This window comes from Tenrec ecaudatus, chromosome 1, assembly GCF_050624435.1.
Source record: "Tenrec ecaudatus isolate mTenEca1 chromosome 1, mTenEca1.hap1, whole genome shotgun sequence".
Lineage (NCBI taxonomy): Eukaryota > Metazoa > Chordata > Mammalia > Afrosoricida > Tenrecidae > Tenrec > Tenrec ecaudatus.
In genome coordinates, this window is record NC_134530.1 from 9,889,036 (window position 1) to 10,026,084 (window position 137,049).

Here is a 137,049-nt window from a genome sequence, read left to right on the forward strand (position 1 = left end):
CTTCAAAGCTGCTGGGGATTTTGAACGTGCGCCCATGGGACAGGGCAGGACTGCCTCTGTGGGTTTCCAAGGCTATAAATCTTTAAGGAATAGAAAGCCTGATCGTTCTCCTGAGGAGCGGCTGGTGGTTTCAAACTGCCGACCTGAAGGATCGCAGCCCAACTTGTAAGCCACAATGCCACCAGGTGACTAACCAAAAACTAACAGATGACTAACCAAAAGCAACAAAACCTCGCTGTCCTCCAGTCCATCTGGACTCCTAGCGACTTCCTAGGATTGGGTAGAACTGCCCCCTGTGCATTTCTGAGACTGCCGCTGTTTGGGGGAGCAGAGAGCCCCATCTTTCTCCCGAGGAGTGACGACAGTCTGGTGTAAATCAACTTGTATCTGTGCTGGGAATCCCCGCATGGCGGGACTGAGCCGACGTTTCTGAGACATGCACACACCCAAGGGGCTTCAGAAGGTCTGGCGGGAAACACCATTATCTTTCTTTTTCTTTAAATCATTGTATTGGGGGCTCCATTGCCACTCACCCACTTTTCCATTATTCGTCCCTCTGGGAGGGAGTTATAGACTGATCCTTGTGATCAATTCCCCCTTTCTTCCCACACCCTCCCCTAATCCTCCTGGTATCTCTACTCTCATTGTTGGCCCTGAGGGGTTTATCTGTCCTGGATTCACTGTGTTGCAGACTCTTATCTGTAGCAGTGTGCATGTTCTGGTCTAATCCAATTTGTAAGGTAGAATTGAGGTCATGATAGTGGGGGGAAGGAAGCACCAGAGAACTAGAGGAAAGTTGTGTGTTTCATCAGTGGTATACTGCACGCTGACTGGCTCATCTCTTCCCTGTGACCCCTCTGTGAGGGGATGTCCAATTGTCTACAGATGGGCATTGGGTCTCCACCACATGCCCTCCCCCATTCACATTGGGTATGTTTTGTTCTTGGTCTTAGATGCCAACTACCTGATCCCTTCAACACCTCATGATCACACAGGCTGGTGTGCTTCTTCCATGTGGGCTTTGTTGCTTCTGAGCTAGATGGCTGCTTGTTTATCTTTAAGCCTTTAAAACCCCAGACACTACATCTTTTGATAGCGGAGCACCATCAGATTTCTTCACCACATTTGCTTATGCACCCGCTTTGTCTTCAGCAATCGTGCCGGGAAGGTGAGCATCACAGAATGCCAGATTGCTAGAACAAAGTGTTCTTGTGTTAAGAGAGTACTTGAGTCGAGGCCCAATGTGCATCCGCAACCTTAATTCTTAACATATAGACCTAAGTACACAGTTCTATTCCCTTCTCATTCTGTATACATTTACATATGTAATGCTTGCATTTAGACCTCTATAAATGTCCTTGATTCTTTCCTCTATTTCCTTTTACTTTCCTCTTGTTCCACCATCATGTTTGGCCTTCATTCAGGTGTAGTAATTCCTCGCTGCTACATTGCCCTTGATGAAGCCCCACTAGGCATCCCACACCCTTCTTTCCATTGATGTTAGTTCCCTTGTTGTTCCCTTGTCCCTGGGTTGGTTGCCCCCTCCCCTTCCTTTCTCCCACCTCCCCTTCTCCCGTATTCCCCCCAGAACCACTTGTCCTGTTCTTTTCATCTCCAAGTTATTTATCCCACCTAGTTTATCTAGATAGACCTACAGATACATTGATAAGTGCAAAAACCCAGCTGAGCCAAATAAAACAATAAAGGATGTCAAAACCAGAAAAACAATAACAACAACAAACAAAACAAAAAATAACAACAACCAAAAGAAAAACTGACAAAAATGGAAATGCCTATGCATAGATCAAGGTCTGTTTGTTGGCCTTTATGAGTGTTTTCCAGTTGGGTCTTATGGGATGCCGCACTCTGTCTCCAAAGTCTCTTTTTCGGTATTCCCTGGGGATTTCATTACTTTGCTCCCCTTGCTGCTCTGTTGCACGCCCTTAGTGTTTCGACTCAGCGTAACGGGGTTAGGTTGTGCACTATTCTTGCACTGGGTCTCCAGTGTTGTCCCTGCAGTGCGATGGTTTAGTGAGGGCCTTCTGGTCTCATGATGGGAGCAGCCCTATGGTCCTCTCTGTGTCTTGTCTGCTCTGAGCAGGAATATCGCCCTCGGGGCTGGGTGGGCCAGGATGTCCTCTCCTTCTCCATCCCTTTTCGCTTCTCCCATGTGCACTACTCCAACACATCCCCCTCCCCAAGCTGTAGCCCCAGTGCTGTCCTCTGGAGTGCATTCTTCTGAGGTGGGGAGGTGTCCACATAGTTGGGATTGGGGCCAGCCCCGCAGTCCTCTCTATTGGTTCCCTGGTACATGCCGGTATGTTGTATTCATGTCTTGGTGCATCGGGTGGAAGCGTGGTCTCTCGCCCTCTCCTGTGGAGATAAAAACAATACTCTCCCCTTGAGTGGGTTAGTGCCCTGCTCCCCACCCACCCATGTCTTCCCCCACCCCTCTTTCTTTCCCCTTCTTATTTAGTTGGCTGCTGTATGTAAGCCTGGATTGGACTTACTCCTGCCATAGTTGCTGGACCTCACCCCAGGGATGTATGTATAGAGTAGCCTTTCCCTAAGCCCTGTTTTTTTTTTTTTAAGCTTATCTAGGTGGACCCATGTTGTGCTTGTCCTTTTGTGCTTGGCTTACTTCACAGCATGAGTTCCTCCGGTTCTTCCCATGCGGCAATGTGCTTCAGGCTCGTGGCTGCTTCTTAGGAATGCTTAGTCCTCCATTGTATGTCTGCACCACCGTTCTTTGATCCATTCATCTGCTGATGGAAATTTGGATTGTTTCCAACTCCTTGTGATTGTGAACTGTGCCACGATGAGCATTGTGTACATTGAAAGAATTCACCAAGAGAGTAATAAAAGACAGCCCACAGACTGGGATATCGCCAAATTGATTTCCATAACGGTTATACATACCTATAGGTCCACCAGCAGTGGATGAGCGTTCCTATCTCACCACAACCCTCCAACACTTGTTACTTTCTGATTTTTTAATTGGGCTATCTTTGAGGGTGTTAGGTGGTATCTCATAGTTGTTTTCATTTGCATTTCTCTTATGGCTAGTGATTGGGAAAATTTTCTCATATATTTATTGGCCATTCGGATTTCTGCCCCTGTTCAGGTCCGTTGCCCTCCTCCTTAGTGGGCAGTTTTTTCTTATTGTAAGCTGGCAAAGTATTGTAGATCTTAGTAATAAGGCCTTTGTCTGATGTGTCATTGCTAACAGTGTTTTCCCAGTCTGTGGGCTGTCTTTTTACTCTTTTGGTGAATTCTTTTGATGTACACAGGTGATTTATCTTCAGTATATCCCACTTGTCAATTAGTGACTCCTCTGTATTTGTATCCTTCCCTATTTCCAATAGCCTAGGTTCTCAGGTTTGTCCCAGTTCCCTCATTGATTGTCCTAATAGTTTGGGTTTTTACCTCAAGGTCTGTGATCTCCCTTGAATTTATTCTTGTCCATGGAGTGAGATACAGGTCTTGCTTCATTTTTCTGCAGGTAGATATCCATTTTTCAAATTCCTTAAAGAAGGATGATGGTATTTGTATCAGGTTAACACTAAACTTATATAGTGCCTTGGGAAGAACTGACATCTTTACTATATTGAGTCTTCCAATCCACGAACATTGGATATTCTTCCATTTGTTGAGGTCACTCTTGGTTTCTTGTAATAGTATTCTGTGTTTTTCCTTGTACAAATCTTTTGTTTTTTAGTCAGGTATATCCCTAGATATTTCTATTTGTGCTTGGCTATTGTAAAGGGTACTACCTTTTTAATTGCCTCTTCTGTGATCTTGTCTGATGTGTATAGCAGTCCGATAGACTTCTATTTGTTAGTCTTGTCTCCTGCCACTCTGCCATATTCCTCTATCACATCCAACACTCCACTTGTGGAGTTTAGGGGATTTTCTATATATAAAATCATATAGTCTGCGAATAATGATAGTTTTACCTCTTACTTCCCCAGACGAATACCCTTGATGTCTTTTGTTTGTCTTATGTTGTGAGCTAGGACCTCCAGTACAATGTTAAATACGAGCAGGGACAAGGGGCTTCTTTGGTCCCCTTTTTCAGTGGAATTGATTTCGTCTTTTCGCCAATGATTAGCACATTGGTTGTCGGTTTTTCATAACACCATTCTTGCATTGCATTGCCCCCACAAACTTTCAGAAACACCCTCATATAGCAGCAAAAAAAGAAATCTCTGCCATTGAGTGGGACCTAGCTCAGGTGGCCCGTGTGTCAGTGTAGAACTGGGCCCCGTGGCATTTTCTTGGCCATGGTCTCTATGGCAGCAGGTTGCCAGACTGAGGTGTGGGTGTGAAACTCGCTGCCATCCAGTTGATGTGACTCATAGCGACCCTACAGGACAGGGTAGGACTGCCTCTGTGAGTTTCCCGAGACTCTAACGCTTTCCAGGAATAGAGAGCTTCATCTTTCTCTCTTGGAGTGGCTGGAGTGGTTTAGAACTGCTGACCCTTCACTTTGCAGCCCAGCCTGTACCCACTATGCCACTGAGGCTGGCTCCTGACAATCGCCAATCGCTACTGACAGAGTTTTCATCACCACTGAGAGCAACTCGGGGCTTCCTAGACAATGGCCCTCTTTCTGCCCCTGGTGACCACAATTGAACTTTGATCTCTAGACATGGCCTGACCATCGGTGTCCTCTGCCATTGTCCTGGACGTGGTGTCTGCAGGATGCGCTCATATTACATGAGCATCGAAACTTCCCTTCTTTGTGACCAGATCTGTTATGGACCTCAATAACTCACGGGATTTTCCCACAGACCTACTGTGTGAGTCTGGGTTGGCCAGAGGAACAAATCCAGTGACATCCATCTATGTATAAGAAAGAGCTTTCCATCAAGAAGTAATTATATATCAAGAAAGCAGCCCAGCCCAGCCCCACTCAAGTCCATAAGTCTGACACTGGTCCGTAAGCCCCTCTTCAGACTCACCCAGTCATATGTAATGACGCAGATGCAGGGAGGTCACAGGCTAGTGGGTGTACAGCCATGTGGATCCAAGATCGGTAGAAACATGACAGGGCTCCAGTAGCTCTCCAGGTCGGAAGCAGAGAATCCCAGCAAGCAGGTTGGCAAAGGGGCAGAAATAGGAGGAGGTGCCCAGGGTCCTCTTTATGACAAGGCCACACCCTTGAAGACACAGCATCAGGCTATGACTTGATTGACAGGTCTGACTCTACCCCTAGTCAGGAGTGTCTAGTTGACAGCAACCCGCCTAAAGCCCACACAACCCAGCCACACCCTAGAAGAAAATCTGCTCACCCAGAGCCCTCTGGTGCTGTTTTCCTCTGGAGTACGGGGACACCGTGGCTGGAGTGGATGGGACAGGGTGGGGGGTTCTGGTGGCATGAACACAGCTGGTTTCTGGGATGTGCACATTCATCACTTGGCTAAGGCGTCTGTCCAGTTCCTCCTCCGCCAACATGCCACACCCATTTAGCTCCCCTCTCGTCCCCATTGCCATGGAGTCATTCTGACTCCGAGTGATGTGATGGGAACAGGGTGGGGCTGACCCTCTGGGTTTCTGAGACTGTCACCCCTTCTAGGAGTAGAGAGACCCGCCTGTCTCCTTCAGAGTCGCTGGTGGTTTGGGATATACGGGCCTTGAGGTTAACCCACTGTAACACCTGGACTCCCCTTCCGACGCTCGTCTGCGGAAACCAGTCACTATCAAGGTGGTGGGGATGACGTTTCCATCTCCTGGAGGGCTCACTGGATTTCCAGAACAGTGTGGGTGGCACTTAATATGGTACCTGGTGCATCTAGCTTAGGTCCCCATCACCACCATCATCCCTATCACCACCACTAACATCGTCATCATCATCACATTATCACCACCACCACCACCATCACCATCACCACCACCACCACCAACATCATCACCACCACCACCACCTCTACCACCACCACTACCACCACCACCACCACCACCTCCACCAACACCACTACCACCATTATAATCACCACCACCATCACCACCACCACCACCAACATCATCACCACCACCACCATCACCACCACCACCACCACCACCACCACCACCATCACCATCATCACCACCATCACCATCATCATCATCACCTCCATCATCATCACGACCAACACCATCATCATCATCATCATCATCATCATCACATTATCATCACCACCACCACCACCTCCATCATCATCACGACCATCATCACCACCACCATCATCATTATCACCACCATCATCATCACCATATCATTACTTGTTGTTGTCTAAAACCATCAGGATTGGAGGAAGGCTTATTAACAACCTTCGATATGCAGATGACACACCTTGTTTGCGGAAAGTGAGGAGGACTGGAGGCACTTGCTGATGGAGACCAAGGATTTCAGTCTTCGGTATGGATTACAGTTCAATGTCAAGACTAAAATACAATGGGACCCTTAGACATCATGATAAATGAAGAAGCGATCGAAGCTGTCAACAGTCATTGAAGCAACAGTCAAGAACTCGAAGGATGTATTGCCTTGGGCAAATCTGCTGCACACAACCTTGTTAAAGTGTCGAAAAGCAAGGAGGTTACTTTGAGGACTAAGATGCACCTGACCCAAGCCATGGTATTTTCATTCATCTCATATGCTTGTAGAGGAGCCTTCGTGGAAGAGTGGGGTACATGTGGAATGCTAACCCAAAGGTTGCCAGTTACCACCAGCTGCTCAGCAGGAGAAAGATGAGATTTTCTATAGGGAGCCCTGGTGGCATGGTGAGTTGTGCCTTGGGCTGCTTACCACACAAGGTCTGTGGTTGGAAACCACCAGTCACTCTGAGGGAGGAAGGTGAGGCTTTCTGCTCCCACCAAGAGTTAGTCTTGGAAACCCACAGGGCCATTTATGCCCCATCCTATGGGGCCACTATGATTCAGAATTGACTCAGTGGCATGTGCATGTGAAAGCCAGACAAGAATGAGACCTCAGGGTGGCCGGGCTCTGCAAATGGGGGAGGTCCAGTAGGGTAGGAAGGTTACCTCAGAGGTCAAAGGGGGAGCAGGGATGGCAGGATGGTGTCAAGGCAGGTCTCTAGGAAATCATCTTGGCCAGACTGTAGAGACTCACCTTCCATAATTGCTTCAAACGTGACTCACTCTCTGCTCCCCATGACTGACTTGGAGGCTGTATCCTCTATATGACAGGCAGGAATGTCAGGCTTTGAGTGCCACCCTGAAGCCTTGTGGTCACTGTGAGCTCACACAGTGTCCTTCCTGGAACTCCCTTTGCCAACAAGCTCTTACTCACTTTTCAGACACAGGAAGCCCAAGGAGTGCCCAGGGATTCCAGTGGTTCCAACCCAGGGTCATTTGTCCCCTCTCCCAGGGGACCTTTGAGGATGTCTGGAGACATGTTTCGGTTGTCAAGGCTGCTGGCATCTGGTGGATTAAGGCCAGGAATGCTGCTCAATGCCCCCACAATGTGCAGGAGTGACAGGGAATTACCCAACCCCTTAAGGTCCATAAAAGGAGCCCCAGTGGCATTGTAGGGGAAGTGCTGGGTTGCTAACCTCAGGGTCGGAGGTTCAAATCCACTAGCTGCTCCACAGGAGAAAGTTGAGGCTGCCTGCTGGGAATCGCCTTGATGACAGTGAGTTAGGGTTGGGGTTGTCAAGTCTTCTTGTTCTTGTTGTTAGGAACCATTGAGTCAGTTCTGACCCACAGCGACCCTATGCACAACAACAAAGCCCTGCCTGGTGTTGAGCCGTCCCATCCTCACAATTGTTCCTCTGCTTCAGCCATTGTTGCAGCCACAGTGTCCATCCATCTCGTGCATAGACTTCCTCTTGTGCTCAGTCCAGGGAGAGCCCAGAGGTTGCAGTGGTGGGGAGCTGCTCACCGGAAGGTTGGTGGGTGGACCCCACCAGCTCAGCATCGACTAGAGGGCAGTGGGTTCATGTTGACGGAAGGAGCCCTGGTGGTGTGTGGGCAAACACTGAGCAGCCAATCAAAAGATAGTGGTTCAAACCCACTGGTAGCTCCACGGGGGGAAGACCTGGTGATCTGAAAAAAGAACTTTTCTTATCCAGGCTACCCCGTGGCAGTTGAGTTGGTTCCGACTCCTAGAGCCCCCATAGGATTTCCTAGGGTGTCATCTTTTCTGGAGCAAATCCCCAGCCAGATCTTTCCTCCAAGGCACCAGTGAGTGCGTTCAAACCTCACACCCTTTGGTTAGCATCTAATCACTCAATTACTGTGCCAGCGGAGTGCTGGCCCATGACCAGTCAACCCAAACCAAGCCTACTGCTGGCGAGTTGCGAGTTGCATCCGACTCTTAATGACTCTACAGGACAGAGTAGAACTGCCCATGGGGTCAGCGAATGGGTAAACCTTGATGTAAGCAGGCTCTCTCTCTTCTGCAGAGCGACTGGTGGGTTCAAACCTGTGGGTCGGCAGCCCAGTGGTTAACTCACTATATCACCAGCCCCACGCATCCACCCTTCCCACTACCAATACCCCTTGCCCAACTTTCCATCCCAGATGCATTCTGAAGGGACTGGGTTTGGAGAGAGCCTCTTGGGCCAGGCAAGCTGCCTGAGCCTTTGGTGAGAGAGGCTGGGCTCACTTCTGCTATGACCAATCACCCCTCCTGGGGAGGGCAGAACCCTCGAGGCTGGGGTACATAGCAGTATCTTGGCATCAAACCCAAAACACATGCCAGTTGCCTTCAGGTTAATTTTGACTCGTCGTGGCCCCCAGGGAGGAGGTCACATGTAGATCCTTGAAATCGGTTCCCCCTTTCCAAGCCACCTTCCCTCTACCCTCCCAGTATCACCACTCACACCCCTGGTCCTGAAGGGATCATCCGCCCTGGATTCCCTGTGTTTCCAGTTCCCATTTGTACCAGCGTACATCCTCTGGTCTAGTCAGACATGCAAGGTAGGATTCGGATCATGACAGTGGGAGGGGGGAGGAAGCATTTAGGAACTAGAGGAAAGTTGTATTTTTCATTGTTGCTACATTGCACCCTGACTGTCCTGTCTCCTCCTCAAGACCCTTCTGTAAGGGGGATGTCCGGTGGCCTACAAATGGTCTTTGGGTCTCTCCCCCTCATTCACAATAATATGATTTTTTGTTCTGATGATGCCTGATACCTGATCCCTTGTCACCCTGTGATCACCCAGGCTGGTGTGCTTCTTCCATGTGGGCTTTGTTGCTTTTGAGCTAGATGGCCACTTGTTTACATTCAAGCCTTTAAGGTATAATACAAATATTAATTGCCAGAGGTGCTGAGTAGGTTTGTTTTGTTTCATTGCTTTGTTTTCCTGTAAATAGGTAGCCCAGATACCCTCTAAGAGCAGTGGTTCTCAACCTTCCTAATGCCACGACGCTTTCCTACAGCTCCTCATATGGTGAGGACACCCCCAACCATAAAATTATTTTCGTTGCTACTTCTTCACTGTCATTTTGCTACAGTTATGAATCGGGCGAGTTGAGGACCGCTGCTCTCGAGGGTCAGCATCTGCTTGTGGGTATCAGCCAGGGGCTGTAATTGGTTGTCAGGTATATGTTCGGGGTCTCTGAAAGCCCCTGTATAGAATCTCTAATGTTTCTGAGTGTCGGAAAGCTTGTTGGGGGCATCTGTAACCGGCTCCTGTTCCTTAGCAGGTATCTTGCAGGCTTAGAATCTTGCAGATTCTGAGCCTTAGTTTCAGGGTATTTGCCGGCACCTGTGAGGCTGCCTGGTATGTGTCTGGGAGTATCCCACGGTTCCTATGTTGGGGGTATCTCTGCCCACCTGAGGGACCTAACTCGGTTTTCCGCAGCCCCGCCGCCAAGCGGCCCCAGTCCTGCCCTGGGGTACCCCGCTGACTCACCCAGCTTTAGATTCCCCCGACCCCGCTGACCCTACCTTCTCAAGGACCTCCAAGCCGCGGACCCACGCCGGTGCCCGCGGACTCCTTGAAATTTCTCCGTAAGCTCGCGCTGCCCCCCAGGAGCCCCACGGAAAGCCGCAGCTCCACCTTCTGGGGTGGGGGTCCAGCCTCCGCAAAGTCCGAGGTTCCAGGAGCGTCCCTGGAGCCCCGCCCCTCCACAAGCCCCGCCCCGGCCACACCCTCGGGCCGGCTCGGGGGCGGGGCGGCGCCTGCGCACTCCGCCCCGCGCGGCTTCCCGCTTCCGGCTCCGCTCCTAGGACTGCGGTGGTTTCAAGGAGGCTGGGCAGCCGCGGCTGCGGCGGCCCGAGCGGACGGCGAGCGGCCTGCGGAGGACCGCGCGAGGTGAGGGCGGCGGGGCGGCCCGGGAGGGAGGTCCGGACCCGGGGAGCCGGATGCACGCGGCAGGGGCTGCAGCCCGGGCGGCGCCGTCGGTGCGGGGTGCTGCGGCTGCACCCGGGCGGCGCCGTCTGTGCGTACGGCTGGGTGCCCGCGGGCCCGCCCGAGCCCGCGCCCTCGGTCTGTGCGGCCCCCTGCCTGCAGCCTCAGCCGCCAGTTACGGGGCGCCCGGGGGTGGATCGGGGCGTTGTGGCAACAGTCACAGTAAATAACAGTAACAGCCCGGGGGGCTCTCGGCCTGCGCGGAGCCCCACCCCCGGACCCGGTGGGGGACAGCTTGTCTGCGGGGGACGGGGGGTGGGTGGCACAACTTGTTTGGGGAGCCACGCCGCCCAACTGTGCGCTCCGGGGTCCTCTGCTCCTCCGCTCCTCCGCGTCCGGAATCAGGGTGCGGACCGGTCTCCCTTCGCTGTTGGTTCTCTCCCCACCCCCCACCCGCCAATCCAGACCTGTTGCTCAGTCCAGATCCAGAGATGGCTGCCGGGCTAAAAAGTTTTTCTGAAGTTTGGCCACCGAGGTTCCAACCTTTCCCTGTTCCGTCGTTTGGGGAGCCCCAGTCTTTTTATTTTTCTTTTCCGCCGAGTGCAGGGCAGTGCGTGACGGAGCCAGGGTGATCTGGGTGTCTGGTGAATGATTAATCTCAGAGCCTGAGTGGAGACGTATTGGGAGCCGCGGCTTGTGCATGCAGCAAATCAGATCTGCGTTCTGACCGCCATGGCACCCTGCTGGGCCTCAGCTTCCCCACGTAAGACAGGGCTGAGCACCGGGCAGAGAGGGGTTGGATGAGCTAGGAGTACAGGAGCGCCCTAGTGGTGTCGTGGTCACAGCTTTGGGCTGCTTACCACAAGGTCAGCGGTTCAAAACCACCAGCCACTCCGTGGGAACAAGATGAAGCTTTCTGCTCCGGTAAAGAGTTGTGCCACTCCAATTTTCCCTTGACCCGGCCATAAAAAAATCTGGAAAGTGTGTACTAGGGGCATTTGGACCCGTCTGTGTTAACACGCTTGATGGACTTTATCGATATTTCTGGGAGGCAAGCCCTTTTGAGGTGGGGTGGGTGTGGAAAGCTGAAGTTACCTGGCCCAAACCAAGCCGACCCAGTATTGCCAAGCCGACTGGGGTGGGTGGTGTCCCAAAAACCGCCTCCCAATGGTTTTCTGAGATGGCAAATCCTTCGGGTAGCTGACTGCCACATCTTTAACCCGCAAGCTGATGGGTTAGAATCTGACCTTTTGATTTGTGGCCGAGCGCTTTTCCACTGCGCCAGGACCCCTCCCAGAATGTGGCCTCCATGCAATAAATGCACCCAGCCCTGAAAGCGTCAGAGAATACATTTAACTTCTTGTGAGCTTGGTTTGTTTTGTTTGCCCTTTTTTTTTTTCAAGGGCACTTGGGACAAAAAACTGGTTGATTTGTTTCTTTTCTGTGGGCCCTTTGGAAGTTGGGGCAACGCAGAAGTCATTTCAGGCCACCTCAGAGGTGTGATTTTCATGTCTCGCAGGAGCCGTTGTGCCTTCGGGGTCCTTGTCCTTGCTTGTCAGCACCCCGGGACCAGGGCTGCGGTCACCAGCTGTGCCTCCTTGGGTGTTTACCTACCGCATGGCTGGCATAGTTCTGACGTTTGCTCCCTGCTTCTCCCTCACTCTGCATGTTTCCACTTCTTCAGACTCCACCCGGGACCTGCGCAAACCCTCGGTCTCAGAGGGCTGGGCTGGGGAGCACCGAGTGCACCCCAACACCCACGCCTGCTCTGCTCTGGATCCGGTGGTGGCTCTGTCCTCTATCCCTGAGCGGGAGGAGCAGCATGGTGGTTTGCAAACTCTTGCTTCTGGTGTGGCGAAGCTGGCACTGCCTGTGGGAATGTTTTGGGAGGAGAACTGTGCCCAGCTGGCGTGGGGGGGGGGGCGCTGCGAGTAGTAACGGGACATGGCCTCTCCAGCTACATCTTGTTGTTTTTGAAATTATGTTGGGTTTCCGTGAAAACCTGCCTGCCAGCTTCCCTGCTTTTGTCTGGAGAGAGATAAAGATCAGTTGAGTGGCAGAGCTGGGCCTTTGGGTGAGGTTTCCGCGACTTTTTCAGAAGCAGATGGCAGGGCGTTTCTTGCGTGGTGCCCTGGGGTTTAGCAGCCCAAACTTATCAGCCGTGGTCACTCCTGGGGAACTCACAGAGAAAGATCTACCCATCGGGGAAACTTCTACAGAAGATACACAGTTTTAACTGCCGGGAATTATGTCAAAAAGTAACAAATATCCACGCCTGTTTGCTCTCCTAAATGGAGGGGAAAACATTGTAAAGGCTTCGCTGTATCAAAAAGTATACTTTTTCACATAAACTGAAGACTTTTATATTTTTTAGCAATGCTTTTATGACCACAGGCCACATACCATAAAAGGTACCCTTTGGAACCGAGTGGGTCGGTGGGTCGAATCTGTTTGGAGCTGTGCAGCTGCCAGCACTGTGTAAATCCGAGCATTTTGTCAGATGGGCTTCAGGGGAGAGAGTCAAAAGAGGGAACTGAGCCTGGGGATGGGCGGGGAGGGGCAGAAGGAAGGCATGGGGGAGGGGAAGGACACCAAATATTAACTTGGCGGTATGTCATTGTGGCCCTGCTCACAATAACAGAGAGCTGAGGAGGTGTCATTGCTACCAAAAAAGCAAGCAAGCCAACAAGAGCCCACTGCCATCAAGCTCAGTTCGCCTCTGGGCAACCCGCAGGGTTTTCTTAGCTGTGGGTTTTTGTTTTAATCAATCATTGTATTGGGTCTCCTACAGCTCTAATAACAATCCACACATCAGTGGTATCAAGCACATGTGTGCATATGTTGCCATCATCATGTTTTTGTTTTCATTTTTTTTAACGGAAACAGATCACCAGGCCTTTCTTCCGTGGTACTCCCGGGTGGGTCCAAGCTTCCAACCTCTATGGTTAGAAGCAGGGCCCGGTCCCTTTGTGCCCCTAGGGACCTGACATGATTGGTCATCAGTAGGTTGTCCTCATGCCCCTCCCCCTCTCCTCAGAACCGCCCCATGGGGTTTCCAAGGCTGCGATCTTTATGAGGGTTAATTGGCAGGTGTTTCTCCCTCACACTGGCTTGTGGGTCCCTCGGAGCAACCCGTCCACTGCCAGTCGAGTGCTTTAGCCTCAGCGTCACTCTGTCCTTTCCAGGTAGAGGAAACCAGGAGATTGAACTTGGAAAGCAGTAGTTCCCTGTCATCCACCGTGGGGGTTGTATCTGACACACACACACACACACACACACACACTCCTTACATTATGGATTAAGTTGCCACCACCACCACCCCCCCAAAAAAATGTGTTGAAATCCTAACCTTTGCTATCAGGTATGATCCTGTCTGGGAATGGGGCAGGGGTGGTGGTGGTGGTGGTGGTGGTGGTGGTGGTGGTGTTGGTGTGTGTGTGTGTGTGTGTGTGTGTGTGTGTCTTTTCTTAGGTCAGTGAGGCCTTCTACAAAAGGGCTTCAGAAAGTTCGTGGGAGAAGGGGCAGGATTCTCTCCTGCCCTGCCAGCAGTCGCCTCTTAGTCCCAACCAGTGCACTTCCGCTGATTCCAATGCCCAGGGATCCCGTGTAGGCTTTCCAGGGGCATCTGTACTGGGGCAGACAGCCTCAGGGGAGCAGCCGGTGGCTTTAAACAGCTGGCCTTGCGGTTGGCAGTCCAGTGCTTGTTCAAAGCACCATCACCAGAACTGTGGGAGCTGGAAGCGCTTGCAGGCCTAGCACACAAGTTGAAGGCAGGCCCTAGAGCTGGGCGGCTGGAGGGCCAGAGGGTGAAGTCGAGGAAAGCCCACGGGTATCAGCCCAGGTTCCCAAGAAATGGAACCAGTGACTCTTGGATGTGTCTGTTATAGAACTCCCTCTCATGACCACCGGGTCAACGCTGACTCTTTTAAGGGAGTAGAAAGCCCAGTCTTTCCCTTGCAAAACTGCTGGTGGTTTCAAATTGCTGACCAGGCAGCCCAACGCATAACCACCACGCCGCCAGGGCTCTGTGTCTATCTGTAGAAAGAGTTCTATCAGGAAAATGGCCCGCTGTTGTGAAAGTAAGTCACTCCAGTCTGGTTCAAGTCCATAGGTCAGATGTCAGCTGCAGGCTGCTCCTGACTGCTGTAGCTGCAGGGGCTGACCAGCAGGAAGCAGGAAGGTGAAGCAGGAAGGCCACAGGCTGGTGGGTGCCAAGCTGAATGAATCCGAAATTGACAGTCCCCTAAGGCCTCCTGGGACTGGCAGGAGGCATAGCAGGATACTGACAAACCAGATGCAGGATCTCGAACCAGCAGTCGGCAGAGGGGCCAGAGAGAGCTCAGTCCTGCTCAGGGTGTCCCTCATACAAAAGGCCACACCCCACAGAGGTATCATCAGGCTGCAACCTGGTTGATAGGTTGGTCTTCACCCAGGTGTACGTCTCCAAACTCTCTGTCCTTGAGTGGATTCTGACCCTATACAGTAGGGGAGAACTGCCCCCAGTGGGTTTGCAAAAACTGTAACTCTGTACGGTAGTAGAAAGCTTCCTCTTTTTCCCTGGGAGCGACTGGTGGTGCCGAACTGCGGGCCTTGCAGTTAACAGCCTAACGTGAAACCATTAAAATCTAACCATCATGCAGAGGGAACAAGTGCCCAGCGTAAGCAGCACGAAGGGTGATAGATGGTCGGCGTGAATCGATTTTTAGTCAGGGCACCGACTCTGGCCCTCCCCCTGACTGTCAGTGTGTCGGGCTGTGGCTGTGATGCCGGGAGCTACACCCACAGCGTCCCCCATGGTGAACAGGCGCTTCTAACGTGAGACAGTAGGAAGAAATGCCTGGAGAGGTACCTCAGAAACTCTGGGTCACAATGGAATGCCGTCCTACCCACAGCATCTGTTGGAGGAGGACATGTGTCCAGTGACGTCGAGGCCAGCGAGGGCCAGGGAGACTCTTGGTGAGACAAGTTGGATGCCTGGGCTTTGCGTTTGTTTGTAGTTTAGTTGAATGTTTGCCTGGAGGTGCAGCAGCAAAGCACTTGACCGTGTGCTTGAAACCCGCCAGCCTTGGGAGAGTGGTGTGGCCCTCTGCTTTCCTCAGGACCCCCATCGGTCCGTTCTGAGCTGCCCTGTGGTGTGGGGGGCAGGGAGGGGCATCATGGTGGCCTGGTGGCAAAGTGGTTACACGTTGGGCTGCGATCCACAAGGTTGGCAGTTTGACGCCACCAGCAGCTCCTTGGGAGAAAGACAGGGCTTTCTACTCCTGTCGCCAGTGACAGTACTGGAAACCCACCGGGGGTCGCTATGGCCTGGAATTGACTCGATGACAATGCATTTGAGCACTTGAGAGGGAGGGGAAGGTGAGTCCGCTGGAGGCCCGTGAGCAAGGGAGGAAGGAGAGAACTCGGAGCTGAGTGACCAGGCCTGTCAGAAAGAAGATGTGGAAGACCAGTGTCCTGCTGGGGGCGCATATCTGCCACCGGAGGCCAACAGACCTACTATCCGTTTCCAGGACCTTACAGTTAGCTCCCCCTGCCCCTCCTCCTGTCTGTGCATCCCCCCAACACACACACACACACACACACACACACACACACACCTGACAGCAGCAGGTGTGCCCCACCTTCAGCGTTTGATGCTTGGAGGCCTGGCCTCAGGAGGTGGGGGGGTTGCCTCTTCTCCCTTCTGCCCCTTCACCCCCAGATTAATCCTGTGAGAACATCATGACTGCTGTGGGCAGCAGAATATCACCCTGGCCCCACAAGGAGTCCAAGTCCCAGTCACCTGTGAAAAGGGGCTGGCGCGGCAGAAAGGACTGTTTCATGGGTGAGTTAAGAGTTTGTGGAGGGGGGTGGGAAAAAAAGAGTTTGTGGAGAGGCTCGGGGCTAGCCCAGGGTACTCAACAAACCCACAGTGGGCAAGGAGATCCCCACTCATCGTGACCCGCAGGAGTGCCCCATGGGGTGTCCGAGGCGGTCAGGCTCTAGAGAAGCAGACCACGTCACCTTTCTCCCATGGAGCAGCTGGTGGTGCCGACCGCTAACCTTTCAGTTTGCGGCCGAGCATTGAGCACCGATCCGCCTCGGAAACAGGACACCAAGCAGGTAAAGAGTCAGCTCTGCCCTGCAAGACAGCGTAGAACTGCTCCACGGCCGCATGCAATCATCTGTTGTTGTTGTTGTTGTGTGCCTGTAGTGACCCTGTGCCCAACAGAATAGACCCTGAGGTTGTTCGTGTGCTTGTGATCCCCATGGAATGGGAAAGTCCACTGGCCACTCATGGAGTTGGCATCAGAGTGCTTAAACCACTGCAATACCAGGGCCCCTGAGTGTGGTCAAGGGCTCCTATAAGTGGGCGGTGAGGGTTGTGTTCTTCTCTCCAGAACCCCTACACCCAGACCCACAGGTCACATCATGATAAAAGGGGCAAAGGTTGAAGTTGTCAAGGGTTTCAACTTGCATGGCACCACAATCAGTGCTCGTGGAAGCAGCCGTCAAGAGACCCAAAGACCTCTCGTATCAGGTCAATCTGCTGCACAAGGCCTCTTGGGTGTATTGGAAAGCAAGGCTGTTATGTTGAGGACTGAAGTGCTCCTGACCCATGCCATGGTGTGCATCACTTACCTCAGAGGCGAGTGTGAACGTCGGATATCGAATAAGGAAGGCCACGGCAGATTTGATACAGTAGGACTGTGCTGCTGGAGAAAAATCTTCAAAGTACCAGGGCTGTACCATGGAGAGTACCCAAGGGCAAACCAATCCGTCGTGGAAGAAGTACAGCCAGAGTGCTCCTTAGAGACAGGGATGGCGAGACTTGGACCGACCTGGGACGTGTTGTCAGGAGAGACCAGTCCCTGGAGAAGGACATCGCGCTTGGTCAAGCAGAGGAGCAACGGAAAAGGGGAAGGCCCTCCAGGAGATGAGTGGACACAGGGGCTACCGCCCCGGCCTCAAGCGTAGGGACAGCTATGAGGAGGGGTCGAGATCAGGCAGTGTTCCGTTCTGTTGTGCACACGGTTGCTATGGGCCAAACCAACGTGACGGCCCCCTAAGAGGGCAGCAGAAGGGTCTGAGTTGGAGCAGAGATATGAAGGTGTAAGCAGAGGTCTATGTGGAGGGCAGGGCTGGGGGACACCACGAGGCCAGGAATGATGTGGGCAGCCTCTGGACGCCAGAATGGACAACACATGAGGTCGCTCTGCCCATCTTCCTCTTAGACTTCTGGTCCTAGAACTGCTGGACCGCTGTTGATTTAGGCCGCTTGCAATGTGGTCATGGGTCACAGCAGTCAGTGACCCAGATCCCTGATTCTAACTCAGAGCTGCTGGCCTCTGCCATCCTAGCTCAGAAGCAGCCACAGAACAAACAAACAGGGGCAGGGCGGGGGGCAATTAAAAGCTCAACCCCACGGCCGTGGCATCCGTGCTGACTCCCAGTGATGCCTAGTGACAAACCACGAGGAGTCACTGAGGAGCAGCATTTCCTCCGTGGAAATTGGCATCCTGTGCCCCGCAGTGTTTGGCCATTTGCCTCCGGTTCCCCAAGCCCTCAGATCCCACCAGCCTCCCATGCACACGGTGCGCAGGGCTCCACTGGTCCTGAGAGAGAAAGAGCCGGCCACCCACGTTGGGGCACGTCCTCGGTCCATGCTACAGAGACCCGTGATGCTGTGCCCTCCGACCTTGAGACATGGGACATGTTCAAATGTATTCAGGCTCACACCGCAACTTGCTGCACAAGGGCTGCTGCCGAAGGTCTCCGCAAGGTTCTGGAATTTTCCTCGCATGGTAGCACCCTGCCGGCGAGGCGCACAGTCGTCATGGGAGCTGGCATTCTTGGGAAACCAGCCTCGTCCCTGCTTGCTGCCGGCATGGGGTCTTGACAACCAGCCCAGGGCAGTGGGCACTCAGGTGCTCCTGACTCCTTCCGAGTAGAGCTGTATACCATGTGGTTTTCCAGGGACAGGCTTTTTCTTTCCCCCAGAAGTAGATCACCAGGCCTTTCTTCTGCAGCACCTCTGGTTGGGCTTTCAAACCCGCAGTGTTCCAGGGAGCAGCCCAGCACGTGAACCTTTTGTTCCACCCAGAGACTCCATGGGACGGCTGTCCCCGCTGCCAACTTGATTCCAGCTCCTGGTGACCCCAGAGAACAGGGTAGAACTGCCCCTTAGGGTTTCCGAGGCTGTGAATCTGTAAGGGAGCAGACAGCCTCATCTTTCTCCCCAGAGTCCTTTGTAGGTTTTCTTCCAGGCTCCAAATTCCCTGTCCCTAACTCGATTCTGACTCACAGCAACCCTGCCGGGCAGAGGAGAACTGCCCCAGTGGGTTTCTGAGGCTGCCAGCCTTTCAGGCAGCAGCAAGCCTCCCCTTCCTCCCATGGAGGGGCGGAGGGTTTCAGAACTGCTGACCTGTGGTTCGTTGTCCAGTGCTTAGCCCACTGTGCCACCAGGGCTCCCTTAAGCCATCTCAAAACCCAGCTCCCTGCCACTGAGCAATTTCTGACTCATAAACGTAGATTCTCTCAGGGCCCTGGAATTCAGCAATGACATCGCACAGTTGGTGGATCTTGCTGTTTCCTCATTCTGGGTAGACAGGGGAGCAGGCTAGTCTGCTAGGAGATGGAGGGGCATGGGGGACAGGGACGGACTGAAATGTCATTTAACCCTAAAGAAAAAAGCTCACTGCCGGCCAAGTCCAGCTCACAGCAAGGACCTGTAGGACCAGGTAGAAAGCGCCCCTGGTGGGTTTCTGAGACAGAAAGGCATTACAGGAGGAGAAAGTCGCCTCTTTCTGCAGGGGAGCAGCTGGTTTCAAACTGCTGACCTTACAGTTAGCAGCCTGGTGTGAAACCTATAATGCCACCAGGCCTCCTTTGAAGAGCCAAATAGTAAATCTCTTTTTCAAGCTTCTTAGGCCACCCATGTGGTGTCTATCAAAGTTCCTGGATGCTGCCTCTGCTGTTCTAGTTCAAAAGTGGACCGCCCCCCCCACTGAAACATATGGGTGTGCCCATGTGTCGATTAAACTTTATTGGCAAAAACTAGTGTCCCAAAGTACCACCTGCTGGCTCTCTCTCAGGGCTGCTCAGTGCCGCCTCTGCTGTCAGTCTAGGTTGCAAGCTGCCAGTCCAGCCCAGCCATTGCCCCTTTACCCCATCACCCCACCACCTGTCCCTCCTCACTCCTTGCAAACCCTTTAGGACTGAGGAGAATTGGTCCTTAGGGTTTCTGAGACTGAATCCTCACAGGAGCAGAAAGCCTGGCAGCTCGCTTAACCCAGGGCTCCCTGAAGCAACCACAGACGCCTCGTAACCCATGGGGGTGTGGCGCTGGTAAAGTGAGGTTTCTGATATATGCCTATCCTAGCCGTAATCCCGTATGTGGTGTGTTAGGGATTCCTGCCCTTGTGCCTGTGGCTGGAGTGCCATTGGGGAGGGAGTTCTCTGGTGTGCTGGTGGCCGTGATTAAGGTGGGATGTGTTCTGAGTCTGCACCTTGTTAGAGGGTGTGGCTCCAGCCACACGTGCCACCCTTCTCCCCCTTTGTTTCCTTGGAGTTCTGCTGAAAGACAGAAACCACACCCCCCATCAAAGCCATTCCTCTGTGCATAAGCCGTATCAGTAGCTGAGAGGCCTTCGAAGAGCCGCCAGCAGAGGGCACATTGGAGAACCTAACTGAAGTGGGGAGACCAGAGGCCACAGCACGGAGACTGCAGGACAGAGCAAAGGAGCCAGGCTGAGACGAAGCCAAGGGGCTGCACCCCTGAGACTGTGAGACATTGTAGCAGCCAAAGCCAAGGGACCACATGGGTGACTGAGCACTGGAGAGGCTTGCCTTCTGGCTGAGGACAGCTTGGCCAGGCAGCTGTAAATCAAGGACCATATCCTTACTTTTCACTGTTCTGACCTGTGGAAACCTGTCAACTGCCCCAGTCGAGTCGGTGCCCACACATCTTGACCCTCTAGGAACTGCCCCTGTGGGTTTCTGAGACTGTAACTCTTTATGGGAGCAGAAAGCTTCACCCCCTTAATTAGGAGTACTGCAGGCGAGTTCTGTGTGGCTACTGCAAAGACTCTTCAAACCCAGCAGCAAACTAGATGCCCTGGGAGGAGCGGTGGTGACATAGCAAGGTAGAAGAAGGATGGAGCGGACAGGCACGTCTTACTTCTGCCTCGTGGCCGAGGGTCTGGGGCTGGTGGGTAGATGGATTTTCCTCCCTTGTGTAGCCAGAGATCAGATATGGCCCCTGCATCATCCCTCCCGGCACTCCCCCAGGGGCCATGTTTCGATAAAACTGTATTGACAAAGGCAGATATAACAACATTGACTGCAGATGGGCGGGTGTTGGTCAAGGGGGTATGGCAGCTTAGCATCCTGACAGGGCTTGGTCATGTCACAGGCCAGGCTCCCGCTTCTTGCTGGAAGCTATTGCCCATCTGTCAGCAGGGGCTGGCTGGCTGCTGGCGTTTGAGCAGAGTTTCCAGACAAAGACAGACTAGGAAGAAAGACCTGCCAATCTACTTCCCCGGATCCAGCCAGGAGGCGTGTGCTTGGACTTCAGGGAGAAGGTCTGGGTGCACTGGTACCCAGGCTCCTTCAGCACCAACTGTATTACACACGCCAGTCTTACAAGAGCTTTGGAGGTTGTCAGTGGCTAGTGGTGACCATCTCAGCCAGCCGGCCAGAACCTGGTGGCTGGCACGGGCTCCTCCAGGCCTGGGCAGGGGGAAGGGTGCCTTCCAGCACCCTGCTTATGACTGCCCCACGCAATTCAGAGACCTGCACCCAAGGAGCTACCAGGGGCTGGTTTTTTGCCAGGAGAGTGCCAGTCCTTTCTCCCTGGGCACCTCTGGGCAGACCCAGCCTTTCAGTCAGCCTAGGAGTGAGGTCGAGAGGTACACAGCCCCCGCCCACTTCCCACCCCAGGGATCCCGGGGGGGCCTGGTGAGTGGGGTTGTATTTTTTTATTTGTGTGGTTTTTTTGCTTTTTATTATGAGAAAGACCAGGCTTTCTGCTCCCGTAAAGAGTCACGGTCTCGGGAACCCACAGGGACAGTTCTGCCCCGTCCTGCCGTGTCTCGGAGTCAGAATCGACTCCACGCCATGAGCTTGCTCTGAGACTGTACATTGAGTGCAGGTTTACAGAGCAGATTGATTTTTCACTCCACGATTCATACGCATCCTGTTGCCCCTCATTCACTGCCATCAGTCTGATCCGACATCGCCCTTCCCGCTGAGTCCGTGTTTCCTGTCTCCGCCCCTCCTCCTCTCCTGAACCTTCAGAGCTTCGCCACCCCCCCACCCCCCGTAAGTGCCAAGTGATCGATTGTCCCAAGGTATACAACTCAGTATGTCCCTGTCCCCCTGCTAAGCCTGTCTTATTTGTCATGGGTGAATTCAGTTCCACACCTGAAGGGGGACTAAAGGCCTTACTCTCCTGGATTCCACCTGTGTCTCTCCGACCTGTGAGCCTCGTCTCGTAATGTTATGATTTTGAATCTTGTCACACATTTTTCTCCCGCTGCCTCCCTCTAGCACAGCAGTTCCCAACCTGGGGGTCTGGCCCCTTGGGGGTCGAACGACCCTTTCACAGGGGTCGCCTAATACATCCTGCCTATCAAACATTTACATGACGATGGAAAACAGCAAAATGACAGTAGCAACGAAAATAATGTTATGCTTGGGGGGTCGCCACCACTTGAGGAACTGTGTGAAAGGGTCGCGGCGTTCAGAAGGTTGAGAACCACTGCTCTAATGTGATCCTTTTCCAGACAGTTGATAGTGGTGGCGGGGCACCATCCACTTCCTCTGGTCTCAAGGCGGTGCAGCCCCGTAGCCCACTGGACTGATTATTTCCGTCCTCCTTCGGTTTCCATCATTCTTATTTCCTCAGGAAAACGGCCCCCATCTCGAGTGGGGCTCCTCGAGGGGTCCTCTGAGGTCATGAGCCCCAGTAGCTGCCATGAGAGGTCATGTCACTTTCACCCTGTGTCCTTTTCTGGCGAGTGACCCGAGCCCAGCCGGTGGACCTGGGAAACAGGGCAGAGTACATGCCGGCACCTAATCAGTTCCCGCAGGACCAGAACCCACAGAGATCTGAAGATGATTATGAGTTAATAACCCTTAGGTTCCCAGAGGCTGTTGATTAGAGGGCCGGTGTCCCCGCCCAGGGAGCCTCTGCTGGGTGATTCCTTCGCCCGTCCTTCAGAAAGGTGAAGCCGGAGGTGACAGCCATGGGGAGGGTCTCGCTCACCGCGGGCAGACACAGGACACAGACTGGCTAGAGCCAGTGGGTTGGGAGCCTGGGCAGCGTGTGTTTGGGTCCCGTTGTCGTGGTTAGCATATGCCATCTAGACGGGCCCTTACTCGGACAATCCTGCCGACAGCGGGGCAGAATGCAACCTGGCCCTGCGCCAGCCCCACGGCAGCTTGCAGGTTGGACAGCTTTGGCCCGCGGGGTTGTGGGTGGCTGGAAGATAGCTGCCGGGCTCTTCTTCCGAGCCTGGCTTGGTGTGGACGCTCCACTGAAGCCCCGTGCATCCTGGCAACACCCAAGCCTCCACCAACAAATGGGGATTGAACCCAGGGCTCCGGCTCCAAAGGCAGGGGGGTCCCACAACCGAGTCATGGCTACCCCTGCTTGCATGTCAATCATGTTTTCGCACCCTCCGGAGGGACCAGCCCTCAGAGCAGGGCATCCCGCTTGGTAATGACTTGCCATGGTAGCTGCAACAGTGGGCGCAAGCAGGAAAACAGTGGTGAGGGTGGTGCAGGACCAGACGGTGTCTCGTTAGGCTGTGCACGGGGTTACTGGGAGCCATGCAGGAGCCATCTGGCCACCACCTCACAGCACCTGGAACACACCCTCAGCACTGCTGGCTGGTTGGCTCTGCCGGATCCTTGTCTGTGCTGGGGCTGCCCTGCAGCGCTACCCGGGACCTCGGCCCACTCAGTGCCAGTAGCACTGCCCCCTCCAGCTGTGACAGCCACAGATGTCCCCAGGCCTTGCCCAGTGTCTCCTGAGGGGCAGGGTCCCCTGAGTGAGCAGGTAGTTCTGGGGCTGTCAGAGGGGGAACTGGGGCGGAATGAGCCCCCAGGCATGCTGCTGACCTCATAAATAAAAATGGTTGGAGCTAGTGGGGGCAATACAGCAGCCGCCCCCCTCCTCCAGTCCCATCCGATGCCATGAGACTGGGCTGGGCCCAAGGAGCCCTGGTGGTGGAATGGTTGGGATGTTGGGCTGCTAACCACAAGGTCTGTGGTTCAAACTCGCCAGAGGCTTCTACCAGAAACAAGCGTTTCTGACAGTCAGAATGGACTTGATGGTAGTGGGTTGGTTCTGGTCCCTGGAGCCCGGCACAGAGCGCGGGCCTCACGGCTGTTCATTCCATCTCTCCTTGTGTGTGGGGTCCACCTGCCCTCCCGCCTATGTGGCTTTGTCCTCTCCCTCCCCACGCTGTGGCCTCAGAGACTGTTTAAGCCCCGGTTTCTATTCCTTGTCTAGACCTCTCCTAACACTGGCTTCCATGACCGCCCCCCCACCAGTGGCTGGCACCCCACCTTGCAGGAGGTGTGTCTGGGCCATCTCTGCCAACCCCAGGTATTCCTGCAGCTTGGGGTGCCCCATCCACTGTGGCCCTTAAAATGCCTCCTACAAGCAGGACACCCCCATCAGGGCCCCTCTGCATGGAGGACCTGACCCCTCAAGCTGTCCATAGAGGGCAGCCCCCTGGGAATCCATCTGGGCCCGACTCCCTTGTCGTTGCTGGGGTTTGGAACTTCCCACCATCTGGTGTGGCACCCCACGTCCCCAGAGGTAACCTACAGCCACAATCCACCCCTTAACATGCCCCTCTAACTTAGAGCCCGGCCTCCCTGCCAGCTTTCATTCGCATCCGGGAAACTAACCCACAGTGTTCCACGTGGATTCCCTGGCCGTAACCCAATGGCAGATTGCCAGGCCTCCTTTGAGGAGCCTCTGGTAGGTGAGCAGTGCTTAACCGTGTGAGCCACCTGTAGACTGCCTCGAGTTGCCACTGACGGGAGTCTCAGAGGTTCCCCAAGGAAGTGCGCCGGCGCATTGCCACAGCCCAAAGGCAGGCAGGTCAACCCGGCTCACAGTGTACCTTACCCACCGCCATCGAGTCAATTCCAACTCACAGTGAGCCTATGGGACAGGGTGTTGGAAACTGTGAGCTAACAGCCTCTTCTTTCTCCCACTGGTGAGTTTGAACGACTGCCTCCCCTCCCTCCCCATGCACTCATTGACACTCCCCACCCACACACACACCCAGCAGAACTCCCTCCCTCTCCCACTCGTTCTGGCCAAGCTGAGTTCCGTGGTGTGCAGACATTTCCAGGATTTTCAGCTTCTGCCCTGAACCCTAGTGTGTAAGTGATGTTTGGCTTTTGGGGGGGGGGGATGTAACATACAGCCCCACCACCAGCAGAGTTAACTACAAGTCATTCTCCCCAGGACTGATACTGTCTTTTAGCTTGGTTGCAGGTGGCTCCTCTGTGATCCACAGAGCTTCCTCTGACTGGTCTTCAAACATTGATCTCCAGGCCTTTCTTCACCGTCACTGTCGCCGTCAGGAAGCTGAAACCTGTTAAGCCTCCTAACCACATGCAGGCCGTCGGTAGCTGCACGTGAGGTGCACTGGCTGGGTATCGAACCCGGGTACCCCACATGGAAGGGGGTGAGAGTCCAGCACTGAGCCACTGCTGCCCTGTATGCCCCTAGAGCAGTGATTCTCAACCTGTGGGTTGCAACCCCTTTAGGGATCGAACGACCCTTTCACAGGGGTCGCCCGATTCCCAACAGTAGCAAAACGACAGTGATGAAGTAGCAACGAAAATGATTTTATGGCTAGGGGATTGCCACCACCTGAGGAACTGTATGAAAGGGCCACGGCATGAGAAAGGTTGAGAACCACTGCACTAGAGTGCATTCTAACCGGTCACCTGGTCTAGAAAAGGCATCGTCAGGTGTCTGTGGAGGTGGGTGTTTAAGTATGTGGGGTGGGACTGAGAGCACTCTTGTGGACCCCTTCTTCTGTCCAGACCCCTTGTTGTATCCTCCCCAGTCACTGCCGTCAATTCGATTCCGTCTCGTAGCGAGTTCATAGGACAGGGTAGAATTGCCCCCTGTGGGTTTCTGAGACTGTAACTCATCACAGGAGTAAAAAAGCCTCATCTTTTCCCCTTGAACAGCTAGTGGATTCGAACTGCTGACCTTGCGGTTGGCAGCCCAGAGCATAGCCTGCTGCACCACCAGGGATCCTGGGGGGTATAAAGGCACTGGTTTTACTGACAATCCAGGAGGCTAAAATCCCAAGCCGGTCTCAGTTTCAATGAGCGGGGCCAAGCCTTCCCTTGTCAACAGCCCGCCTCAGAATGGTCTCCACGTGGAGGCCGTCTTCCCTCTGAGTGTCTCCTGCTCTTTTCGTCACCCTGGAGTGATCCATCCTCGGAGCCACCCAACTGGCATAGCAGGAGGACAGCCCTGTTTCCAGGCAGGATCCTGTCCACAGGTGCAGTGGCCAGGAATTCAACACCTGTCAGCCAGACCCCACCCACAGCCATGGAGTCAGTCCTGACAGCTGCGACCCAGAGGACAGACTAGTTGTCCAAACGGGGGTCTTGGTTGCTTTTACACAGGTGATGCGAGACAGGGTCAAAGGGACCGAGTTATGAGCCTGGATCACAGAGCTAAGCGGAGCTCGTGACTTCCGGCCCGCTTGTTCCTGAGTCTACCTGTTAGTCCACTTGGGCAGATTTGGGTCGCCTGACATTGAATCGTCATCCATCCTGAAGGCCGCAGGCTTTGGTCTTCATCAGCGTGTTTTTGCAAACACCGCTACCCAAGAACCACAGTTGTTTGAAGTGGTGTGTTCTGGGTTTGACCTGTGGGAGGTCAGAGGGAGCAGGGCTGGTGTGCCAGGTTTAAGGAGCCCTGGTGGCATGATGATGGTGCATAGTTGGACTGCTGGCATCCAGGTCAGTAGTTTGGAACTCGAGACGCTCCTCAGGAGAAAGATGAGTCTTTCTGCTTCCAGAAAAACCCACAGGGGCAGTTCTACCCTGCCCTCTAGGGTCGCTATGCGATGGAACTCCATGGCAGGGGTGGTGGTGGTGGTAGTGTGTGTGTGTAAAACAGGAAAAGCTCTGAGCCAGAGCATTTCAACCCACCAGCTGCTCCGAGGAAGAACGATCTGGCAGTCTGCATCCCTAAGGATTTATAGCCTTGGAAACTCGGGGGCTGCCCTGCTTTGTCCTGGAGGGCCGCTAGGAGTCAGAATAGACCCAACAGCAACAGGTTTGGGGGCAAGGGGTGTTCATGTTTTTTGGAAGGAGTGCTGGTGGCGCAGTGGTAAAGCGCTCAGCTGGAGGAAGCAGGCTGCTGCCTTCATCTCAGGGCTGTTCAGCTCTGCCCCAGGGGCCCGCTGTGAGTCCGAATCGGCCCCATCACAGTGGATGAAAACAGGCGTGGGAGAGGTGGGAGAGGACTCCTTGGCTAGGGGCCTTTCTTCTCTTTGCCCACTCCCCCCAGCTCTTTACTCATTTACTATTTCTCCATGCTGTTGGAGCGGCAGAGGGGAGCGGGCCAGAGAAATCAATGAGCTGGTTTGCCATCGATTGAGCCTATTCTCGGGCGGCCGAAAAGCCCGGAGCTGTGACCTGAACACCTCATCCTGCCGCAGCACCACCTACTTGTCTGCAAGCGCATGCCTGTGGCTGGTGCTTGCTAGAACTCTCCAGAGCCAGGGGCTGGCTCAGCCTGAAAGAAGAACCCTTCCTGAAGCCAGCGGGCCAGGGGTGAAGGGATCTGCTCCTCAGGTGCTGCAGCAGGCAGACAGACACACACCACCCGCCTACCAGGGCCCAGCTGCCGTCCGAAGATCCTTTTTGTTGCTTTGCCACTAGTGGCGCTTTAGCTAGACATCGGGCTGCTGACCACAGTGTCAGCAGTTCAAACCCACCAGCCACTCCCCAGGAGAAAGAGAAGGCTGCCTGCGTCCATGAAGATTGACGGCCTTAGAAACCCCCACACAGGGTCGCTCTGTATGGATGGCCATGGGTTTGCACTGCCACTGAAAGGCAGGACCACTCCCCTCCCCTCCCCAACCCCCACCCCTGCCCCCGCCATTGGTAATGTGAAGTTCTTGCTTCCAAGTAGATAGATCTTTCTAGAAGCTGGCGTGCTTCTGGACAAAGGATTACTTCTAATTCATGGTGACCCCACGTTTGTCAGAGTGGAGCTGGGCCCCACAGGGCTGATGATGCCAAAGGGGGTGGCCAGCAGCCAAGAGCATCAGCCGTTAGCCCCGCCCAGAAACTGTCTGGGGCGAAGGACAGGTGAGCTTTCCTTCAGGGCTCTCACTGCCATCGAGTCGATGCCCCCTCTTAGTCACTCTGTTGGACAGGGGAGAGCTTCCCCTGTGAGCTTCTGAGACTAACCCTTAACAGGAGTAGAAAGTCCCATCTTTCTGCTACAGAGTGGCTAGTGGTTTCAAACTGCTGACCCTGAGGACCACAGCCCGATGAGCAACCAACCAGTAGGCAGAGGCCTGTTTTCCCTTACCTTCTCTGAGATCTGACTCTGCTCTGGCCCCCTTGTAGAAACACAGCCGGGGACCACTGCCCACCGATCGATGGGCCAGCTCAGCGGTGGCCAGCTGGTGCTAATTAGGCCAAGGAGTGACTTCTGTGGCCAGGCAGCAGGCAGCACTGTGCCGAAACCCCACACAGAGGCAGCGAAGCCACCAGCCTGTCCCTTTGGCTGTCTGCCGAAGGAAGACACCAAGCAAACAAAAACAGAACAACAATAAAAACAAACGCACGGCCATTGAGTGGATTCTAACTCTTGACCACCCAGTAGGACAGGTTAGAACTAGCCCCCCCCCCCCAATGCAGGTTTCTTCGTAGCTCAATTCATAACCACTATACCACCAGGGCGCAGGGCAGGGTGAATGTTTATCTCTGTCTCCCCGCCCCCCACCCCCCGGTCCAAGAGCAGGGTGACTGCTGCCCATAGCATTGCAGAACCACAAGCAAATATCTTGTTGCCCTGCTTCCAAAAGAGGGCTCTGTATGTCTGCTTGACAGCTTTCCTGGGACTTCACACACACACACACACACGCACGGCCCGCCACTCCTGGCCCTGCACCACTCCGGGTGCTTACTGTGTGCAGTCACCACTGTGGTTTTTCGGTCTCTTGCGTGGCTCCGCTCTGGAAGCAGAGTCGAGAGACTGCAGGGCAGTGAGTTTGGGTTTGGTACTGTTCGGGTAGGGGCAGTGTGTTTCTAGAAATGGGTCCGTTCCTCCAGTTTTTCAAATGTGTTGGGAGCCGAGTTTTCCTTGCTGCTGTGAAGTCAGCATTCTGGTCTGACTCATGACGACCCTGTGTACAACGGGACACCCTTTTCTTAGTCTCCCTTTGCTTTGGGCTCCGTTGTGAGGTCTCAAGCTTCATCTCTTTCACTCTGCTGATTTGGCTCTGCTGGGTTGCTGTTGTTGCAGTCTCAGAAACCCATGGGGGCAGTTCTGCTCTGTCCCGTAGGGTCCCTGTGAGTCCAAGTTTGGATTTTGGAGGGATTTGCTGAGCGCTTTGTGAGGGCTACAGTCTCATCTGAAGAACAGAGAACCGGGGAGTCCACACAGCCCTCCCTAGAGGCGCAGCAGTTCAGCGCTCCGCCGTAAACCAGAAAGGTTGGCAGTGAGGAGCCCTCCTCGGGAGGGAGAGCTGACCCTCTGCTACCTCCAGGTGGCAACCCAGGAACCCCATGGGGGCGCTCCGCTGTATGCCACAGGGCCACCATGAGTGGAAGCCAGCTGCAGGGCGCCCAGCACCTGCCCCAGGTCCCCTGCCATGGGGTGCTCAGGCCAGTTAGCTCCCAGTACCACCACCAGCTCATTCTGTGCTCCCCAGGGTGCACTGGGACTCCAGCCCTTTCTTCCGCTAGACACCCCCCCCCAACATGGACTCCTGGGTTAACGGGGCGGGGTGGGGGGATGAGGGGGTGTTTGTGAAATGACCCTTCAGGCCAACTTGGGCAGGTGATGGTGTGCGGTGACTACACTGATGGGGTCGGAGCCCCCTCCCACGTTTGCAATGAGATGAAGCTGCGTACATCTCATGGGGGCCAGTTAAGGATCTGCCTGCCTGTGAGGCCCTCCGTCTTTAAGTCACCCTGACACGGGCTCGTGGATTAATTGGGGTCATCTGCTGCGGTGGCAGGCACCCTGCAGGAGCAGAGCGCTGTCGCTCTCCAGTCCTACGGCCTGCAGAGGCTGCGAGGTGCTGACCGGGAGAGAGACACTGTGCCGTGTCCAGCAGAGCGGTCACAGTGGGGGCCCACTTCCTGCCCTCCGGCCCCGCCGGCTGCGCGAACACAGGGAGGGGAGACGCAGCCCGGCACTTCTAGAAGGCTCTCGCGTCTCGCCCGCAGGTATAAAATCCTTGCGACCAGGCAGCGGCGCAGCGCCGCCCGGGGAAGCCGCGCACCGCGCGCCCTGAGCGAGCGAGCTAACCAGCGGACATGGGGAACGCGCAGCCCAAGGGCGACGAGCACGGGGGCACGCTGCCCGGCCGGCCCGAGCTCTCGCTCTACGGCTCCTTCCCGCGGAAATGGAACGAGAAGGTCTTCTTAGATCACGAGCTGCTGACCTCCAGGGTCCTGTCCGTGCTGCGGCCGCGGCCCGACAGGGGCTTCCAGGCGGCTGCCCTCCGCTGCCCCGCGCACTTTCTGAGCACCAACTCTGTGTTTGCCTCCGTCGCAGCCTCGCTGAAGGAGCAGCCCCGGCCCTCCCTCCTGTCCCCGGACGGCAGCCCGGCCCTGCCCAGGAATGTCGGCATGACGGTCCCGCAGAAGGGGACTCCACCGCCAGCACCGGCTGGAGCGGGGCTGAGACTCGGGTAAGCCGCCCCCTCCCCAGTCTCCGACAAACACAGGTGAAAGGGCGGAGGGGGATGGGTGTGTGTGTGTGTGTCCCTCCCCAGTCTATGGACAAACACAGGCGAAGGGGCAGAGGGGGATGAGTGTGTGTGTGTGTGTGTGTTTGTGTGTGTGTGTGTCCCTCCCCAGTCTCAGACAAACACAGGCGAAGGAGCAGAGGGGGATGGGTGTGTGTGTGTGTGTGTGTGTGTGTGTGTGTATGGTGAGTGGTAACATGCCCATTAGCGCCTGGCTCCCAGCTCCCCTCTCCCAGCCCCTCCTGCCCAAAGCCAGGCATTGGCTCCAGGCGCCCTTTGGAACCAGTTACACTGCTGCCTCACCCCCTTCTAGAATGTTCTCGTACTTGCCCCTTGGGGCGGGGCTTGCAGACGGTACCCCCAAGATGGCACCCCATTGTCTAGACCAGTGATTCTCAACCTTCCTAATGCCACGACCCTTTAATTACAGTTCATGTTGTGGTGACCCCCAAACCATAAAATTATTTTCATTGCTACTTCATAACTGTCATTTCGCTACTGTTATGAATCAGGCGACCCCTGTGAAAGGGTCTTTTGACACCCCCCCCCCCAAAGGGGTCTAGACCCACAGGCTGAGAACCGCTGGTCTAGACCCTCTAGCTGTGGTCTCCCTGGAGTCTGTGGGCAGAGAATGGAGGGCGGGGAGAGAGACGACAGTGAAGGTGATGCTGAGGTCCCCAGTAAAGAGCCGCGTTCTCTAAGAAAGGGCCGCCCTGAGTTACTGGGAAACGGAGTGGCAGCCACTCGAGCAGGCCCCCAGCATGGCTTGTGCAATTAACTGGTCGTTGCTGTCAGCAAACAGTAAGCGAGAAATGCATTGCTGGGGCAAACTTACAGCAATTTAAGAAAGCAAGACGAGAAAGCGTTATTCTGCGCACGCGCACGCACTGTGGGGCTGGTCAGTTTAACTCTTGGTAGGAAAAATTCCGGGGGAAGCTGGAGCTCCTCACTGCCATCAAGTCAATTCCGATTTACAGCGACCCTGCAGGACAGGGTTAGAACTGACCCTGTGGGTCTGCAAAACTGTCACTCTTGCACTCTTGACGGGAGTGGGTTGGTCATCTCATTCTCAGGGGCTTAGAACTGCAGGCCTTGCAGGTAGCAGTCCAGTGTGGAACCACTACGCCACCAGGGTTGCATCAGCAGCTCCAGTAGCCGGTAAAGGGCCATCGGGTCGGCCGCAGCAGCTCACGGCAACCCCATGTAGTGTGTCAGAATCAGACTGTGCTCCATCGGCTCAGGGGGCTGATTGCCAGGCCTTTCTTCTTAGCACCTGTGAGTGCACTCAAACCACCAGCCTTTCAGTGCGCAGCTGAGCCCTGTTTGCACCTCCCAGGGATCCCAGTGTCAGTCAGGGAGGCCTACTCCCAACGCGCCCTGGGAATGTCCCTAGGAGTCTGGTGGCACAGCAGGCACATATGGGGCTGTTAACCCCAAGGTCAACAGTTCGAAAACAGCCAGCCACTCCTTGGGAGAAAGAGGGGTGACTGCCTTGGAAGCCCGCAGGGCCTGTTCTCCCCTGCCCTGCCACGTTGCTGTGAGTCGCAGTCTTCTGGAAAGCATCCCCATGGAGCCCTGGAAGTGCAGTTGGTGAAGTGTCGGGCTGGTGACCACAGGGTCAGTGGTTCACTCTAGCAGCCACTCCCTGGTAGAAGGATGAGGCCGGCTGTTCCCATCCACCCAGAGCCCGCTCCGCTCTGCCCCGCAGGGTCGCTGTGAGTCCGACTGCACACGATGGCCGTGGGTTGGTGTGGGATTAGAAGGTACCTGAACATTCTGATGGGAGAAAGCCCTGTTGTGTGTGTTGAAAGAAGAGTCTCCTTGTTTTCAAAAACCTCTGCTCCCCTGCCGAGGTTGCATGGCGAGGGAAACCCAGGGACCACTCACCCGTGCTCTGCCCTCCGCCTGAACCGCAACCCGGTGTCCTTCACAGAGCAGGGCTGGTGCGCACGGGCGCGCGCAGCTCCGCTCCTTGAAGTGACCGCGCTGCCTGCTCTCCTGTAGCCCAGGTGCAGGAGAGATGGATGAAGCCGACTCCGGGTTTTTGAAATTGAGGCAGGCGGCCGAAGACGCTCTGTCGCTGACGTCTTCGAACTCCGAGCCCATCTTCTTGGAAGGTACAGACGCCTGCCTCTCCGGGATGTCAGGGGGGTGCCCAGTGAGAAGTATCCCAAGGTGGAGGGCGGGGGGCGGTGCGGCGCCGCTGGGCACCAAGTCCCGCAACAGCTCGCCTGGGTTCTCCCTGCAGATCCCTTCGTGGCCTCGCTGAGGAGCGAGCTCGAGGCTGATGCCCATGAGCTGGAGGCTGAGTCCTGGAGCCTGTCCGTGGACCCCCAGTACATGAAGCAGCAGAAGCGGGAGGTGGTGAAGAGACAGGATGTGCTGTACGGTGAGAGCCCTGCCCCAACGCTGGAACGCCTTCCCGTTTGCTGGGTCCTGGGTCCCTGGGGCCAGCCACTGACCGCCCCGCCCCACCCCATCCACTCCTAGACCGGGCTGTTTGGCTGAGGCTTCGGGAATGCATCCTCACCTGGTGGCTGTGGCCCAGATGTGACCCACACTGACCTGGTTGTCTCCACCCACGCAGGGTGATCCTAAAGCTGGCCTCTGGTGGCTCCCACGCCCGCCGCCCTGGCTTGGTGGCGCTGATGGTGGTTAACTGGTTACTGCCAGGTGCCATCCGGTGCATCGATTCTCATGTGACAATGTAGAACTGCCCACTGGGGTTAAGCTAAGCTGTCATCTTTGGATTGGTTTTTCTTTCCTTTAACCTTCCATTAGGAGTTAGGTGAAAGTTTACAGACCAGATAACGGTTGAGTTTTGTTCCACGCCATTCATTACGATCCCCGCAAGATCCCCTCAAGCTCTTCTGGCTCATCCTACTAATGCCCTGTGTTGGCCGGTCCCCTATCACCTCCTTTCCTAACTAACCCTGCTGAACTCTGGCCTTGGGTAAAGGCTGCCTTTTTTTAATCTCGAATGGCTGATTGTTCTAAGCAGTGCCTGGTTACCTCCCTGGTATTCCTGTTCACCCTGTAGGCCTCTTGTGTGGCTGAGAGTTGATTGGGGGGTGGGGGGAGGGGCATTTCAGTTGTAGACTGGAGGGTAACTAAGGCCCATGGTCTCGGGCTCTACCCGTCTGTCAGATCAGTCAGCCTGAATTCTTTGAGGATTTTGAGCTCTGTCCCTCACTTTTCTCCCGCTCGGTGCAGGACCTGCTAATGTGATCCCGTCCAGAGCAGCTGTTGATGGTTTCTGGGCACCATCTAGTTCTTCTGCTCGTGGGGTTGTGGAAACTGCTATTTGCATGGCCCACTAGTCCCCTGGACTGATTGCTTCCATGCGCCTATTCCGTTTTCATCGCCCCTCTCTCTTCTGGAGGGGGCAAGACCAATAGTTGTCCTTTGGATGGCCGTGCACGAGCTTCTCAAACACCCCCCCCCACACACACACACACACACACCAGTCACCACTCACCAAAGTAGGGTGTAGAGCAGTGTCCCTGTGGACTCCTGTCATCAAAGCCACAACTGCTTAAACCGTAGGTGGCAATCCCAAATGGGGGGGTGTGAGCGTGGGGGTCCCAAAGTGTTTGGCAACGGGAAAAGGTCTCTGAACGCTCGGCGAACCCAAAATTAGTTCAAAATCAAACACGTGATGAATCCGCTGTGTTTCTGGCCGCGGGCACTTGCCTGCATCCCTCGTTTCTCGGGTGAAGAGGGGTCGGGAGTAGGACACGTGGGAGCAGCCCTCATCTGGGAGCAGATCTGGACTCCAGATCTAGAGTCGGTGGGTAGATTCAAACCACCCACCTTTCAGTTCACAGCTGAGTGCTTAACCATTGTACCACCAGGGTGCCTTGGCCTCAGTTAGGGGAGGGGTATATGCTCCTCTCTGAAGGGTGATTAGCATGATCAGTATGGTGGGCTCCCCTCCAGGGTCCACCTGATGTTCCCTCCACCTTCCAGGGGTCAGTTGCTCCCCTCCGAGATGGACCTTTGATCACCGTCCATTCCAGGGGGAGGGTGGTGTAGGGCCTCTCCCGGGCTCTGGACCCCACAAATCCGGTGCTCAGTGACCAAGCTCAGGCCTCTCAGCCTGGCAGTTCTTCCGGTGCTGCACTTGCAGCCCCCACGGGCCCCGTCCCCCAAGCACGTGTCACCTGAGGAAGGATTTTCCTGTGCCTCGGTGAGCAGTGGCGGGGTTGTTGGGTGCCACAGGCTGAAGTCTGATGCACCCAGAAGCCCACCAACCCCCCCCCCCCCAGTGGCCCCGTGTGACAGAGTGAAACTGCCCCAGAGAAGCTCCCAGGCTGGGATGGTGATGGGAGCAGGCTTCCCTGTCTCTCTCGACCACATGGCTGGGTGGGTGTGCACCTCCTGGGCCCCAGAGATGCTTTGCAAAAGCATTTTTAGCTCCACCGTGTGGAGGCTCCTGGCATCCCCGCTAGCCCAGGCTCTGGGATTTCCCGTACAGAGATCGTCAGAGTAGCTGGGTTGTGTGGCTAAGAAGGAACCCAGGTGAGACTACCCACCCCCAGGGTCCCAAAGCCAAGCCAGTGGTCCTGCCGAGACGAAGTCCAGATACCTCCCTGGGCAAGTCTGCCACAACATCCCATCTTCCAGGCCCCACAGACTGCCTGCGCCCCTCAGCAGCAGAGAACATTCCTGCCCCCCAGGGCCTCAGAGGGAGACAGCACCCAGCCCCAGGCCCTTGGGAGACCCTACGTGCCCACAGGCTCACTCAGGGCAAAATGTACCCATGCACAGGCTCTCTCCTTGGAGGAGCACTCCCACCCCCAGGCCTTCGGCTCAGGGCCAACATGCATGCCCCTAGGAGGATGTACACGCCTCCAGGCACTCTGCTCAGGGGAAGCACACACATACACCCCCCAAAAGAATACACAGACTCCTCCAAAGAGCCCTGGGGGGGGGGGGTGGTAGTTATGTGTTGGGCAGCATCCCCGAGCAGCTCCTGGTGGGGAAAGCAGGGCTTTCTACTCCCATAAACAGTTACAGTCTCAGTCCGATCCCATGGGTCTCTCACAGTGTCCCATGCCAAAGCATACTGTAACCCCGAACCATTGCCTGGCTTTACCCCGTGGACTTCAGGCACTGAAGTGGTTTGCACAGTGAGGCGGAGGGGACAGTTACAGTCTCAGAAACACAGGGGCAGATCTACCCCAGCCTGTTGAATTGTGCACACCTTCAGGCTCTCTTCTCAGGAGAGGGTGTACACTTCCCAGGAGAATATACAGACCCCAGAACCTCTCATCATGGAAGAATATACATAGTACATAAATGTTCCCAGGAGGATGTACACACACACACACACACACACACACACCCAAGGCTCTCTCTTGGGTGGGGGTGGGGAGATACCGCTGCTTGCAGGACCCTCTACACAAGGGTCCCTTTCCATACGACCATACAGACTCATGCGGGCACTTAGCATGGCGCCCGGCCCCCAGCCCCCATCCACAAACTCCATCCCTTCACGCTGAGCTTAGGAAAGGCAGCTCAACTCCAGGGCAGAAGGTGCCCTTTCTCTGCCTGTAACAGTGAGTGGACATCCTCCCGTGGGCCCTGCTGTGGCCCCGTGCCCACTCCAGGCTGGGTCTGATGGAAAGTTCGGTGAAAGGTGAGGTTGGCCTCCAAAGAGCCGTTCACGGAGCACCTGCTTCCCGCAGACAGCTGGCACCAACTTCTGCTGTCTTTACGTTTTGGACACTCCCCCCATCTGTCCTCTAGGATGGGTGGACAGGTCCGGCTGTCTGGAAACCTGGAGGCAGGGACTAACCTCCCATCATGCCCCACAGAGCTGATGCAGACGGAGGCACACCACGTGCGCACGCTCAAGATCCTGCTCAAGGTCTACTTCCGGGCCCTGCAAGAGGAACTGCAGGCCGGCTGCAAGGCCTTCAGCCAGCTCTTCCCCTGCGCAGAGGACCTGCTGGACATCCATGGCCACTTCCTCGCCCGCCTCAAGGAGCGCCGCCAGGAGTCCCTGGAGGAGGGCAGCAACCACAATTACATCATCCAGAGAATCGGGGACCTCCTGGTGCAGCAGGTGGGTGACACTGCTGCCTCCAGGAGCAAGTGCCCAGGGTCCTGGCAGCCAGGACCCCGGCTCTTGTTCTAAAGCCTTCAGGTCTGTGTGCCTCAGCGGGAGGCACCCAGTTTCTGCCTAGCCGCTTGCACGCACTTTGTGGGGGTGGTGTAGCCTGCCAGGTTTCGTGGTTTTGACCTTGGGCACATAGCCTGCGGGCTCCCTTGAGCTCTCCAAAGTGGGGGCCTGGGCTTTGGGAATTTCAGCAGCTTCTAGGAGAGTGGTTCTCAACCTGTGGGTCATGACCCCTTTGGAGGTCAAACAACCCTTTTGTAGTGGTCGTCCAAGAGCATCGGAAAACATTTCCGGCGGTCTCAAGAACCGAGACACCACTCCTCTCTCTTTCTCCAGGCGGGTCCGCCCACATGCAGATAGGCCCACATGCAAGTACCCAGCATGAAGACTGTTACCCATGTACACCACACTTCAAGACAACATGTCATTGATTTGTCATTAGAAATAAATATCTCACAAAATAGATTGACATACTGTCTTTGTGATGCATCACGGTACTTTCATGATGTTTCATTCGTAACAATGAAAATATATCCGGCCTATCAGATATTACCATGACGATTCATCACAGTAACAAAATGACAGTGATGAAGCAGCAACGGAGATAATTGTATGGTTGGGAGTCACCGCCACATGAGGAACTGTGAAAGGGTCGGGAGGCATTAGGAAGGTTGAGAACCGCTGGTCTAGGAGGAATGGAGGCCGCCTTAGGCCTGCTCTCTGCCTCCAGACACTGTCTCCCTTAACGAGAATGAACTGGCACAGCGTACGTTTTGCTCTAATTCGAGGGGCATTCTTCAGCTTAAATCCCTCCCCCTTAAATGGGTTTCTGGGGCCCCAGGGGCCAAGTATTAGCCAGCTAAGAGCAAGGTCAGCAGTTCAAACCCACATTACTCCGAAGGAGGAAGATGAGGCTGTCCTCATAAAGATTCACAGCCTCGGAACCACTAAGGAGCAGCTCCACTCGGTCCTGCTGAGCGCAGGAATAGACACCGTGGCAGTGGGTCTGGGGGGTGGTGCCACGTTGGGGGTGTGGTCACGCCCCTGGGCAGTATGTCCTCACCTCCCCGCTTTCGTAAACCTTGGGGTTCAGCACGTCCCCGTTCGAGTCCGTGCTGGGGAAGGAAGCCAACTGGCAAATGAGTTCCGTACTCAGGAGGTCAGCAGCTGGGAGCAGCGTGGGTCAGAGACGCCCCCGATGCTGGACCTGCCTCCCTCGCGAGCCTCGGCTGCCTCCCTTCTCCTCCCCTCTAGTTCTCCGGAGAGAGCGGAGAGAGGATGAGGGGAAAGTACGGGCTCTTCTGCAGCTACCACAACGAAGCCGTCAGCAACTACAAGCTCCTGCTGCAGCAGAGCAAGAAGTTCCAGAACTTGATCAAGGTAACAGCCAATAATGAGTATTGTGGTGGTGGCGGCTTTGAATTAAAAGCTGATGCCTGGGGCTGTAGGCTTTGGCTATAGGCGTGGGCTCTTAGGACCTCGGGGTCGGCCGCGATGTCCAAGTTTGTCGATGTGTAACCACGGAGCTCTGTCAATGAAGCGTTAGGGGGACTCATAAGACGCAAAGCGAATCAGAGCAGTGTGTCTGGTGGTCTGTCCCCTCCCCCCCGGCTCCCAAGGGTCCCTGAGGACTGTGGCGTGGCATGGGGGGAGGGGGTCTTTGGGAAGGGCCCAAGCGCTCCTTAGAGGCAATGATGGTGAGACTTTGGACAGGAGAGACCAGTCCCTGGGGAAGGACTTCATGCTTGGTAAAGGGGAAGGACAGCAGAAAAGAGGCCCTCAGAGAGATGGATGGTCACGGCAGCTGCCACCGCGGGCTCAAGCAGAGTGCACGGGCCCTGGCCGTGTGTCCTTCTGTTGTGCGTGCAGTCTCTAGGGCCAGGGCTGGGCAACATTCCGTTCCGTTTTACACGGGGCCACTGAGGGACACCCAGAAACACCCCCTCCAGGCTTGGTCCGTCCTGGCAGACCTGTGTCCTGGACACGTGCTCTGCAGTCAGTGGGCCCGCCTGCCAGGGTCGTGGGAGATGGAAGTGAGAGGGGGCTTAGCCCTCATAAAGATGCACTCGGCCCGGACCCCTGACCTCTCCCGAGCAGGAAAAGCCAGGGGGCATAAGGGGGGTGTCCGAGACAGCAGAAGGCAGCAGGCCAGCAGGCACTCCAGCCTCACAGCTGCTCTCAGCTTCATCAGACGGGCTCCTTCCTGGTAGTCGCTGGCCTTCCTCCTCTCTCTCTCTCTCTCTCATGGACACACACACACTCACTGGCCTTCTTCTCCTCTCTCACACACACACACACACACTCACTGGCCCCCTTCCTCCCCCCTCACACACACACACACACACACACACACTCGCCTTCCTCCTCTCTGTCTCTCTCACACACACACACGCACACATACACATACACGCGTGCGCGCAGGATGGAGCACAGGACAGAGGGACAGAGAAAAGCGAATGCCCGATATGTTCCAGAAGGAACAATGAGCCGCTCTCCTGCCCCACCAAGAAGTGACTTCAAGTGACAGTGCCTTTGGTTTGTAGCCAGAGGTGCAGGGTGTGCATCGGACGCCAGCAGGGAGCTGCTTCAGAAGGCACACCCCAACCTGCTTCCGGAGGAGGGGTGTGTGTAGTCAGTGTTAGGGTATGAGTGTGTGTGTTTGTGTTGTCAGGGTTAGGGTGTGTGTATCTGCGTGGCGTCGAGGTTAGGGTATATATGTTGTGTGTGTGATAGGTATCAGGGGTAGGGTGTGTGGGTGTGTCGGGTAGGATGTGTGTGTTAGGTTAGTGTGTACAGTCAGGGTTGGGGTGTGTGTGTCAGAGTTAGGATGTTTGTGTAAAGTCGGGTAGGGGTGTGCAGTCAGGGTTGGATGGTGTGCATGTCAGGGTTGGGGTGTGTGTGTTAGGGTTAATGTGTACAGTCAGGGTAGGGGTGTGTGTGTGTCAGGGTCTGGGTGTGTGTGTCAGAATTGGGATGTGTGTGTTAGGATTAGTTCATGAGTTCATGCAGTCACGGTTGTGGGACATGTGTAGTCAGGGTTAGGGTGTGCACGTGTGTGGTGTCAGGATTAGGATGTGTGAGAGGTGTAAGGTTTAGGATGTGTGGTATGGGTGTAAGGGATATGTGTGTGTGTGTGTGTGTATGTTTACTCTTGTACTGGAGGATGTTGGTGTCAGCCAGCTCAGCAGTCACCGCCCGACAGAATCGCTGTCTGGTTCCAGCTTCTCTGCAGGGCCTCATGTACACACAAGCCTTTTGGCAGACGGGCCTGCTCTTTGAGTGTCCCCACCAGCTGCCTGCTGGGAACAGGGAGAGGGGGGCGCCCCAGCATTGGCCTGCTCACCACTCCGCAGGTGGGGAGGTGTTCAGTGGCGTGCTCCGTTTTGTCTCACAGAAAATCGGCAACTTCTCCATCGTGCGGCGGCTGGGCATTCAGGAGTGCATCCTGCTGATCACGCAGCGCATCACCAAGTACCCCGTTCTGGTGGAGCGCATCATCCAGAACACGGAAGGTGTGTGCGTGCGTGCGCATGTACGCATTGTCGCTTGGCCCCTCTGCCGCTGCCCTGCCTTCCAGCGCAGCCTGGCCCAGGGCTTGTCTGAGAGCTCCTCCCCTGTGCACTGCTGGGCCCCTGGCGGTAACTGTCAGGACCACAGAGTCTGACAGCTCTGGGTTCCCCACTCGCAGGAGCCCTGGTGGCACCGTTAGGCACTTGGCTGCGAACCCAGTGGTGGGCGGTTCAGACCCACCCAGCCCCTCCCCAGAGGGAAGACCTTGTAGTCTGCTCCCATCAGAAGAACAGCCTGGAAACTCAGGTGGGAGGGGAGGGGGAGGAGGTACCGCTCTGTCGCATATTGATCCTATGAGTTACAAACCAGCTGCATGCTCCCAGCCACAGCCTCCCGTGGCCAAGAGCCCGCTGCAGCAGACCGAGCAGGCTCTCCCAATCAGTGAAGCAGCTGAACATTCAGATAGTCCACTCCTGGGCAATCAGTCCAGCCAGGCACAGAGGTGACCTCAGGGCCCCATTGGATGTAGGGCTGGACTCAGCCGAAGGCAGAGAGAGGACCAGGGGAAAGCTGACCACACCTCCCACGGCCCCAAGGGGATTGTGGGATGAGCAGGATCCCAGCCACAGATGCCCTCTTCTTGTGCAGGAAGCACCGCAGGCTGAGATGGGCTGCGGGCAGGGCTGCAGGGGGATCTGGAGAATGATTCCCAAGGCGTGGCCTCCACACCATCAGGGATGGCGTTTGTCCCAAGGCTTAGGTCCGAGCTGTCCATGACATGGAAGCTCCGCCCTGACAATAGCTGTTTGCTTCCATCTTGGTGCCTCAGGGCACAGCCCTAGGGCACACACCCCACTGACCTTGTGAGTCCATGGCCCCTTCTGTTGTGTCCATTGACTTGGATGGAGGAAGGCGCTCGCTCACTCACTGTGTGTGTGTGTGTGTGTGTGTGTGTGTGTGTGTGTGTGTGTGTGGCAGCTGGCACCGAGGACTACGACGACCTGACCCAGGCCCTGAACCTCATCAAAGACATCATCTCACAAGTGGACACGAAGGTCAGCGAGTACGAGAAGGGCCAGCGGCTGCGGGAGATCGCGGGGAAGATGGACCTGAAGTCCTCCGGCAAGCTCAAGAACGGGCTGACCTTCCGCAAGGAGGACTTGCTGCAGCGGCAGCTCCAGCTGGAGGGCCCGCTGTGCTGGAAAGCCACGTCTGGCCGCCTGAAAGGTACAGCCCCACCGTCTTGCGCTGCTAGCAAGCAGGCACCACCTCAGGTCATCGGGTGGCATTCTGGATCAGCAGAGGCCACCTGGGGTCAGTAGGGACTCTCTTGAGTAGGTGACCACCAGGCAGGATTTTGGGGGAGGGGGTGTTTTAGAAGAGTCACCTAGGGTCATCGTGTAGGATCTTGGGTTGGTGGACACTACCTCAGATTAGTGCATTGTCTTGGACGGGGCATCAGACCATCTTGGATGGGTGACTGGCATCGTGAATCAGTAGGCATCTCTTGGACCAAAGAATTGAGTCTTGGGTTGATAAACACTGTCCTGGACTAGTGGCCTCTTGCATCGGCAGGTGGCACCTCGGGTGGGGGTGGACACCATCATGGATCAGAGGATGCCCTCTTGGATGGGGACCCAGGGCCCCTGCAGCCTGACTGCTACTTGGCCTCAGGGAGCATGCAGGAAGGAGGTGGTCATGTTCATGCCCTTGGTCTGTGGGCATTGGGGCAGGGTCATTCAAGCTAGCAGCACCGTGGGGCACACGGAGATGTTGACTTCCAAAGAAAAGCCCAAGCCATTAGCACCCCAGACTTAGCACACTCCCTGAGGTCCCCAAGCAGGCTGCAGGCTCCACACTGTCACAGGCCCTTGCTGGGCCACAGAAGCCCACTCCCTGGAATGGCCCCATGTGGGAGGGAGGAAACACGGCCAGGGCTGCCAGGCTGGGTGTCCCCAAGCTTCCCTCAAACCCTTCTGTGCTCCCCCACAGTGCAGCTCCAGGGCCCAAATCTCTCTCTGCTCCCCCACAACACAGTTCCAGGGCCCTGAACCCCTCTGCTCCCCCACAGAACTGCAGAAGCTGCTTTCTGCCCACAAGGGTTGAGGTCTTCCCACAGGGACCACGAAGAGTGGGGAGGTGACCTGAGAGGAGGGGCATCAATCACACCTGAGCAACACAGAGAGATCAGACCCAGGGGCTTCAGTCAGCCCGAGGGGGCCGTCCACAGAGAGGGGTCAGGGGCCTGAGCTTGAGGCTCTGAAGGGGCCTGGCAGACAGCGGGAGGGTCAAGGCCAGTCTGCAGCCAGAAGGATGCCTCATGGCGCGGCCAGTGTCCAGGCACCCCCTGCTGACCCCTGTCCCCCCTACGGCCCCTCCCTCTCCGCAGACATTCTTGCTGTCCTGCTGACAGATGTCCTCTTGCTGCTACAGGAAAAAGACCAGCGTTATGCCTTCGCGTCCGTGGTAAGTCTGCCCCTTGGCGTCCCCAGGCAGCCAGAGGTCACAGGGAACAGGGCCCTGTCTGACAGGCAGCAGGGCAGGCCAGCTCCTTTCCTGGCCTCCTCTCCCAGTCAGATTCCCTGTGGTTCCCAGACACTGCTCATCCTGCCAAGGGGCCGACCGACTCTGCGGCTTAGGCCCTGTGCTGGGCGGGCGTCTAGAGAAATAAATTCCCTGACCCTCATGAATGTATAGGACAGAGCTTGACATCAAGAAGTACTTGCGTATCATGAAGGTGTCCCAGCCCAGTGCAGCTCACATCCACAAGTCTGATGCTAGTCCATAAATCCCGCCTCAGAGGCCTAGCTGCAGGCTGGTGGTGCAGAAAGGGGAGACCAGGAAGCAGGAAGCTCTCGGGCTGGTGGGTGCAGAGTCATGTGGATCCAAGGTCTTTGGGAACGTGGCCGGGTACTGGGGCAGCCCACGTGGGGCCCCCCCTTGAGCAGGCAGGAAGGCAAAGGGGCAGAGAGATGATCACTTGCACCTGCCCACCCCCAGACTCCTGGCTCCCCTGCCATGCAGTGGGCGGATACAAGTGACCCTCCCCCCTACATTTGCCTGTGCAGGACTCAAAGCCGCCCATCGTGTCTCTGCATAAGCTCATCGTGCGGGAAGTGGCCAACGAGGAGAAGGCCATGTTCCTCATCAGCGCCTCCCTGAAAGGGCCCGAGATGTACGAAATCCACACAGGCAGCAAGGAGGAGCGCAACACCTGGATGGCCCACATCCGCAGGGCTGTGGAGAGGTGGGGCAGGGGTGCCCTGGGTGCCCACATCCGCAGGGCCGTGGAGAGGTGGGGTGAGGCTGGGGCAGGCAGGGACAGGGCCTTCAGCTCTGACCATGTCTGAGATGACCCATACCCAGGGGCCATGGAAGTTGGGGAAGGGCTCCTCCTTTTCCAACATGGCCCGCTGACCCGCTGTGACCGTCGCCTGCCTGATGAATGCTCCTCGCCCTGCCCTTTGTGCCCAGAGCCACCTTTCCAGCTCTCTCCTCCCAACAGGCCTTTTCTGCCTGCGCAGATTCTCCACCCTCCCAACGCCACAGGGCTGCCTCCCTCCAGCCCTCCATCCTCTGATTACCTTGCCCCACCCTACCCTCCCCTGCTGGGTCCTGGCCGTGTGGCCAACAGGCAGGACAACGGATCCAGTCCCTGTGCACAGCCAGCTTGTGCTCCCTCTGCATGTGTACACTGGGGGCCTCCTGAAGTTTTAGCCTGCTCCAGGCCCCCTAGCAGCCTTCCCTTGGTCAGCTGGCTGGGGCTGGCGGCTCTCCTGCCTGGCAGGACCTTCTTGAAAGGGCAGTCACCTCAGTTAACTATGTGATTGGCCTGTTGTTCCGTCAGCCCAGTGGCCCATCAGCCCATTGACTCGTGAGTTTATCAGCCAATTGATCCATGAATCCATTGACTCCTGTCCATGAATCAATTTGGTGCTTTAGTTTTACCCGTCCATTGACCCATTGGTCAGTCAGTCCATGGACATATTGGTCTGTCAGTCCACTACCTCATCAGGCTCCTCCTCCAAGTTGAGGCCAAGCACCACGACAGCCCAGTCGCTTGTGCCCTGGCACCTTCAGTACCTGCTGCTGCCCCTTTCCACCCTCCTCCTCGTTTCCCCTGCCCTATGAACCAGCAGATCCTCAGAAGAAAGACGGGGATTTATTCTCCCATCAAGTTACAGTCTTGGGAGCCCGCAGGGGCAGTTGTGCCCTGTCCCACGGGGTGACTGTGAATGCAGTGGGTTTGGTTGTGGGTTTTATGAACAAGCTGTGGGGGCCCCCTGGTGGGTGACGGCACTGAACTGCTAACCACAACACTAGGGGTTCAGACCCACCAGCCGTCCAGTGGGAGAGAGAGGAGATTATCTGCCCCCTGAGATTTACAGCCTCAGAAATAATCCAAAGGGGCAGTTCTGTTCTGTCCGTGGGGTCGCTCCGCATCAGAAGGGACTCGATGGCCATGCGTTTGCGTGTTCATTAACAAGCTAAACGACTCACCAAATTCAGGATGCTCCCCACGTCCGATTGTGCGGATAAACCTCTGCTGTCTGTCCTCAGAGGCCGGGCAGCCTGTGAGGCGCCCCCTCACCCCTAACGCCCCTTCCCTGCAGCTGTTCGGATGAGGAGGAGGGCCCCTTCAGTGAGGCTGAAGAGGGAAAGAAGATGGTTGAAGCCCGGGCCTTGCGGCTGAAGGAATTCCAAGGTAAGCAGGCCCTCGGGGTCCACTGGGAGGGGGCCAGGGCCACCCTTAGGCCACCTCTGCAAGATGAAGAGTAGGGACGGGTCCTTCCTGGGGTGCGCTGGCCCCACCCCCCTTTCTCCCAGCATAAAACAGTGGGTGTTCTCACATCCTGGTGCTCTGCAGGGATTTGGAACAGGGCTGTCTAGAAACGGGGTCCTCCCTCCCTTGGCTTCTGGGGAAGGCAGGAGCGTGGAGTCCAGTACCCCTTCGGAATCTGATTGTGCAGCTGCCACAAGGGCCCCCACCCTGCCTTCGCTAAGACCCCCCTGCGTGGGAGATCATGGCTCGGCTCCCCATCCAAGAAGGTCTGAGCAAGATGCTCATCACCAGCTCAGACCAGCCGCCTGCGGGCAAGGGGAGATGCCCTCCCCGTTCAGATTGTGGGGGGTGGGGCGGGTTGTCGAGCAGGGCTGCCCACACATGCCGGGATCCTTCTCAGTGTGGAGTTCCAGGCAGCGTAGCGCTACTGAGACAAACGCCCGGGAATCCAGGGCGGGCACCACTGCTGTTCCAGGGACTAGTAGGAGCATGGTAACTCAGCTGGACACCATGCCACTAGTTGCTGCCCCTCAGTGGAGTCGATTCTGACTCATAGCAACCCTGTGCACACCAGAGGGAGACACTGCCTGTCCCTGAACCGTCCTCACAGTGGTGGCAGTTTGAGCCCCTGGCTGCAGCCACTGCGCCAACCCCTCTCCTGGAGTGCCCCTCCACCTGACCGAGCATGCTGTCCTTCTCCAGACAGCATGTCCGAAGTATGTGGGACAAGTCTTGCCTTCCTTGCCGCTAAGGAGCATTCTGGCCGTACTTCTGCCAAAACCAATCTGTCTGTCCTTTGAGCCATCTGCGGTACTGCCTTCCGTTTCATGGCGCTCTTAAAAAAAAAAACTGTCAACAGTGGGGGCAGTGCAGCAAAACGAGGTCCCACACAAGGCAGTGTGTCTGTGTGAGTGTGTGATCCCAAGGTGGGTAGGAAGGCGTTAAAGGAAGAAGGCTTTCTTTCACCTCAAGGGCCATGAGGACAACTCAAGATCAGCAGGACAGGTGGAAGCCACCTACTGTCCAGCCCCAGCTCAGGGCGGCCCTGGGTGTCAGAGAGGAACGTGCTCCCCCAGGATGGTCAGTGGCTGGGTTTGGGAGTAGCTCCCCAGAACTCTCGGGGAGTTCCCAGGCTTCCCTGTGAGCCTCTAGGGAGCACCCAGGACTCCAGGTAAATCCACCCACACAATGCCACCTACTGTCGGACAGACCTGTCATCACTGATGTGGTTTGTCTCAGTTTGAGGGGCTGGGCCGGGAGCCCCACACACAGGTTCTGCTGTGTGGGCCCTTCCATGGCTCTGAGGGAGGAGCTGTCCACACCTCACTCGACACTACCCTCTGTCTCCACTTCTGTGGCTCTCTCACACGCGCTTGTATGTGTGCTCTCTCTGTCTGTCTCTGTCGCTTTGTTCTCTGTCTCTTGGTCTCAGCATCTCTCTGTCTCCTGGGTTCTACATACATCTTTCTATCTCGCTTTCTCTGTCTCCTGTTCTCCATAGCTAGTTGTGCCTCTATACATCTCTGTGTCTCTCTCTGTGTCTGCTTTCTGTTTCTTGGTCTCTGTAGCTATCTGTCTCTTTGGCTCTATCTCTGTGTCTCTCTGGCCCCTGTCTCTGTGGCACCCCTCCTCGGAGTGGGGTCCTTGTAACAGAGGGCCCCACTCATGGGGTCAGGACCCACGCTCCTCCAGGCTGGCCTCAAGTTAACTATTCACCTTGGCAACCAGCCAGGGTCACAGTCACGTCAGCTTATCTTCTGGGGAGACACCATCCAGCCCCTAACTACCAGCGCCCAGCGAGGCTGTGGGGGCAAGGTGGGCTCAGGGAGCACACATGCACACACACCCTCTCGGCCCCGCTTCCCTGCAGAGCGCCTGAGTGTGAAGGACCAGCTGATCACACAGAGCCTGGCCGAGAAGCAGCACATCTTCCTGGAGATGTCTGGGCTGAGCGGGCCCGAGGACTGCGCCCAGGGTCCCCAGGCATGGCTCCTCTTCCGGGGCGGGAACCCCACCGAGAAGCTGCAGGGGGAGCTGATCCTTAGGTCTGCCATGACGGAGAGTAAGTGACCGGGTGCCAGGGGGCCAGCCGCATGGGCGGGTGAGGCATCCCCGACTGGTGACCTAGCATTATCAGAAAACTGCCCCTCTGGGCTCCGGCCGCCTGACACTGACCAGTGTGGTCTCCCGCCTTCAGGGGTTCCCTGATCTTCCTGAAGGTAGTAGTTCAAAGCCACTGACAGACGCCTCAACTAAACGGCCGGTGGGCTGCTCTGCCAAGCCTCAGGCCCAGCTCTGCTCCTGCCCACGGGTGGGGGCAGAGGTGCCTGGGGTCAGAATGGACCTGCATGCTGCTTGCCTGTGTTGCACCCCAGGTGGCAATCACAGCATGTGCCAGACTCATCACCTCTGCTGATTGGACCCACTTGGCCACTACCTTGTCCCATTCCCCTCCATGGGGCCCTGCCCTTGTCCCCACTCAGACCCTGGTCCCCTCCCAGGCCGGGTGGCGCCAAGTCTGTCCAGCCCTGCCCGGCTCATCACTGCCAGCAGGCAGACACCCCTAAGCCCCACGGACCCACCTCACTGACCTCAGTCTCAGGGACAGGCCTGGATGAAGGCACACTGCCTGTGGGGCCAGCGTCTGCCTCCGGCAGGGGCCGTCAGCACCAGTCAGCGCTTACTCTCTGTCCCCACAGTCGACGACATCCAGAGCCTGCTCTGTAAGCGGCTGGGTGGCCCCAATGGCCAGGCTGAGGAGGGCGGGGGCCCCGGGGGCCCGCCCCGCCGGGCAGAGACCTTCGGGGGCTACGAGAGCATCACTAGCAAGAGTGAGTGCTTCCCCACCCCCCACCCCCGTGCCCTCAGCAGTGGGCTTCTGGGGTAGGGGACCCCGGAACCTTCCCTTCGCCAACTTCCCTGACCAGGCAGGAAGCCCCCGCCAGTCCAAGGGCAATCGCTGCCCTGCCTGTCTCTTTAAGGGCCTCTCCCCTTGGGAAAGATCCACCCCAACATGACCCTCCTGACACACCTGGGGGTGGGGGGAACCCCTGCACCCCTTAACGGCCTGCCTGCCCGCCCTTTCAGATGGCAGCTTCAAGAAGAAGTTCTGTGACTGGAAAGGCCCGCCCAGCTGCCCCGACTCAAGGCTCGGCGGTGACACTGCAGGGCCCGCTGAGGAGACTCCCGAGACAGTGCGTGACTCCTCTGGGGTAGACAGTAGGGTGCTCACTGTTGGGCAGGGTGTGGTGGGGGTTCCTAGGAGAGTTCTAGACCGACCCTGTGCCGGCTGCACCACGTCCTTCCAGCTCCGCCTGCTGTCCCTCCGTGTCTGGTGTCAGGCTGTGCAGCTTGTCCTTTATAAGGGAGCTGGTGATGAAGGGGGATGGGCCCCTCCTGTGGGACAGCGTGCCCGGCCGCCGGTTCTATGCAGAGGCAGGCCCCCTCCACGCAAGGCAGGCTGGAGCTCCGGGGCTGGAAGCGTCTCCTGAAGCCCCCGGGGTAGTGGGAGACGGTCCCTCTTTCTCAGCTGTCAGCCCCCCACCAGCTTGGAGCGGGCCAAGGATCCAGAAGGCCAACCTTCCACACAGGCACCCCGTTCAGCATCGGGGGTCAGGGACCCGGGGCCTGCCTACACTGCTATCACACTGCCCCCTTAGACAGACAGGGGGCTGGTAGGGGGGCCGGGGGGGTGCTCAGCCGTGAGTCCTGCTGAGCAGGCCCCTGGGAAGCAGTGACCAGACTGACCTCAGGGTTCACCGTCCTGTCTCTGTAGGCGCCAGCCGACAGCGGCCCCAGTGGCCTGGAGTTGGAGGTAGGTGCTGTCCTCTCCTTCCTGCTCCCCATCCTGCCTCCCACAGCCTGTGGCATAGGGTAACTGAGCTCTCTCTCTTTCCCCGACAGCTCCTCCAGCGGATCCAGACGCTGTCCCAGCTGCTGCTCAGCCTTCAGGTGAGCGTTCTGGAAGACGCATAGCCTGAGTTAGGTTGGCCCTGGAGGGAAGGAGGCAGGGAGGGAAAGAGAGGTGTGGGTGTCTGTGTGTGTGTGTGTGTGTGTGTGTGTGTGTGTGTGTGTGTAAGGGAGAGAGGGAGCGGGTGTGTGCACCGGCAGCCAGGTGCCCACGGTGCTGCCCCCTGCCCCCAGGCGGTCATCACGCAGCAGGACAGCTTCGTGGAGCTGCAGCGGGCCACCATCCAGGAGCGGGAGCGGCAGCTGCGGCTGCAGTCCTCCCGGGGGAACCTGCTGCTGGAGCAGGAGCGGCAGCGCACCTTTGAGAAGCAGCGCGAGGAGTTGTTGGGCGTGCAGAAGCTGCAGGGCCAGCTGCGGCAGGAGCAGCAGCGCTGGAAGCGGGAGCTGGCGCGGCAGCAGCAGGAGCGCGACCTGGCGGCCACGCGGCTGCAGGAGCGCGAGGCCGAGGCGCAGCGCTGGCAGGTGCAGCTGGACCAGGAGCGCGCAGAGCTGGAGCGCCAGCGGCAGGCCTACCAGCAGGACCTGGAGCGGCTGCGGGAGGCCCAACGCGCCGTGGAGAAGGAGCGCGAGCGGCTGGAGCAGCTGCGGAGGCTCAAGAAGCAGCTCACGGTGCCAGCTGGTGGGGCACCGCCCACCGAGGTAGCCACAGAGGTGAGTGAGGTGTGGCTATGCCAGGGAGTGGACACCAGTGGGTGTGGGTGTGGGGGAGGGGGTGACCTGACAGCAGTTTCCCTTCAGGCTCCCAGCTTCAACGGGGACGGGCTAGAGGGACCCACGGCTCAGGTGCCAGGGCTTCGAGTGAGCGGGCTGCTGCCCAGCACCGGGACTGAGTACACCGAGCGCCCTGGGGTGGCTCGCCGGGACAGCGCGCCAGCCGAGAGCCGCCTGGCCAAGAGCGACGTGCCCCTCCAGCTGCTCAGTACCACCAACCAGGCCCAGCGGCCAGCGGCCGTGCAGCAGCAGATCCCCACCAAGCTGGCCGCCTTCACCAAGGGCAGCAAGGACAAGGCGAGCAAGAGCAGGGGCTCGCAGCGCTGGGACAGCACAGGTGAGCTGGACCCCACCCCACAGGTGAGCCTCCATGCAGAAGGCTGTACCCCCCAGAATCGAAGTCACAGCAACAAACGCCAGGTCCTCTGAGGGGAATGGGGGTGGTGCAGGGACAGAAGGCATCTCAGCAGTTGACAGATGGGCCTACGAGACTCCTGCCCCAAACCCTGCCAGAGGCCCACAAGCCCCTGAAGGTGATCATGGTCAAGAGGACAAACGCTGGGACCTTAAAACAGCTCCCCCAAAATCCCCCCACCCCCACCGGACCTGAGGAAGGGTCCTGCCCTAGCACTTTCAGCATGGTTTTAGAAAGTAGGCATGAGCCCACAGGGCGTCCAGTGTTGCTGGGGTAACTATTGCTGAAGCTAGAGCTTTGAAACACCCCACCCCCACCGTGCTGGTAGGCCCACTCTGGTGGGCCCCACCCCGTGTGTGACATCTGTCAGCTGGAGCACAAGGAAGCAAGACTCCCGAAGGCTGGCAGGAAGAGCCTGGATGCAGAGTGAAGTGCTCACAGGTCCCCAACAGGGAACTAGGGCACAGCTGGGCCCAGGATCGCACAGGCTGCACGCAGGAGCAGGCTTCAGAGTGGGTGTCAAGCATAGCAGAGTCAACCAAGTTCCGTGGGTCAGTAGAAAGTTTCCTATGGCCGTAGTGCAGTAAGGGAGGTTTTTGTATCCTGGGAAACGATATGGACCGAGGCTGGAAGGGTCCTTAGAAGCCTGTGTTAGGTCGGGTTGACTAAAGAACTAAATCCAGAGACTCTCATCTATGTATGAGAGCTTTATATCAAGAAGCAATTATGTATCAAGAAAACATCCCAGCCCGGTCCAACTCAAGTCTCTTAAGTCTGCTACTAGTCCGTCCATAAGCCCCTCTTCAGACTCACGCAGCCACGTGCAGTGATGCAGCATGCAGGAAGATTGCAGGCCGGCGGGTGCAGGGTCCTGTGGATCCAGTGGTGGTGGTAACATCACGGGTTTCTGGTGGTAACCAGGGTCAGCCAAGGCAGAGAGGGAGGCAGGGGCTTGGGGGAGGGGGGGGGGTCACAGCCACAAGGAGGCACCATCAGGGTGTGATCCGACTGACAGGTTGAATCCCACCCCTACACTTTTATATATCTTCAAGTTAACACGAAATTGCATCACCACCACATACGCCACGTGTTGAGAGGCTGTGTGATCAGACAGCATCAGCCGAGTCTGAATCGGAGAGGGCAACTCACCTGCTGCCACTGAGTCGATCCCTACAGGGCAGAGTAGAGCTGTCCCGTGGAGGTTCACAGAAGCAGAGAGCCTGCTGCATCTTCCCCCTGAGGGGTGGCTGCTGGGTTCAAACCGCTGACCTTTTGGTCACTTAGCCACTGAGCCACCAGGGGTCCTTTGAAAAGAGCACTTAGAATTCATGATGCCAAGGCAGCAAGCTGCATAGCCCACACATGGGCCTTCCTGACACCTACAACCCACTTCCCATCTCACAGTCCTGGGTGGTAAGCAGTGTCCAGGGGCAGCAAGTCCCTGGGAGAGGGTCTCCTTGGAACTGGCCCCAAGCCCCCCAGCAAGGGGCGGTGACCCACCCCTCTGTCTTGTGCTGGTGGCTCTGCTGCGGCCACTCCTCTGCAACTTCTCTGGTGTCCCAGCTTCGCCCCCAGATCAAGGATCTCGGGGTCCAGAGGACACGCTTCACTCCTGGCTCTATCAGGCCTTGGTAGTAGTGTGATCGCCCAGTTGTTTGCTGAGGCTGACAGGCTGGAGGCACCCTGCCTCCCCACATGCAGCTGCTCTCACTGGGTGGCATGGGTAATCCCGGGCTCATGTTCTGGCCATAGGTTCTGGGGTCCTTCTTGTTTGTAGACAGCATTGAGAAGGGGCATCCCCTCCCTCTTCATTGAGGTCCTGCAGTCCAGGACTGGAATGGGCCACACACCGCAAGCTATGCACCCACCCCACCCCCACCTCGTTCCCCACCCCTTCTGCCCCTTTGCTCAGCCTCTGTTTCTAGCTCCTTCCCTGGGTCTCAGCCCCTGCCCCCTACCATCAGCCTCTGCCAGCCCTCCGTGCCAGCCTCTGTCGGCCTCTTTCAGGCTCCTTCGACCTGAAGCAGCCACTGCTCCTTGGCAAACTCAAGGGGAAGGAAGATAGCTCCACGCGCTCCCGCCGCCCGCTGAGCCCCAGCCTGCTGGGCTCGCCGCCCCCAGGTGAGGCCCGTGCATGCCTTGGCCACGCCTCCCATCCCCCCACCCCGGGTGCCCAGGGACTGCTCACAGCCTGCCCGCCCGCCCTCTTTCAGAACCCGGCCTCCCGAGCCCGGTGCCCACAGATGTGTCACCAAGGTCGAGTGAGAGTGCCCCGTCGCCACCCGCGCCTCCCGAGGATGAGTCCGGCCCGGAAGACGTCATTTTCTTCTAAGAGGGCGGGGTGCAGAGCCTGCCCCTCTTGTCTCGCGCCCTCCTGCCCCTCCCTGCAGGCGACAGCGTGCTCATGCTCGTCCAGTTGGGTGTCGGGGGCCCAGAGTGGGGGCTTTCAGCACCTTTTTTTCTGCTCAAAACAAACGTGTTTCCTGGAATGTGGAACCAGAGCCTAGCCAGCCCTGGAGCCCCGGGGTACTGAGGTGGGAGCTGAGCAGGCGCAGGCATTCCGGTGAGGGCAGCATTCCCTTGAGGGCGGCAGGGGGGCCCTTGCGCTGAGGGTCCGCCATGGCCTCCCAGCCCTGCAGATCCTGCACAAAGTGGCCCACCCCCTGGCAGCGTAGCACCTGGCGGCCAGAAGCACGAGGTGATGGATGGAGCTATACTGAGGCGCCCACCGGGTGCTGACCTGGGGGACTCGGTGCCGCTGTGGCCAAACTCGGATTTGGGGGGTGCACGTCTCCAGCTTAGGCGGTCTCCCTGGCCAGGCATTTTGGCACAGAACCCCTGCTGAGGTTGATTCCGCTGCGGGGGGGGGGGGGTCGCTGCATTGCCCACGGCCAACCCCATCTGTGAACCAGTCCCAGAGGACGTGGCCCTCCCGTCGGTTCCAGACCCACGCGGGGAGCAGCCCTATGGGGCGTGCATGTAGCAGCCGCGGGCCACCTAGCTTCCCACCGTAGACAGGGAACTGAAAGTCGCCGTTCCCAGCGCATCGTGGCATCCGCTGGCCTGGCCCCCAGAAAACCTCTCCCTCCCACCCAGTGGCGCTCCCGACTCCCGACGCCCCCTTGCTGTTTCGGGACCAAAGCGCATGGGAGCACTTTTGAGTTGACCTGCATTCCAGACTGGAGCCCGCACGCGTGGTGTCCTCGCCACCGGCAGGAAGGTCCCTGGCTCCCACAGCAGGGATGCGGGCTCGAGCCCTTTCTCCCACCAGCCCCCGGCGGACCCTCGTCCAGTGTGACTGTGTCAAGCCCCCCCACCGGCCGAACAGACGCCCCGTGGCTGTCGAGTCTGCACTCCTTCATCGTGACCTTGGTCTTCATGCACCAGCCATTGTCTTTCCCGCAGTGAGGACAGCTTCCTGGCAATGGGACTTCAGCAATAAAGCGTCTAGGAGGATCTCAGCCCCAGGGGCAAGGGTTCATTTTGAAACCGACTCCGCCCACGTGGGGGCGGGGTGCAGAGGGGGCGGGGGCAGGGCTGGGGCTCCTGCAGGTCGGAGGAGGCCCTGCAGTGGGTCTGCAGCAGGAGGCCAGCCTGGGGCTTCCCATCCCAGCAGAGCTCTGACTTTGCCACCATCACTGGGGACAGTCCCTCCCTAGGGACCTTGGGTGGGTAGGGTACAGAGAGGCTGGGACCTCTGCCCACCCCAACACTGCTGCGTGCCCTCAGCCAGCCTCAAGGGAGACTCCAGCGAGGACAAGGTATTGATCCCTCTGGATGTCCCAGGGAGCTTAATGTCTGGACACCCCTGGGGCAGGTGGGGAGGTGGCTGCAGGCTCCCAGGAGAAGCAGCTTCCAAACCAGACGCTCCCCTCACCCCCCCACCCCATCCTCCAGGGCTCCCCTCCCTTTAGGACTGTCCAGAGTACTCAGATTTCAAACCTCTTCCACATAAAGTAGCCCCTCTCTCCCCTCCCTCCATTCCCAATAGTCCCCAGACACCCCACCCAGGTATCCTATCTGAGCCAGGTGCATCCACCCACCTCCACTCGGGGCACTCAGAGGGGCACCCATGAGGGTCTTGTGACCCACAGCTCCAACTCTTGGAGGCTGAGCCACTGCCCCCAGAGGGGACCCTATGAGGGACCACTGTAAGCTAGTCCAGGGCTCCCCCCGCAGCTGCTAGAGACTGTTCCCCACGGTGCCGTGCTGTGACAGCATCGTGTTTGAGCCCCGGGCCAGTACCAGCCACCAGGACCCCTTTTTCAATCCTAGTAACCAGGGGAGTGTCACTTGGGGTCCTTTCGCTTGCTTAGTGACTCCATTTGCCGGGCTAGTGGGAGTGGGGGAAATGACACACACACACGGCTGCACACCTTAACATCGGTGAGGTCGTGGCAGGGCAGGCTGGGCCCGAAATGTAATCCCTCGTGTGTTGGAACGAGAACACAAATGCAGGAGCGCGAGCGCACACAAACCCCAGAAGAGGCAAGCACGTACACAAATGCAGGAGCGCGAGCGCACACAAACCCCAGAAGAGGCAAGCACGTCTCTGAGCCTGGGAGTGCCGAGAGGCACCCCAGCTACAACAAAACCGCAGGCAAGGCCGCCCCCGACCTTGACCACTCAGGGTTCTCCGAGGTTGTGAATCTTTCCGGGCACGGAGCTTCGTCTTTCTCCTGCAGGACTAACCACGGCTGTGGCCACTCCCTGAGCGAGGTCGTGCGCTCCGAGGCCCGCACTGGTGGTGTTTGTGTTAGGGCAGCGCCATCGGGCCACACCGCACCCAGTCCAGGAACAAACCCGACCGGGCCTGAGCAGAGAGCTCGGTGGCACCGCTGTGTGGAACCGAGTAACACTGCCCCTATAGGGTTTTCTTGATCTTTATGGAAGTAGTGTGTCAGGCCTTTCTTCCTCAGCACTTGTGGAGGAGGTCTCAATCGCAGCCTTTTGGTTAGCCAAGGGGAAAACCATTTGCACCACCCAGAAGCCTCAGAAGATGCAAACACATGACAGCTGGGGGAACCAGCCTGCCCACCCCTAAGGCCCAGCCCAGCCAATGCACCCTCTTCAGGGTAGGCAAGGGTAAAAATACTCCCTGGTCTCCCCCAAATAGTCAGGGGGAGGTGGGACAGTCTGATGCCTCACCCCAGTGCTGGCTGCAGACGACATGAGAGGTTATCAACAGGTTTCAGATCACCCCGCAATGCAGCCAGCGGCTAAGTGAAGTCAAGCGTGGACCAGGGTTCAGAGGAGAAGAGCATGGTGACATCCCCCTGCCCCACCTTGGGGGCTCTGGGGTCTCAGGTTCTCCCCTGCTGCCTTGCCTCCATCCCTCCCTGCCCCTTGGGTCAGCTTACACCAATGTTTCCCCTGGGGGTACTAGCATGATGGAGGGGCTGGAAAAGCAGGTGTCTGAACTTACCCTGGATTTGGGGCTGGAGTCTTAAGTGTTTTCTTATTGCCAGGGGGAAGGGAGCGGCGGGGAGTCGGTTTGGGGTTGTTGTTTCCCGAAAAGCGATGGCCAAGTAAGTGTGGGAACCCGTGGACCTAGACGTTTGGTGGAAGTACAGTCACACACACACCCTTGGTCCCTTTTGGGGGTTCCAGCTGCTAGTCGCGGAGGCCTTGGCACCCACTTTGGGTCCTGGCTGCTGTGCATTCTCACCACGCAGGAGGCCCCAGCCGAGCCACCCCCATTTCTAACCTGTTCTGCGGTTGATACCCAGCAAGATGGCTTCTGGGAGCCCACGCCTCAATCAAAATGGGCCCCACTTTCTCCCCCGTTCCCCACCTTCAGGACCCCACCTCCTGCCCCTGCTCAGGTGGAACCACATTCCTGAGCCCCCAGAATGGGTTTAAGAACATCGTGCTGGTGCACCCTCAGGTGCCTGGCCTCGCTTGCTTAGTCCGGTGGGGCAGCTGTGTGGTAGCGTGTAGGGTGGCTCCCTTCTGCTTCTTGCTGGGAGCAGGGTGGGGGTGGGGGTTGAGCATGGGCCTCTCCTGACATGGACGCCTGCGTCTGTCTGTCCATCTGTCTGTCCCGTGAACATCAAGCTCGTAGAGTTTAAGGTGTGCTCTCCAACCATCACTGGGGTCAAAGTCCCACCCGCTTGAGTGTTTGATGAGAGTCCAGTCCCAGGCGGATGCACGGTGCCCTCGTCATCACCCTTTTTTCCCGGCAGGAGAGGCTGGGGGACAGTCGGGGCTCAGGGAGGACACTGGCTCTGAGCATGTGTTGAAGCCGGCCTCTTGGGGTGCCCTGGGTCGTCCATCTCCCTGGTCTGACCCTGTTAGCCCTCCTGGTGTGCCCAGCCCCCGGGAAGGTCTGGAAGCTGGCCAGGGCTGGCGGGCCTCAGCCCAGACTCAGGGACCCAGCAGCAGTGGCAGGACGATGACCTCACACCTGAGCCAGCACCCCACAGACCTCATTTATTCCTGGCCTGGCTGGCCCTCCTCCCCCAGGTCTCAGAGGCCACCGCTGGGCCTGCGTGGGGGCTCAGCCCTAGCACCTGTCTTCCCGGTTTCTCTGCACCACGCAATGCTGCCTGCTCCACCAGCTTCGGACTCAGTTCCTGGCCCTGGTGAAGAGCCCGCCACGGTTCCAGCTGCATCCCTGATTCCTGGGGCACAGTCAGGGGGTGGTGGCTTCTGCCCGGTTGCTGGGGACCCTGATAGCCTGGTACACGCTGAGGATGGAAGACACGGTGCCCAGGAGGCCCACGAGCCACGGTGGGAAGCGGCCGGCCCACAGCACGCCTGCCGGCAGCCAGTGCACAGCATTGGCCAGGTCTGCCAGGTTACTGAGCAGCGTGAGCAACTCGGAGCGTACCTGTGCCTCCAGGGCCTGCCAGCTGCTCCCGCTCCTCCGGGGGTGCCTCCTGCAGGATTGAGGGGACATTCTCTTACCTCCGTCCCAAGGGACCATCCCGATCGAATACACCCTGAGGGAGCCCCCAGCGTGAAATGGACTCGAGGAGGGATGCGGGGTGGCCAACCCACCCTTCAGTCTCCCAGTCCCCAGAGGTGTGCAGGGAGGCAGGCTGGGTGAGAGCCGGAGGCCCCCTTACTGGTGAACCTCAGGTGGGACTGCCCAGACCCTGGATGAGCAGGTGAAAATGTCCTAGGAAATTTCTTCCTCCCTGTGGGGTGTGGCTGAGCACCCCATCCCCCAGTCCTGTGCCCCTGCCTGTCAAAAGTAGACCCCGTGGGGGCTGCTGGAAAGATCCGTGACCAGCATCCATGCCCGAGTCCAGGCATGTGGTAGAGATAATAGTAGGGGCTCTGGACAGCTCCAGAGGACCCACCGGGCTGCCCCTCCACCCCCGCCCACACACATGCACACAACATACCCCGGGAAGGTGGCTGTGTGACTCTTCAGCTGTCGCCGCAACTTTAGGACCATCCGCAGGGACCTGCAAACCAGAGAGCCGGGGTTGAGGGCTAGGACCACTGCTCCTGAGGGCTGCCCAGTGCTGTCCTTGCCACCAGGGGCCTGCTCCCTCCCTGAGGGACTGGCTAGCAAGGACAGGAACAGGTTTCTCAGGACCAGAGGTCTGAGCGGACAAGTGGCCACATGCAAAGCTTCCTCCAGCTGCAGCTGCATGAGCGTCCACAGTCCAGTGTGGGTGCTGGTCAGGGAGCCATCCCAGCCACCCAGGAAGGTCCACCCAAGCCCGCTGGAGACCTGGAACCTGAAGGGGGAGGGGGGCTGAGAGAACCAGGTGAACCCGCCGCCCCCAAGAAGCTGCACAGGCCTGCTGTACCATGCGTGACCCTGGGCTGGCGGGCCGGCTGAGAACAATTCACCTACCCAGGGGAAATGGCCGGGAGAGCCATATGAGGGGACCTCAGGAAGGGGGAGTGGGACCACTGAGGCCTTCAAGAAGCTCGTGGGAAGACAGGCTGAAGTGCCTCAAGAGGAGCATCAAAGCCTGGCCCAGGGACAAGTGGCCGCAGACCTGGGCACCCTCCTCCACAGGACTCCCTGCTCCGAGCAGAGAGACCCCTCACTGCCATCACTCACAGGAACTCGGGGAGCTGCTTTCCTGTGTCCCCTGGGGCAGGGGGCTCAGCACAAAGAAGCTGGCCCAGAGGTGGGCGTGGAGAAGCCCCCTGGCTGTCGGCAGGACAGGCAGGACTGGGGGCCGCTCTCCAGCCCCCAGAGTTGCTGCTGCTTTGGGCTGTGGTTCACATAACAGTGCCCACCCCCCAGATGTCCACTTTCTCCTTGCAGGCCCTGTGAACGTGGGGCTGGCAGCGCAGAAGGGACTTTGCAGAGGGGGTGAAATGCAGGTCTTTAAGATGAGAACTCACTGACTGCCACTAAGCCCACGCCAACGCTGAGCGACCCTGCAGCACAGGGTGGGGCTGCCCCGGGGGTCTCCAAGACTAACTCTATGGGAACAGAAAGCCTCATCTTTCTCCCGAGGAGCGGCTAGTGGTTTCAAACTGCTGTCCAACATGTCACCACTGCTGGGTGGGCCCAGCGTCATCCCAGGGCCCTGGTGAGAGGGAGGCAGGAGGGTCGGAGGAGGAGAGGGGAGGATGGAGGTGGAGACTGGAGGGAAGCTCTCAGAAGGCCAGGAAGGTTGTGGGGGGGGGGGGGCGGGGGCCACAAGCCAAGGTCTGCAGGCGGCTACTAGAAGCCCCGAAAAGGCCAGGACACAGATCTGCCCAGGAGCATCTGGGAGAACCCAGCCCTGTGGGCAGCTTGCCTTGAGCGCAGTGAGACCCGGAGTGACATCAGGCCTCCAGAACCAGGAGGCGACAGACGTGCAGAGTCTGTGCCTCAGGGTTTCTGACCACTTCACTACAGCAGCCCGGCAAGCTCGTCTGGTGGAGTGCCAACATGAACAGGGGCAGAGGAGGGGCTGGAGGCAGCCAGGAGGCAGGCAGGGGACCCCGCCTCCCCACTTACCTGGCGATGCCCAGGAGCAGGGAGAGACCCCAGAATGCTGTGCTCAGTGTCCACCAGCGGGCAGCGTCCACATGGAGGATCTTGGCATCGGCGGCCCAGGCGACATGCTCACAGGGGTAGTAGAGCTGGTCAGCCAGATTGCCCAGAACAGACAGACCGCGGACAAAGGTGTCCTCTTCCTGCAGGATGGAAGCAGGTGCAGCTGGGCCTGGGCTCGGATGGCAACACCCACCTGGGGCTGTCAGCAGTTGGAAAGTCCTGCAGGTCCCACAGTCCCTTCTCAGAGGCGGCCACTGTGGTCAGCTTCTTGGGTCTCCAGGCCTGGGCCCTGGGATGTCGTTCAGTCTGCAGGCCCTAGCACACAGCGTCAGCCTGAACCACCAGCTCTCCACCCTCTGCCCAGTGCCCCTGAAAGGAGAGGAGGCAGCTCCACAGAATCCCGAGCCCTGGCACTGCAGCTGGGTGCAGAGCCAGGCTGGCCTGACCCTCCCCAAGCCAAGAGGGATCACTACACCCATAGTGCACACCAGCAGCCCCCTCCCCTCCCACCCACACTGCCCCCTTCTCTCCAGAAGCCCACGCCCACAGAGCTTGCAGCTGCTGCCCCTTCTGCCTCTGCCAGCAGTGGTCTGCACCTGTGATGCCACCTGTGGTCTACACCTGGGTCTGCACCTGTGATGCCGCCACCCCCCCCCATTTGGCATAAGCTCTCTGGGGGCACTCTGGCACATTTACACACTTCTCTGAGGACGGGGACCCAAACCCCAATATCTTCAGTGTACCTGTTTCCTGTGACTGTGGGGGTTCTCAAGAGGACCCTTCACAGAGATGGGGGTGTCTTAGGGGTGCATGGTGGGGTGTGTCCACCAGACCTGAAGGGGGAAGGGATGGGCAGGAGTAAGGGGCTCAAAGGAAAGCCTAATGGGTGGTCAGGATGGGGCCACCTCCGGGGGGGGGCAGCAGGCTAGCTCGGGGGATCTTTCCTGTGTGTCCTCGCTGGGCACAGGGCCAGCTACATAGGAGGGACTGACCAGTGACTGTCACCCCCAGGCACCCTCTGCACTCTGGTCCAGACTGTTCCAGCCACGGCCCAGTGGCTGCTGTAATTGCCACGGGCCCCCAGTCGGTTGCAGGGCAACAGACACAGGACATGATCAACTAACTGGGTGCCGTGGATGAAAGGCCTGACAGCCTGTTTCTCTAAAGATGACAGTCCTCAAGAGAGCCCTGTGAAAACACTCAGGTCCTGGGGGGCTCAGGACCGCCATCTCAGAGGGCAATAAAGCCAGCTGGCACCACACAATCCTCAAAGACCTTCGACCGTGTCGAGTTCTAAAAGTCTGCGAGCACCCCATCCAAGGTGCAGCTCGTGGCCGCTGCCCATCTGGAGCGCAGGACGCAAAAAATATTCAAGGTACGTGGAAACACCGAGTCCAGTGGACTCGAGGACCGCCCAAGCATTGGTCTCCACCACCCTACACCAGGAGAACTAGATGGTGCCCGGCTGCCACCACCAACTACTCTGAAAGGGATCCCATGAGGAGGGCCTGGCTAGAGAGGGAGACATTTATGGCACAGAGCGAAAGGCATAAAGAAGGCCCAGCTCTCTGGCTGGAGAGAGATAAAGGGGGAACACCCCCCCCCCAAGACTAAGTAAGGTCTCTTAGTCACCTTTCGAGTCTGACACAGAACTCAGCCCCATGGCTCAACACGAAGAACACCACAGTCAACCACTGGAGATCAAAAGGGCAGCAGCCTCGGCCAGGGGCAAAGTGCAGAAGGCAGGAGAAGGTCAGGGAGGTGGAGGATGGGAAATGCTAAAAACACGGGGAGGAAGTAGGCTACGCGAAGGCTCACAGTGGGGATTGCACTCAGTGGGGTGAGGCAAAAGGGGGGCATGTTGTGGAGCAGAAAACAGATCTGCTGGGTCCACGATCCCCCAGCTCACGCCGTGAACGAAGAGAGAAATGAAGAAAGCCCGGCAGCATGGTTCTATTGCTCCATCCCACAGAGTTGCTACTGGCGACGTGCTTTGCAGGCTGCGGGTGGGGGTGGGGGTGTGACTGGGTGCCTTTGAATCAGTTCCGACTCCCCGCGGCCTTAGGCACAGAACGGCCCTGCTCCATCCTCTCAATTGTTAGGTTGGCGCCCACTGCTGCAGCCACTGGGCCAACCCATCTTCGGCACGCTCCTCCTCGCTTTCGCTGCTCCTCTACCTGCCGAGCACGATGTCCTTCTCCAGGGACTGGTCTCTTCTGACAGCACATCCTGCGACGAAGCCTCACCATCTTGCCTCCCTCTGAGAAGCACTCTGACGGGCCCGGGGACCTTTCTAGCTTCTTTTCCAGTGCCACGGTTCAAATGCACCAGACTGCCGTATTCCGTGTCCAACGTTCACGTGCATGGGAGGCGACCCAAGACACCATGACTTGGGTCAGGTGCCCCTCAAAGTGCCATCCTTGCTTTTCGACATTTTAAAGAGGTCTCGAGCAACCTCGCCCAGTGTGGCCCGTGGTCTGATGTCTTGCCTGATGCTTCCATTGCTGGTGTAGTCACAAGAAATCTCAAAATCCAAACTGAATTCACCGCCGCTGAGTGGATCCTGACTCGGAGAGGCCCCACAGGACAGGGTACAACGGCCCTGTGAGTTTCTGAGACTGCAACTTTACGGAAGTAGAAAGCCCTGTCTTTCTCCCGTGGAGCAGCTGGTGGGTTCCAACTGCCAATCTTGCAGTCAGCAGGCCAATGTGTATGTAAGCACTACATTGAGAAATCTCAAGGAGGTGCCCAAAACAGTGGACCCCTTTAAGGAGGGAAAGGAGAGGGACTGGTGGACCAGGGAAGAGGGGGGAATGGATGAATGCATTTGTTTTTTTTTTTTGTTTTTTTTTTAAGATTAGAGAACATCTGATCATCTCAAAAAAAAAGAAATATAAAAGCAAACCAAGTTCATCAAACACTGGTGGAGGTGCAACCCCAGGTTTCTGAGGCCTGCCCCCTCCACGGCCGCAAGACCCCCTATTACCTCTGTCCCCAAGCCATACTGCTTCGTGTAGGCGAACATGGCCAGGTCATCAAAGAGTCGCAGGACGGTCCTGCAGTGGCTGAGCTGGGTGGACAGTGCCAGCAGGCGGGTCCCCACATCTGACCTGGCCGGACCTTGTTCTACCAGGATCCCACCGACCAGCTGGCAGCAGTACCCCAGCATTCGGATCTGCAGGAAACCAGAGACGGTCAGCAGGACTACAGGTTGGGTCACCCCGGGGCATCAAGCACCCGACAAATCCTCTCAGCCGAGAGGGCTCCTAACAGATATGACAAGGGCGAGAAACTGAAATCCCCATTTTCCACTTTCCAGGTCCTCCACCCAGCAAGCAGCAGGGTTAGACGGATGTCCATTTTCATCTGCATTGGAAGCTCATGGTGTCTTGGGGGAGCTGAGCAGCCGGTCAACGTGTTCAGCTGCCACCTAAAGCCTTGGAGGTTTGCATCCACGCAGAGGCACCTTGGAAGAAAGGTCTGGGGGTTTGAAGACGCTATGGTGTACAGATCTACTGCAAAACCCACGGGTCACCAGGCGTCAGAAGTGCGTGACTCGATGAGAACTAGTCTTGTTAAGCTGAAACCAAAGCCGGACTGGAGGCTGGGGAGCAAGTGATCTGGCCTCGATCCAGCAAAAACAGTGAGAGGGATTCACTAAGTAAGCGATTGGAGCATTGTAAGCTCGGTCAGGTTTACTACTGTTAGCTCTTTAATTATTTCATGTTTCCCAGAAATTGCTGCTTTCCTCTCGTCCTGTATCTTAGTTTAAATGGTAATTCCTTCTCAGCCCTTCTGTCAGGAAAAGAAAATGCCACAGACATTTTCAACTCGGGGAGATTTGTTAAGAGCCGAATGCCGAATCACAGGCGTCTTTGTAGGGATCAGAGTACTTGGACAGGATTCAGCTCAGCCAGGCTTCAACTTTCATGTAATTTCAATTCCACCTGGGGGCACTCAGGGACCCACGCCAGTGTCCAAGTGGAAGGGATTTGGTTGGCACCTTAATGTCTAGCTAATGAGGAGCGCTATTGTTGCTGGGTGCCATTGAGTTGGTTCCGACCCATAGTGAGCCCGGGCACAACAGACCCTGTGCACAACACTGCCCGGTCCTGCGCCCTCCTCACAGTGGTTCCTGTGCTTGGGCCCATGGTACCCAGTGTCCATCCACCTGTTTCACTGCCTGTCTGCGCTACCAAGCACGATGGCCTTCTCCAGGGACTGGTCTCTCGTGACAGCATGTCCAAAGTGCGGAAGGTGCTGCAAGGTGTGTCGGTGGTGCAGTACCCTAAGTCCCTATGAGAGATTGTGGTGACGCCCAGGGACCAACTACAGGGGCCTGGTCAGATTCTAAGGGTCCAAATGTGGGGGGGGGGGTTGGTTGGTATGTAAATTGCCCAGCTATGGGGACCCAAGCCAAGCAATGAGAATTGTTTAAAAGCTACATATCTCAAAAAAAAAGAACTACATATCTCTAGGGGATTTGGTCAGCCGCCACGGTGGTGGACATGCCAACTATCGCGGTGTGGCATTGGTGGTTCCTGGACCTGGACTGATTAAAACCACCTAAATGTCCCACCACAGGAGACGTGGCTGGGCGGGGGGGAGGGGGGGCGCATCTGGGTCAGATCCTGACTGTCACCGCTGGGTGTGAGTCATGTCCCACCGGCTGGGTTAGTTGAAACTACCCAACACTAGGGTGCGATTCAAGGTCAGCGTGAACAGGACCCCCAACGATGGAGATTCTCGAGCGATCCCACCACTTCCAGGGGCCTCAGTTTCCCCGACTCGGACTTGCGACTGAACTCTAAAACCTCTGCTCCCCGGCACGCCACTGCGACTCTCTCGCAAAGCGGGTTTCAGCAAAGCAGGGTGCACAGCGGCGCGGGGTGCCCCCCCCTTGCGGGCCCGAGCCCAACGGGACGCAGGCTGGCTCACCAGGCGGTCTCGACCCCGGTACGACTCCAGCGCCGACGCCAGGCCGCTCAGCGACGCCATGGCAACTCCGCCGTGACGTCACGCGGCGCGCCGGGGGCGGGGCCAAGCCCCGGGAACGTTCCCAGGGCGCGCGCTCGCGCGCTCGTGCACGCGCTCTGCGCAGGTGCGGCCACGGCCCTTTGTCCCCGGCGCTGGGGCTTTGTCTGCGGCCGGGGATCCTCGGCTGCCAGCCCGGTGCTTCCAGGGTGATCCTCGGAGCTCGCTGCTGCCCCTTGATCCACACAACAATCTTCCCAGCAAAAGCACCAAGCTGTTAGCCAGGATCCAAAGAGAAGACTGTCTCTCTTCTTTTCCTGCTTGTTGGGATTTCCGACTTTTTTCTGCTTTGAAAGTTCGGAGCAGCAGGGATTGCTTCGAGAAAGAAATAGACAGGAACCTGCTGAGGTTGCTCCAGTAACCGTCACTAGGTGACTGCACAGAGATCTGATTTTCACCTTGACCCTTGATCTTTCGGGATTTGTATAATGCCTGTGGATTATCCCTTCAAAAAGCCAACTGACTTTTTAAAAAAAAAGTTAACATGGCCACATTTCTTTCTATCGCATGAGGTGAAATTCGCAAAACAACATCTATGGGATTATAAAGAGACTTTCCCCCAGCTTTGTCTCCCCCAAAGACATGCCTGAACATGAGGGGCTTTTTGCCAACATATGGTGGAGGTCAGATCCTTAGAAACATCTTCCCTGAAGGCAGTCAGTTGCCAGACAACTGTCTGGTCCCCCAGGTAGGCCCCCATCCCTGCTGTTAAGGACAGTGGGCTACTTCTTCCTAAAGGCTTGAGACCATTAGCTTGGTTCCTGTGGGTGGGTTTACACCCTACTGATAATGGTTTCTTTTTTTACATTTTATTAGGGGCTCATACAACTCTTATCACAATCCATACATAAACATACATCAATTGTATAAAGCACATCTGTACATTCTTTGCCCTAATCACTCTCAAAGCATTTGCTCTCCACTTAAGCCCTCTGCATCAGGTCCTCTTTTTTTTTTTTTTTTTTCTGATAATGGTTTCTATGGAGATCCAGAGAACAGGTCAAACTGGCTCAGTGACATCCAAAGTTAGGCTGCCATCCTGAATCTAGGATCCGCCCATCTTGTCACATGTCTGTCCCCAATCCCTCCCCTTCCCATTTGCATGTATATACCTAGATTGTCCCCCTCTCATTGCTGTATAACCTGAGCATGCGCAGTGTACCACTCCTTCATGGGCTGGTAGCTAGGGCTTCTGAGCATGCGTAATGGACGCCCCAGCCTCTAAACTCGACTACCTAACAGTTCTACCTTGTCCTCCAGGCTCGCTCTGAGGCAGCCTTGACTCAATGGCAGTGAGTTGTGTTTGAGAGTCCAAATGCTCAAGAGTCATGTCCCGACTGCATAGGTCAGAGGGCCCTGAACCAAGGTTGTAACTTTTTTCTGCCTCGAGTAGTATACATATCTCACGCATGGTCTCTCTCCAGCTTCTGTAGGGCCGTCTGCAACTGTGATGCATCCAGCTGCCACCAGTCATGCTTTGCTGAGTATCCCTTGGACTCTGTTCTATTTAAGTGGTGGCGTTTCTGTGAGGCCTTGGGTGCCATGGTGGCCTCGCCCTGATGGTTCCCCTCATCCGGATGACACACCTTCACCTTTGTCCTGTTTAAAATCCCTAATTGTTTCTCAGTGGTTCAAATCCACCCGGTGGTGCCGCAGAAGAAAGGTCTGGTGGTTTGCTTCCATCCAGAGGACTGTCATGAAACCTGCATGTGCGTGCAGGCAGGCAAACAATCCCACACTACCACATGGTCTGCGTTGACTCAGAGGCGAGGCCTCCGTTTTGGGGGAGCAGTGGTTTGTGTTAAGGCACTCACCATGTTGCACAGCATCACCTGTTTCTAGCTCCTAGCGCAATAGTGCCCCAAGAGCATCCCCAGCCTTCGTCTCCTCCCCCTAGCCCTTGCTGTTCCCAGATGTGAGGTTGGCTCTAGCAAGCCCGTGAACAATAAGATGAAGTGCTGCCCGGTCCTGTGCCATCCCTGTGATCGCTTCTGAACAGGGCTGTTAGGACCCATCGTGTTTTCTCTGACTGGTTTGGGGATGTAAATCTCCTGGGTTGCCTTCTTCGTTCGTCGAAGTCTGCCTGGAAGCTCCAGAGACCCACTGAGCAACCCCAGCAGTCCCCAGGCCTTGCCTGACAGACATAAAGTGCACGGATCAAGATTTGAACCTGGGTCTCCCCCAAACCCCGACGCTGGAAGATGAGACAACTACTACCAAACCACCCACCAATGAATTCCCCTAGAACACAGGCAAGTCTTTAGCTTATTTATCTGGCTATTTGCCTATTTCTCTTCCACAGCATGGGCTCCACCCAAGCAGGGATTTTCATCTTCATTGTGTGCCTATGGCCTGACATGAAATAGGTTCCCAAGAGGTGCTGAGTTCCTGGGGTTCACCCCCCACCCCCAGCTCCCTGCTCGTGCTCCCTGCTGTCCTGGGAGAACTACTCCACGCCTCTCTGCTGACCTCCTCCACGTCTGTCTTCAATAGTGCTCTTACCTGTCCACTGCTAGCTCCCAGCATGATCATGGGAGGCCCAGAGAGGGTGAGGGAGTTCTCCAAGGTTACACAGAGTCCACCACCTTCCTCTGGGTAGGGCCCAGGATCTCAGGACATCTAGGACCCTGGGACTCCCTGAAGCCATGTGGTCCTACAGCTGCTGCCCCTGGCCACCATCTCCCTTGGACATCCCACAAGCCCCTTATGCTCAACAAAGCCCAGGCTGGCCTCAGCATCATCCCCCAACTCTCTTCTTCTCTCTGAGTCCGAATCACCTGAGTAGCCCCACCGTCTACCCCATCACTCAACCACCGACATCAATCCAGGCCCATGCCCCCCGCACCTGCTCCCTGCCCCCATGCTCGTCTCCTAGCATGGTGTCACTGAGTACCACAAATGGTGTGGCTTCAAACAACACAGTCACCCCAGTTCTGCAGGCTGGGGTCTCACATCCAGGTGTCAGCAGGGCTGAGCTTCCTCCACAGAGTCCAGGGGAGGAGCCGTCCAGGTCTCGTCCAGCTCCTGCTGGTTCCGGGCCACCTTCATCATTCCTTGGCTTGCCGATGCGTTCCCCCCACCCCCCACCCGCCAAGTCTGTCTTCATCATCACATGGCTTCTCGCTTGTGTGTGGCTCTAGCTTCACCTTATGTCTCTCTGTCTGGCCTTCCTAGGGAAGGCATCAGTCTCTGGATCTGGAGCCCACCCTAAGGCAGCGTGACCTCAAGTTAACATAACTCATGACGGGAGAAGGATCCTAGTTCTTAATAAAGTCACACTGAGGTTCTAGGTAGACCTGAATTGGGAGGCCCGTTGGACCCAGAAAGGCACTCTGCTGATGCATTGGACTAGTAGCCACAAGGCCAGCAGTTCAAAACCACCAGCATACTTCTCTGAGCACCTACTGTGTGCCGGTTGTGCTGAGGGACCAGGGGAGAGTAGTGAGTCAGGAAGGCCACCCCCTGCCCCCCACCATCTGGTTAGGGCCAACTTTGACCCTTGAGAGAGGGGAGAGAGACTCGAGACTCACCGCTGGCCTTGGTGTTGGCTAAGAGCAGCTGGGTGCTCCCCAAGGGACCATGGTATTCTGCTGAACATCATCCCCAGGGTGCCAGCACCAGACAAGGCCACTCTGTGACCTCGAAAGAGCTGGACCAAACAAGACCACCCTGCCAGCCTGCCTGTCTGGACAAAGACAAAACACGAGCCTTTCCCCAACCACAAAGAGAGCCCACCCACGTCCTCTCTGCCTGGCTAGTCGGGGCGAGGACTGCTATTTGACCAATCCTATCTGTGGTCCAGCTTTACTCCTAACTTCCTGGGAATTTTGTGTGTGAGTTCTGTGGGGCTACTGCCATGAATAGTAGAATCCAGAGAAGAGAAATGTTGTTGTTGAGAGGTTCCCTCGAGTGGGTTCCGATCCATCACGACCCTATGCCCAAGAGAAGGAAACACTGCCCGATGCAGACCAATGCTCTGCCCCACCTCCAACCTAAGTGGCTGGGTGACCACTGTGACAGCATTCTGGGGTCACAATGGGAGGGAACACACGAGGTTCCTTTAGGAGACTGGGCACAGAGGGCGAAGCAAAGGCCAAGTCCGTTGGCAAGGGCCTTTACCAAGGCTCATCACCCTGCATGCCCCCACTGGAGGTAGGTGTGCTGTCCTTGTCCCCAGGTGCAGATAAAGAAACTGCCGCCCCAGAAACCCAGTCAGTTAGGTCCAGGTCACCTGGCTGGCTTAGTTCTGTAATGCCGCTGCAACAGAGACACCACAAGGGGGTGGCTTTGACCAACAGACATTAATTTTCTCACTGTGTTGGAGGCTAGAAGTCTGGATTCAGATCACCGGCTCTGGGGGAAGGCTTTCTCTCTGTGTGGTAGCCTAGGTTGAGGAGGTTCCCAGCGCAGGGACCCTGGGACCCCAGGACATGCTTCTCGCTCTTCCCTGGTGTTCGGAGGCCTCTCCTTCCGTCTGCTCACTTCTCTCTCCGTTTAAAACAAAGGCGTTGCAGATCACACCCCAGGGAGCCTCCCCCCACCCCTCAACATCAGACCAGAGCAAAGACCCGAGTCAGGGTGTGCATCTCACCGTCATCCTCTTCCCACTGATAGGCTAGTTACATCATGGGGGACGATGACATCATCACATAACTGCCAAGTGACAAGAGAATCGGGGTCCAGCCGACTTGACCCATATCCAGGGGGGATCCAATTCAATCCATGGTAGGGAATGTGCTTCCTGGTTTAAAGGGACACATGTTCATCCTCTCGCAGTTCTGCAGGCTAGAAGCCTGAATCCAGAGCACCCACTGCAGGGAGAGCCTGTTTGCACAGCAGCTGCAGCTTCTTGGATGCTGCTGTTTTGGACTCATCACACACACACACACACACACACGCAATGTGACAGAGTGGAACTGGACCGTCGGGTGGCCTGGGTTGTCATCGTTACAGGGACTTGAACTGCCCGCCTTTGGGTGGGCAGCCAGGTGCTTAATTGTTGCCTCACCAGGCCCTGCTCATGTCAGCTTCTAATAGAGCCCTGCGCGCAGCAGGCCTGGTTCCTGGGCTTGCAAGCTCATCGGCCTCCGTCCGGTGTCTTCAAGGAGCCAGTCCTCACCGTGTACCTGCCTGCTGAGCTCTGGTGCACAAGGGTGAAGGGCTTGGCTGTAAAGCAAGAGGTTGACCAAGGCTGACAGCCTAGGAAACCCTATAGGGCAGTTCTACTCCGGCACAGGGGGTCGCTGTGAACCGGAGTGGGCTCCAGGGTACTCAGCCACCACTGAGTCCTCATCTGAAAGCCCTGCTGCACCTTGTGTCTCCCCCTCTTAGAAATCGCGGGAGACCTGGGTCCCTACCTGCATCATCAGGTCTTTGTTCAACTCTCCTCTCAGGGAGGCCTGGCCTGGCCCACCCTTGTTTTCAATCCCAACCCTCCGGCCCTTAGCCCCCAGCCATGCTCCCTGCTGGGCCTTCCTCCTCAACAGCACTTATTGCTACGGATGTTGGGTGCCTTGCGGTTAGTTTTGGATGCACAGCACATGCGTGTGACGGGGGAGAACTACCCCATAGCAGATCACCAGGCCTTTCCCCCGCAGCACCACAGGGCCGGTTCAGACCTCTGACTTCAGTTAGCAGCTGAGCCTTTCACCACTGTGCCAACAAAAGATGGCAGCCGGAGCCCCACCACCGCTGTCCAGTCGATTCTGACTCACAGTGATGCTAGAGGACAGTCTGGAGGGTCCCCACCCCCCCCCAAAAAAAAAAGAGAGAGAGAAGCAGATTCTGACTCAGAGCAGGGTTTCTGAGGTCATACATCTTTACAGGAGTGGATCTGAACCGCTGACCTTGAGGATAGCCATCCAACACTTTCCCAACCTTGAATGGGGTCACAGAGTCGGAAACAACCGGATGGCAGTGGGTTTCCTTTGGGGGGGTTCTTGGTGGTGGTGGTGGTTACCAGACAGTGCCAGTTTCTTAAGGAGGGCCGAGCCCACAGTACACAGACAGGGGTCACGGGCCTCCTTGTGCACCTGCCTGTTTGTGTCTCCTCCTCCTCGCAGGTGACATCTGGTCCCACGATGGCCTCCACTGCTCCCGCGCCGGCGCCTGCTCCGTACTGCATGCCCCTGCAGGACTTTCTCAGGGCCTCGCACTTCGCGCTGGGGCCCGACCTGCGGCTGCAACTGGGCGCCATGTACTCCACGTCGCGCCGGGACTTCCAGGGCCACCCGGGGGCCTCCCCCACGCGGCCGAGCCCCCAGCCGCCGCGCGCGCCCCTCTTCCCGCCCTACCCGCGCTGGGCGCTCGAGGAGCCCGTGTCCGAGTCCCACCGCATGTTCTTTCCGCTGAAGCCCGGGTTCCCGCCGTTGGGCGACGTGGTGCGGGAACGCACGCTGGCCATGCAGGTGTCCAACCTGCGCATGCACGCGGACGCGCGCGCCGGGGTCGGCGTCTCCAACGTGCGCGCCTCCTTTGGCTGGCCAGAGTTACCCGCACGGATCAGCGAGCAGATCCGCCAGGCGCGCCTCCTCTTTGCGGGCGACTCGGTCCCGCCCGGGGACCGCGCCAAGCTGGGCATCCCGCTCACCACGCACCAGGAGTTCTTCCGGGCCCCTGCGGCCGGCGCGCAGCCCTGCGCTCCTTGCTGCCACCTGGGTGAGCGCACGTGCGCTCACGCCCCAGCAGCGGGGGACCAAGTTCAGCCTCCCAGGGGTGTTCCACTGTGTCTGAAAACATTGTAAGGGAATCTTGGTGATAAACGCACTGCCACTGAGTTCATGCTAATTCACAGTGACCCACGGGGGGTGCTGGAAGAATCTGGGGGTTCTGCAGAAGCAGATACCTACACTCTCCTGGATTAAAGCGTTTCATGGACTTGGGGGTGCGGAGTAAACTTTTTTTTCTGGAAAAGGGGGTGGTAGGCTGAATACATTTGGGAACCTGTGGCCTGTATGATTTCTGAAGGTGTACGATCTTTATGGGAGCCGTGGTTTCGCATTGGGCTGCTAACCACAAGGTCACCTGTTCGAAGCTAGCAGATGCTCCACACAAGCAAGATGAGGCTGTCTGTTCATGTAAAGAATGCGTCTCTGAAACCCACGGAGGAAGTTCTAATCTGCCCTACAAGGTCACTACAAGTCTACTCCGACTCCATGGCAGTGAACTTTGTTTTTAGGTTTTTTTCCTTTTAAGACACTTTTGGCTGCCGCAACCAGGAAGGAGAGGGACACAGTGTCACAGGTGACAGTGCACAGGCGATCAATGGGGTGGGGGGATGTCACAGAAATCTAAGTACCCCTCCTCTCAGTCCTGCCACTTCAACATGGGCATCAGTTTCTTTTTCTGCTAATTGGGTGCAATTACAGGACACCCTCCCCAACACACACACACACACACACACACACACACAAACACACACACTCCAGGAGAGATGTAAAGCAGAGTAGACCATGGTATCCTCGGTGCCTGGCACATAGTCAGCGCTCCACCAACATGAGCTGCCAGGCTTTTCTGTGGGGCGTCACCAGCTCGTATCCCTCTGAGCTTGGGGCTCAAACCAAACCAAACCAAACCAAACTCACTGCCATCGAGTCGATGCCAACTCCTAAGGACCCTATAGGACCGGGTAGAGCTACCCCTGTGGGCTGCTTCTAAGACTGTGTAACTCTATGAGAGTAGAAAGTCCCATCTTTTCCCCAGCAAGCCGCTGGTGGTTTTGAACTGCTGACGTGGCAGTGAGCAGCCCAGGGTGGATCAATATATAGGGACAGTCAAAACGGGGGGAAACAGCCCTACCAGCGGAGTGAGGAAGCACGTCCTGTAGGCACCTGGCCGCGATGGCTGTTCTTGTCCAGATTGGGGGGGCCGTTCCTGGATGGTCATCAGGCTGGACTGGTCAGGGCACCCCCGAACTGGAGACCGCAGACTATCAGTTATCCATGCTCGACTCAGCCTCTCTCTCTGCCCTCTTGCCCACCCGCAGGAGGCTCCAACCCCCTCAGGGGCGACCACAGGAGACAGGAACACAGGACCTCTTACAGGAAGCAGTTCCAGGCCTCGCCGGGGTCACCGGCCATGATGTGTAAGAGGGTAAATTGAGGCCGGGCGGGCTGCTGGGGCGGGCAGCCATGGACTGCCCTGGCTGAGCCAGCCTTCTTTGCTCACAGGCCAACTCCAGTGTGGAGTTGGGAGACTGCAAGATTGGCTATGGGTCGTTGTGCTCGGAGCAGAAAATGGCTTACCGACCCCAGGGGCCGCCCCCCGACAGGTACAAACGGGCCCTGGCTTCCCACTAGATGGGCAGAGGGCCATTGGGAGGCACGTGGCCTGTGTCTCCAGCCGGCTAGCCACAAGCCTTATTACTAGGCAATCTTCCCTCTGGCCCGCCTCTTCTGAGACCCAACTAATCCTTTCCCCAAGAAAAGACTCCGGCTTCACCTTCTGAGTTGCGGGCCTGGGATATTGGTTCCCCACCCCCTACCCCAACCCAGCTGCCAGACTCCTCTGGCCCAGCCTCTGGTCTCAGCATTACCCTAGCTCGACTCCTCCTGAGGGCCCTGTCCCCCAGGCTCCACCTCTCCAGGCTCCCCCACCTCTGCTACAGGGACCACAAAGCCCAAGACAGGACCCAGCTTCTCAGTGTCAATATTCGGCCTGGACAGGGTCACTTCCATGATGTCACCACCCACTCCCAGCACTTTTACGCCCGGGAGCCAGGTGAGTGTCCAACTGCTGGCCCCCAGCCCTCCCACCTAATACCGCCCCCTCCTGCAGAGCGCCCTAGTGCCCACCCTGCCTTTGGTAGAACCTTTTGTTCCTCACCGTGACCGGACCCCGCAGTCACACATCCTGGAAGGCAACCAGCGCCCTGGCCCGGGCAGTCTCACCACGACCACACAGTTCTTCATGGGCCAGGTCAGCACCTGGTAGGGAGGGGAGGGAGCCAGCAGCAGGTGCAAAGGCCCTGGGGTGGAGTGAGCTTGGTAGGTCTGCCGGAAGTTCCTAGGTCTAGTTCCGGGCCCCAGGCCTCAGTGGGTCTGACTAACAGAAGACAGCTAACCGGGAGCTCATGGCTGCCATATGGTCCCACAGCCACCGCCCCTGGGCCAGCCGGGCCGCCGCCACTTGGACCATGAGAAATTGCAGGACCACGTGGCTCTCCAGGAGAAGTCGCTGCTCAGACACTTCTTCCAGACCTCCATGAGCACTGACTACCCAGCCGTGGAGGTACAGCAGCCTGTAAAGACCGTCAACCTACACCTGCTGTCCAGTGACCTATTCAAGGGCTGGATCGGTGAGCGCTGCCCCGCCCACTACCTGACTCTGACCCCGCCTCCTGCAGGTCCAGATCCCTGAGTGAATCTATGAGGCTCCCTACTCTGTATATAAGGACCCCTAGCCTGGTGGCATTGTGGGTTCTGCGTTTAGGTTGCTAACCCATAAGGCTGGCAGTTCAAAACCACCAGCAGCTGTGCTGAAGAAAGATGAGGCTTTCTACTCCCATAAAGACGCACAGCCTTGGAAACCCACAAGGGCATTTCTACCATGCCCTGTAGAGTCAGTAGCTTTGACTTGGGTTCACCCCGGCCCGCACCCCTGGCACTACTCTCACCCTTAGACTGGCAGGGACTCCCACCCTCGTCCCTGCTGGGTCCCCTTCCACCCACAGCTCAGCCACCTCCCTTCCCCACCACATGTCCAGAACCTAATTTTTTAACCACGAACCAGAAGATGCTCGTGCCGCACAGAGTAGACCAAGTTCGCGCAACTGAAGAGCAGCTGCAGCAGGTGAGGAGCGTGAGGGCATGCTCCTGGCCAGACCAGTCCCCAGTCAGGGCAGAGGCCCCAGGGTTACCGGGCCTCCCCAAGACTCAGAGGTGGTGCAGGGCCAGCTCAGGGCCGCCCCAGGCCCAGGGCCATCGTCATGTCACCCTAGCCAGCACAGCGGCCGAACTCCAAGCTCACGACCATCCGGTCGATTCTGACATAAGGACCCTGTAGGACAGCCTGGGTGTGCAGGCCCTCTGGGATGGCCTGGGTGGGTCAACTGCCCTGCAGGCTGCTGGCCAGGCTGCCCACTTTGTCTCCACAGTGCAAGTACAGCCACATTGAACCCCCCCTGGGTGGGCGGCGCTTCCTCTCCACTCAATACAAGGAGGAGTTTCCCTCCAAGTACCAGGGCCCGGTGATGCTGACCAGGGGCTCCTCCCAGGAGAGTCACGTGTTCCTGAGCACGCCTCCCCAGTCAGATTGCCAGGCGAAGAAGGACCCTCTGGCCCCCCAGACGCCCATCTACCCTTGCCCCAGCCAGCAATAAATGCCACCTTGGTCACACCCCAGTCTCTACCTGATATTCTCCATCACCCCATCATTGAAGCAGGAACTGAGCGGACCGGGACTGCACAGGCAGGGAGGCCACCCCCATTTGGACGGGGAGGTCAGCCCCAAACCAGGGTTCAGAGGGAGGACTCCTTGGAAGGTGGCAGATGGCAAAGACCAATAGGGAGGAAGAGCCACAAACTGGACAGACGCCGTGGGAGCAGGGTGTGAGAAGGCAGGCTCCTGGGGCTGGTGGGGGGTGGGGGGTGGGGGTGGAGGTGGTTTGGCAGCTGTCCAGCCCTTTCTGACTCAGAGCGCTCTGAGGTGACAGAAGAGAAGTCCCTGCAGGGGCGGCGAATCACTTCATGTGGTGCCTGTAGCCAGTCTAAGTGACTCCCACCAAACCACCTTTTCCTGCCGGGGCCTGGGTAGGAAGGCGCGGGAGATGCTGACAGGATCCACCTGAGTGCTTGTGAAAACGACTCCTGGGGATGGGCATCCTGGTGGGTATCAAGCCCTCTGAGAAGCAGGAGGGGCCATCTCACTACCAGCCAGAACCAGGAGGTGACACGAGTCCTCCAGCCCCCCAGACCCCTGTGCAGCGAACCTCCTGGATCCCGCAGACAGCTGTGACGTCAGCAGCAGCAACAGCAGAACCAGGTGTCAGAGAGTGAGACAGAACTTGGGACTTCCTGGTGCACAGAGCAAGGAAAGCTGAATGCTTTAGGCAGGAGGGCGGCTTGTGGAGTGGGATGCCTCTGGGTACTTAACTGGGGGAGCTGGGTTTACTGACCCATGGAGGTGGAGCTGAATACCTCCTCGCTGAGGCTGGCTGGAGTGGGGTGCCTCTGGGCACTGAATTCCAAGGAGCCCCCAGAGCAGGTTCCAGTAGAGTGGCACACCCTTTGGGCACAAACCGGCAGCCCCGAAGGAACTTTGTAACATGTCCTGAGTGGAAAAACTCACTCCTGAGTGTTTCCAGCTGTATTGTAATCTGTTCGCTTCTTTAATAAACCCTTTAATCATGACTGTTGTCGCAGAGTCTCCTGGCAACTTGAGTGAAGGGGTGGAGTCTAGCCTGTCAATCAGGTCATAGCCAATGAAGCCTCTGTGTGGGCGTGGCCTTCTCCTGGGGATTCTGGGAACCTCCTGTCTTCCTCCCTGGAGGTGGGACACACACTCTCTCTGCTTCACATTCCTGTTGAAAGGAGGAGCATGTACTATAAAGTCGGCCCGCACCCCTCCCCGCCATGGCCTTATGCTGATGGCAGCCAGAACCTGGAAGCTGGAGACTTGTGCCAGTGCCGAGATGCTTCCACCACCACTAGATCCACAAGACTTTCCACCCACTGGCCTGTGATCTTCCTGCATTCGGCGTCATTGCATGTGTTGCGTGAGTCTGAAGAGGAATTGATTGACTGGTATCAGATCTATGGGCTAATATCAGATTTATGGACTTGATCTGCACTGGGCTGGGATGTTTTCTTAACATGCAATTACTCTTTGATATAAAGTTCTCTCTTACACATACATGAGTGTCTCTGGATTGGTTTCTCTAGTCTACCCGAACTCTCACAGCAAATGAATTATAGAACCTGGATCAACTTAGTTGAGTGTTGTGAGGGATAGGAGGGCCCCCCCACATCATCACTACTCCGGGAGGTGCAATTGTACGGTGATAATAAGTAAAGAAAGAGTATAGTGAAGTCATAGAGAGCATGAGAGATAGAAGACAGATTGAAGTAATGGAGTCCGACACAAGTCATGGTAGCATGCTCACCTCGGCCTCGCTTGGTGGTCCTCATGGAGACACCCCGAGAGTGAGAGCCCAGCTTTATTGCTAACCAAGGCTTCTCACTTTTTTTGAGGGCGTGATTACAAGCAATCACACGCCACAGGAAGGGGCAGTACAATAGGCACACACATCATAGGAAGGGGATGTACGACAGGCATGAGCGTGACAGGAAGGGGAGGAGCTAGGGGTGTGCACACGGGAATGGGAGGGACTAGAGGTATACATGTGACAAGATGGGCAGACCCGAGATTCATGATGGCGGCCTAACCTTGGTCACCCTTGCGTGAGCTTGACCTCTCTGGTGTCTCCTACAAGAAAATAGTCAACTACTGTCCTTATCAGAAGGGAGTGGGCCCTACTTGTTGTGGGATAAACAGTGGTGTCTGCTTGCTCTGGATGGCTGACAACCCTTGGGGAGAATAACCCCTGACCTACTTCTGTTGACCTCCAAGTGCATAGTCATTCGCCACTTGTAGCAAGCAGCTACTTTTGGCATGTATTCGGGGGAGACAGCTTGGGAGAAATCCTTTGGTTTCCCACAGAGTGTTGTTGCAACAAAACACACCTCCCCGAGGTGGTCTTGGCTGTGCTCTTTACAGAAGCCGATCGCCAGGGGAGCCACTGGGGGTGGGGGTTCAAAGGGCAGCCTTTATGCGGGCAGCCAAGTGTTTAACCTTTGTGCCACGAGGGCCCCCTGGAACGTGGATGGACAGGCTTCAGATCCTGACTCCTCTGCACTCTGGGCAGGAACCTCAGGCAAGACTCCGGAGCCTCAGGCTATTCCTCCGTGAAGGAGGAGCATGTACTATAAAGTCTGCCCCCCGCCCCACGCGTGGTGCCCCTGTGGACAGTGGATCCAATGGCTGTGATCCATGGACGACTGATTTTCAGAAACAGATGGTCAGACCTTTCTTCCTCGTCGTCCTTAGTCTGGGTGCTCCAAGGGACCTTGTTCAGGCATCGTGGCCACATGCAAGCCTTCCCCGGTGGGCCAGGACTCAAACCCAGGTCTCCCACCTGAAAGGTAAGTGAGTGTGGACCATGGAGTACAACCATGCCTGCTCACTCACCGGGGGTTACAGATTGGTGTGATGACGGTCAGGGAGGGGCATGCCCGCTCTGAGGATGAAGGGGTGGAGGGGATGAAGACAAGGTGATTGGGGATGGGGGCCCAGCAAGGAAACAATGGAAAACTGCTGGAAGTTTGTGAAGTTGTCCTAGAAACCTTGTTGGCTCCTAGGTTACACGTTGGACTGCAAACCACAATCAGCAGTTTGAAACCACCAGCCACTCCGAGGGAGAAAGATGAGGCGTTCTTCTCCCATGAGCAATTACAGTCTCCAGCAAACAGTGTCTCTAGCTGGTTTCTGACCTACAGGGTCACTGTGAGTCGGAATCGGCTCAGTGGATGTGCGTTGCGCTTGTCTGGGGGTTTTTGCGTTGGGGTGTCAAGGATGTCATCTTGCTCGAATCCGCAATCAATCAATCCTCATGGAAGCAGGAGCCAGGAAATCAAATTAGGCATTGCCTGGGGCAGATCTGCCGCACAAGAGCCCTTTTGAGTGTTGAACAACAAGGGTGTCACTTTGAGGACTGAGGTGCCCCTGACCTGACCGGAGCACCATACGTTCAGTCATCTCACGCACATACCACGGTTGAACAATGAGTACGGAAGATGGAAGAAGAATCGGTGCCCTTGAATTATGGTGTTGGCAAGGAATATCGAACCTTGCTGCCAGAAGTGCAAATACATCTGTCTTGAAAGAAGTACACCCGGAATGCCCCATCGAAATGAGGGTGTTGAGACATCATCTCAGGTACTCTGGACGTGTCGGGCGAGGCAAGTCCCTGGGGGAGGACAGCATGTGAGGTGTAAAGGAGAGGGTAGCAAAAACAGGAAGACGGATCAACAACCTGGCTGCAGCAACACGCTCAAGCATAACAACAATGTGAGGTGGCACAGGCCAGGGCAGTGTCTCGTTCTGTGTTCTGCATCAGGCCCTTGGGAGCTGGAGCTGACTTGGCACCTGACGAAAACGTTAGGGAACTCTGCTGGCTGCTAACGGCAGGGTGGTGACAACCCCACCACCTCGGAGGCTCTGTGGGAGAAAAGACCTGGTGACGTTCCCCCATAGAGATGGAAAACACGGGAGGGTGGGGTGGAAAGGGGGAACTGATTACAAGGATCTATATGTTACCTCCTCCTGGGGGATGGACAACAGAAAAGTGGGTGAAGGGAGGCGTCGGACAGAGTAAGATATGGCAAAATAATAATAGTCTATACATTATCAAGGGTTCATGAGGGAGGAGGAGCGGGGAGGTTGGGGAAAATTGAGGAGCTGATCCCAAGGGCTCAAGTAGAAAGCAAATATTTTGAGGATGATGATGGCAACAAATGTGCTGACACAATGGATGTATGCACGGATTGTGGTAAGAGTCGTATGAGCCCCAAATAAAATGATTTAAAAAAGAGAGAGGAAAAAAAAACTCAACAACAACAAGCAAGCCTCACTGCCAGTGAGTCCATTAAAAAGCCAGATGAGGTGATCCTACTCTGCCCTGTGAGGTCGCTGTGAGTCGGAATCGGCCTGATGGCACTTGTACATGGCAAGATCTGAGGGTTTAGGTTTCGAATCAGGAACACAATAGCAGAATCTGAAGGAAGAGGGTGGAGTGGGTTCCTGAAGCCTGTGTTTGATAAGGCTTAGTACGCTTATAGGGCCTGGTGGTCTAGTGGCTACGTGTTGGGCTGCGATCCACATGCTCAGCAGTTCAAAACCAGCAGCAGCTCCGAGGGAGAAAGACTGGGCTTTCTACTCCCGTCAACAGTGACAGTCTCGAAAACCCCAGGGAGTTGCCATGAGTCAGCATCGCCTCAATGGCCGCGAGTAAGTACCCTGGACAGTGCCCCAAATCCAAGGCTCCGAAGAGCTAAGAATCCAGTTCTATCTGGGATAGGAGCCTGAATGGTCGGACCCAAGACCCAGTGGTCCAGTTTCAGAGATTAAACATGACTTGGTGGTTTTCACTTTCTGGCCCTGGAGTAAAACCCTGAAAGATCAAGACTCCTAACCCTACAGGAACTAGAAGTCAAGAGAACGCCCAATCCGGAGCCTTTCTCCATAGATGGAAGGCCAGGCTGCCATTTCCATGGGAAGAAGCCCAGCTGTCGCGTCTGTGGGGACGAGGTGGCCCTCCTGACTCTGTCCACGTCTGCTGACTGCAGACCCTCCCCTCTTCTGGTTGTTCCTCTCTAGAGACCATGTGCACACACTCAGGGGTTTCTCTGTCTCAGGTTAGTGACACTCAGGGCTGGATACGGGTTGAGAACTAATCGCCAAAGACCCCCTTCTTGGTAACGTGGAGGATCCATGAAAAAGACGTCCCCCTTCGCCAAGATGGATTGTCACAGCGGCTGCAACAATGGACTCAATCAGATTGTGAGGATGGTGCAGGACCGTGCATTGTTTCATTCTGTTATGCACGGAGTGGCTATAGATCAGAATTGACTGGACAGCCTCTCACAAGAATCCTTTGCTGAGAGGGCTGTCCTGTGCGTTGGAGAATGTTTCGCAGCATCCCTGGTCTACCAACCGAATGCCAGTTGTATAGCCACCCCCAGTAGTGTCAGCCAGAAGTGTCCCCTGAAAAGCTACGCCTAGTTCAGAATAGCTGCAACAGCCCACTCTAGAATTATTTCCTGGACAACATTCAGTTCTGCTGATCCGTCTGCCCACCGACTAGACAACTATCAGCCAGTGGATTTTTCCTGTTTGCCTTGCCTGCCAGGAAGCTCAGAAAGCTTAGTTTGATGTTCAGTTCCATGTAGCTCCAGTTGGGTGGGCTACTTGTGCTTCTGCCTAGTTCCAGGGATGACTTACAACAGCCGAATGACAATGGCTAAGAGTTACAATGAAGCAGATTTCCAAAAAACCTGAAACATTTTCTAATGTAACGGACAGACCCTGGGCTGGATTGTCAAGGATGAAGAGACACGTTCATGGAAATAGTCAATCGCTGCAGAAAGACTCCCATCATGATGGTTCTAAATGTATTCTGTGGGTTTAGGTGTATCACTCCTACAAATACCTCTCTCAGAATCAAAGACATTTCAGGAGAATGGCACCATCAAAGAGGACACAAAGTTGCTTGCTGAAAGATTTGGGATCCAGCCCACATCCAGATGGGTCCTAAGGGATGGTGGTGTAATTAAGGGAAGAAATTTAGAGACAGATGAAAGTTTTGGGGTGCTCACCTTCATGGTCTCTGGTACCAGGTCTGAGCAAGAGAAAGGAGAAAATGTATTCTTACATCAACTTGTATAGTCTTAGACATGCAGTGCCCCCTATTTACAGGTCACCACATATGCAACAAAGTGGGCAGTACCTTAACCCTAGAGGTCCCTGAGTTCATTGGGGGAGTAATCTAACACCACCGCCGGGGCAGGTAAGGGGGGGGTGTGACTGTCCCCTGAGCAGGGAGAGCAATAGCAGCATGTCTGCTCCTATAGATAAAGCTGCCAGCCAGATAGCGATGTGCTGGTAAGACATAACTTTAAAGTAGCATTATTATAGCTAGGATATTGGGGGACTCACTTTAATTATGAGAATGTGATTGGGACTCATCTCTAACTCACCCGTGCAAAGGCCTCCTTCCACCTAGAACCCTAGTCGTCTTAAATGTGAGAACAAAAGTTTGTCCCCATGCACTCTGCCCATTCCTCGGTTTCCCACAGAAAGTGAGGTGAACCTGGAGCACTTGCTGATGAATATCGAGGATCGCAGTCTTCAGTCTGGATGACGACTCAATGTCAAGAAGATCAAAATGGTCACAACTAGGCCAGCAGGTAACATATCATGATACATGGAGAAAAGGTTGAAGCTGTGAAGGCTTTGTCTTACCTGGATCCACAAGCAATGCTCATGGAAGCAGCAGCCTGGAGATCAAAAGACATACTGCATCGGGTAAATCTGCTGCGCAAGACCGCTTTAGAGTATTAAAAAGCAAGGATGTTACTTTGAGGACTGAGGTGTGCCTGACCTAAGCACGTGTGATCGTTAGGTTTATTGTGCCAACCTGGCCTATAGGAACATGCGGGATTAATCCGGTCGCAGTTTGATTGGAGGGCCAAGAGATAAAATGCAAGGCCCGCTCCCCTGTCTCTTGCTCTCTGGTGATCGGAGCATGCCGAAGCGTACTGCTGCTGTAGCTAATTCTCTGCCTTGACCTGTGAACTACACTACCCATGGGCCAAGTCAACCCATGGATCATGTAACTAGAGCTTGAGGCTCCTTCAAGATCTGCTTGGCCACACTGCTGCTGTGTACATCACTTGAGCTTGAGGCTGGTGCATCCTGTCACCCTGCGTTGCTTGAGTTTGATATCCCATCCGGGCCTGCTTCGCTAAGCTCCCGAGCTACTGACTGTTGCTAACCCGCCCTGCTGCCTGCTGCCTGTGGGCTTGCCTTACCCAAGGGAGGACTCTGCTGTCTGCTTCGTTGACCTTGGACCCCGGCAGCCCACGTGAGTCAAAGGACTTCCAGTAGATTAACTGTTCCATGGACGTGAGTTCAACTGGACCCTCTGTACTGCTGTGTGGACTAATTAGCTGCTATAATCCTTCTCACAGTATATATATATATGTGTGTGTGTGTGTGTGTGTATGTGTATATGTATATATATACACACACATATGTGTACGTGTGTGTGTTTGTATATATATTCATAAGTGTCTTGGCTTTGTTTCTCTAGAGAACCCGGTCTAACAAACCATGGTATTTTCAATTGCCTCATAGGCGTGTGAAAGTTGGACATTAATGAAGAAGACCAGAGAGGAACAGATGCATTTGAACGTGCTGTAGAAGGATACTGAAAGTGCTCGGAGGGCAAGCAAATCCGTCTCGCAAGAAGTACGGCTAGAGTGTTCCTTAAAGGCCGTGGCGGTGAGACTCCATCTCACATCCTTGGGACACGTTATAGGCAGAGAACAGTCCCTAGAAAAGGACATGGTGCTGGGTCAGCAGGGGCAGCGGAAGAGAGGAAGGCCCTCGACGAGTTGGGCGGACATCATGACTACACCATGGGCTCAGGCACGGGAACCACGGTGAGGAGGGCGCAGGACCGGGCAGTGTTTCATTCTGTTGGGCACAGGGTCGCTATGGGTCAGAACTGACTTGATGGCACCTAACAACAACAACAACAAAATCAAAAAGGCATATGAAACAAGACGGATGAGCCCCGGTGGGGCAACAGTTAAGCGCCTGGCTGCAAAACCAAATGCTAGTGATTCGAACACATCGGCTGCTCCATGGGGAAAAGAGTGTGTGAGTCCGGGTGGACTAGAGAAACAAGTCCAGAGACCCTCATGTGTTTCTTAAAGACAGCTTTAGATCAAAGAGCAATTGTCTATTGAGAAAACACCCCAGCCCCATCCAGATCAAGTCCATACGTCCGAGATTAGCCCAATACTGACCCATAAATTCCTTTTCAGACTCCCGCAGTACATGCAATGAGGCTGAATGCAGGAAGATCACAGGCCGGTGGGTGGAAAGCCTTGTGGATCCAATGCCAGTGGAAGCATCTCAGCGCTGTCTCCTCCAGCTCTTTCAGTGCAGCTCCTCAACAGGAGGATGAAGCAAAGAGAGCGTGTAGTCCACCTCCAGGGAGAAAGAGAGGACGTTCCCAGAATCCTCATGAGTGGGGCATGCCCACAAGGAGGCGTTATCAGGCTGCGGCCTGATTGACAGGCTCAAATCCACCCCTTCCTTCTTTTACCGAGCTGACATGCAATTGTGTAACTACCACAAAGACCTGGTGGTGCGCCCCCATCTGGTGGTTGTTAGGTACCGTGGACTCAGCTCCAGCGCAGAGGCTCTGTGTGCAACAGAAGGAAACGCCTTCCAGTCTCGTGTCACCCTCACAATTGTAATATCGGAGCTCATTGTTGCAGCCACCGTGTCCGTCCATCTCTCTTTTGCTGACCCTCTACCAAGCATGATGCCCTTCTCCAAGGCCTGGTCTTTACATGTTCCATTTCATTTTTTTCTTGTTATTATGAATTGGGCTGAATACACATCTCAAATCAATCCATATTTCCATCACGTCTGGCAGAATTGTACACTTGCGACCACAATCAGCTCCCAAACCTCCTTCTTCCACCATTTCCATTGTGAATGATTTTCAATTTTCCTAGACCCACCCCACAGACATTATTCGGATGGATATTGGCAGCTGTTTCTTTTCAGTGGGTGTCATGCCCCATCAACAAAGGGAAGTCCCCAGATCTTTGCTCCGTTCACGTCGATTCTACTTTGAGGAGGCAGCTCCTCCCGAGTCATATCTGAGTGCTTTGCAGCCTGAGAGGTGCCCCGGCGGCGGAGTGGTTATGCGTCGGGCTGCTAACCACAAGGACGGCTGTTCAGAAACAGCCAGCACCTCCAAGGGAGAATGATGAGGCTTTGTACTCCTGTAGTCTGGCCGACTCTGCCGCTCTGCAGACCAGCCTGCTAACACCGGAAGGAGTTTTGAGATACGCTGCCCCACCCAGCTAAGCCAACAGCAGCCGGCATACTCTGACCATCAGTTTCTTCATCTGTAAAACGGAATTGTAGTCGTTCTTCCTTCAAAGACCCAAAGCCACTGCCCTGGAGTTGGTTCCGACTCATCGTGTCCCTACAAGAGGCTTCCTCTTTCCTAAGGCGAAGCGTGTATGTACTTTCCCAGAACAGTCCTGGCTCTGGGATGGCGCTCAGATGCAGGGTCTGGTAGTCTGGTCACATCTTAGGTAGTTTTGAAGGAGCCCTGGTGGCATAGGGGTTACAAGTTGGGCCGCTAACGGCAAGTTCAGCAGTTCAAAACCACCAGCAGCTTCTCAGGAGAAAGATGTGGCTTTCTACTCCAGTAAAGAGTTACAGTCTCAGACATTCATGGGGATGGTTCTACCCTCTCCCATAAGGTCGCTATGAGTCAGAATTCGCTGTGTCAGAATTGACTTGTTGGCAGTGAGTTTGGATTTTGCTCATTTTTGGTTGTGCTCGGAGCCCAGTTCTAACCAGCACAAACCCGAGGGTGGGGTTTTCCTAGTTTAGGAACAAGAAAAATCTAGAATTTGGTCCTGGGCAATCTTGCTTGGGCTTCTGTTTCCCTGGCCTTCTGTCTGGTCTGTGTCCTCCATAGGGCACAAGAAGCTGCAGGTATTCAGGATTAAGGTTCCAAAGGAAGTTCTCCACAGCTTAGCAGAATGTGAGGAACATTCTGATTGGCTCCTGTGAATACCCCTGCTCAGCAGTGAACCTATCTCTGTGTCCAAGAGGTTGGAATGGTATGACCGACCAGTGACCCGGCTCACTGACTAGTCCAGCCCTGGGTGATGGGGTCAGGAAACCTGAAGCTCAGCTTAACAGGGCCCATCTGCTAGCAACAGTTCTGTGCCTGCCAGGTCCCCTTAGCACCTACCTTACACTCAGGAACAATCCTGAGTGTGGAGGCAAGGCTGACCTAACAGGCTGTCAAGGGGAACTGTCCTCCTTGCAGATAAGGAATGTTCTGGGTTTGGGAGGGGCCTGGGGCATCACATGGCCCCTGTTGTTGGCTAACTCCAGTCTTATCTCCTGCCTCATCACCTCCTCCTCCCCTTCCTCTAGCTTCCAGCCAGACGGTGGCTCTGGCAACTGAAGCCCCACACAAGTGAACAGCAGCTCATCTCTCTGTGTCCTGGGAAATGGCCGCTTGGAAGAGAGTTTGTGTCTTTCTTGCAAGGCCTTGTGAAAGGCGCAGGAATGCAACTGAGTACCCAAGCTTCTTCATGCATGCACCCCACCCCACCCCACCCCCGCCTCCAATCCCTCAAGCTCCAGCCTCAGCATCCCAAGATGCTGCAACTGAAGGTGGGCTTTTTCCTATGGAACAGGATTCGTTTCCTTGGCAGGGTTCTTCTCTGGTCCAGGCTGTGCATTTCACAACACAAGGGAGCGGTGGGTGTGGTGACCCTGGTGCTCTGCCGATACCTTTTGGCAGGACATTGGGGTTAGGTGCTGTCCCGTCGGTTCAGACTCCTAGGGACCCCATGCACACGCAGACAAAACACCACCTGTCCTACTGCAGCATCTTCACAATCGTCGCTGTGGCTGAGCCTGTTGTTGTACCCATTGAGTCGCCCCATCTCCCTGAGGGGTCTCCTCTACCAAGCATAATGTCCTTCTCTGGGGACTGGTCTCTCCTGAGAACAGGTCCAAAGTACGTGAGATGAAGCTTCGGTCCATCAATTCAGGAGGGAGTATATCAGCAAGAACCAATGGTGCTGAAGGAAGAAGTTCAAGCTTAACGGAATACATTAGCCCAAAACAAGGTTCCAGGAATTGGTGGAAGCCCCACGGAAACGTTTCAGCCAGCTGAAGAAGCCCTGGAAGCACCCACTCTTCTATGCCACGGCATTTGGAAGACAGCTAACTGACCAGTGACTAGAAGAAATCCCTATCTGTGCCCATTCCCAAGAAAGGTGACCTAACGGAATGCGCAAACTATAGAATGCTATCATTGCGCTGCTGGATGTCACACCCAAGTAAAATGTGGCTGAAGATGATCCAACAATGGCTACAACAGCCCATTGACAGGGAACTGCCAGAAGTTCCGGTTGGATTCAGAAGTGGGCGTGGAACAAGGAATATCATCGTTGCTGTGAGATGAATCTTGACTGAAAGCAGAGAATTCACCAGAAAGATGCTTACTGATGTTTCATCGACTGTGCAAAGGCATTTGATCCTTTGGATGGACACAGTGGCTGCACCAATGGACTCGGGCACAGGAATAATTAGGATATATCAAAACAAATATATATTCTCTCTGGTGGTTGTGGTGGGAATAACCAGGAGGAGATGTCAGCACGAGGAGGCACTGATAACATCTACAGGATGTTTTAAAGAGATCAGCTGTGCCATGACCTCCACTCAGTCTCCACGTGGACTCCGCGGCTTTTGCCCTTCTGACTTGTACTGACCTGATAGTGGTCCTATAGAGTAGAGATGCCCCTTTTGGGTTTCGGGGGCTGTAACTCTTTGCAGAATTAGAAAGCCTCCATCTTTCATTGTGGAGCAGCTGGTGGTTTTGAACTGGTGATTTCGAGGTTCACGGCCCAAGTGATAACCACTACCCCCCACCAGGGCCCCTGCACTACAGAAAGGTGGAAATCAGGTCTGATGCCCGAAGTCCAAGGCAGATGCAGAAGGTTCCAGTGGGAAGAGAGGAGCCTCCTGGGAGTCAGGTTTGCTTGAGACTGTACTCCAGGACGGCGGTGGCTGTCCTCAGCCGCCGTCCACTCAGGCTCCCACTTGTGGTGACCCTGGGCACCACTGGACAAAACACTCCCCTACATCGGATCCCTGTTATCAGTGGCAAATCTGCTGGTTGTGATCTGCGGGGCTTTCACGGGCTGATTTCCAGGATCAGATCACCAGGCCTTTCTTCCTAGTCTATCGGAGTGCGCAAGCTCTGCTGAAACCTGCCCTGCATCCTTGAAACACACAAACATCCACTGAGCGATGGGTAGGGGCTCTGCAGAGGTGCCCTGGACGAGAACTGAACTCCCCCTTCTCCCACTCTCTTAACTCACTGCCATCTTGTCAATTTCAACTCAAACCGACCCTAAAGGGCAGAGTCGAGCTGCCCCTCCCTGCCCCCCGCCACGTGAGTCTGAGACTATCGCTCTTGGCAGGGGTAGAAAGCCTCTCCTTTCTCTCACGGAGGGCCTGCCTGGTGGATTTGAACAGCTAACCTTGTGGTTAGCAGCCCCATGCTGTACCCATGATGCCACCAGAGTGTCTTCACGTATTCCAAGTTCAGTTTTATCAAGATGGAGCAGCCGAAGAGCATCCAAAACACATCGACAAAAACAAGCTGGAAAGTATGGCGGCAAACCCAGAGAAACCTAAACACCAACATGGGGAGCCACTGTTTGTTTGTTTGTTTGTTTTGACATCTCCTTCACCCCCTACAGGATTCTGCCCTCTTCACATCAGGTCCAAAGAGTCGTCCTCAATGTGTGTTCCTTGGACATGCTTTTGTTTTCTTTCATTTAGGAGAACAAAAAAAGAGCCTGCAGGGGCCAGATTCAGGCCGGAGGGTGTCTGTGATAACATTGCCCACCGAAACCCCCAGAGGACAGTCCTGCCCACCATGAAAAATATGAGCCTTGTGTTGGCAAAATAAAGAAAGACATGCATTTCCTTGCTGAAACTTTTCTGGTCTCCTCTCCAGTGTACTTTTCTGTTTTCTTAAACCTTCTTCCTAATGAGTCCCCTTGATCGTCTGGTGTCCTCAGAGAAAATTTACCCCTTTTAGACCTTAAAAAACAACCACCAAAGCTGCCTTCACCGTTTGAGCCCATCTCTCGGGCTGGAATCAAGCAGGCAAACCACTGTGCAGTTGGGGCGCTTTTTTCTTTGCACAACCCCCCCCGAAAGTGTTCTAGGACTAGTGAGACAAGCATGTGACATAGAGAGCGTGTCTGCCTCCGCCCCCTGATCACAGAGACAGGTTTAAACATGTTTTACTTAAATAAGCCTGTGTATGTAGGACCGGGAACCAAGGAGCAGTACTTTTTGGCTAGCCCTCCTTGAGGCAGAAAAGCAAGATGTATTTCATTTGCTCCAGCAGGGGTGTGTTTGTGCGTGGGGTGGGGGCACAACACTGGGGACCAACCAAAGGTGTATTAGTCTGGGTCCTTGATAGCAACAAATCCACAGAAACTCATGTATAAGAGTTGTATGTAAAGGTTAAGTGTGCATCAAGAGAATATCCCAACCCAGTGCTGCCCAAGCCCACAAGTCCAACATTAACCCATTAACCCATATGTCCAGCACCAATCCACAAAGTCCTCCTCCATCTCACAAAACAGACACAACGATGTCAGATGCCAACTGCAGGAGGAAAGCCGAGTCAGTGAATGTGTAAACATCTCAGCGCTTCCAGGGGGTCTCCACACGGGTGCTCCAGCATCAGGACAGGTTCACGTGGCTTCTCCTTGGGGATGTCTTGCAGGAAGTGAGCCTTGACAGCTGAAGCAGGAAACTTCTCAGGCAGCTGCGCCCTGGTGCGACCATCACAAAGCAAGAGACCCCAGAACTAGAAAGGCAAGGCTCACGGAGCCATTTGTCCCTCCGCCCTTCAATTAATCCCACATGTGTTCATCGGCCAGGTTGGCACAATAAACTAACTCAAAAGGGGATCTGCGTAAGGGGGCATTGAGAGGAGGTGGGGGGCTTCGTGGAGGATTTCAGCGGGTATCCGGTGGTTTTCAAGCTTGGTTAGGACTGTCAGGCAGCAGAACGCAGATAGTTGCTGGGCATCTTGGTGGATTTCATCGAGGAGGAGGAAGGATGGAAGTGGGGCTGGAAGCCTTGTTGGTAAGAAGCGGCAGTCACTGGCGTGTGTGTATGTCTGCATTCACAGTGTCCTTGTCTCTATCTTGGGTCAGACATGGTCACAGCGTGGCCTTGTCTGACCACTGTTTATGTCCTGTGGCCTTGTTTATGTTCAGTGGAGAACACTGCAGTCCAGCTGCCGGCTGTGTGTCACTGCCCACTGGGCGTCGATCGGCTCTCTGTCTCCAGGTAAAGTAGTCCCAAGTCCTTCCCAGTCCTGGCCCGGGATGCAACCATCTAGTTTGGCCCAGGGAAGGCCGTCATCTGGGTGGGCCCCCAGACACAGAGGAGAGTGTTAAGGTCCTGGAGGAGAAAAGAAAAAAAGTGAGACGGGGGGGGGGGGGGGGGGGGGTTTGTGATGCAAAGGTGAAGGAGTTTATCTCTGTTTTTGGTTTGTCCATCAAAGAGATTATCAGGGCCTTGGATACAATTCTGCACATTGCAAACCTGCAAGAGAACAAGAGAAGCCCAGTGTGCGTCTTTTAGGGATAGACTCAGAGTAAAAACGAGAGAGAGAGAGAGAGAGAGAGAGAGAGAGAGAGAGAGAGAGGGAGGGAGGGAGGGAGGGAGGGAGGGAGGGAGGGAGGGAGGGAGGGAGAGAGAGAGAGAGAGAGAGAGAGAGAGAGAGAGAGAGAGAGAGAGAGAGAGAGAGAGAGAGAGAGAGAGAGAGAGAGAGAGAGAGAACGAACTGGAGGGACAGAGAAGTAAGGCCAAATGGCAAGAAAGAGGGGCAAAGAAATAGAAACAGACAAAGGTAGATAAATGGAGAGACTCAGAGGGGCCGAGAGACACCCAGGGGCCGGGGCAGATGTCGGCACAGACCCAGGGGCCCCGCCCAGGGCGCGTGCAGGCAGGGCGCAGACAAAGGCGCGGCCGCGCGGCCGGTGCGGCCAGGCTGGGACAAAGGCTGGCACGGGGGGGGGCGGGGGCAGCGATGGCGGCGGCCGCGGGCGAACTACAAGTCCCAGCAGCTCGCGCTGCGGCCCTCGGCCGGCCCCTCTCGCTCCCCGGGAGCGCCTGGCGGGGCCGCTGGGCCGTGGGGGCCGCCGGCGGGGCTGGCGGGCGGGGGGGTTTGCGGCGGGCCGGGGTCGCGCCGTTGGGCGGCGCCGGTGCGGCGGGCCGGGCCGGGGCCAGGGGCGCCGGGTGAGTGTCCCCGCAGGCAGGCGGGCGGCGGGTGGGGGGCCGGGCCGGGGGGCGGGGGCCCGGCGTGGGGCGAGGCCCTGGCCGACCTCTAATCGGCCCCCTCCCGGCCGCCGCCGCTCCCCACTCCCCAGCAGCCTGGGTGAACCGGGTGCGGACTCCCAGGACTGGGGCGGCGCGGCCCCGCGGGCCTTAGCGCACTCCCCTCCACGTCTCGAGGGGAGGGGCCCGCGAGCGGTAGGGGGGCACCCCTCAACTATGGGGTGCGGAGCTCAGGCCACCCCCTCCCCAGGAGGGGAGCCTCAGGCCTGCAGAGGTCACCCAGGACCCCGGGAGGGGCCCCAGGTATTGTCCTCCCCACCGTCTGACCGATGGCGGTACTTCTGGAGGCCCCTTCTTCGGGAGGGGGGGCTTGGGGATCCGCCTGCTCCAGAAACCGTGGAGGGGCCACAGTTGTTCTCTTAGCCCTTCCTCCTCCAGCCCCCGCCCCCGGGGTCGGGAGTTCAGGATTCCCTTCTCCCTGGTTGGAGCTCAAAGTCACCAGCCTTCCCAAAGGGCCCCAGCCCTCTCCCTCCCACCTTGCAAGCACCGAGATCAGAGCTCAGAACGCTGTTTACCCAGGAGGCACTGGCGGGGAGGGGGGGGCTCCCTGGTCCCTGGAACCCAAGAGGGGACCCAGGTATTGCTCCCTTACCTTCTAACTAGGTGAGGGGAGGTCCAGGAACCTCATCCCCTCTCAGCTTACTCACTTGCTGGCTCCTAGCCTTGGGGTCTGGGGCTCAGATAATCTCCATGTCCCCAGCAACAGATCAATTTGTTGCTGCCCTCTATGAGCTGGCTAGCCAAGGCATCTCCTCCCTAAAGGTAATCCTGGCATCCCCCTGCTCCCTAGAAGGGGCCCCAGCTGTTGTTTCTCCACTTGCCCCCCCTTAACCCCAGCCACCGGACTGGAATTCAGCTCTCCCATACCCAGAGGAAACATTGTCCCCACTCCCTTTCCCATGTCCCAGCCATGGGACCAGTGGTTTGGCAATCTCTCATGCCAAGGAGGTAGTCCGGGGTCCCCCTAACCACTGAAGAAGGGACTCAGGTATTATTTCTACCTACCTACCACGTCACCAAAGTCATCGTCTGCTAGCAATTTCAAACCACCAGCTGCTCCTCCAGAGAAAGACTGGGCTTTCTACTCCTGTACAGAGTTACCGTTTAGAAACTCACAGGGGCAGTTCTGCCTTGTTCTACAGGGTAGTTATATTTGGCCATGAGTTGGAATTGACTCCGTGGCAGGGAGTTTGTTTGTTTTTTAACCCCCCCCCCAAAAAAAAACCAAACCACCCAGTGGTGGTGCAGTGGGTTAAGCAACGCAGGGGGCTAACCACAAGATCTGCAGTTCAAATCCACCAGATGAAGCTGCTCCTGTACCAACGGACAGTCTCAGAAACCCGAGGGCGCGTCTCCTCTGTTCTGTAGGATTGATCTGAGTGGGAATCAGCTGCACCCCCAGCCAGGAGGAACCCGCATGGCACAAAGGTTAAGCACCCCGCTGTAAGCTTTACATTGGTGGAATTCAAGCCCCTCCCCGCTTCTCTTTTCTTCGAGAGAAAAGCCCGGCAATTTGCTCCCCTAAAAACTAGAACCTAGAAAGCCCTACAGTTTTTCTCTTGTCAGCTGCTGTACTCTTGTCACATGGGGTTCGCTACGAGTCAGAATGTACTGGGCACCCAAAAGCACCACCTTCCTGCCCCCTCCACCAGCCAGAGTTAGATTTCAGGATTTTCTATCCGATTGGAAAAACAGGTATTCATCTACTGAGCCTTGTTCCCACCCTTCTGTCATGGGGCCCTGGGGTCTCCCTGCCCCTAGGAGGGGTCCCACACATTGGCTGTCATGCTGAGCTTTCACTCAGGATCTTGAAAAGTGCTGACACCCCGTCCCCCAGACCCAGGAGGGGAACCAACTGCTTGTCCCCTCATCCTTCTCAGCCCTCAGCCATAGGCTCCGGAGCTCAGGATGTTCCCTCCCCATGGGAAACCCCCAAGTATGCTACCCCAGCATGTACTTGGGAGCAAGCAAACCTGGGAACCCTTGCCCACCCTCTCCTCACGGGGGCACCCAGTGCAGTCAGGGGGCTGGAGATCTAGGGCTTTCTCCTTCACAGTATCCACGCTGCCTACAAGAGGGGTCCAGGATGGCGAGCCGGGCAGAGCCGGGGCCGTGGGCACTGGAGTCCTCGAATGCCACATCCCGTGACTTCCATTCAGGTGCGGGCTCCACAGCCCCTCTTCTCCCCATCCTGACGGGACTGGGTCGGGAGGCTTCCTGAGGGTAGAGATAAAGGGAAGCATCCATGGGCATTTTCAGGAGAGTGGTCCCCCAAAGAGACCCGCTCTGCCCCAGAGGAGTCCCCAGGTATTCCCAGTTTGAGCCCAGCTACTCAACCTAAAGGTTGGCAGTGTGAGCTGACCCAGTAGTGCCACGGAAGAAAGGCCTGGCAATCCACTCCCCTATGGCTTGCAGTTCTACTCTTGCACACCTGGGGTCGCCAGAGTCTATGTCGACTCCATTCCCCGGTTTGGGCTTTGGTTTGATTGCCCAGCGTTGGCCCCCACCCTCTCTCTTCCCCACCTGGTAGATCCTGCCTCCCAAGTGGCCAGCGCGTCGAAGCTCGGCATGCGACGCTCTGTCCTGGTTCGGAACCCAGGCCACAGAGGCCCAAAGCCCGCTTATGAGGAGCTAGACTCCGACTCCGAGGACCTGGACCCCAACCTTAAAGACCCGGATCCAGTTTCTGAAGACCCAGAGCCTGACCCGGAAGACCACAACACTGTCTCCGAAGACGCAGATGCCAACTTCGAAGATCGAGACCCTGCCTCGGAGGAGCTGGACCTCCAGCCGGCTGTGGAAGCTCAGCACCCCGACTTGGGGAACCCGGACTCAGAGCCCCAAGATCTTGATCCCATGTCTTCAAGTTTCGACCTCGATCCAGATGTCATTGGCCCAGTCCCCCTGATTCTCGACCCCAACAGCGACACCCCCGTCCTGGACCCCGTCTCCTCCAGCCTCACTGCCTCCCCGGAGGTTCTGCCCACCAGCCCCGCGGTGCTCACGGCCCCAGCCAGCCCGCCGCGGCCCTTCTCCTGCCCGGATTGCGGGCGCGCCTTCCGCCGCAGCTCAGGGCTGAGCCAGCACCGCCGCACCCACAGTGGCGAGAAGCCCTACCGCTGCCCGGACTGCGGCAAATCCTTCAGCCACGGCGCCACCCTGGCCCAGCACCGCGGTATCCACACGGGCGCGCGGCCCTACCAGTGCGCAGCCTGCGGCAAGGCCTTCGGCTGGCGCTCCACGCTGCTCAAACACCGCAGCAGCCACAGCGGGGAGAAGCCGCACCACTGCCCCGTGTGCGGCAAGGCCTTCGGCCACGGCTCGCTGTTGGCGCAGCACCTGCGCACGCACGGCGGCCCGCGCCCCCACAAGTGCCCAGTGTGTGCCAAGGGCTTCGGCCAGGGCTCGGCGCTGCTCAAGCACCTGCGCACTCATACGGGCGAGCGGCCCTACCCGTGCCCGCAGTGCGGCAAGGCCTTCGGCCAGAGCTCGGCGCTGCTGCAGCACCAGCGCACGCACACGGCTGAGCGGCCCTACCGCTGCCCGCACTGCGGCAAGGCCTTCGGCCAGAGCTCCAACCTGCAGCACCACCTGCGCATCCACACGGGCGAGCGGCCCTACGCCTGCCCGCACTGCTCCAAGGCCTTCGGCCAGAGCTCGGCGCTGCTGCAGCACCTGCACGTCCACTCGGGCGAGCGCCCCTACCGCTGCCAGCTCTGTGGCAAGGCCTTCGGCCAGGCCTCCAGCCTCACCAAGCACAAGCGCGTTCATGAAGGCGCAGCGGCTGCTGCTGCTGCTGCTGCTGCTGCCGCAGCCTCTGGTCTGGGCCTGAGGCCGGTGCCCCTGTTGAGACCCAGTCAGGTCCCCCTCCTGGATCCAGACACAACCTCTGTGTTGGCTTCTGACGTCAGCAGCAACGCTGGTCCCAGCTCTGGCCTTGGCTCTGTGCCTGCCACTGCACTGGGTTCTCCATGCACCCCCAACCCAGAGCCTGACCCATCTTCTGACCTGAAGCCTGGCCATGATGCTGATCCTGACCTGTCGCCCAGCCCTGAGCCCAAGCCTGAGTCCCGCCTTGACCCCAAACCCTCTCCCATCCATGACTCTGGCAGCCCAGCCCTCCCTGCCGGGGAGAGCCCAGAGTGGCCCAGGAAGCAAGGGACGCTGCTGGGGCCCGATGGCTGAAGGGTGCGGGTATACAGGGTGTCTGGGGAATTTGTGTGTCGTGCAGTTAGTAAATGCCTCCCACTGCCTACTGGCTCTGTTGTGGTTGACCTCTTGCCCTTTCTCAGGACATGGGTGGGTGTGGCCTGGCCTGGCCAGCCCTGGGTGAACCCAGTGTTCTAGGCTCCTCTCTGGACGCTGGAATGGCATTGGCCCAGAAGGTCCAGCCTGCGGTCACCACTCTGCTCCTCCAGGCCTGGCCTCTGGTCAAGACATGGCAACTCCTCTCCGTAGCCTTTCTACACAGCCACAGTGGCGGCGACTCTAGCCACTGTCACCGGAGTGACTTCAATGGTGGACTTTCGGGTACATTCACAGCCTGGTGGCCTTGGTGAGGCCCTAAGCCTATACCCCTTGTCCTTCAAAGATCACTTTCTTGAGACACCATGGGCCAAAGGAAGTTGTACACAAACATCCTTTGGGGGTGGGGGTGGAGGGGTTTCTCAGCAGGCAGCAAGATAAACAACCTAAGGAGACAGATACCAAAGAGCCCTGGGGGTGCAGTGTGTTAAGCACCAGGCTGCTAACTCCCAGGTCAGCGGTTCAAACCCACCAACTGCTCCAAGGGAGATAGATTGGGTATGGTTAATGGTAAGCAGCATGTACCGTGGAGACAGGCTTTCCCAAGAGAGATGCACACACTGCTTACTTAGTGACCAAGCACTGGTTGCCCAACCAGGTGCTCAGCTGGCCTCTTCTCCATGAACTGGACAGCTCCCTCTGGAGGGGACTCCTGGGACTGAGTAGCCATTTCTTGCTAATGAGGAAATGGGCTGCTTGGTGGTTGGGCGTTTCCAGATTAAAATGCAAATCATCTGACCTCCAGAACTTGGCTTCTTAACCATTTGGTCCAGGGACAGAGTATGCAAAGGCCCTGGGGCCTGGGGAGGTAAACTGGGGCAGGGATGAGTCTGATCAGACTGAGCAGGGGTTTCACTATCACGGGTGTGATGGGCAGTTTAGGGATTCTGGCCCTGAGGCTGGCCTGCATGCTTTGAAGTCAATTCTGGCTGCTGGGTGGGAGCGGAATGGGGGCCGAAAGCTGCTGCTGGGGTCCAGGTGACGAAACCTGGTGGACCCTGGGCTGGTGACCAATAAGTCCCGTTGGGATTGTAACTAAATAGGATGTGCTGATGGTTGGTCAAAGGGAAACGGGAAGTTGAGATGCCCACCCCATCAGTGAGGAAGCAGAGATCAGCCCCAAGAGGGGCAGGCTGGGTCAGCGCCCAATACTGCGGAGGGCAGAGTGGAGCACCGAACCAGGAAGTCACGAGGCTGGCACTGCTCGCGGCTCACGACAGGGCGGCGGCTGAGCAGGGTCCGGCTCCAAGCCGACCTATCTCGCCCCACGCCCCAGATCGCTGCCCGCGCGCGCGGCGGCGCTGGGACCTTTCCGGCCACTCGCAGCCCTCCGGCCTCCCTCCGAGACGGCGCACGCGTGCTGCTGCGGGAGCCTTCGTGGCGTGGGGAGGCGAGGCCAGGCCGGATCACGTGACCCCGCAGGCTCCCTGGTCACGTGTGGCCGCGCTTCGGGTCAGCTGACTCGGGAGGGTTTGAAGCGGCGCCGGGAGGGAGCGAGGCCGCAGGGACAGCGCCGGACCCTGGACCCAGGCTGCTCCGCCGCGCCCGCCCGTGTCCCGCGCTCCCGGGCCCGGTATGGCAGCCCCGGCGGGGCGGCGCGGCTCAGGTAAGGGCGGGCGCACAGCGCGCCCCGGGCGCCCGGCCAGTTCCTCTGACATGGGGGTGGCAGGACAGCCTCCTAGCAGATCTGCACCTGGTCTGCACCCCGGCGGCGGCACCAGCCCCGCCAACTGCTGGACCCGCAAGGCCAAGGCTCGGCGTGCGTACATCCAGGCAGGCCTTGGGGCAATGCTTCTTCAACCAGGCTCGAACTCCTGAGTTCTCCCAACCTTGCCATCGCAGCTTGCGCCGAGCTCACCCTCCCTCCCTGCCGACTCCTGGGGATCGGGCCCGCTGGTGTCCTAGCTGACTGGGTCCAGAGTGGGCTAGCAGTGATTTCGGGCCAGCAAGGCAGGCCCTGCCCTCCACTGGCTTCTTCCCCAGGCGTCTTGTAAACAAGCACCAACGCCAGCGTCTACCTGGGCAGGAACCCCGAGAGAAGAGTCTAGACAGGTTCTAACCTTACCCCTGATCACATTGGCTGGAAGCCGTGGCTGCCAATGAACCAGGCCCTGCGGAGCAGCAGGGAGTTAGGGGGGTTGTCAGCGGAAAATTCTGAGCAAGGGCTGTAACCCCAGCACGCCGAGTCCTTAGCTTTATCAGGATTGAAGGAAATCAGCAGCGGCTTCAACTTTTGGCAGAAGGATGACAAGCTCAGAGGGTGAGCCCAGGCCTTTCCTTGCCATGGCTCAAGCTTAGAGCCTGGTCTGGGGTGTAGACAGTTTGTATTCCCAGTTTTCAGATGGAAAGGCTGAAGCCTAGAGGTGTCTCGGGTTACCCTGTGGGTAAGGGGCAGCCCTGAGGTTTGCTTCCGGGACTGAGCAGGTTCCAGAAACTTGTGTCTTTAAGAAGGAATTCTGGTGGGTTATGGAGTGGGTTATGTATTGGACCACTAACCCCATGGTCAGGAGTTTAAAACCATTGGTAGCTCCCAGGGGGAAAAGATGAAGCTTTCTACTCCTGTAAGGAGTGACAGTCTTGGAAACCCTGCCTTAAGGGTCCCCCTGAGTTAGAATTGACTTGATGGCAGTGAGTTGTTGTGTCCTTAAGAGAAGTCCTGGTAGCGCAGTGGGTTAGTTACACATTGGGCTGCTAACTGCCAGGTCAAGAGCTCGAAACCACCAGTTGCTTCTTGGGAGACTGATGAAGGCTTTCTATTCACATAAAGAGTTATGGTCTTGGAAATCCACAGGAGCAGTTCCACCCTGTCCTACAGAGTTGCTATGCGTCAGAATTGATTAGATGGCAGTGAGGTAGATGGCAGTGAGGTGTGTGTGTGTGTGTGTGTGTGTGTGTGTGTGTGTGTGTGTATGTTGCTATCCTTAGGAGGGTCCTGGTGGTGCTATGAGCTGCCCACCCCAAGGCCAGTGGTTCAAGCCCACTAGTCCACTCAGAGAGGAAGATGAGGCGGTCACTCCTGAAAAGATTCAGCCTTGGAAACCCAAGGGAGTTGTTCTACTCTGCCCATCGGTTGCTTTGAGTTGGAATTGAGTCACTGGCCACGGATTTGGAGCCCTGGTAGGGTGGGGGTTAAGCCTTTGGGCTGCTAACCACAAGGTCAGTGGTTCAGACTTGCTTGGTGGTCCTCCGAGGAAAACATGAGGCGGTGCAATCCCATAAAGAGTGACAGTCTTGGAAACCCCAGGGAGCAGGCCTACTCTGCCCTTCAGAGTGACTCTGAGTTGGAATCAACTGGAAGACAGTGGGTGTGGGATTTTGGGTTGGGTGCCCAGTGCACTCATACAATAGCAATGTGGAATAGCAGCCCCAGGTGCACCAGCAGAAACACTTGCCTCTATCACTGACCCCCTTCTGCAGGTCTGTGGCTGGGGGAGTGCCAGCCAGACTGGGCTGGTAAACCTTTGGGGGTGTGTCCAGGACACTGCTGGACTGTGACTTGATCTCCTCATTAAGCCCACCTGGAGAGGTCCCTGGAAGAATTCCCCTAGTGACTCCCAGGAATCCTGATGGCTCTTTCTTCCCCATCACCTCCCATCCTCCAAGCTGTGAGCACCACTTCCCCACCCGCCATGATCACTGCCCCATTCATTCTACAGACCTGGAAGCTGAGGCTCGGTGCCCTGGTCAAACCAGTGAGCAGCAGGGTCAGGGGTCAACTCAAGCCTTTTGGAGTTCCGCAACCCAAGTCCTCACCTTTGAGCTGTCCTAGCCCTGGTCCTGCCCCTGCCGCTGCCGCCACCACCGGTGCTGTGGAGTCAGCTCACAGTGACCGTGTGTGTGTGCACACGCACCTGAACACACTCCACGTGCATGGACATATGCTGGAACAGCACTGCCCTCCACTGAGTTTTTTCATTGGCTGCTTTTCCTGGAAGTCAATCGCCAGGCCTTTCTTCCTTGGCACCTTTCGTTGACTTGAGCCCCTAACTCTTTGATTTGCAGCCGAGCATGTTGATTACCTGCCCCACTCAGGGACTCTGAGTGCACTGTGGTCACCTTTGACATGCCACAGAGTTTCTGGCTATTCTAGGGCCCCTCAGAGTTCTGTGGCCACGTACAGGTGGGAGGTCTGGGTGGCATGTGGAGACTGGGAGGAGAGGGTAAAACCTGTGGGCTGCCAGGGCCTTATCCTGCTGGTCTCCACTTGCCTATAGAGACTGAACGGCTCCTGACACCCAGCCCCGGCTATGGGACCCAGGCAGGGCCTTCACCGGCCTCCCTGGAGGAGGAAGACCTCCGTCGCCGTCTCAAGTACTTCTTCATGAGCCCCTGCGACAAGTTTCGGGCCAAGGGCCGCAAGCCCTTCAAGCTGATGTTGCAGGTGGTGAAAATCCTGGTGGTGACAGTGCAGGTGAGACTCAGACAGGCCTGGGGCCCCAGTCAAGCACTGCCTGTGGGCGCTCCTCCCTCATGGACTGGGAGCCTGGTCCCCCCAAGACTCACATCTGCCTGGTGACCGCCCTCACCCCCATTTTACCCAAGAGGCAGCGGAGGCTTAGCGGCTTGTCTGAAGTCACACAGCGATTGAGTAGGGATCTGGGATTTGAACCCAGAATGCCTGATGCCACATAGACCAACAAGATCTGATCCAGATAGCAGGTACCCCCCCACCCTGTGCCAGAACCCATGAACCCCAAGATGAATTGGCGCAAGCCCTAAGGAAGCTGCCTGCCTCTTGCTGTGACTCGGAGCCTATTACAAAGAAAAAGACAAAACACAAAAGTAGCCTCAAGTGGATTCCAACTCACAGCGATCGCGAGGAGTCCTAGTGGCATTGTGGTTATGAGTCAGGCTGCAAACGGTGAGGTCCACGGTTCAAAACCACCAGCCGCTGCTTGGGAGAAAGAAGTGAGGCTGTCTGCTTCTGTAAAGAGTTGGTCTGGGGAGTCCACAGGGGACGTGCTACCCTGTCCTACAGGGTTGCTGTGAGTCAGAACTTGACTTGATGGCAGTGAGGCGTGATCACAAAGACCCCTGTGTATCAGAGCTGACCTGGGCTCCACGGGGTTCTCTGGGGGTGACTTTTAGGAGGCAGGTTGCCAGGCCTTGCTTCTGTAGCACCACCGTGGGGAGTTGAACCTGCAACCTTGCAGGTAGCAGCCGGGTGTGTTAGCCGATGGCAGCACCAGGCGTGGTACTAAGCTCTTGTCCCCCATGGGCACTGTGTCCTTACCATGCCTGTGGGCTTAGCACATGGATGGCTTGGCTGAACATTGGGTCAGCGCTAAGAAGTTTTGGTGGTGCAGTGGTTAAGCACTGGGAAAACCCACCCAACAGCTCTGCGTAGGAAAGGCCTGGCCATCTGCTCCCAGGAAGGCCAGTGGGGCCACTCTGTTCTGTCACATGGGTCACTGTGGACTGACCTGGGCTCACCCGCACCTGTTGTCAGCCGCTGGAGGCCCCTTGGTGCTGCGAGTTAAGGAGATAGACAGTAGGGTGGGGTGGGCCTGGGAGTCGTGGGGTGGGTCTGCACCCTCATGGAGTGGAGGGTAAGGGAGGGGCCGGGGAGAAGGCAGGTGTTGGTTACGAAACAGAACTGCAGAGGGCCCTGTGGGTGGCGGGCCCTCTGGCCTGCCCCGGTGGATGTCCCTAGCGCCCTCTCTTTCCTCGTCATCCTCCGAGCCTGCCCCAAAGGAGGCCCTTCTGGCTTGTGGGTCCCAACCTGGCCATGACCTCCCCCGCCCCTGCCCCTCCTGCCTGCCAGCTCATCCTGTTTGGACTCAGCAACCAGCTGGCGGTGACGTTCCGGGAGGAGAACACCATCGCCTTCCGGCACCTCTTCCTTCGGGGCTACTCGGATGGGACAGACGACACCCTGGCCGCCTACACTCGGAAGCAGCTGTACCAATCCATTTTCCATGCCGTGGATCAGGTGCCAACCAGCCGGCGAGTGAGGGGGTGCCAAGAGGTGGGGTGCCGCCTGGCGGGAGAGCAGGACAGTCAACAGAGCCCCCCCCTTGCCTCGCCCCCACCCCCGTGTCTCTGCCTACAGTACCTGATGCTCCCTGATGTGTCGCTGGGCCGGTACGCATATGTGTATGGCGGGGGCGGCCTTGGGGCCAACAGCTCGGCACTGGCCCTCTGCCAGCACTACTACCGCCACGGCCACGTGGACCCTGCCAATGAGACCTTCAACATTGACCCAGTGATCGTCACCGGTGAGTCTGTAAACAAGACCGTGGGGCTTCAAGCACTCAGTGCACGGTTGGGATACTCGAGACACAGCAGTCAAGTTAGACTCAGGGTGGTGAGTGGGCCAGGCAGGGCTCAGCTGGCCAGAGTCCAGGCGACGGGCTTGGCAGTTTAGCTCTGCCCCGGAGCTACCGCGATGGGCCTCGCACGGGCGGGCCTCGGTGCGGCCTGGCCTTTGGTGAGTGCCAGACATTCTTTTAATTGTTTGCCCTGTTGGTGAGAACACAGCCAGCCGGACGGACACACACCAGCTCAGCCCTCGCTGCAGTGACCTTCAGTGACATGCTTGGAATCGTGTAACCGTGCTCCCCCTTGTTGCCGGGTTGTACCGCCCCTAGGGACATGAACTCTCTGCCCCTCCCCAAGTTTCTGTCTAATCTTCCCAGGGGCTGCTGCCCACGGAGGCGCTTCTCAGGAGAGCACAAGAGCCACCTTCTGTTTTTCACCATTAAGCTGGGGTCCGCGGGGGCTGCTGACCGCCGTGGCAGCAGTTTGAACCCGCCAGCCGCTCCTTGGTAGAGAGTCAAGGTTCTCTAGTCCCCAAAAGAGTTCCAGTCTGGGAAACCCCCAGGGGCAGTTCCACCTGCCCGATAGATTGCTGGCAGGCAGACCCCCTTGATGGCAGTGAGTTTGGGGGTTTTTTTGTTTGCTTGTTTTAATGCTTTAGTTTAAAGAAGACTTTCTGGGACATTTTTGGTTTAAGCCATAGGTTCCCCAATTTACCTGGCCTACTACCAATAAGGTCAGAGTGCTCCTAAGAGGCAAGGGTAGCATGACTTCGTCTCACGTACCTTGGACGTGTTGTCAGGAGAGAAAAGTCCCTGGAGAAGGACATCCGGTTTGGTAAAGTGGAGGGGCCGTGAGAAAGAGGCAGGCCCTTGAGGAGACGGATTGACCCCGGGGCTGCCTCAGCGGGCTCAGGCACAGGACTCACTGTGAGCTTGACGTAGGGTTGCATTCTGTCCTGCATGGGGTCGCTATGGGTCGGAGCCGACTCAATGGCACCTAAGGACAACAACTGCCCTCTTTTCAGAAAAAAAAATGGAACACCTCGCCCCCTACCCAGCAATGAAAAGCGTTTGTACTATGGCCTTATAATCCCGAATCAAGTGTGGTTATCTGCGTCTGCGGTCGTGCCAGTGCCTGCAGCAGAGGGCAGTACCACCCACTTTGGGGAAACACTGGTTTAAGGCTTAACGCTGATCTCAGGATCATCGTTCTTGGTTTCTCTAGCATCCGTGGCTCCAAAAAGTCTGGATTCCATGAAAATTTAACATGTTTTCTGTGTCTTCTCCCCCTTTGTTCAGGATTCGCCTATAGCCTTTGATAAAACAAAAAGCATTCCGGAATGGGGGCTGGGCACCATCTAGTTCTTCTAGGTTCATGGCAAGATAGGCAGTGTCCTTGGAGATAATTAGCTAGTTCTCTAGCCTCCTATCCTGACTCTCACCAGAAAAACCAAACTCCCTGCCATTGAGTCAATGCTGACTCACAGCGATCTTATAGGACATGGTAGAACTGCTCTTGTGAGTTTCTGAAACCATAACTCTTTCCGAGAGTAGAAAGCTCTGTCTTAATCGCAAGGAGCAGCTGGTGGTTTTGAACTGCTGACCTTGCAGTTAGCAGTCCCATCCATCACCACTATGCGCCACCAGGGATCCTTGACTCTTTTATTAGGTGTTGTTTTAACATTATGAACTCCCAAAATGTTTGGGACCCATTGAGGACCAGGTCGGGGGGTTGGTGAGGAAGATAGGCCAGTTACTGGCTATTGTGGGGACAGTAGAGCCAACATCATGGATTCGAGTTCCGTTTGGGGGAGGAAGAGAAGCCCTGGTATCATAGCGGTTGGGGTATTGGGCTGCTAATCGCAAGGTCAGCAGTTCAAAACCCCCAGCTGCTCTGTGGGAGAAAGATGAGGCTTTCTGCCCCCGTAAAGAGTTACAGCCTCAGAAACTCACAGGGGCAAGCAGTTCTACCTCGTCCTACAGGGTCGCTGTGAGTGGACATTGACTCACTGGGAGTGAGTTTGGTGTTTGGTTTGGGGGGGAGAAGGGAGGTTGTTTGGGGTGGTGGTGACTCCAGGAATGTAGCGCAGCCCCTGAGGCCCCTCCCTGACTCCCTGTTCTCAGACTGCATCCAGGTGAACCCCCCGGTGACCCCCGCTGATGAACTCACCCTCTCGGATGACAACTTCAGTTACAGGAACCTCACACTCAAGTTCCACAAGTACTGCTCGGAAGAGGGGGGTCAGGGGAGGGCGCCAGGGGTGGGCGCCAGCTCCTGCCAGCCCCCTTTCCTGGTGGGGTGGGGGCGCTCATAGGCTCGGGCTTGGAGGGGACTGGTGAGGGACTGTCCCCCTCACCTGAGCCTCCCCTCCAGGCTGATCAACGTCACCATCCACTTCCAGCTGAAGACCATCAACCTGCAGAGCCTCATCAACAACGAGATCCCAGACTGCTACACCTTCACAGTGCTGGTGAGCGCACACACGTGTGTGTGTGTGTGTGTGTGGCGTGGTGGGGGCGATGGGATTGGAGTTCACGCTCCCTCCCCACCCCTACCCTGCAGATCATTTTTGACAACAAGGCGCACAGTGGACGCGTCCCCATCAGCCTGGAGACCCAGGCCCACATCCAGGAGTGTAAGCACCCCAACGTCTTCGGGCACGGTGAGCCCCCAGCCCAGGCTGCCTGCTCCTGGCCTTCCCGAGATGCCGGAGAGCCTCCCACCCCACCAGCCTTAGAATCTTAGACCAGGGTTAAGCTGGGTCCTGATCCTCCCAGAGTCCCTACCCCCCCACAAGCTTCAGATCAGCACTGCCAGGTCCTGGCCTTCCCAAGATACTCTGATTGCCCCTACTCCCTGCTGGCCATGCCATGCCCGCAGTGGCCCTGAGTCTCAGAGCCTGGGACCAGTACTGTCTTTGGGCCTTTCTCCTGCTTGGGGAGGTCTGTGAGTCTCTGACCTACCTAGAAACCCCCTGCCATTGAACCGATGCCAACTGGCAGCAACCCTATGGGACAGGGTAGAAATGTCCCTGTGAGTTTCCAAGAGTGTAACTCTATGGGAATAGGAAGCCCCATCGTTCTCCCACGGAGCAGTTTTGAACTTTGGACCTTGTGGCTAGCAGCCAGCAGAGCTTCTAGGCCTACCTAGAGCAGCCCCCAAACCTGTGGCTGGCTCAGTCCTCCAGCGGGGCCCAGACCCCACCCACCTGCTGCCACCCCCACAGGAGACAACAGCTTCCGGCTGCTGTTCGACGTGGTGGTCCTGCTCACCTGCTCCCTGTCCTTCCTGCTCTGCGCCCGCTCACTCCTCCGAGGCTTCCTGCTGCAGAATGTGAGGCCTGCAGGCCGGGGCACAAGGGGGCTGGGGGGTGGGGGGGGCTAAGGGTTGCAGGGCTCTGGCCTCACCCCACTCTGGCACTTTTCAGGAGTTTGTGGGGTTCATGTGGCGGCGGCGGGGACACACCATCAACCTTTGGGAGCGGCTGGAGTTCATCAACGGCTGGTACATCCTGCTGGTCACCAGCGACGTGCTCACCATCTCGGGTACCATCATGAAGATCGGCATTGAAGCCAAGGTGGGCGGCCCGGCCTGGTGCCTGCAGCTCCCACCCGGTCCTGGGGCCTCCTGGCGCTGACCCAGGCTCCTCCCCGCAGAACCTGGCCAGCTACGACGTGTGCAGCATCCTCCTGGGCACCTCCACGCTGCTCGTCTGGGTTGGCGTCATCCGCTACTTGACTTTCTTCCACAAGTACAATGTGAGTCCCCCGCTGCCCCAAGTCCACGGACTTCGGCAGCACCAGATGCAGCTGGGCAGGGCTCCCCCTCATATCTACCACCACAGACACCTGTCACCACACCTGGGCAGGGCTCCCCTTGGCATACCTGCCACCCTAGACACAACCTGTCATCACATCTGAGCAGGACCTTTTCTCCATACCTGTCATCCCAGACCTACCTGTTACCACATCTGGATAAGACACCACCACCAGCCCCCGCCATACCTGCTACCCCAGACACCCCTGTCACCACCATGGGGCAGGAGCTGCCCAGGTGACCCTGGCCCCATGTCTTAGTGCTGCTGTCCCAGAAATGGCACCAGTAGATAGATCTGTTTTCTTTGGGATTATTTACTTCTGTCTTGTTGAACATATGACAGCAGAGTGTGGAGCCCCTGACCATCTAGGAACAAGCCAGAGACATGGGGACAGCTTGTAGCTCCTGCATGCGGCCCCCACCCCCCAGTCTGCCCCTCCCCCCAGTACTATGCCTCATTCCCCACCTGCTCGCTAACCTTTCCAGTTACACGTGGGCGACCGTGAAGAGTGCACTCTGTTCTCACAGCTCAGGAGGCTAGAGGGCAGGGTTCCCGGCACCGGCTGCAGGGGAAGGCTCCCTCCTCTCTCTGTCTGTCTTTGTGGCTCTGGGATCCGTGAGTGGGGGGTCCGTGTCCCAGCTTCTGCAGCCCTGGCAGTCCTCAGTTCCTGGGCGATCTCCTTGGCGTCTGACCCCCGTTATGTTCCTGCTTGCTTCTCTGGGTGCTGCATCTGCTGCTTTGGCTCCGAAGTCCCCGGAGCCTCGAACATCACACAGAAAGCCCAACTCCCGTGTTAGCTGATACGCTTAGAGACAGGGGTTCAGAGTCCAGCATATGGCTCTGGAGGACACCGTTTGAGCTAGAACAGACCCTCCCCTACCTGAGTGCAGCCATGGGGCCCCCTCAGCAGTGCCCTGCCCTTCGGGGGCCTCAGCTGATGGGCTTGTGGTCACGTCGTCACCCTGGCACCCTTGTCCCTACTCAGATCCTGATCGCCACGCTGCGTGTGGCCCTGCCCAGTGTCATGCGCTTCTGCTGCTGTGTGGCCGTCATCTACCTGGGCTACTGCTTCTGTGGCTGGATTGTGCTGGGGCCCTACCATGTGAAGGTAGGTGTGCCCCCCTCCCCTCCGTCAGGACCCACAGTCCAGGAACCCTGCCCCACGAGACCATTTTCTAAGCTCTCTGATGACATGGCAACCCTGTCATTGACGTGGTGACCTGGAAGCCCCGGGGCCCTGCTCCCTATGACCTCAGGTGAGCCTCCATGGATCATGTGACCACTTTGTGTATGCCACGATTGGTGGCCTTCCTGTGACTCTGTTTACAGTCAGCTCTTGCCACTGTCCTCTCTGACCTCTGGTGGCCTTGTGGCTTTGTCATGGTCACAACCACTGCAGACGACCCCCCACCCCACCCCCGCCCCTGGGTGACTGACTGCTGGGCCTGCGTCCCTGCCCCCTCTGAGCCCCACCCTGCTGCTCCCTCCCGCTGCAGTTCCGCTCGCTGTCCATGGTGTCCGAGTGCCTGTTCTCGCTCATCAACGGGGACGACATGTTTGTGACGTTCGCCGCCATGCAGGCCCAGCAGGGCCGCAGCAGCCTCGTCTGGCTCTTCTCCCAGCTCTACCTGTACTCCTTCATCAGCCTCTTCATCTACATGGTGCTCAGCCTCTTCATTGCGCTCATCACGGGCGCCTACGAGACCATCAAGGTCAGCCCCCCCCCGGGCCCACGCACGGGGCTGGTTGACCAGAAGATGCTTGCCCTACAGGCCACAGCGGCCGAAGGCGAATGGAGGGTGGAAGGCGACACGGGTTGATTGTGGCATTGCGGCTGGGGCCACCCGAACCCCTCGGCTGGCAGGCCGGTTCCAACTCCCAGTGACCCTCTAGCACAGAGTAGAGCGGCCCTATGGGGCTCCCAAGGGGGTCGTTGTGTCAAAGCTGATTGTCACCCTTTCTCCCACGATCTGCTGACCTGCTCCATTACCACCGGGCACTTGAGCCACCGTGCCACCCGGCTTCTCACTCTCTCACCGCCATCGAGTTGGTTCTGACCGATAAAACCACCCTAGAGTTCAGGGTGGAACTGCCCCTGGGGTTTTCTGGGACTAACTTTGTACAGTAGAAGCGCTTCATCTTTGCCCAACGGAGGGGCTGGTGGTTTCTAACGGCTGATCTGGCTGTCAGCAGCCTGATGTACAGCCACCATGCCGCCAGGGCTCCTGAAAGGGGAAGGCTCCCGGAATTCGCTGCTGTGCCTACTTACACTCTCCAGTCCCTGGAGAAGGACATCATGCGTGGTAAAGTAGAGGGGCGGTGAAAAGAGAAGGCCCTTGGCGAGACAGATCGCCAGAGCGGCCTGCGACCGTGGACTCAAGCAGAGGACCCAATGTGAGGGTGGCCCAGGACAGGGCAGGGTCGCGTTCTGTTGAGTGTAGGGTGGCTCGCTGTGAGTCAGAACCGATTCCATGGCCCTTGACGACAACACATTTGTAACTGGCGTGTAGAGTGTAGGGTGGAGCCCTGGTGGTGGTGTGGTTATGCATTCGGCTGCTAACTGCAGGCCAGTTCAAAGCCACCAGCTGCCCTCTGAGGGAGAGCGAGGGGTCTTTCTACTCCCATGAAGAGTTAGTCTCAGAAACCCACAGGGTCAGTTCTACCCTGTCCTATAGGGGCACTCTGAGTCAGCATTGCCTCGATGGGAGTGAGTTGAGTAAGTGTGTAGTTTAAAAAAAACAACAAACTCCCCCTTCCCACCTATCAACACCCACATCTATCAATCCAGCTAAAGATGGCTAGAAAAGCAAAATATCAGCCCATGTTGTCAGGCCACCTCCCACCTGTAGGGGTCCCATGTGTTCAGAGTGGACCTGCCCCCTGGTGTTTCAAGCTGTGACTTTTCAAGCACATTGCCAGGCCTTTCTTCTGAGGCCCCTCTGGGAGAGTCGGTCCGGGTAGGGTACGCCTATGCTTCAGTGTTTCGACTCCACCTCACAGAAGCCCAACCGAGCAGCCCTCCAGGCTGAGTGGCCTTTCGGAAGCAGATCCCCACGCTGGTCTCCCAGGGTGCCTCTTGGTGGCTGGGTGGGAGCCACCAACCTTCTGGCTAGTAGTTGAGCCCTTGCCTGTGGGCGTCACCTAGGCACCTTCCACTGTGGCCAGTGTTGGCCTGCTGGAGAGTGGAGGTCCGGAGCATTGCCACCTCCGGACATGCTGCTCTCCATCAGAGAGGAGGCCAGAGGTGGGGAGGTGTCACTGGTATGGACACCCGCACCAGCCACAGCGACCCTGCCCATCTGTACTGTCCTGGAGCGCACGGCCGCAGGGTGGTTGGCGGGTCTGAACTGCTGAGCTTGTGGTCAGCAGGTCCATCACCCAACCACAGTGCTCAGGATTTTAAAAGGACTGGGAAGGGTGCCGGCGTAACTGGCAGCTGGGAAGTTTGCTTTTGCTGGTGGTGGGGGAGGGTGGGCCACCTGAGTCCCTGGCTGCTGTGTGGCCCTTGTGCCTGAAGACAGCTGTCTCAAGAGCCCCCCGCCCCTGGGTCTTGAATTAGCATGTAGACTCACTCCCAGGCATGCAAGCCCAGACCCTGCCCTCACCGCCAAGCCATGTGATTTGTGAGCACCCGGAGGGTCTAGTTCAGCTTGGGCCCTGGCAGTGAAGCTCCTGGCCCTCACGTGTGTGCAGAGTTGAATTGTTCCTTGGGGCTTTCCAGGCTGTGAGCTTTCTAAGGCCCCTCTGGGAGGAATTGGGCTGGTAGTTGAGCTCTGAACTGTCCGTGCCACCCAGGGACTCCTGAGGCCGCCCAGCAAGGGGTCAAGTGACAGGTGCTAGGTGTGCATGGGTTAAGCTCAGGGTGGTGGCTCTTGCAGTAAATGCCCACGAAGGCCGCCAGGGCTCAGAATGCTGCCAGTGGGTGAAGGGGAGGTCAGATCTCCAGGACCTCAGGGACAGAGACCATGTTCATGTGGTCCTGCCCCTGCTCTCCCCTTAGCACCCTGGTGCCAACGGTGAGCAGAGTGAGCTCCAGGCCTACATCGCCCAGTGCCAGGACAGCCCCACGTCTGGCAAGTTCCGTCGAGGGAGCGGCTCAGCCTGCAGCCTCCTCTGCTGCTGTGGCAGGTGCTGCTGTGGCTGGGTGCTGGGCCTGTGGGGGGTGGGGGGCAAGGTCAGGGTGCTGAGGGAGCTGACCACTCCCTGACCCCGCCCCCTGTCTCCAGGACCGCCTCGGAGGAGCAGTCGCTACTGGTGAATTGATGACAAAGACCACCGGCACAGCCACTGGCCCCTTGGCCCCAGACTGAGGGGTCTCCCGCTTATTTATTTTTAGGGTTTGCTTTTAAGGACCAGCTCCCTGCTGTGCCAGGGCCAGCTGGGTCAAGGGTAGGGGGAGGGAGTATTAAATAAACATGGAAGAAGCGTCTTTTTCGCTTGGATTTGTTTTTGTATTTTTAGGGGGGGTGGGGGGTGGGGGGGCGAGGGACTGTCCTTCCTTTTCCCAGCTGGGTTCCGGCCCCTTTAAGGCATCGCAACACCCAGCCTGGAGGGCACCTAGCAACCTTCCAGCAGAGCGGTGGGGCGGGGCTATGTGCCCCGCGGTGAATAATTTAAAGGGACCGCGCCTGGGACGCTGGCGGAAGACTAGCAGCGTTGGTCATCGGTGGACCCTGAAGGCGACCCCCAGGGTGAGTCCGGGTTGTCATCTGCCCTGCAGGGCTTTCCTTTCGAGGGTCATTAGTGAACTGTCGGCTTCCCCACAAAATGTCTTCCCAAACTAGTCACTCTGGGTTTCCTGAAGCACCCATCCCTGGCAGGTGTCTCTGTACTGATAACCAGGTGCTCCCAGGGGGCAGAAGCGGGAAATGGTCACCCCAAGAATTTTCTAGGTAACGTCCCAAGGGCTTTGGAGCTCCTTCATATTTCTTTAATGTTCTTGTGACGCCAGAAACACCCTCAGGCTCCCACATAAGTCTCCGTAATATTCCATCTTTACACGGTCCAGGGAGCCGCCGACTCTGCCCCCAGATCCACAATCAAATCCCAAAGGCCCTAGGGGTCTTCCAGGAGCAGTCGTTTGTTTCCCCCAACAGTGGTCTTGTGCACTCCAGCATCTCTTACATCACCCCCACCCAGCCCAGTAATTACAACGTTGCCAGCAACGTGGGCGGGGGCGGGTGAGGGGTGTCCTCATGCTGCTGGTCTTCTTGCTTGTAATCTTTAGGGAAGCAGATCGCCAGGCCTTGTTCCCCAGGAGCCAATGAATGGGTGTGAATCCCCGGTTTTTTAGTTACCAGGGTGATGTGCTGAACTCTTTCTGCCTTCTCGGACGTAAACCAGTAAAAGCCCACTCTAAGCGTCCGCGGACCTCTCCAAGGCCCCAGTAACGCCCCACAAACCTTAGTGTGGGAGCCCCCAGCAGGACCTCCACCCCTTTCCCTGGGAGCCCCCAGCAGGACTCCCACCCCTTCCCCGTGGCAGGTTTGAGTCAGGATCCCGGCATCTGGCTACTATCTCACCCTTGGCTCCATATTCCTGGGGGGCGGGGGCGGGGCTGTTGGTCCCGATGGATCAACCTTGCAGGGCACAGGGCCAGGGAGGGACCGACCCAGGAGGGTCCCCAGGGAGCGCGTGCGGGGGACTGCGCCCTGCGGGGCCCTGCGCGTGGGTGGGCAGCAAACAGTAGATGCCTACATGCCCTCTGGCCCCAGGGCGGGGTTGGACGGGTGGGGCGGCTGTTCAGGCGGTTGAGCAGGGGAAGGAGCTAGCGACCGGCGGATCCATCTCACCCCTGGCCTAGATTCCGACGCCGACCCGCCGAGCCCCTCATTCCGGCCTTGACCCTTGGCCTCCGGCCGCGGGTACGCAGAGGGCGGGGCTTCCGGCAGGGGCGGGCCGGACCCAGAGAGACGGCCCTGCGCGAGCTCCTCGGGCGTTCTCCTTTCCAAGGGCTCCGGGCGGCCATTCCCGCCACCGACCTTTCTGAAGCCGCAGATGGAGGCCCCGCTGCAAACCGGAATGGTGAGGCTCGCGGGTGTGCGGTGCCGCCGGGACTACAACTCCCGACAGGCTCCGCCCGCGTAGTTTGCGGTCTCGCGAGAATACCGCGGCGCGTGTTCGGGCGGAACTACTCTTCCCGGCTTGCAGCTCGGGGCTGCCGAGTGTCGGGGAGAGCGGCGGGCCCCCGGGGAGGGCGCTGCACCGGGCCATTCTGCAGATGGGGACACCGAGGCCCGAGCTGTCTGCGACCTCCCCGGGGGCGGGGAGGGATGGGGACCTGGACGTCCCGGCCCCCATGGAGGCTTTCGCGGGGCGGCCTTGCGACCCGCAGCCAGTGCCCTTCGTGCCCCAGGTGCTGGGCGTGATGATCGGGGCCGGAGTGGCGGTGCTGGTCACAGCTGTGCTCATCCTCCTGCTGGTGCAGAAGCTGCGAGTGCAGAGTGAGGACCTGGAAGGCCCCTCGGGGAGGCTGCGGGTGGGAAGCCGAGGTGCTAGGGTCTGGGGCTCGTAGAGATGGGGTTTGCTGGGTGTGCGCACCGCCTTCCCACCCGGGGCCCGAGTACAATCGGCCAGAGCTCAGAGCCCACCTCCCCACCCCTCCTCAGAACCCCCAGCCCCGGAAGGCCCCCGGTATCGGTTCCGGAAGAGGGACAAAGTACTTTTCTATGGCCGGAAGATTATGCGGAAGGTGAGTTCAGGACGCCTGGAGTGGCACTGAGCGCCCGCCCTTTCCGTGTGACACTTCCTGGGCACCTTCCCAGACGCTTCCAAGAGCCCTGACACCTGGCTCTCCTGTTCTTCAACTGACAGTTGACCCATCCCCCCGTCCTTTACCATCCTAGGTGTCACAGTCCACTTCCTCCTTGGTGGACACCTCAGTGTCCACCACTTCCCGGCCCCGCATGAAGAAGAAACTTAAGATGCTCAACATTGCCAAGAAGTAAGGCTGTGCCGAGTGTGCGTGTGTGTCGGGGTTGGGGGGGGGGGGTAGGGAAGGGGCCCAGGGTTATCTCAGGCTTTCCCACTGGCCCACCGACACCAAGGGATGTGCCTGTGAACTGCACACCGGCTGCCTGGAGAACTGGCTTTCCACATCAGAGAGGGTCTTCCAGCACTGTTTTCTAAGGGACTGTCGCAGAACTCCACACCAGTTATATCTATCTGAGGTCTGCTCACAGGGGATTTATTCCAGGATGCCTCCCTGAATTCATTGTCCCAGCAAATCTCTGCATTTTCATCCCATGAACTTGTGATTCTCCCTACACTGAGGAGGCTGTTTCAGGGTGCTGGGCCCCAGGAGAAAGCCCCAGGATCTTCCTGAACCAGAAAGACAGGAAGAAATATGTCAGGGATCTCAATCCTCAGCACAGGGCCTCTGAGGAGAAGGGCTCCCAAGGGGATCTTAACCCAGGAGCTGGCTCTGGCATCGCTTCCCATCCAGGGTCTAAGAAAGCCTTCATGCTAGAGGGTCCTCAAGGGACTCCATGCCCCACAGAGCTAGCTGCTCGTGCAGGATTTCCTCAGACCTGGCAAGGAAGGCTCGGTGCAGGGCCTCCCTGGTGGGGAACCTGAGGGACTGGGTCTCAGGCCTCCCCACGGCAGGAAGATCGTGTCCAGCATCTGCACAGCCTGGAGGAGCTCCGGTAGGGACCATTCTCAGGGCTCTTTCTCCGGTCTGAGGAAAGGTGGTCAGAAGGGTCCCTCTGGCTAAAAGAGGCACCGACCTGGATTTCTCCCATCTCGGGTGTGGGGGTGGGGGTGGGGAGGGGACGCTCCTAGAAGAGCACCCGTCTCAGCAGTCACGGAATGTTCCTCTGGTTCACGATGAGTAGAGGTCTCTGCCTGGACTTTCTGGGAGGAGGGGGAGGGCTAGCTCAAGGATCACAGGCACGGGCTGCTTTCTGGCCTGGAAAGAAGAGCCAGAGGTGATGTCTGGAGTCTCCTCCTCACATGGAAGCTCCCTTAGGATCTGCCTCCACTAGGGAATCTGTCTCCACTCCCCGGAGAAGGACATCATGCTTATCATGCTTGGTAAAGTGTGTGTGTGTATGTGTGTGTGTTTGGGTGGGGTGGGGGGTGTCATTGAGAAAGAGGAAGACTCTCCAGGAGATGGATGGACACAGTGGCTGCAGCCATGGGCTCAGGCACAGGAGCAACTTCGAGGATGACGCAGGACCAGGCAGCATGTCATTCTGTTGGGCACAGAGCCACTGTGGGTCAGCGCCGACTCGATGGCACTTAACAACAGCAACAACAAAGGAGGCTGTCTCAGGCTGTCTATGGCATGTGGCTCCCTTGAGGGTCTGTCTCGGGGACTTAGGATCAGGGCTTTCTGTTAGGGTTCGGTTCACGTTTGCTGCAAAAGGCCTCTTAGGCTTTGCACACCCCACAGGCTCTTGTTGCCCACAATTTGAACGAGGCAGAAGAGCAGCCATAGATGATACAGAAATGAATGTACATGGCCCTGTGCCGGCAAAACTTTATTTATGAAAGTTGGTAGCAAGCCACCATTTTGCTAACCCCTCCTTGCTGCCCCCTGTCCCACCGCCTCCTGCCACCAGGATCCTGCGCATCCAGAAAGAGACGCCCACCTTGCAACGGAAGGAGCCCCCTCCTGCTGTGCTGGAGGCTGACCTGACAGAGGGTGACCTGGCCAACTCCCACCTGCCCTCCGAGGTGCTCTACATGCTCAAGAACGTCCGGTCAGTGGCAGCAGAGACAGGTGGGAGTGGGTCAGGGGACAGCTATGGGGCTAACTGAGGCCGGTCTGACCTCCTGCCTCCCTTACCCGCTTGCCTTGCAGGGTGCTGGGCCATTTCGAGAAGCCTCTCTTCCTAGAGCTCTGTCGACACATGGTCTTCCAGCGGCTCACCCAGGGGGACTACGTCTTCCGTCCAGGCCAGCCGGACGCCAGCATCTACGTGGTGCAGGATGGGCTGCTGGAGCTGTGCCTGCCCAGCCCGGTGAGTGGCCGGCCCGTCAGAGCAGCAGGGGTGGGCAGTGGTATGGTCCACAGGACCGGTGCTTCCACACCCTCAAGGTTTACTGATTTCTATTTATTACTTGTCCCAATACATATTGGGAGCTTTCAGAAAGTTGATGGAAAAGATGGAATGAAATGATCGTGAATGTTCTCAGGCCTATTTTGGAAATCCCCCCTCAGAGTATTCGGTTCCTTCATCTCCTCCTCTGTAATATGTTACTGTGTGTTCAGATTGCTCAGTGAAACTGATTATGTTCTTTGTGGCGCATTCTCAGCATTTGTGTTCTGGTGGTTCTGCATCCCTGAATCTAGTGTAGCTGCCCCACCTCTTTACACTTTCACCTCTGCTTTTCCTTGTGTGTTCCTTTTGTTTGAGTTTTTTTAACTTTATTTAATTTTTTAAAAGATCATTTTATTGGGGCTCTTACAGCTCTTACAGCAATCCATACATCAATTATATCAAGCATATTTGTACAAATGTTGTCATCTTTCTTTTTTTTTTTTTTAGCCATCTTTATTTTCTAAACATTTATTTTCTATTTGAGCTCTTGGTTGATATTAGTTCCTCTTTTGTCCCTCCCTCCCCCACTCCTACCCTCAGGAACCCTTGATAAATTATAAATTATTATTATTTTCATATATATATATTTTTAGTTTTTGAGTTTTTTATAGTGACTTGGTTGAATGTTTGCAGAACCGGTCTTTCTGGTCAACAAGTTAGACGTGTTTTGTTAAAAGACGTACAAGAGGTTGCGCAGCCTTTGGTACCTGTGGATGGTGATTGCCATTGAGGACATACAAGGAGGTCCTTTTTTTGGGGGGGGGGAGGTGACGGACCCTTGATGTCCAGCCCAAAGGTGGGAGTGCACAGGGGCCACGGGGGCCGTGGAGGAGCAGTCTGCCCTTCAACGGCTGAAAGGCCACACACAGCTTTGAAAATACAGGTGGTCTTGAGTCAGAATTGGCTCCACGATGACAGACAGCAGTGACAAGAATACACGTAGCGGAACACGTGGCCCTTCGCGGCTTTGTCCCCAGAAACAACCCAGGCCATTCTTGATGCTTCCCGGGCATTCCCACCCTCCTCCGCCGCCGCACTCCACGCAGCTGGGTGCCCCCTAAACAGCGCCTCGCCCTCCTCATGCCTCCCACCCCCAGCGCTTGGGGTTCTATGACCTTCTAGTGATGGCCAGTTTCACCCAGCATCGTGTTTTCCAGGCCCTTCCGTGGCACTCAGCTTGTCTTTGGAACTTCAGGCTTGTCCGGTGGGAGTTTTCCTGACCTCCTCAGCGGTTGTTTGGCCGGCTTTATGTCTGGCCTCTGTGCCCCCCTCTCTGTGTTCCTGGCCCCTCTGCACCCCCGGTTTCTAGCAAGTCGGACTCAGAGCAACACCGTGTGTGTGTCCACGTGGAACTGGTCTCCGTCCGAGGGGTTGTCCACAGCGTGGGGAAGCAGACCACCTGGCCCTTCTGCCGGCGAGCTGCCGGCCTTGCACTGGAACCCCAGTTTTAAAGAAACGTGGCCCATAAATATTCTCAGTACAGACTCTTCCCCGGGTTTTCCTGCTTTCCCGGTATTTGTTTGTTTTGCCGCACACAATGGGCTGGATTGTGTGAGCTGCTTTCTGTACCTAGAACACAGAGAGTTCCCATAGCTCCCTCCCCACCCTCCCCTGTCTCCTATTGTTTGTCTTGCCCCCGCCCCTGCATTTGTTACAGTTACCGAACCGATGTTGAAACATCCTTACAAACGAACGAGAGCAAGTAGTGGACCCCTCCTGTCCTCTGGGTGTTGACAAATGCGTAGAAAGCCCTAGCTATGCATGCTGCCATGGAAGAGACACCTCAGGAGAGGGGGGCTCTGCACGGAGGCAGCTGTTGTCTGGTAGTTCTGCAGGCTGGAAGGCTGCACTTGGGGTGGCTCGGTCTTTGTGGCAGGCTACAGTTGCCGGGGCTGCCCTTGCCGATGCCGGGGTGTACAGATTCACCCGTTTCCGTCATCAGCCCCTTCTCCTCTGTGTGTTCTCGGCTGCGTGGCTGTGTCTGCTCTGGTCTCTAACCCAGAGACATGGGGCGCACCCAGCTCAGCTCTGCGAGCCCTGGTGGTGTAGTGGTTATGCGTTTGGGCTGCTAACCGCAAGGTCAACAGTTCAAGACCGTCAGCCACTCCTCAGGAGAAAGACGAGACTTTCTACTCCTGTAAAGAGTCACGGTCTTGGAAAATCACAAGAGCATTTCTCCCCTGCCCTATCGGGTTGCTACGAGTCAGCATCGACTCCGTGGTACATAGTGGGCGAGCTCTGCTCTGGTCCCATTAACAGCAGAGAAAAGCCCCTGTTTTCCCACTCAAAAATCAACCTGCTACCATCAAGTTGATTCCTATGCAGGGTTTCCGAGACTGTAAGTCTTTTTTTTTTTTTGGAGACTAAGTCTTTACGGGAGCAGACAGCCTCATCTTTCTCCTGAGGATCGGCTGGCAGGTTTGAACCACTGTCGTTAGCAGCCCAAGGCTTACCAGCAGTGACCCCACGGCTCCTATTTCCATGCAGGACCTGGTGTATAGGTACAGAAAAGAGGAAAATAAACCACGCTCACTGCCATCGAGTCAACTGTGACTCATAGTGACCCTGTAGGACAGGATGAACTGCCCCTGTGGGTTTCCGAGACTGTAATACTACAGAAATAGAAAACCTCGTTTTTCTTTCTCGGGCCAGCTGGTGGTTTTGAACTGCCACATTGCAGTTAGCAGCCTGGCACGTAACCCCGACACCACCAGGGTTCCTGTGCATGGTTACAGGGGTGAGTTAGGATTACATGTATTGAAAGGGACCCACTTTAGTCCATAACATGAAGTTAGAGGTGGTTGACAGACTTTTGAGAGGCCTGGTTCGCAGATAGTGGACTGAGTGGGCTGCAGGGCCATTGCTGGCCAGCGGGTCAGAGGATGGGGCCCTCACTGCTGGTGGTCCTCGTTTCTCAGGACGGGAAGGAGTGCGTGGTGAAGGAAGTGGTCCCCGGGGACAGCGTCAACAGCCTTCTGAGCATCCTGGACGTCATCACTGTAAGTGGCCAACCTGTTCAGGGCTGGAGGTCACCCCAGAAACCTTGGACCCCTTGGCCCTGGAGCCTGCCGGTCGGTGGTCCTAAAAGGGTCAGGGGTCAGGATGGTCGAGGGGCCACGAGGGTGTCCCTGACCACAGGCCTCCCCACCCCCAGGGTCACCAGCATCCGCAGCGCACAGTGTCTGCCCGGGCGGCTCGGGACTCCACGGTGCTGCGGCTGCCAGTGGAAGCCTTCTCCGCTGTCTTCACCAAGTACCCCGAGAGCCTCGTGCGCGTGGTGCAGGTGAGGGGCCTGTCCCCCGGCGGACCCGCCCCTTCCCCACCCCCATAGTCACAACCACTTATCAAGCTGGAGCAGCTGGGCTTCCCAGCCCTGCCCTCACCCCACCCACCAGCCCCTTTCTCCACTTTTGCCCAGACTGCTTTCCTCTGGGCTCCCCCCACCCCCCATGCATCCCGCCCCTCACTGTGCCCGGCCTTGACTTCGCCCAGGGCCTAACCCCACTGGTGGCCCTGCCCCCTAATTCTGGGTCCCAACTTAAACCATGGGGCACCCTCCCTGTTCTCTGGAGCCCACCGCCTCCATCCCATCCCTGCTGGCCACACCTCTGACTGCCCCTGCTCCGGCCCCGCCCCCACCCTCCTAGATCATCATGGTTCGGCTGCAGCGGGTCACCTTCCTGGCCCTTCACAACTACCTGGGTCTGACCAATGAACTCTTCAGCCACGTGAGTTGTGGGCGAGCCCTGGGGGCTGAGGGCAACCCCCGGACTGGCCCTGTGCCACATGCTTGCTCTCTGCCCCAGGAGATCCAGCCGCTCCGGCTCTTCCCCAGCCCGGGGCTCCCGGCCCGTACCAGCCCGGTGCGGGGCTCCAAGCGGGTCAGTGCCTCAGCGCCTGAGGAACCCAGGGAGGCCCCTGGCCGGCCTCCCGACCCCACCGGAGCCCCACTGCCAGGGCCGGCAGGTACCTGAGACTCCTCCCGTTCTCTGCCTTCCAGACCCATGGAGATTGCTTTTCTCTATTCCCCAGAGGACCCCTAGCTCCAGCAGGGTGCCTAGTTCCAGGGATCCTGGGCTCAGCCCTGGTCTCCTGAGACTCTTTCTGACCCTCTGCTCCCTGAAGGTTCAAGCTGACCTCTGCCTAGGCCCCCATCAGCTCCCCAGCCCCTAATCCTCACTCCAAAAAGATTCTGAGAGCTGGGCCTGAACTCGTGTCTCCCCCAGGGGACCCGGTTAAGCCTACCTCCCTGGAAGCGCCCCCGCCTCCCCTACTGAACCGCTGCATCTCCATGCCTGTGGACATCTCAGGTTCGGAGCTGGGAGGGGTTGGGCGGCGAAGGGGCAGGGGCAGGCCATCCCTCGGGCTGCTGCCCCCACTCTCGACTTTCTCATCTGTGAGTGGACGTAGTGGCAGCTCTTCCTCAGGTGTCTCCTGTTGGCACAGCTTTATTGGCTCTTCACCCACACGTCATGCCACTCACTCGTTCAGTCACATCGAGAAGAGTTGTACAATCCTGACCACAGTCAATGTTAGGTCATGTCTTCTTCCTTGTGCTCATGGTTATTCGTGTAATTTTGTTTTCAACTGTGGCAAAAATATACACGACAAAACGTTCTCCAATTCAACAACGTCTACATGTGTAATTCCCTGCCGTGATAATATTCTTCCTGTTGGACAACCGTTGGATGGTTGTCCTTTTCCAAATTGCTGCACCACCATGAACATCGACTCAGTGCCCCGTAGGCAACAACTCTAACTCCTGCACCCATGCTGGCCGGTGGTCCACTTTGGCTTCCCTTTCTCCAGTAGTTTTCTTCCGTATCAATTCCACATGTCATATACTTCCACAGTCAAGTCGCTTTTAAGGAACTGTAGATGCAGCATCGCAATCAGCTCTAGCGCTGCCTCTCCCTTCCCGCATTCATTGTTTGCTCCCCGAGTCCTCCCCACCTCCTGCCCGCATCCCCGATAAACCGTTGCATCAGTTATTGTCTGTGCACCCACTCCTCTGCTTCACAGACTGGGACACTTAACAGAAACAAGAAGGAAAAGGAAACAGGAAGAAGCAAATCTTAGGTGTCTTTTGTGGGTAACCCTTGAGGGGCATTCACCCACCTGTGAGGAGGGGGGGTTCTTTTCCCCTTTTTTGGAGTGGGGGTTTGAGATTTTTAATATCAAGGATCAGTGTCCAGCCTGCCTCTCCCTGCTTGGCCCCTGTGTGGGCCTATCTTGACAGTGCCTAGAAGGCGGCCTGCAGTCAGGTCAGGGCTTCTTCCCCACCCCCTCGGAAGGATCCAGCACTGGCCTGAGAGGGAGGCAGCCCCACCAAGGGAGTGGAAGGGGGAGGAGACAGCAGCCTGTGCAGGCCTGAGTGTGTGCGTGCGCGCGCGTGTGTAGAGTTGAGGTTTACAGACCCTGCTGCGGGGACAGTCCAGGGTGGGAGAGGAGAGGAGGGGAGCAGCAGCGCCTCCTTGGTCCCTGGCGCCTCAGCCGTGCTCTACCCAGGGACAGCAGTGTGGGGTTCGTGGGAAACCCCTGTCCCTGGTGGGCCCCAGCCATCAGGACTGGAATGCTTTGGAGTCTGTTGGAGTCGCAGACCCAGTCTGCAGATACTGGATCTGTCTCCTTTGGAAAGCCCTGGAAGGGTGGGAGGTAGAAGCAGAAGGGGACAGATCTCTGCTCGAAGAATCTGATGCCTCGGCCTCATGCTTCTGCTGGAGGTCCTGGAGGGCATGCAGCAGGGTGGCCGCATCCAGCCCATGGAACTCTTGAGAGGGAGAGATGGGTCAGTAAGGGTACTGGGCTCCTCTGGGCCTAAGACCGCTGAAGAGAGCATGCTGCCTGGAATCGAAGATCCAGGAGGCCAGGCTATACTGCTTCAGTCACCACTCTCAATTCCTGGGTGCTCCTTATGAGTGAGGGCAGGCTGAACACCCCACCCCCACCCCTGTCAGCATGAAATGTCCATTGGAGCTTTCCAAGAGGAGGATTCGGAGGGCGAGCGCAGTCATTGATTAGTCATGTCTGCTGGGGATGGTGTTTGGCTTGTGGTTAACTGCTCCCAAATACAGTGACTGCAATTCGCAGTGGAACAAAATACCGTCCAGGCCCTCACCAGCTATCTGATCAGTTATGGGTTGGACCAGCGTGGCCCATAATGTTTGCATTAGCTAGCTTTCAGACACAGATTCCCAGGCCTTTCCTGCTGGTTTCTCTGAGTCTAGAAGCTCCGCTGAAACCCGCTGAGCAGCACCACAACACGCCTGCCTCCCGTGACAGACATGCACAGCCGGGAGCCGGGTGGTCATGGGGTTCTCCCACATGGGCAGTGAGAACCCCACCACTGAGCCACCACGGCGCCGAGTGGGTGGTCTCAGACGGGGTCTAGTCACCCTCGGTCATGTCTGTGCACTTACGTCCTCCCCTCCTATTCCCAGGCCTGCAGGGCGGCCCCCGCTCCGACTTCGACATGGCCTATGAACGTGGCCGAATCTCAGTGTCCTTGCAGGAGGAGGCCCCGGCCCGGGTATAGCCTGCCCTTTCCTCTCCTCCGGGCTGGGAGGGCTGGGGGGGCACCCCCAGGACAGGGTGGTCACAGACCTTGCCTGGGCAGACCCCGACTCAGGAGCCCCGAGAGCAGCCGGCCGGTGCCTGCGAGTACAGCTACTGCGAGGACGAGTCGGCCACCGGCGGCTGCCCCTTCGGACCTTACCAAGGCCGCCAGACCAGCAGCATCATTGAGGCTGCCAAGCGGGAGCTGGCCAAGCTGATGCGCATTGAGGTGGGCAGTGGGGAGGGCCCCCCGGGGGGCTGTAGGGAGGGAGCAGGGGAGGCCTGGCTGGGCCCATCTCAACCGCCCTCCCTCCCCAGGACCCCTCTCTTCTGAACAGCCGGGTCTTGCTGCATCATGCCAAAGCCGGCACCATCATTGCCCGCCAGGGGGACCAGGTGAGGCTGAGCCCCATTCTCTGACCTCTGACCCTTGTCCTCCTGCCACTGATCACCACCCCCAGCCTTTACCCTGTGGATCCTCTTCCCTCAACCTACCCCTGACCTGCCAGCCTTGAAGTTCTCCTCTCAGGACTCTAGCTCCTAGATCTTGTTTATTTACTGCCTCCCACCTGTAACTGCTCAGTTTGGGCTGGCATACCTGGTCGGCAGGGCGCCCTGGCAGACACACAGCTTCATCCGGGGCCTCCACCTGGGCCTCAGGGGCAGCACCCAGGAGCGGTTGGGGACTGTATCCAAACTCACACGTCCGTACTCATGCTGGGAAACAGGCCCACAGAGCAGAAGTAACCTGGGCTTTGCCCGAGGTCAGGTAGTGCCCGAGGGTGAGGGTGGGCCGAAGTGGCAGTCCTGTCTCATCCTGTGACCACTGGAAGCATGAGTGACCCTGCTCCCTACTCCTCGAGGTCGCTGGCCCAGTTAGTGACACACTCAGCTCTGAGACACTACAGGTGTGAAAGGATGAAGGGCCCAGGGCGTGGCAGCAGGGGACTCACTCTGCCATGCACTGAAAGGTTGGCAGCTCAAGTCCACCTAGGGGTGCCTCAGAAGAAAGGCCTGGTGAGCTCCCTCTGAAAAAGAAAAGCCTTATCTATTGAAAACCCCATGGGGCACAGTTCCACTCTGGCCCACACGGGGGCTCCCAAGAGCCAGAAGCAACTCAGACCTGGCTGGGGCAAATGGTTAAGCACCAGACTAACCGTGGAAAGATGGGAGGTGCAAACCCTCCTAGGGGGTGCCTCGGAAGAAAGGCCTGGCACTGTGCTTCCTAAAGGTCACAGCCGTGAAAACCCCGTGGAGCAGTTCTACTCAAGGGCAACCGCTCTCCGAGTCTGCCTGGTCGTTTCACTTCCCGACAGAGGAGGGACTGAGGGAGGCAGAGACAGGAGACAGGAGGGGAGTTTCTGGCGGAGACTGCCCGGGGACATTGGCAGTTCTGCGTGTGGGGACACATGACTTGCCAATGTTTTCTCCCATTCTTTGGGTTGTCTATGCACTGTCTTCATAGCATCCTTCAAGGCACAAGCGCTTGTGGGTTTTGCGTTTGTTTGAAGTTTGGAGGAAGTCCAGTCTATCGAGCTTCAAGTGCCGAAGGAAAAACTCAAGCCTTGAGTTGCACTGTTGAAGGAGCCCCTGGGCAGAATGTGGATGCGTGCAGGAAGTATCTAAAGAAGAACAGGGAGAAATCCAGAGTCACCGCGTGCCAAAAAGAACGGGCCGACTGCCAACCCTTTCAGGAGGCAGCGTGTGTTCCAGCACCGATGGTATCCAAGAAGCCAAAGCTGCCCAGACCCTAGGAGCTAACAGAACGAATGGAGGCAGCGCTGGAAACACTCATGTGCTGAAGCCAAGATAACTGGGAGATCGTTACCTGGCCAACCAACTGATAAGAGACACATGTTTGTGCCCATTACAGAGAAAGGGGGTCCAACGGAATGCAGAAATTACTGAACAATTGACACCACGTAAAATTTTGCTGAAGATCCTTCAAAAACGGGCAGTGGTTCATTGCCAGGAAGCCGCCGGAAATTCAAACCGGCTTCAGAAGGGGCGGTGGAGTGAGGAATGTTGCTGATGTCAGGTGTGTCTCGGCTGAAGGCAGAGGATGCCTAAAAGATATTTATTGGTGTTTTATCGACAATGCAAAGACAGAGGACAGTCTGGGTCATGACAAACTACGGACAACGTGGTGAAGAACAGGAATTCCAGAACACCATCCTTGTGTTCAGCTGGGACCTGGACATGGCCCAGGACACACGGCGTGGTTTAAGATTGGGAGAGGTGTGCGTCAGGGCCGTAGCCTGTCACCATACTTGTTCAGTGTGTATGCTGAGCAAGTAATTCAAGATGCTGGACTGTATGAAGAAGGATTTATCATGGGGATCGCGATTATTAACCTGCACGATGCAGGTAATGCCTAACTTGCTGAAAGCGCAGACTTGAAGCACTTGGACTACATCTCAACTTAAACCCCAAATCCTCCCAGCGGGACCAATGAGCAACATCCTGCTAAGTGGAGAAAAGATTGAAATCAGGGATTGCATCTTGTCAGGGGTGGTCCACACCAATGTCCATAAAAGCAGCAGTTGCGAACTAAGACGGCATGACACACTGGCAGGGTTGGGAAAAGGGACCCAGGTGCCTGTGACCCAAGGCCTGGGATTTTCAGTCCCTCATACCCATGTGGAAGCTGCATGGTGAATAAGTCGCACTGAAGGTAATCAGTGCGATTGGATCGTCTGGGTGAGGACTGACAACCCCACGGACGGACTGCCACAAGACCCAACAAATCTGTCCTCGAGGGAAGGACAGCTCGGAACTTCTGCTCCTTGGAAGTCAGACAGACAAGGCTCTGTCTCCAGACTCTGACCATGTTATCAGGAGGGCACCGTCTCCGGAGACAAAAGTTCGGGTGAGGGAGCAAGAGGAAGGCCCTGGACAAGATGGGTACCCGCAGGCAGCTGCACCCATGGGCGCCAACATGGCGATTGCGAGGAATGGTGCAGGCGTGGACCAGGGTCTGTGGCTCGCAGGCTTTGCTCTGAGTCAGATCCCACAGGACAGCCCCTACCGCACTTCTTCTGCAGGAAAGCCTGAGGCAGGCGGAACTCAGAGGATGGCTTCAGCCCCCAGGCCTTGCCCCGTCTCTGCCTCTGACAGGGTGCTGTGTCCTGCTATCCCAGTGCGCCTGTTAGTGGGAAATCTTTGCTCTTCTTTCTCTGACAGGGTCTGCCTTACACGGGCCTTAATATATATAATATATATATTCATTTCCTTCTTCTGCTGTTTGGGCTTCTGGGGTCATCGCAGAGCCCTCTGCCAATTCAAGTGCAGACACCAAGATGGACTCTTCCGCTGTCCTCTCAGAACTCCTTGGTCTTGGCTCTGCCCTGTGGGTCCTCTATGAGAGCTGACTTCACATTGGCCGGTGGCCTGTGGCAGGAGTCCAGCTTCACTATTTGCCTGTAGCGCTCCAGTTGGCCCGGCCCATGCAAAGTGGATTTCAGCCCAGCCAGAGCCCTGGGAAGCCACTTCTTGCAGCCTCACCGTGTTCTTCAAACAAGTGCTTTTTTAAAAAAAAAAATCTTAAATGGCTATTTATTGGGCAAGAGATTTGAACTTAAATCCAATGACTTCCAAATCCTTAACCTTGGATAGTCCTCATTTGCTGGATCTCACACTGAGGTATTTCAGCCTTCAGGTCAAGGGCGTATTTCAGTTTCTTGAAGGTGTGTTTGAGGTAAAGTCTGGTTAGCTCAGTGGGGTTTCCAATCCAGATTCTTCTGGTGTGGCCTGTGAAGGATGCTGTGCACCTTAAAAGAATAGTCTTATTATTTAAAAAAATAAAACCCAGAGTCTTAAGTCCTGGTTGTCTATAGCCTGTGGCCTGGGCCACCCACCAAGGGTCCAACAAATTCAAGAGCTCTCCTCAGGACTCAGTCTGTTGATCATTAGTGACATCTGCCCTGGAGGGCACCTCGCCTCCAGTTATCTTTCATCCTTTCCCACACACGGTTTCCCCTGTGGTCAGTAAACCTATAAGCCGTTATTCCGTGGTTAAGTCTCCACAGTGAGGAGATTGCCAGGCAAGATGTCTTCCCCGAGGCGCCCCAGAATGGATCGTCACCTCCAACTTCAGCAGATAAGCAAGCTCATTAACCGTTTGCAACACCTGGGCCTCCAGACCACTGAACAACCATGGAGTTTTTGTGGGCAAATTCTTTTTTAATGCCCTTGTTCTGTGAGCTTTTTGGAGCAGGAGCTACTGAGCTCAGAGAGCCAAAGCCACCATCCCCTCTCACCTTCCTCTTTTAACCTTTCCTGTGGCCCCCACGGGGGTGTGGCTGGGGGGGTGCTGCCCCCCTCCCTCTGTGTCCAGCTCTGGCCCTGCCCCCACAGGACGTGAGCCTGCACTTCGTGCTCTGGGGCTGCCTGCACGTGTACCAGCGCATGATCGACAAGGCGGAGGACGTGTGTCTGTTCGTGGCGCAGCCCGGGGAGCTGGTGGGCCAGCTGGCGGTGCTCACTGGGGAGCCTCTGATCTTCACGCTGCGCGCCCAGCGCGACTGCACCTTCCTGCGCATCTCCAAGTCCGACTTTTATGGGTAAAACTGGGCCCGGGGTCGGGAATCCCATGCCTGGGCTTCCTTGCTGCCCACCCCACTGCCAACTGCCCGGTCCGGGCTGCCACCACAGCTCCCGCATCCGTCCTCGCCCTGCAGGATCATGCGCGCGCAGCCCAGTGTGGTGCTGAGCGCGGCCCACACGGTGGCCGCCAGGATGTCGTCCTTCGTGCGCCAGATGGACTTCGCCATCGACTGGACGGCGGTGGAGGCGGGGCGCGCGCTGTACAGGTGGAGCTTGCCCCATCTTGCCCTTGACTGGCGCAGGCCACAGCCGGCCCTGTCTGATCCCCCAACCCCCCACCCCACCCCAGGCAGGGCGACCGCTCCGACTGCACCTACATCGTGCTCAATGGGCGCCTGCGCAGCGTCATCCAGCGGGGCAGCGGCAAGAAGGAGCTGGTGGGCGAGTACGGCCGCGGGGACCTGATCGGAGTGGTGAGCACCCCCGCCCACTAACCTTACCCTCGCCTTGCCCACCGTCCGCTTCAGGGGTCACTGGTGGTTTGGTGAGTGGAGTCTCAGACTCCACTCGCATCCTAGACTCTCCCTGGGGCCCCCGATGTGGAGGCCTGGCTCCCTGCACCCCCATGGTGGGGCTCAGGGGTCGGTAGTAGGGAGGGCGCCTCATCGCCCACACAGCCTGGGTCGTGCCTGCCACCCCACAGGTGGAGGCGCTGACCAGGCAGCCACGCGCAACAACGGTGCACGCCGTGCGCGACACGGAGCTGGCCAAGCTCCCTGAGGGCACCTTGGGCCACATCAAGCGGAGGTACCCACAGGTTTGTGTGCTTCCTAGTGGGTGGGTGGGTGGGTGGGGCGTCTGGTAGCCATCTGCACCTGAGTGTAAGCGGATGGAGCCTGGGGGTGGGGCCCAAGAACCTATTGGAGAGATCCAGGGGTGGACTTTGCCGCCCACGCCCCCAGGTTGTCACCCGCCTCATCCATTTGCTGAGCCAGAAAATTCTCGGGAATTTGCAGCAGCTGCAAGGACCCTTCCCAGGTAAGCGGGCTGCCCGCCACCCCCCCCCACCCCCCCATGTATGCTGGGAGAGGTAGTCTAAAGCCTGAATCATACAGGGCACGCTGGGAAATGGAGTCGCCCCCCACCCCACTCCCCTCTCTCTTCCACATACCACCTACACCATTACCACCACCCTGTGGGGAGGGTCTGAGCTGGAGGTGGGATCGGAATTCCATTGCAGGCGGAATGTTTGGTGATTCCAGCCCACCTAGAGGTTGCATGTGAGATAATCCCAAGGGGCAGTTCTGCTCTGGCACATGGAGGCCTCATTGTGCGAGCAAGCAGTGGTGCTGGGGGCTGGCCAAAGGGAGAGGGTTGTTCTGATTGTCAGGACTTGCCCAGGGAAGGTGTCTATAGCCTGAACTAGAGGGAGTGGGAGTCCTGGGCTGGAGCATGCTGGGAAATGGAGTCCTTGGGGCCAGGCCCTTGCCCTGTTGACTAGGGGTTTTGGAAATTGCTGGCATACTAGAGGCTGGAGTCCACCATCTAATGCTTGATGGGAAGTGTGGCTTCTGCTCCTGGTGCCTGCTGGGAAATGAGAACCATGGCCCAGGGCAAACGAGAAGATGGAGCGGAGTTTCCCCAGCCCACTGCCATTCAGTGGACTTGCACTCATAGCGACCCATTTCCAGTTTCCAGGGCTGTAAATCTTTAGGGAGCAGAAAGCCTCATCTTTCTCCCATAGAGCAGCTGGTGGACGGAACCACCCACCTTGAATTAACAGTCTGGTGCTTATTGGACTGTGCCCCCAAGGCTCAGTGCCACCCTAGCTGTTTCTAGATAGGGTGGTCTGACCCTGGCCCAGTCCAGTAACCCCTTCCTTCCCCAGGATTCCCCTGAGATGGAGGGCGGCATCACTTGTAGGCTGTGGCCCCGCCTACCCCTTTCCTGGCTCTTCCCTGACCACAGGCCTTAGGTGCAAATGGCCACCTGTCCTACTGGTTTCCCAGGGGGTCAGCCATGAAGGCGGAGACAAACCAAGCTCAGAGTCCCCCCAAAAACTGCATGTGCTGGGTGCTGTGCGGGACACCATGCCAGGCATTGTGTGGGACTCCGTGCCAGGTGCTGTGCAGGGCGCAGGGGTGAGCAGGGGTGAGCTAACTCCAGAGGGCTTTCCATGCACAATGCAGTCCAATCACATGGGCCGCAGCACAGATGCTGATGTTTTTTGTTGGGGGAACAAAAGCAGGGGTCCATGGGCGTGACTGGCAGGAGGGAGGCTTTTCTGAGGACAAAGAGCCAAGACCTGATAGATGAGGCCCCCCAGGGCCGGGGTGTTTTGAGGCGCTGCTGGAGAGAAAGGAGACAGGACGGGGTCACGCAGGGGTCAGGAAAGGGATTTGGATTTACTCAGATGGGAAGCTGCTGGGGAGGGGGTGGTGGTTGGCAGAGTGGTTCTCTGTTTCTTTGTTTTGAAACTGGTTTGTTTGTTAATCCCTGCCCTGTGTAAAATACACAGCTCATAAAATGGGCTGTTTTAACGCCTTTGGCCCAGTGGCATCCGGTAAGGTCACAGTGTTGAGCGACTGTCAGCACCCTGAGTTCCTGAGCGTTCCAGCCCCACCCACCCCGAGGAGTCTGGATCCCCGGGAACACTCTCTCTCCATGCCTCCCCTAGCCTCCTGGCAACCAGTGATGGGTCCTGTCCCTGTGGACCTAGCAGGGTGTCTTAACCGGGCTTTGGGGCTGCCCTGTGGCAGGAGGGCTGACTGTGGCCTCAGGCATTGGCCAAAGAGCTGGCGGATAATAGGGGGGTGAAAGATAGGGTTATTTCTGCTTTGTTTTGTGCTCAGGGATTGCTCCCCCCCACACACACACACACCAGGGCACAGTGGTTAAACACTTGGCTGCCAATTGAGAGGTTGGCAGTTGAAACCACCAGCCACTCCAAAGGACAAAGATGTGACCGTCGGCATGCATTAAGGGCCCAGCCCTGCAAACCCCGAGTGTGGAGCTGTCCTACTCCATAGGGTCTCCGAGTTGGATCGACTTGGCAAGGGATGCCTTTGGGATCCTGTCTGTTACTTGAACCAAGAAGCCAAAGCCAGTGGGGACTCTGATGCTGGGGGATGGTGGTGGGGAATGGGGCTGAAGTGTGTGGTTGGATGAGCAGGTGTTTTCACGAGTGGCTGCAGTGGGGGTTGGGGGAAGGCCTGGTCTGAGGGGTGACCTTCACCACGGTCCTGTGAAGACCTGTGGCCACAGGGAACCGCTGTCAGGACATGAGGGGCTAGAGGACACCCCACCGCACAGCAGAGCTCATCCACTGGGCGGGGTGCGGGGTCTCTTCACAGGCTCGGGGCTGGGCGTCCCCCCACACTCGGAGCTCACCAACCCAGCCAGCAACCTGGCCACCGTGGCAGTGCTGCCGGTGTGCGCTGAGGTGCCCATGGTGGCCTTCACGCTGGAACTGCAACATGCCCTGCAAGCCATTGGTCAGTGGGAAGGGGGCATGGGTGAGGGCAGGGCATGACCATGGAGACTGGCCATTGGCCAGGGTCTTTATAGCCATAGGCCAGTAGGTGGCGACTCCTGGGTGGGTTGTTGGTGTGTGGGAGTGGGGTGGAGCATGACCCCTTCGCTCCTACCCTTCCTTCTCTACCCTCAGGTCCCACCCTCCTCCTCAACAGTGACACCATCCGGGCCCGTCTGGGGGCCTCTGCACTGGATAGGTGTGTGTGGGAGCTGGGGGTGGGGGTAATGCCTTGGAGCCTAGCATTTGTTCCCATGGGTTCAGGTCTGTGACCCAAGAAGTTTGCACCTGGCCTGTGGGCAGAAATTTCTTGTGAGGGCCTGGGCCCCTCCCAGCAATGGTGTGGCCTGGCCTCGGGGTAGCTGGCCACCCAGCCGAGCCCCAGGGTGACGCTCCCCCTGCCCCAGCATCCAGGAGTTTCGGCTCTCGGGGTGGCTGGCCCAGCAGGAGGACGCGCACCGCATCGTCCTATACCAGACGGACACGTCGCTGACGCCCTGGACCGTCCGCTGCCTTCGCCAGGCTGACTGCATCCTCATCGTGGGACTGGGTGACCAGGAGCCCACCCTCGGTCAGGTCTGCAGGCCCCGCATGCGGACACCATGCCCTCCATCTCGGCCCCTCCCCCCACCCTCCCATTCCCTCCCGCACCCGTGACTTCCACCCCCACCCGTGCAGCTGGAGCAGATGCTGGAGAACACAGCCGTGCGCGCGCTCAAGCAGCTGGTGCTGCTGCACCGGGAGGAGGGCCCGGGCCCCGCGCGCACCGTCGAGTGGCTTAACATGCGCAGCTGGTGCTCGGGCCACCTGCACCTGCGCTGCCCGCGCCGCCTCTTCTCCCGCCGGAGCCCTGCCAAGCTGGTGAGGGGCGGGGCGTGCCCACTGGGGGCGGAGCTTGGAAGGCTGGGGGAAAGGTCAGCTCCACTGGGTCCCATCCTCATGCCTGGTCGCACTACCTGCTCTTGTCCCAGCACGAACTCTACGAGAAAGTCTTCTCCCGGCGCGCGGACCGCCACAGCGACTTCTCCCGCCTGGCGCGGGTGCTCACCGGAAACACCATCGCCCTGGTGCTGGGCGGAGGCGGGGCCAGGTGAGGGGCGGGGCCGGCATCCCATGGGCGGGGCCTGGGCCCCTGGGCTGGGACTAAGAGTGACTGGGCAGGTGGGGCAGGGGAGGTAGAGCCAAGCAGGTCACTGGGTCTCCTTCCCCCAGGGGCTGCTCACACATCGGAGTGCTGAAGGCGCTGGAGGAGGCGGGGGTTCCAGTGGACATGGTGGGCGGCACGTCCATCGGCTCCTTCATCGGGGCCCTGTATGCAGAGGAGCGCAGCGCCAGCCGCACGAAGCAGCGGGCTCGGGAGTGGGCCAAGGTGTGTGTGTACCAGGAGGGGCACCCCTGGGATGCCACCGCAACCCACACCATCCTGCCTTAGCCGGGAATCCCCACTCAGCACCTCGTTCCACAGTGCAACCCCCTCAGAGACCCCAGTTTCTCCAGGACCTCCTGGCTAGGGATCCTGGTCCCCGACTCCCCCAAGCAGGTGGAACCCTTACCGGCCACCTCATGGGTGGCACCGATGCCTCCTATGGCGCCTCAGAGGACCCTCACCCACCCCGGAGTAGGGTCCCTGAGTGAGGCTGTGTCCCCAGAGCATGACCTCGGTGCTGGAGCCAGTGCTGGACCTCACCTACCCCGTCACCTCCATGTTCACGGGCTCCGCCTTCAACCGCAGCATCCACCGCGTCTTCCAGGACAAGCAGATCGAGGTGCTGCCCTGCCCCAACCCAGCTCAGTCCCCATGCTGCCCCCAGGCCCAGCCACCCGGCTCAGACCCTGTCCCCCTAGGACCTGTGGCTGCCCTACTTCAACGTGACGACAGACATCACTGCGTCCGCCATGCGGGTCCACAAAGACGGTGGGTTCCCACCTCCAGCCCTGATGACCACCCGTGGGGGGCGGGGAGGGCAGCTGAGCGCCTGGGACGTTGTTAACACGAGTGACCGTCCGCCCCAGCCCGACTGCTGACCACTAACCATCACCCACTAATGCACCCAGAGGTCCCAGGTATGTCTGTCCTCGGGAGAGGGGAGGGGAGCCGAGGCCGGCGCCTCACCCGCTCACACCATCCCTGCAGGCTGCGCATGGCGTTACATCCGGGCCAGCGCCTCCTACTGCCCCTACCTGCCCCCACTCTGCGACCCCAAGGACGGGCACCTGCTGGTGGACGGGTGCTACGTTAACAACCTCCCAGGTCAGCGAGCCCAGCGGGCTGGCCGGGCCTCTGCGCGTGGCTGAGTGTGGCTGTGCGTGTCTGTGTGTGTCCCACCGGGCAGGCTCCCTGTGGCGATACGTGCGTGCCAGCATGACGCTCTCGGGCTACCTGCCCCCGCTCTGCGACCCGAAGGACGGGCACCTGCTCATGGACGGCGGCTACATCAACAACCTGCCAGGCAAGTGGCTGCCGGCACTGCAGGCCGGCCGGCGCACCCGTGCACGGCCCGGGCAGAGGCAGACACACAGTGTGTCTGCAGATGGGATATGTGCCGTGACAGAGCATCCCTGTGTGTGTGTACACTGCCTCAGACACTAGCAGGTGTGCAGGCAACGCCACACACGCAGGCACACCCGTGTACACAGGCACACGCACCCAGGCCCATGCAGCGAGAATACACACCTGGTACACACATAGGCACCCAGGCTTTCTCTCAGGTGTGTGTAGGTAGGCTCCATGTACTCTTGGGCACATAGCCACGTGTGCCCAGGGGCCCATGCGCACTGATGAGTAGGCCGTGTGTCTGCGTGAGCCAGGTGTGTGCATGTGCCCCTCAAACAATCCCACACTTTCACACCTCCATGGGCACGCACTGGTGAAGCCAGGCCTCAACCCACGTGAGGACCAGGGTAAAGTTCACATGCCACATCCACTGGAGTGGCACTGACAGGCACACTGGCTACACCCAACCCCCACCCACCCGCCCCTGTCTCCCACATCCACTTAGACCAGGAGCTTGCAAAGTGTGCTGCCCCCCGCCCCGCCCCCCCACAAACACCAATCCAGCCTCAGCCTGGTTGTATAAATAACATTTTATTGAGACTTGGCCACACCCATCCATTTATGGGCCACCTCTGGACCACAGCTGTGCACTGTGTTGTTGACAGGGCCCATGGTGTTGCTGTAGGGCAGCGGTTCTCAACCTGTGGGTCGTGACCACTTTGGGGTTCAAACGACCCTTTCACAGGGGTTACCCAATTCATCACAGTAGCAAAATGACAGTGATGAAGTAGCAGCGAAAATAAATTTATGGTTGGGGGGAGTCACCACAACACGAGGAACTGTATGAAAGGATCGTGGCATTAGGAAGGTAGAGAACCACTGGTGTAGGGAGTTGTACATGACATAGACACCTGCCCCTGGCTGGTGTCCACACCAGGTAGGGGAGGACATGCGGGAAACACAGTGACACACAGACACTGATCTAGGTACCAGGGGCTGGTGGGCAGGAAGGCGCTCCACACGGGAAGGGACACGAGGCACCCACCTCCCCGCCCCACTCTGGCCCTTGGTGCCCGTGACACTCCCCCTCCATACCATTTGCATGATGGCATGTTGTCTGCATGTTTCTCTGTGTGACCATTTGCATGTGGTGGGTGTCTGTGGGACTGGGCCAAACTCCCCGCCCACTGCGGGCCCTGGCGGGGAGCAGCCCGCTGACCCCCTCCGGCCCCACAGCCGACATCGCCCGCAGCATGGGTGCCAAGACGGTCATCGCCATCGACGTGGGCAGCCAGGATGAGACAGACCTCAGCACCTACGGGGACAGCCTGTCTGGCTGGTGGCTGCTGTGGAAGCGGTTTAACCCCTGGGCGGACAAGGTCAAGGTCCCAGACATGGCGGAGATCCAGTCCCGCCTGGCCTACGTGTCCTGTGTGCGGCAGCTGGAAGTCGTCAAATCCAGCTCCTACTGCGAGTACCTGCGCCCCCCCATTGACTGCTTCAAGACCATGGACTTTGGGAAGTTCGACCAGATCTATGTGAGCAAGCGGGCGGGCCAGGGTGCTGGTGTCTCGGGGGGGTGCAGCTTTACGGGCATACCGCCCAGAGCAACCCGGAGGGCAAGGATCCCAGAGCTCTAGCTGAGATCCTTGAGCAGTAGAACAGGGCTTGATTAGCAATGTCTGAGTGGGTCGCAGGAGGCCCTGCCTGTGCTCTGTACAGACTAACTGCTTTACCGCTGAGCTGTACTGCGGAAGCACTGCTTAGTGATTTCCGATGCCACTTCCAGGTTGGAGATCCATTCTTGATTATCTGCTGCAGGTCTGGGAGAGGGACCTAGCAGTGCATGCGCCATGTGCATCAGGGGAAAATATGTGTCACAGGCTGGGCTAGCTGAAACTGATTTGCAGAAGCTGCCCAGAGCCTTGGGTAGAAATGCTTTATGTCATTGCCAGGCTCACTGGGGAAGCATGCCATGTTTGATTAGTGAGGTCTGCTCCGGGCAGGGGATATGGCTGCATCTGTAAATGTACTGAGCCCCAGTGACTCAAATGGTCAACACGCTTGGCAGCTAACCAAGAGTTGGAGGATCAAGTCCACTCAGAGGCACCTTGGAAGGCCTGGCAACCTACTTCTGGCAAACCAGCCAGCAGGACCCTTTAGAACAGCGGTTCTCAGCCTGTGGGTCACGACCCCTTTGGAGAGTCCCCCAACCCTTTCCCTGAGGTCGCCCGATTCATCACAGTAGCAAAATGACAGTGATGAAGTAGCAGCGAAAATAATCTTATGGTTGTGTGTGTGTGTGGGGGGGGGGGTCACCACCACATGAGGACCTGTATGAAAGGGTCGCGTCATGAGGAAGGCTGAGAACCGCTGCTTCTAGATGCACAGTCCTACTCTGGTGTACGTGGGTCACACGAGTGGGAGCTGGCGTCAACTCCACAGTGAGCGGCACCAGGCCAGACGCACCTGTTCCCTGCGGACCTGCTTACATGCTTTCTTGCACACCGGCACCACCTCCAGTCACTTGGTAGCGGCAGCCCAGCACAGCGGACAGGGCTGGGTGGGAAAGGACATGGCGAGATCTGTTAGCAATGCCTGACGGGGGCATGGGACGGGACGGTGCTGGTGAGCACACTGGGCATCGCTGCCTCTGGTGTCCACATTCCCTTGGCTGTGCCTCCCCCTGCAGGATGTTGGTTTCCAGTATGGGAAGGCCGTGTTTGGGGCCTGGGGCCGCGGCGACATCATCGAGAAGATGCTCACAGACCGGCGGTCGGCTGACCTGAACGAGAGCCGCCGCACCGACGTAAGTCTGGCAGGCCCCAGGAGCCCCTACCCTCCTCCTCCACCCACCCCCCTACACAGGACAGCTCCCCCGTCCCCAGCTAGGCAAGTCCTGCTCACAATGACTCCCCATGGGCCCAAGCCTAGCTGCACAGTCCAGGGTGTCAGGCCTCGGTTCTGTATGCCTCTGAGTGGGCTCACACTGCCAGCCACAGCCAGCGGTCAAGGGCTTAACCATTGGCACCACCCAGGCACTGCTTATTGTGCCCCACTTGCGGCTCCCCAAGCCCCGGGCGACCACAGATATCCCTGGGTTTGTACCTGACCCCAGATCTCCCCTGGACTTCCACAGATAAGACCTCACTGCTCCCCCCCGTCCCCCCGCCCCAGGTTTTTGCCTTCCCCAGCTCCGGCTTCACCGACCTGGCGGAGATTGTGTCCCGGATCGAGCCTCCCGCCAGCTACGTTTCTGACGGCTGTGCTGATGGTGAGGGGCCCCGGGAGGTGGGGTCCCGGTGGGGGACGATGACCAGAGATGCCAGACTGGCCGTTCCCCTCACTGTGCCCCGCTCCCTGACCCAGGTGAGGAGTCGGACTGCCTGACAGAATATGAGGAGGACGCAGGCCCCGACTGCTCGAGGGACGAAGGTGGCTCCCCTGAGGGGGCCAGCCCCAGCATGCCCTTGGAGACGGTGAGGCCACGTGGGCCCTTGTGTGGCGCAGCGGGCGGGGGGGGGGCAGGACTAGTGAGGGTTGGGTGGTGGTGTGCACTGGCTGACACGCCCCCTGATTGGTGCAGAGTTGGTAGCCCTGGGCCCTACGTGACCTGATGGATAGTGGCTCCCAAATGACACCAGGATGATGAGAATCTGGGGTGCAGTTTGTTGGGAGATAGGAGTTGCAGTTGCCATGGAAATGCCACCGGCTAGCTAGCACTCACGTTGGGACATGCATGTTGGGCAGGCTGAGTGGCGTGTATTCATGTTGCATGTTGGGTGATACATGTGTTGGGCCGTGCGTGTTGGGGTGATGTATTAGATGGGGTGCTTCGGGATCACAGCCGAGAGTCCAGTGCTGGGGGCTGTGTGTTGGGGTGATGTGTTGTGGGGTATATCGGGATCCCAGGGTGGGGGTCCTGTGCTGCGTGGTGTATGTTGGGGTGACGTGTTAGATGGGGGGCATGTGTGACACGTGAGGACTGGCCTGTCCCCCCAGGAGGAGAAGGAGAAGGAGCAGTCGCTGCTCCGACACCGCTGTGTCCTGCCCCAGGACCCTCCCAGCTCCACACTGGACCCCTGAAGACCTCGAAAGCGCCCCCCCAGCAGGGCTGGGGTACCTGTGGGCCAGCGCCCTCACCCCTCTCCTACTTCTATGTCTGTGACCCCCTTCGGTCTTCCTGGCCACACACACTGGACTGACCTGCCCCTGAGGGCAGGGGCAGCACTGCACTGAGGACCCCGTGACCAGTGGACCCCCCCAATAAACCTTCATCTCTTAGAAGTAGCCTTCTGTCATCTTCGGGTCCGAGGAGCCCCCAGCTCCCTACTTTTTACTTGGAAGGCCTGTGAGCATGTCTCTGTGGCCCACTGTGTACTCAGTCAGCTCCCAGGTGGCTCATCAGCCCTGCCCTACTATGTGCTGGGGCTGCTGGCTTTAGGCTCCAGGGGGCAGGTTCTTATTTCCCTCCCAGCCACCACCCCCTTCCTGCTCTGCTCAACTGTGTGTATGGTCTCCATGTTCCCTGTAGGCTCCCAGCAGTGACCCTACTGTGGGCTTGCCCAGAATGTTACCTACCCATTCTGTGTGGTTACCCATAGTGAGCCCATTTCTGTTATTCACACGGAGACCGGCCCTGTCTCCTCCATCTCCACCCTCCCTGGGATTCTGGCTCACAGTGAGCCAGGCATTTAGACCCAGGACCCAGCTGTCTGGTGTGAACCCCCCATCCCCCAGGAAAAGGGCATTTGCCTAGGTAACCCCGGACAAGTCCCTTGACTTCATCTGAGTGCCAGTTCTCCCCCTGCCAACCTGAGCTGCCAGTTCAGGCCTTGAGCCCCTCGGGAGGCCCAGCCTGTGCCCAGCACTGTGTGCCAGGCCTGGTGGGGACCCTTCACCACCATCACATGCTGGCCCCAGAGCCTCCCACACAAGATCTTGTCTCCGGGCAGTGGGGGCCATGGCGTATTCCTCAGCAGAGGAGAAAGTCAGACTTTTAGGAAGGGCACCAAAGAAATGGTGAGGGGCCACGCCTGACCTGTTCCAGCCACACACAGGAGGACCCAAGTCTGCACCAGCCCACAGGTGGTTCCCGAAGCAAGGTCAGGCGAGCCTCTACCCTCTCCCCCTTTACCCTGATCTGACGCCGGCTCCCCCTCCCACAGCACCCTCCTTCACTGGGGACAGGAATCCATCGCAGTGGCCACTCAGCCCTCAGCACTCACACCGAATGGGGCTTATTAGGGAAGCAACAGGATACAGAACAGTGTGGGTACAGTTCTTCATCAGTCACGCAGGCAGACTTGCTCCTCCGCCTTTCTCCACGGGTCCGGAGACCCATCCGCCACTCTGCCTCCCGGTCTTGCCACTGTGTTCCCTGCTGCCTCCACCACTTCAGGCAGGGGTCGCACATGTTCTCCACTAAGCTGAGCGCTGAGCCACTGTACCCCCCGAAACCCCAACATCTCACCTGTGTATTGTATATAACTCTCGTCGCTGTACGCTCTCCAACTCTCTGCTTTTCAGCTGGGTTCAAGAATCAGCTGGGTGACCCGATTGTGGGGTTTCTTAGGGAAGCTGACAGGTTACGATTCAGCGAGAAATGGCTCAGGATGCAGTTGTGCAGTGGGGACAGTTCAGTTCCCTGCCATGCTCTCCTCCCTCGGGCCCTCAGCCACTTGGCCTGACCTCTCCTGCTTGGCCAGTGTTACAGAGCGTTTAGGGCTACCAACAAATACCCAAAGGGTATGTCCTGGTGTCATTCGCTTTAGTCGGTTTCCTAGATCAGCAGACCCAGCTCCCCCAGCGCAGTGCCCAGAGGTAACCCACTCCACAAGCCAGCCTCCTTAGCAAAGCACGCAGCTTTCCAAGTTGCTCTTTGGCCCGGGAAGCCCACCGCTCTGGCCCCTGGTTCCGCTGCAGCCGCGTCTCTGCAGTTCCTCAGGCATCAGAGCTGTCTTCTGGATCAAGGAGCCAAGGCCCAGGGGTCTTGGGGTCTGGGGGAGGAGTTCCACTCCTGCTTCTCTCTCGCTGGTAGTAACACCCCAGCCCCTCTTCCTGCTTCCCATAGGGCGGATTCTGTACCCAGCAGGCAGGAGGACCCTCGAAGAACTCTGGTCACAATCATATCATTACACCTCCCCCGGACCCATTAGGAAAACCAAGGCTCTGGCTGGAAGATCCAGGTTCAATACCGACTACGTCCCACCGTGACTCAAAGGGCATCCGGATCGGTGGGCTCCATGGAAGGACCCACGCAGGCACCCTCGCAGGCTGAGCTCCCGCAGAAGCTGCCTCTGCCGTTGCCGCCAGGGGGAGCTCCTCCGCAAGGTTGGGGTTTCTGGGCTGGCCGCTCCCAAGGCTGCAGGAGCCTGGAGGGCTACGATCCCACAGGTTTGTCATTTCAAAGCCAAGGGCTTTCTCCTGTAACTCACAGGGGCCGGTTCCACCCTGCCCCACAGGGTCACTCTGAGTCGGCCCCGACTCGGCGACAGGGAGTTTGTGGCTTGTGGTTTCGCAGTGACACACAATGGTCAGGCTGCGACCAAAGGGCCAGCGGTTCAAACCCACCAAACCGCTCCTCGGGAGAGAGGTCTACCCGTCAAGACTGACAGCCTAGGAAACCGTACAGGGCAAGACGCCGCTGCCCTCCAGCCCCACGGGTTGCAATGGACTCGACTGCAGGGGCTCCGCTTGTCATACCGTGATGGCTTCTGGGTGGCCGTGGTGTTGGAAACTTGGCTGGTGTTCTACGTCCCAGCAGGGTCCCCCCTGAAACCCGCTGCCCTGGAGCCAATGCCAGCCCTTCAGGACAGTAGCACTGCCCCTGTGCATCCTTTATGGGAGCAGAAACTCTGGTCTTTACCCTGGGGAGCAGCTGAGGGTTACAGACTGCGCTTGGGGTTAGCAGCTCAATGTGTAACCACTGCATCACCAGGGCT

The 137,049-nt window shown here is 57.2% G+C and overlaps 6 protein-coding genes and 1 long non-coding RNA gene across 15 annotated transcripts; 5 read left to right on the top strand and 2 right to left on the bottom strand.

Annotated features, from left to right (window-relative positions):
* Positions 1–1,698: 1,698 nt before the first annotated feature.
* LOC142444742 (uncharacterized) lies at positions 1,699–8,045 on the bottom strand. Its single transcript, XR_012783930.1, has 3 exons — positions 6,335–8,045; positions 4,965–5,162; positions 1,699–2,373 (listed from the first exon to the last, which is right to left on the bottom strand). It is a non-coding gene; the product is annotated as an uncharacterized LOC142444742 (long non-coding RNA).
* A 2,109-nt stretch (positions 8,046–10,154) lies between these two features.
* Positions 10,155–53,244, top strand: ARHGEF18 (Rho/Rac guanine nucleotide exchange factor 18). The gene is made up of 20 exons (XM_075545793.1): positions 10,155–10,265; positions 30,079–30,214; positions 32,276–32,388; positions 32,520–32,660; positions 36,091–36,341; positions 37,650–37,775; positions 39,790–39,907; positions 40,884–41,132; positions 42,295–42,371; positions 42,974–43,152; positions 44,519–44,610; positions 46,559–46,750; positions 47,388–47,519; positions 47,776–47,882; positions 48,464–48,502; positions 48,592–48,639; positions 48,832–49,308; positions 49,396–49,705; positions 51,791–51,904; positions 51,997–53,244. Exons 2-20 carry the CDS (start codon positions 30,153–30,155, stop codon positions 52,113–52,115), a joined length of 2,946 nt encoding a protein of 981 aa, XP_075401908.1. The 5' UTR covers positions 10,155–10,265; positions 30,079–30,152; the 3' UTR covers positions 52,116–53,244.
* A 2,957-nt stretch (positions 53,245–56,201) lies between these two features.
* PEX11G (peroxisomal biogenesis factor 11 gamma) lies at positions 56,202–63,751 on the bottom strand. The gene is made up of 5 exons (XM_075545920.1): positions 63,681–63,751; positions 61,729–61,917; positions 58,704–58,882; positions 57,136–57,198; positions 56,202–56,664 (listed from the first exon to the last, which is right to left on the bottom strand). The coding sequence occupies exons 1-5, from the start codon at positions 63,738–63,740 to the stop codon at positions 56,418–56,420; spliced, it is 738 nt and encodes a 245-aa protein (XP_075402035.1). The 5' UTR covers positions 63,741–63,751; the 3' UTR covers positions 56,202–56,417.
* Positions 63,752–69,856: 6,105 nt separating this feature from the next.
* Positions 69,857–74,094, top strand: SAXO5 (stabilizer of axonemal microtubules 5). The gene is made up of 8 exons (XM_075541352.1): positions 69,857–70,433; positions 71,761–71,867; positions 71,945–72,045; positions 72,382–72,494; positions 72,583–72,692; positions 72,870–73,071; positions 73,447–73,565; positions 73,870–74,094. Exons 1-8 carry the CDS (start codon positions 69,857–69,859, stop codon positions 74,092–74,094), a joined length of 1,554 nt encoding a protein of 517 aa, XP_075397467.1.
* A 14,918-nt stretch (positions 74,095–89,012) lies between these two features.
* On the top strand, positions 89,013–93,802 carry ZNF358 (zinc finger protein 358). 7 transcript variants are annotated; one of them, XM_075545859.1, is made up of 3 exons: positions 89,013–89,061; positions 91,606–91,708; positions 92,080–93,802. In XM_075545859.1, the coding sequence occupies exons 2-3, from the start codon at positions 91,636–91,638 to the stop codon at positions 93,732–93,734; spliced, it is 1,728 nt and encodes a 575-aa protein (XP_075401974.1). In that variant the 5' UTR covers positions 89,013–89,061; positions 91,606–91,635; the 3' UTR covers positions 93,735–93,802. The 7 variants fall into 7 exon arrangements, with proteins under 7 accessions (XP_075401974.1, XP_075401958.1, XP_075401941.1 ...); XM_075545843.1 differs by lacking the exon at positions 89,013–89,061 and adding an exon at positions 89,355–89,450; XM_075545826.1 differs by lacking the exon at positions 89,013–89,061 and adding an exon at positions 89,495–91,244.
* Positions 93,803–95,309: 1,507 nt separating this feature from the next.
* Positions 95,310–108,355, top strand: MCOLN1 (mucolipin TRP cation channel 1). Of its 2 annotated transcripts, none has more exons than XM_075545952.1 (14): positions 95,310–95,460; positions 98,069–98,265; positions 99,619–99,822; positions 99,907–100,072; positions 102,239–102,335; positions 102,489–102,585; positions 102,678–102,777; positions 103,342–103,448; positions 103,543–103,692; positions 103,772–103,873; positions 104,918–105,040; positions 105,429–105,644; positions 107,933–108,060; positions 108,159–108,355. In XM_075545952.1, exons 1-14 carry the CDS (start codon positions 95,430–95,432, stop codon positions 108,193–108,195), a joined length of 1,755 nt encoding a protein of 584 aa, XP_075402067.1. In that variant the 5' UTR covers positions 95,310–95,429; the 3' UTR covers positions 108,196–108,355. The 2 variants fall into 2 exon arrangements, with proteins under 2 accessions (XP_075402067.1, XP_075402075.1); XM_075545960.1 differs by having other exon boundaries at positions 99,619–99,786.
* Positions 108,356–109,884: 1,529 nt separating this feature from the next.
* Positions 109,885–134,392, top strand: PNPLA6 (patatin like domain 6, lysophospholipase). Of its 2 annotated transcripts, XM_075545972.1 has the most exons (33): positions 109,885–109,956; positions 110,288–110,375; positions 110,541–110,623; positions 110,778–110,875; positions 112,497–112,637; positions 112,739–112,898; positions 115,898–115,978; positions 116,134–116,262; positions 116,627–116,707; positions 116,786–116,945; positions 117,206–117,289; positions 119,420–119,508; positions 119,596–119,763; positions 119,853–119,930; positions 123,891–124,096; positions 124,214–124,345; positions 124,429–124,552; positions 124,783–124,896; positions 125,042–125,117; positions 127,433–127,573; positions 127,747–127,810; positions 128,019–128,187; positions 128,290–128,472; positions 128,583–128,701; positions 128,824–128,980; positions 129,261–129,377; positions 129,457–129,526; positions 129,945–130,061; positions 131,342–131,643; positions 132,798–132,914; positions 133,283–133,379; positions 133,475–133,584; positions 134,108–134,392. In XM_075545972.1, exons 1-33 carry the CDS (start codon positions 109,930–109,932, stop codon positions 134,189–134,191), a joined length of 3,966 nt encoding a protein of 1,321 aa, XP_075402087.1. In that variant the 5' UTR covers positions 109,885–109,929; the 3' UTR covers positions 134,192–134,392. The 2 variants fall into 2 exon arrangements, with proteins under 2 accessions (XP_075402087.1, XP_075402096.1); XM_075545981.1 differs by lacking the exon at positions 109,885–109,956 and having other exon boundaries at positions 109,964–110,375.
* The last annotated feature ends 2,657 nt before the right edge of the window (positions 134,393–137,049 follow it).

Excerpts from the sequence above, each read along its gene's own strand:
- ARHGEF18 (XM_075545793.1), top strand. The coding sequence starts at position 30,153 with ATGACGGTCCCGCAGAAGGGGACTCCACCGCCAGCACCGGCTGGAGCG. Across the intron at positions 32,389-32,519 it reads CGAGCCCATCTTCTTGGAAG|ATCCCTTCGTGGCCTCGCTG; the intron begins GTACAGACGCCT and ends TTCTCCCTGCAG. Across the intron at positions 41,133-42,294 it reads CACGTCTGGCCGCCTGAAAG|ACATTCTTGCTGTCCTGCTG; the intron begins GTACAGCCCCAC and ends CCCTCTCCGCAG.
- MCOLN1 (XM_075545952.1), top strand. The coding sequence starts at position 95,430 with ATGGCAGCCCCGGCGGGGCGGCGCGGCTCAG. Across the intron at positions 99,823-99,906 it reads GAGTGAGGGGGTGCCAAGAG|TACCTGATGCTCCCTGATGT; the intron begins GTGGGGTGCCGC and ends CTCTGCCTACAG. Across the intron at positions 105,041-105,428 it reads TGGGGCCCTACCATGTGAAG|TTCCGCTCGCTGTCCATGGT; the intron begins GTAGGTGTGCCC and ends CTCCCGCTGCAG.
- PEX11G (XM_075545920.1), bottom strand. The coding sequence starts at position 63,740 with ATGGCGTCGCTGAGCGGCCTGGCGTCGGCGCTGGAGTCGTACCGGGGT. Across the intron at positions 58,883-61,728 it reads AGTATGGCTTGGGGACAGAG|GAAGAGGACACCTTTGTCCG; the intron begins GTAATAGGGGGT and ends TCCATCCTGCAG. Across the intron at positions 56,665-57,135 it reads CACACAGCCACCTTCCCGGG|GAGGCACCCCCGGAGGAGCG; the intron begins GTATGTTGTGTG and ends TCAATCCTGCAG.
- SAXO5 (XM_075541352.1), top strand. The coding sequence starts at position 69,857 with ATGGCCTCCACTGCTCCCGCGCCGGCGCCTGCTCCGTACTGCATGCCC. Across the intron at positions 72,495-72,582 it reads CTTTTACGCCCGGGAGCCAG|AACCTTTTGTTCCTCACCGT; the intron begins GTGAGTGTCCAA and ends TGCCTTTGGTAG. Across the intron at positions 73,072-73,446 it reads CCTATTCAAGGGCTGGATCG|CTCAGCCACCTCCCTTCCCC; the intron begins GTGAGCGCTGCC and ends TTCCACCCACAG.
- ZNF358 (XM_075545806.1), top strand. The coding sequence starts at position 91,471 with ATGGGAAACCCCCAAGTATGCTACCCCAGCATGTACTTGGGAGCAAGC. Across the intron at positions 91,709-92,079 it reads ATCCCGTGACTTCCATTCAG|ATCCTGCCTCCCAAGTGGCC; the intron begins GTGCGGGCTCCA and ends CCCACCTGGTAG.
- PNPLA6 (XM_075545981.1), top strand. The coding sequence starts at position 110,153 with ATGGGGACACCGAGGCCCGAGCTGTCTGCGACCTCCCCGGGGGCGGGG. Across the intron at positions 110,624-110,777 it reads GCCGGAAGATTATGCGGAAG|GTGTCACAGTCCACTTCCTC; the intron begins GTGAGTTCAGGA and ends TTACCATCCTAG. Across the intron at positions 116,263-116,626 it reads GCCTCGTGCGCGTGGTGCAG|ATCATCATGGTTCGGCTGCA; the intron begins GTGAGGGGCCTG and ends CCACCCTCCTAG.